Source organism: Toxotes jaculatrix, chromosome 18 (assembly GCF_017976425.1).
Source record: "Toxotes jaculatrix isolate fToxJac2 chromosome 18, fToxJac2.pri, whole genome shotgun sequence".
In the NCBI taxonomy this organism is placed as follows: Eukaryota; Metazoa; Chordata; class Actinopteri; family Toxotidae; genus Toxotes; species Toxotes jaculatrix.
Window position 1 is genome coordinate 10,646,972 of NC_054411.1, and position 128,882 is coordinate 10,775,853.

At 39.5% G+C, this 128,882-nt stretch overlaps 15 protein-coding genes, 1 long non-coding RNA gene and 1 other non-coding gene across 23 annotated transcripts; 8 read left to right on the forward strand and 9 right to left on the reverse strand.

Annotated features, from left to right (window-relative positions):
- The first annotated feature begins 13,129 nt into the window (after positions 1-13,129).
- LOC121198767 (lipid droplet assembly factor 1-like) lies at positions 13,130-14,963 on the forward strand. The gene is made up of 5 exons (XM_041063083.1): positions 13,130-13,265; positions 13,536-13,639; positions 13,708-13,876; positions 13,970-14,115; positions 14,269-14,963. Exons 2-5 carry the CDS (start codon positions 13,553-13,555, stop codon positions 14,329-14,331), a joined length of 465 nt encoding a protein of 154 aa, XP_040919017.1. The 5' UTR covers positions 13,130-13,265; positions 13,536-13,552; the 3' UTR covers positions 14,332-14,963.
- A 285-nt stretch (positions 14,964-15,248) lies between these two features.
- On the reverse strand, positions 15,249-21,250 carry LOC121198766 (ER lumen protein-retaining receptor 2). Its single transcript, XM_041063082.1, has 5 exons — positions 20,996-21,250; positions 19,551-19,651; positions 19,288-19,446; positions 18,892-19,144; positions 15,249-16,651 (listed from the first exon to the last, which is right to left on the reverse strand). The coding sequence occupies exons 1-5, from the start codon at positions 21,084-21,086 to the stop codon at positions 16,617-16,619; spliced, it is 639 nt and encodes a 212-aa protein (XP_040919016.1). The 5' UTR covers positions 21,087-21,250; the 3' UTR covers positions 15,249-16,616.
- Positions 21,251-22,218: 968 nt separating this feature from the next.
- si:ch211-139g16.8 (immunoglobulin superfamily member 6) lies at positions 22,219-24,754 on the forward strand. Its single transcript, XM_041063240.1, has 6 exons — positions 22,219-22,328; positions 22,534-22,833; positions 22,935-23,029; positions 23,134-23,172; positions 23,423-23,533; positions 23,701-24,754. Exons 1-6 carry the CDS (start codon positions 22,244-22,246, stop codon positions 23,752-23,754), a joined length of 684 nt encoding a protein of 227 aa, XP_040919174.1. The 5' UTR covers positions 22,219-22,243; the 3' UTR covers positions 23,755-24,754.
- A 26-nt stretch (positions 24,755-24,780) lies between these two features.
- mfsd13al (major facilitator superfamily domain containing 13a-like) lies at positions 24,781-29,416 on the reverse strand. The gene is made up of 7 exons (XM_041063239.1): positions 28,952-29,416; positions 28,346-28,660; positions 27,814-28,242; positions 27,326-27,480; positions 27,129-27,212; positions 26,708-26,851; positions 24,781-26,265 (listed from the first exon to the last, which is right to left on the reverse strand). The coding sequence occupies exons 1-7, from the start codon at positions 29,162-29,164 to the stop codon at positions 26,124-26,126; spliced, it is 1,482 nt and encodes a 493-aa protein (XP_040919173.1). The 5' UTR covers positions 29,165-29,416; the 3' UTR covers positions 24,781-26,123.
- Positions 29,417-29,792: 376 nt separating this feature from the next.
- Positions 29,793-37,484, forward strand: cdr2a (cerebellar degeneration-related protein 2a). Its single transcript, XM_041061633.1, has 7 exons — positions 29,793-30,000; positions 31,819-31,931; positions 33,667-33,815; positions 33,981-34,157; positions 34,859-35,173; positions 35,350-35,632; positions 35,828-37,484. Exons 1-7 carry the CDS (start codon positions 29,922-29,924, stop codon positions 36,107-36,109), a joined length of 1,398 nt encoding a protein of 465 aa, XP_040917567.1. The 5' UTR covers positions 29,793-29,921; the 3' UTR covers positions 36,110-37,484.
- Positions 37,485-39,032: 1,548 nt separating this feature from the next.
- On the forward strand, positions 39,033-39,114 carry trnal-uag. The gene has a single exon. It is a non-coding gene; the product is annotated as a tRNA-Leu (tRNA).
- Positions 39,115-39,974: 860 nt separating this feature from the next.
- sdr42e2 (short chain dehydrogenase/reductase family 42E, member 2) lies at positions 39,975-48,586 on the reverse strand. The gene is made up of 11 exons (XM_041063159.1): positions 48,149-48,586; positions 46,554-46,649; positions 46,080-46,137; positions 45,642-45,760; positions 45,444-45,519; positions 44,234-44,316; positions 43,199-43,336; positions 42,836-42,901; positions 42,403-42,466; positions 42,222-42,295; positions 39,975-40,223 (listed from the first exon to the last, which is right to left on the reverse strand). Exons 1-11 carry the CDS (start codon positions 48,584-48,586, stop codon positions 39,975-39,977), a joined length of 1,461 nt encoding a protein of 486 aa, XP_040919093.1.
- Positions 48,587-57,095: 8,509 nt separating this feature from the next.
- On the forward strand, positions 57,096-61,532 carry LOC121198874. Its single transcript, XR_005896377.1, has 3 exons — positions 57,096-57,191; positions 60,504-60,630; positions 61,405-61,532. It is a non-coding gene; the product is annotated as an uncharacterized LOC121198874 (long non-coding RNA).
- A 2,721-nt stretch (positions 61,533-64,253) lies between these two features.
- Positions 64,254-81,385, reverse strand: mosmoa (modulator of smoothened a). The gene is made up of 3 exons (XM_041063498.1): positions 80,408-81,385; positions 71,655-71,867; positions 64,254-66,773 (listed from the first exon to the last, which is right to left on the reverse strand). The coding sequence occupies exons 1-3, from the start codon at positions 80,511-80,513 to the stop codon at positions 66,589-66,591; spliced, it is 504 nt and encodes a 167-aa protein (XP_040919432.1). The 5' UTR covers positions 80,514-81,385; the 3' UTR covers positions 64,254-66,588.
- A 971-nt stretch (positions 81,386-82,356) lies between these two features.
- LOC121199107 (cytochrome b-c1 complex subunit 2, mitochondrial) lies at positions 82,357-87,886 on the reverse strand. 2 transcript variants are annotated; one of them, XM_041063589.1, is made up of 14 exons: positions 87,783-87,886; positions 86,220-86,321; positions 85,892-86,041; positions 85,589-85,653; positions 85,413-85,469; positions 85,149-85,273; positions 84,707-84,804; positions 84,477-84,534; positions 83,985-84,077; positions 83,656-83,855; positions 83,445-83,525; positions 83,254-83,330; positions 82,976-83,129; positions 82,357-82,684 (listed from the first exon to the last, which is right to left on the reverse strand). In XM_041063589.1, the coding sequence occupies exons 1-14, from the start codon at positions 87,813-87,815 to the stop codon at positions 82,601-82,603; spliced, it is 1,377 nt and encodes a 458-aa protein (XP_040919523.1). In that variant the 5' UTR covers positions 87,816-87,886; the 3' UTR covers positions 82,357-82,600. The 2 variants fall into 2 exon arrangements, with proteins under 2 accessions (XP_040919523.1, XP_040919524.1); XM_041063590.1 differs by lacking the exon at positions 82,357-82,684 and having other exon boundaries at positions 83,007-83,129; positions 83,250-83,330.
- Positions 87,887-88,275: 389 nt separating this feature from the next.
- Positions 88,276-94,415, reverse strand: si:ch211-256e16.3 (kelch-like protein 20). Of its 3 annotated transcripts, none has more exons than XM_041062962.1 (12): positions 94,335-94,415; positions 93,729-93,983; positions 93,483-93,617; positions 93,211-93,402; positions 92,747-92,890; positions 91,774-91,960; positions 91,275-91,421; positions 90,979-91,107; positions 89,804-89,980; positions 89,564-89,710; positions 89,299-89,464; positions 88,276-89,119 (listed from the first exon to the last, which is right to left on the reverse strand). In XM_041062962.1, the coding sequence occupies exons 2-12, from the start codon at positions 93,960-93,962 to the stop codon at positions 88,963-88,965; spliced, it is 1,815 nt and encodes a 604-aa protein (XP_040918896.1). In that variant the 5' UTR covers positions 93,963-93,983; positions 94,335-94,415; the 3' UTR covers positions 88,276-88,962. The 3 variants fall into 3 exon arrangements, with proteins under 3 accessions (XP_040918896.1, XP_040918897.1, XP_040918898.1); XM_041062963.1 differs by having other exon boundaries at positions 94,185-94,398; XM_041062964.1 differs by having other exon boundaries at positions 93,534-93,617; positions 93,729-94,399.
- Positions 94,416-95,524: 1,109 nt separating this feature from the next.
- Positions 95,525-98,596, reverse strand: anks4b (ankyrin repeat and sterile alpha motif domain containing 4B). The gene is made up of 2 exons (XM_041063034.1): positions 98,334-98,596; positions 95,525-97,012 (listed from the first exon to the last, which is right to left on the reverse strand). Exons 1-2 carry the CDS (start codon positions 98,492-98,494, stop codon positions 95,875-95,877), a joined length of 1,299 nt encoding a protein of 432 aa, XP_040918968.1. The 5' UTR covers positions 98,495-98,596; the 3' UTR covers positions 95,525-95,874.
- Positions 98,597-99,495: 899 nt separating this feature from the next.
- Positions 99,496-104,123, forward strand: LOC121198396 (peroxisomal membrane protein PMP34). Its single transcript, XM_041062490.1, has 9 exons — positions 99,496-99,777; positions 99,970-100,030; positions 100,370-100,436; positions 100,887-101,041; positions 101,348-101,464; positions 101,574-101,719; positions 102,145-102,240; positions 102,466-102,548; positions 102,649-104,123. Exons 1-9 carry the CDS (start codon positions 99,703-99,705, stop codon positions 102,794-102,796), a joined length of 948 nt encoding a protein of 315 aa, XP_040918424.1. The 5' UTR covers positions 99,496-99,702; the 3' UTR covers positions 102,797-104,123.
- A 140-nt stretch (positions 104,124-104,263) lies between these two features.
- dxo (decapping exoribonuclease) lies at positions 104,264-108,785 on the reverse strand. Of its 2 annotated transcripts, XM_041062489.1 has the most exons (8): positions 108,563-108,785; positions 108,009-108,108; positions 107,636-107,835; positions 107,308-107,534; positions 106,656-106,875; positions 106,390-106,525; positions 105,934-106,028; positions 104,264-105,827 (listed from the first exon to the last, which is right to left on the reverse strand). In XM_041062489.1, the coding sequence occupies exons 3-8, from the start codon at positions 107,806-107,808 to the stop codon at positions 105,692-105,694; spliced, it is 987 nt and encodes a 328-aa protein (XP_040918423.1). In that variant the 5' UTR covers positions 107,809-107,835; positions 108,009-108,108; positions 108,563-108,785; the 3' UTR covers positions 104,264-105,691. The 2 variants fall into 2 exon arrangements, with proteins under 2 accessions (XP_040918423.1, XP_040918422.1); XM_041062488.1 differs by having other exon boundaries at positions 107,636-108,108.
- A 33-nt stretch (positions 108,786-108,818) lies between these two features.
- Positions 108,819-111,662, forward strand: LOC121198654 (serine/threonine-protein kinase 19-like). 3 transcript variants are annotated; one of them, XM_041062927.1, is made up of 7 exons: positions 108,819-108,951; positions 109,517-109,612; positions 109,696-109,838; positions 109,927-110,165; positions 110,568-110,665; positions 110,800-110,947; positions 111,367-111,662. In XM_041062927.1, exons 2-7 carry the CDS (start codon positions 109,519-109,521, stop codon positions 111,410-111,412), a joined length of 768 nt encoding a protein of 255 aa, XP_040918861.1. In that variant the 5' UTR covers positions 108,819-108,951; positions 109,517-109,518; the 3' UTR covers positions 111,413-111,662. The 3 variants fall into 3 exon arrangements, with proteins under 3 accessions (XP_040918861.1, XP_040918862.1, XP_040918863.1); XM_041062928.1 differs by having other exon boundaries at positions 108,833-108,919; XM_041062929.1 differs by lacking the exon at positions 108,819-108,951 and adding an exon at positions 108,983-109,079.
- Positions 111,663-112,086: 424 nt separating this feature from the next.
- On the reverse strand, positions 112,087-118,644 carry LOC121198103 (ras-related C3 botulinum toxin substrate 1-like). Its single transcript, XM_041061969.1, has 6 exons — positions 118,296-118,644; positions 116,917-116,988; positions 116,238-116,355; positions 115,895-115,957; positions 113,924-114,083; positions 112,087-113,798 (listed from the first exon to the last, which is right to left on the reverse strand). The coding sequence occupies exons 1-6, from the start codon at positions 118,328-118,330 to the stop codon at positions 113,668-113,670; spliced, it is 579 nt and encodes a 192-aa protein (XP_040917903.1). The 5' UTR covers positions 118,331-118,644; the 3' UTR covers positions 112,087-113,667.
- Positions 118,645-120,134: 1,490 nt separating this feature from the next.
- LOC121197954 (small integral membrane protein 10-like protein 2A) lies at positions 120,135-121,654 on the forward strand. Its single transcript, XM_041061734.1, has 2 exons — positions 120,135-120,507; positions 121,483-121,654. Exons 1-2 carry the CDS (start codon positions 120,328-120,330, stop codon positions 121,501-121,503), a joined length of 201 nt encoding a protein of 66 aa, XP_040917668.1. The 5' UTR covers positions 120,135-120,327; the 3' UTR covers positions 121,504-121,654.
- Positions 121,655-128,882: the final 7,228 nt, after the last annotated feature.

The window sequence follows — 128,882 nt, forward strand, 5'->3', positions numbered from 1 at the left end:
TTTTCGACCTCCAAAAGTCATAAAAAACGTCATAGTATAGTAAGGCGTTTTTTTCGGCCAAAAAAAGTCTAAATTTTTTTCGACCTCCAAAAGTCATAAAAAACGTCATAGTATAGTAAGGCGTTTTTTTCGGCCAAAAAAAGTCAAAATTTTTTTAGACCTCAAAATGTCATAAAAAACGTCATAGTATAGTAAGGTGTCAAAATCGGGCAAAAAAAGTCAAAATTTTTTTCGACCTCAAAATGTCATAAAAAACGTCATAGTATAGTAAGGCGTCAAAATCGGGCAAAAAAAGTCAAAATATTTTTCGACCTCCAAAAGTCATAAAAAACGTCATAGTATAGTAAGGCGTTTTTTTCGGCCAAAAAAAGTCTAAATTTTTTTCGACCTCCAAAAGTCATAAAAAACGTCATAGTATAGTAAGGCGTTTTTTTCGGGCAAAAAAAGTCAAAATTTTTTTCGACCTCCAAAAGTCATAAAAAACGTCATAGTATAGTAAGGCGTTTTTTTCGGGCAAAAAAAGTCAAAATTTTTTTCGACCTCCAAAAGTCATAAAAAACGTCATAGTATAGTAAGGCGTTTTTTTCGGCCAAAAAAAGTCTAAATTTTTTTCGACCTCCAAAAGTCATAAAAAACGTCATAGTATAGTAAGGCGTTTTTTTCGGCCAAAAAAAGTCTAAATTTTTTTCGACCTCCAAAAGTCATAAAAAACGTCATAGTATAGTAAGGCGTTTTTTTCGGCCAAAAAAAGTCTAAATTTTTTTCGACCTCAAAATGTCATAAAAAACGTCATAGTATAGTAAGGCGTCAAAATCGGGCAAAAAAAGTCAAAATTTTTTTCGACCTCAAAATGTCATAAAAAACGTCATAGTATAGTAAGGCGTCAAAATCGGGCAAAAAAAGTCCAAATTTTTTTCGACCTCCAAAAGTCATAAAAAACGTCATAGTATAGTAAGGCGTTTTTTTCGGCCAAAAAAAGTCCAAATTTTTTTCGACCTCCAAAAGTCATAAAAAACGTCATAGTATAGTAAGGCGTTTTTTTCGGCCAAAAAAAGTCAAAATTTTTTTCGACCTCCAAAAGTCATAAAAAACGTCATAGTATAGTAAGGCGTTTTTTTCGGCCAAAAAAAGTCAAAATTTTTTTCGACCTCCAAAAGTCATAAAAAACGTCATAGTATAGTAAGGCGTTTTTTTCGGCCAAAAAAAGTCAAAATTTTTTTAGACCTCCAAAAGTCATAAAAAACGTCATAGTATAGTAAGGCGTTTTTTTCGGCCAAAAAAAGTCAAAATTTTTTTCGACCTCCAAAAGTCATAAAAAACGTCATAGTATAGTAAGGCGTTTTTTTCGGCCAAAAAAAGTCAAAATTTTTTTCGACCTCCAAAAGTCATAAAAAACGTCATAGTATAGTAAGGCGTTTTTTTCGGCCAAAAAAAGTCAAAATTTTTTTCGACCTCAAAATGTCATAAAAAACGTCATAGTATAGTAAGGCGTCAAAATCGGGCAAAAAAAGTCAAAATATTTTTCGACCTCCAAAAGTCATAAAAAACGTCATAGTATAGTAAGGCGTTTTTTTCGGGCAAAAAAAGTCTAAATTTTTTTCGACCTCCAAAAGTCATAAAAAACGTCATAGTATAGTAAGGCGTTTTTTTCGGGCAAAAAAAGTCAAAATTTTTTTAGACCTCCAAAAGTCATAAAAAACGTCATAGTATAGTAAGGCGTTTTTTTCGGCCAAAAAAAGTCAAAATTTTTTTAGACCTCAAAATGTCATAAAAAACGTCATAGTATAGTAAGGCGTCAAAATCGGGCAAAAAAAGTCAAAATTTTTTCGACCTCCAAAAGTCATAAAAAACGTCATAGTATAGTAAGGCGTTTTTTTCGGCCAAAAAAAGTCAAAATTTTTTTCGACCTCCAAAAGTCATAAAAAACGTCATAGTATAGTAAGGCGTTTTTTTCGGCCAAAAAAAGTCAAAATTTTTTTCGACCTCCAAAAGTCATAAAAAACGTCATAGTATAGTAAGGCGTTTTTTTCGGCCAAAAAAAGTCAAAATTTTTTTCGACCTCCAAAAGTCATAAAAAACGTCATAGTATAGTAAGGCGTTTTTTTCGGCCAAAAAAAGTCAAAATATTTTTCGACCTCCAAAAGTCATAAAAAACGTCATAGTATAGTAAGGCGTTTTTTTCGGCCAAAAAAAGTCAAAATTTTTTTCGACCTCCAAAAGTCATAAAAAACGTCATAGTATAGTAAGGCGTTTTTTTCGGGCAAAAAAAGTAAAAATATTTTTCGACCTCCAAAAGTCATAAAAAACGTCATAGTATAGTAAGGCGTTTTTTTCGGCCAAAAAAAGTCAAAATTTTTTTCGACCTCCAAAAGTCATAAAAAACGTCATAGTATAGTAAGGCGTTTTTTTCGGCCAAAAAAAGTCAAAATTTTTTTCGACCTCCAAAAGTCATAAAAAACGTCATAGTATAGTAAGGCGTTTTTTTCGGGCAAAAAAAGTCAAAATTTTTTTAGACCTTCAAAAGTCATAAAAAACGTCATAGTATAGTAAGGCGTTTTTTTCGGCCAAAAAAAGTCAACATTTTTTTCGACCTCCAAAAGTCATAAAAAACGTCATAGTATAGTAAGGCGTTTTTTTCGGCCAAAAAAAGTCAAAATTTTTTTCGACCTCCAAAAGTCATAAAAAACGTCATAGTATAGTAAGGCGTCAAAATCGGGCAAAAAAAGTCAAAATTTTTTTCAACCTCCAAAAGTCATAAAAAACGTCATAGTATAGTAAGGCGTTTTTTTCGGGCAAAAAAAGTCAAAATATTTTTCGACCTCCAAAAGTCATAAAAAACGTCATAGTATAGTAAGGCGTCAAAATCGGGCAAAAAAAGTCAAAATTTTTTTCGACCTCCAAAAGTCATAAAAAACGTCATAGTATAGTAAGGCGTTTTTTTCGGCCAAAAAAAGTCAAAATTTTTTTCGACCTCCAAAAGTCATAAAAAACGTCATAGTATAGTAAGGCGTTTTTTTCGGGCAAAAAAAGTCAAAATATTTTTCGACCTCCAAAAGTCATAAAAAACGTCATAGTATAGTAAGGCGTTTTTTTCGGCCAAAAAAAGTCTAAATTTTTTTCGACCTCCAAAAGTAATAAAAAACGTCATAGTATAGTAAGGCGTTTTTTTCGGCCAAAAAAAGTCTAAATTTTTTTAGACCTCAAAATGTCATAAAAAACGTCATAGTATAGTAAGGCGTCAAAATCGGGCAAAAAAAGTCAAAATTTTTTTCGACCTCCAAAAGTCATAAAAAACGTCATAGTATAGTAAGGCGGTTTTTTCGGGCAAAAAAAGTCAAAATTTTTTTCGACCTCCAAAAGTCATAAAAAACGTCATAGTATAGTAAGGCGTTTTTTTCGGCCAAAAAAAGTCTAAATTTTTTTCGACCTCAAAATGTCATAAAAAACGTCATAGTATAGTAAGGTGTCAAAATCGGGCAAAAAAAGTCAAAATTTTTTTCGACCTCAAAATGTCATAAAAAACGTCATAGTATAGTAAGGCGTCAAAATCGGGCAAAAAAAGTCAAAATATTTTTCGACCTCCAAAAGTCATAAAAAACGTCATAGTATAGTAAGGCGTTTTTTTCGGGCAAAAAAAGTCTAAATTTTTTTCGACCTCCAAAAGTCATAAAAAACGTCATAGTATAGTAAGGCGTTTTTTTCGGCCAAAAAAAGTCAAAATTTTTTTCGACCTCAAAATGTCATAAAAAACGTCATAGTATAGTAAGGCGTCAAAATCGGGCAAAAAAAGTCAAAATATTTTTCGACCTCCAAAAGTCATAAAAAACGTCATAGTATAGTAAGGCGTTTTTTTCGGCCAAAAAAAGTCTAAATTTTTTTCGACCTCCAAAAGTCATAAAAAACGTCATAGTATAGTAAGGCGTTTTTTTCGGGCAAAAAAAGTCAAAATTTTTTTCGACCTCCAAAAGTCATAAAAAACGTCATAGTATAGTAAGGCGTTTTTTTCGGCCAAAAAAAGTCAAAATTTTTTTAGACCTCAAAATGTCATAAAAAACGTCATAGTATAGTAAGGCGTCAAAATCGGGCAAAAAAAGTCAAAATTTTTTCGACCTCCAAAAGTCATAAAAAACGTCATAGTATAGTAAGGCGTTTTTTTCGGCCAAAAAAAGTCAAAATTTTTTTCGACCTCCAAAAGTCATAAAAAACGTCATAGTATAGTAAGGCGTTTTTTTCGGCCAAAAAAAGTCAACATTTTTTTCGACCTCCAAAAGTCATAAAAAACGTCATAGTATAGTAAGGCGTTTTTTTCGGCCAAAAAAAGTCAAAATTTTTTTCGACCTCCAAAAGTCATAAAAAACGTCATAGTATAGTAAGGCGTTTTTTTCGGCCAAAAAAAGTCAAAATATTTTTCGACCTCCAAAAGTCATAAAAAACGTCATAGTATAGTAAGGCGTTTTTTTCGGCCAAAAAAAGTCAAAATTTTTTTCGACCTCCAAAAGTCATAAAAAACGTCATAGTATAGTAAGGCGTTTTTTTCGGGCAAAAAAAGTCAAAATATTTTTCGACCTCCAAAAGTCATAAAAAACGTCATAGTATAGTAAGGCGTTTTTTTCGGCCAAAAAAAGTCAAAATTTTTTTCGACCTCCAAAAGTCATAAAAAACGTCATAGTATAGTAAGGCGTTTTTTTCGGCCAAAAAAAGTCAAAATTTTTTTCGACCTCCAAAAGTCATAAAAAACGTCATAGTATAGTAAGGCGTTTTTTTCGGGCAAAAAAAGTCAAAATTTTTTTAGACCTTCAAAAGTCATAAAAAACGTCATAGTATAGTAAGGCGTTTTTTTCGGCCAAAAAAAGTCAAAATTTTTTTCGACCTCCAAAAGTCATAAAAAACGTCATAGTATAGTAAGGCGTTTTTTTCGGCCAAAAAAAGTCAAAATTTTTTTCGACCTCCAAAAGTCATAAAAAACGTCATAGTATAGTAAGGCGTCAAAATCGGGCAAAAAAAGTCAAAATTTTTTTCAACCTCCAAAAGTCATAAAAAACGTCATAGTATAGTAAGGCGTTTTTTTCGGGCAAAAAAAGTCAAAATATTTTTCGACCTCCAAAAGTCATAAAAAACGTCATAGTATAGTAAGGCGTCAAAATCGGGCAAAAAAAGTCAAAATTTTTTTCGACCTCCAAAAGTCATAAAAAACGTCATAGTATAGTAAGGCGTTTTTTTCGGCCAAAAAAAGTCAAAATTTTTTTCGACCTCCAAAAGTCATAAAAAACGTCATAGTATAGTAAGGCGTTTTTTTCGGGCAAAAAAAGTCAAAATATTTTTCGACCTCCAAAAGTCATAAAAAACGTCATAGTATAGTAAGGCGTTTTTTTCGGCCAAAAAAAGTCTAAATTTTTTTCGACCTCCAAAAGTCATAAAAAACGTCATAGTATAGTAAGGCGTTTTTTTCGGCCAAAAAAAGTCTAAATTTTTTTAGACCTCAAAATGTCATAAAAAACGTCATAGTATAGTAAGGCGTCAAAATCGGGCAAAAAAAGTCAAAATTTTTTTCGACCTCCAAAAGTCATAAAAAACGTCATAGTATAGTAAGGCGGTTTTTTCGGGCAAAAAAAGTCAAAATTTTTTTCGACCTCCAAAAGTCATAAAAAACGTCATAGTATAGTAAGGCGTTTTTTTCGGCCAAAAAAAGTCTAAATTTTTTTCGACCTCAAAATGTCATAAAAAACGTCATAGTATAGTAAGGTGTCAAAATCGGGCAAAAAAAGTCAAAATTTTTTTCGACCTCAAAATGTCATAAAAAACGTCATAGTATAGTAAGGCGTCAAAATCGGGCAAAAAAAGTCAAAATATTTTTCGACCTCCAAAAGTCATAAAAAACGTCATAGTATAGTAAGGCGTTTTTTTCGGGCAAAAAAAGTCTAAATTTTTTTCGACCTCCAAAAGTCATAAAAAACATCATAGTATAGTAAGGCGTTTTTTTCGGCCAAAAAAAGTCAAAATTTTTTTCGACCTCCAAAAGTCATAAAAAACGTCATAGTATAGTAAGGCGTCAAAATCGGGCAAAAAAAGTCAAAATTTTTTTCGACCTCCAAAAGTCATAAAAAACGTCATAGTATAGTAAGGCGTTTTTTTCGGCCAAAAAAAGTCAAAATATTTTTCGACCTCCAAAAGTCATAAAAAACGTCATAGTATAGTAAGGCGTGTTTTTCGGGCAAAAAAAGTCAAAATTTTTTTCGACCTCCAAAAGTCATAAAAAACGTCATAGTATAGTAAGGCGTTTTTTTCGGCCAAAAAAGGTCAAAATTTTTTTCGACCTCCAAAAGTCATAAAAAACGTCATAGTATAGTAAGGCGTTTTTTTCGGCCAAAAAAAGTCAAAATTTTTTTCGACCTCCAAAAGTCATAAAAAACGTCATAGTATAGTAAGGCGTTTTTTTCGGGCAAAAAAAGTCAAAAATTTTTTCGACCTCCAAAAGTCATAAAAAACATCATAGTATAGTAAGGCGTCAAAATCGGGCAAAAAAAGTCAAAAATTTTTTCGACCTCCAAAAGTCATAAAAAACGTCATAGTATAGTAAGGCGTTTTTTTCGGCCAAAAAAAGTCAAAATATTTTTCGACCTCCAAAAGTCATAAAAAACGTCATAGTATAGTAAGGCGTTTTTTTCGGCCAAAAAAAGTCAAAATTTTTTTAGACCTCCAAAAGTCATAAAAAACGTCATAGTATAGTAAGGCGTTTTTTTCGGCCAAAAAAAGTCAAAATATTTTTCGACCTCCAAAAGTCATAAAAAACGTCATAGTATAGTAAGGCGTTTTTTTCGGCCAAAAAAAGTCAAAATTTTTTTCGACCTCCAAAAGTCATAAAAAACGTCATAGTATAGTAAGGCGTTTTTTTCGGGCAAAAAAAGTCAAAATTTTTTTCGACCTCCAAAAGTCATAAAAAACGTCATAGTATAGTAAGGCGTTTTTTTCGGCCAAAAAAAGTCAAAATTTTTTTCGACCTCCAAAAGTCATAAAAAACGTCATAGTATAGTAAGGCGTTTTTTTCGGCCAAAAAAAGTCAAAATTTTTTTCGACCTCCAAAAGTCATAAAAAACGTCATAGTATAGTAAGGCGTTTTTTTCGGCCAAAAAAAGTCAAAATTTTTTTCGACCTCCAAAAGTCATAAAAAACGTCATAGTATAGTAAGGCGTTTTTTTCGGCCAAAAAAAGTCAAAAATTTTTTCGACCTCCAAAAGTCATAAAAAACGTCATAGTATAGTAAGGCGTTTTTTTCGGCCAAAAAAAGTCAAAATTTTTTTCGACCTCCAAAAGTCATAAAAAACGTCATAGTATAGTAAGGCGTTTTTTTCGGCCAAAAAAAGTCTAAATTTTTTTCGACCTCCAAAAGTCATAAAAAACGTCATAGTATAGTAAGGCGTTTTTTTCGGCCAAAAAAAGTCAAAATTTTTTTCGACCTCCAAAAGTCATAAAAAACGTCATAGTATAGTAAGGCGTTTTTTTCGGGCAAAAAAAGTCAAAATTTTTTTAGACCTCAAAATGTCATAAAAAACGTCATAGTATAGTAAGGCGTCAAAATCGGGCAAAAAAAGTCAAAATTTTTTTCGACCTCAAAATGTCATAAAAAACGTCATAGTATAGTAAGGCGTCAAAATCGGGCAAAAAAAGTCAAAAATTTTTTTCGACCTCCAAAAGTCATAAAAAACGTCATAGTATAGTAAGGCGTTTTTTTCGGGCAAAAAAAGTCAAAAATTTTTTCGACCTCCAAAAGTCATAAAAAACGTCATAGTTTAGTAAGGCGTCAAAATCGGGCAAAAAAAGTCAAAATTTTTTTCGACCTCCAAAAGTCATAAAAAACGTCATAGTATAGTAAGGCGTTTTTTTCGGGCAAAAAAAGTCAAAAATTTTTTCGACCTCCAAAAGTCATAAAAAACGTCATAGTATAGTAAGGCGTTTTTTTCGGCCAAAAAAAGTCAAAATTTTTTTCGACCTCCAAAAGTCATAAAAAACGTCATAGTATAGTAAGGCGTCAAAATCGGGCAAAAAAAGTCAAAATTTTTTTCGACCTCCAAAAGTCATAAAAAACGTCATAGTATAGTAAGGCGTTTTTTTCGGCCAAAAAAAGTCAAAATTTTTTTCGACCTCCAAAAGTCATAAAAAACGTCATAGTATAGTAAGGCGTTTTTTTCGGCCAAAAAAAGTCAAAATTTTTTTAGACCTCCAAAAGTCATAAAAAACGTCATAGTATAGTAAGGCGTTTTTTTCGGCCAAAAAAAGTCAAAAATTTTTTCGACCTCCAAAAGTCATAAAAAAACGTCATAGTATAGTAAGGCGTTTTTTTCGGCCAAAAAAAGTCAAAATATTTTTCGACCTCCAAAAGTCATAAAAAACGTCATAGTATAGTAAGGCGTTTTTTTCGGCCAAAAAAAGTCAAAATTTTTTTCGACCTCCAAAAGTCATAAAAAACGTCATAGTATAGTAAGGCGTTTTTTTCGGGCAAAAAAAGTCAAAATTTTTTTCGACCTCCAAAAGTCATAAAAAACGTCATAGTATAGTAAGGCGTTTTTTTCGGCCAAAAAAAGTCTAAATTTTTTTCGACCTCCAAAAGTCATAAAAAACGTCATAGTATAGTAAGGCGTTTTTTTTGGCCAAAAAAAGTCAAAATTTTTTTAGACCTCAAAATGTCATAAAAAACGTCATAGTATAGTAAGGTGTCAAAATCGGGCAAAAAAAGTCAAAAATTTTTTCGACCTCAAAATGTCATAAAAAACGTCATAGTATAGTAAGGCGTTTTTTTCGGCCAAAAAAAGTCAAAATTTTTTTCGACCTCCAAAAGTCATAAAAAACGTCATAGTATAGTAAGGCGTTTTTTTCGGCCAAAAAAAGTCAAAATTTTTTTCGACCTCCAAAAGTCATAAAAAACGTCATAGTATAGTAAGGCGTTTTTTTCGGCCAAAAAAAGTCAAAATATTTTTCGACCTCCAAAAGTCATAAAAAACGTCATAGTATAGTAAGGCGTTTTTTTCGGGCAAAAAAAGTCAAAAATTTTTTCGACCTCCAAAAGTCATAAAAAACGTCATAGTATAGTAAGGCGTTTTTTTCGGCCAAAAAAAGTCAAAATTTTTTTCGACCTCCAAAAGTCATAAAAAACGTCATAGTATAGTAAGGTGTCAAAATCGGGCAAAAAAAGTCTAAATTTTTTTCGACCTCAAAATGTCATAAAAAACGTCATAGTATAGTAAGGCGTCAAAATCGGGCAAAAAAAGTCAAAATATTTTTCGACCTCCAAAAGTCATAAAAAACGTCATAGTATAGTAAGGCGTTTTTTTCGGCCAAAAAAAGTCAAAATTTTTTTCGACCTCCAAAAGTCATAAAAAACGTCATAGTATAGTAAGGCGTTTTTTTCGGGCAAAAAAAGTCAAAAATTTTTTCGACCTCCAAAAGTCATAAAAAACGTCATAGTATAGTAAGGCGTTTTTTTCGGCCAAAAAAAGTCAAAATTTTTTTCGACCTCCAAAAGTCATAAAAAACGTCATAGTATAGTAAGGCGTTTTTTTCGGCCAAAAAAAGTCCAAATTTTTTTCGACCTCCAAAAGTCATAAAAAACGTCATAGTATAGTAAGGCGTTTTTTTCGGCCAAAAAAAGTCAAAATTTTTTTCGACCTCCAAAAGTCATAAAAAACGTCATAGTATAGTAAGGCGTTTTTTTTGGCCAAAAAAAGTCAAAATTTTTTTAGACCTCAAAATGTCATAAAAAACGTCATAGTATAGTAAGGTGTCAAAATCGGGCAAAAAAAGTCTAAATTTTTTTCGACCACAAAATGTCATAAAAAACGTCATAGTATAGTAAGGCGTCAAAATCGGGCAAAAAAAGTCAAAATTTTTTTCGACCTCCAAAAGTCATAAAAAACGTCATAGTATAGTAAGGCGTTTTTTTCGGCCAAAAAAAGTCTAAATTTTTTTCGACCTCCAAAAGTCATAAAAAACGTCATAGTATAGTAAGGCGTTTTTTTCGGCCAAAAAAAGTCAAAATATTTTTCGACCTCCAAAAGTCATAAAAAACGTCATAGTATAGTAAGGCGTTTTTTTCGGGCAAAAAAAGTCAAAAATTTTTTCGACCTCCAAAAGTCATAAAAAACGTCATAGTATAGTAAGGCGTTTTTTTCGGCCAAAAAAAGTCAAAATTTTTTTCGACCTCCAAAAGTCATAAAAAACGTCATAGTATAGTAAGGTGTCAAAATCGGGCAAAAAAAGTCAAAATTTTTTTCGACCTCAAAATGTCATAAAAAACGTCATAGTATAGTAAGGCGTCAAAATCGGGCAAAAAAAGTCAAAATATTTTTCGACCTCCAAAAGTCATAAAAAACGTCATAGTATAGTAAGGCGTTTTTTTCGGCCAAAAAAAGTCAAAATTTTTTTCGACCTCCAAAAGTCATAAAAAACGTCATAGTATAGTAAGGCGTTTTTTTCGGCCAAAAAAAGTCAAAATTTTTTTCGACCTCCAAAAGTCATAAAAAACGTCATAGTATAGTAAGGCGTTTTTTTCGGCCAAAAAAAGTCAAAATTTTTTTCGACCTCCAAAAGTCATAAAAAACGTCATAGTATAGTAAGGCGTTTTTTTCGGCCAAAAAAAGTCTAAATTTTTTTCGACCTCCAAAAGTCATAAAAAACGTCATAGTATAGTAAGGCGTTTTTTTCGGCCAAAAAAAGTCAAAATATTTTTCGACCTCCAAAAGTCATAAAAAACGTCATAGTATAGTAAGGCGTTTTTTTCGGGCAAAAAAAGTCAAAAATTTTTTCGACCTCCAAAAGTCATAAAAAACATCATAGTATAGTAAGGCGTTTTTTTCGGCCAAAAAAAGTCAAAATTTTTTTCGACCTCCAAAAGTCATAAAAAACGTCATAGTATAGTAAGGCGTTTTTTTCGGCCAAAAAAAGTCAAAATTTTTTTAGACCTCAAAATGTCATAAAAAACGTCATACTATAGTAAGGCGTCAAAATCGGGCAACAAAAGTCAAAATTTTTTTCGACCTCAAAATGTCATAAAAAACGTCATAGTATAGTAAGGCGTCAAAATCGGGCAAAAAAAGTCAAAAATTTTTTCGACCTCCAAAAGTCATAAAAAACGTCATAGTATAGTAAGGCGTTTTTTTCGGCCAAAAAAAGTCAAAATATTTTTCGACCTCCAAAAGTCATAAAAAACGTCATAGTATAGTAAGGCGTTTTTTTCGGGCAAAAAAAGTCTAAATTTTTTTCGACCTCCAAAAGTCATAAAAAACGCCATAGTATAGTAAGGCGTTTTTTTCGGCCAAAAAAAGTCAAAATTTTTTTCGCCCTCCAAAAGTCATAAAAAACGTCATAGTATAGTAAGGCGTTTTTTTCGGCCAAAAAAAGTCAAAATTTTTTTAGACCTCAAAATGTCATAAAAAACGTCATAGTATAGTAAGGTGTCAAAATCGGGCAAAAAAAGTCTAAATTTTTTTCGACCTCAAAATGTCATAAAAAACGTCATAGTATAGTAAGGCGTCAAAATCGGGCAAAAAAAGTCAAAATATTTTTCGACCTCCAAAAGTCATAAAAAACGTCATAGTATAGTAAGGCGTTTTTTTCGGCCAAAAAAAGTCTAAATTTTTTTCGACCTCCAAAAGTCATAAAAAACGTCATAGTATAGTAAGGCGTTTTTTTCGGCCAAAAAAAGTCAAAATTTTTTTCGACCTCCAAAAGTCATAAAAAACGTCATAGTATAGTAAGGCGTCAAAATCGGGCAAAAAAAGTCAAAATTTTTTTCGACCTCCAAAAGTCATAAAAAACGTCATAGTATAGTAAGGCGTTTTTTTCGGCCAAAAAAAGTCTAAATTTTTTTCGACCTCCAAAAGTCATAAAAAACGTCATAGTATAGTAAGGCGTTTTTTTCGGCCAAAAAAAGTCAAAATTTTTTTCGACCTCCAAAAGTCATAAAAAACGTCATAGTATAGTAAGGCGTCAAAATCGGGCAAAAAAAGTCCAAATTTTTTTCGACCTCCAAAAGTCATAAAAAACGTCATAGTATAGTAAGGCGTTTTTTTCGGCCAAAAAAAGTCAAAATTTTTTTCGACCTCCAAAAGTCATAAAAAACGTCATAGTATAGTAAGGCGTTTTTTTCGGCCAAAAAAAGTCTAAATTTTTTTCGACCTCCAAAAGTCATAAAAAACGTCATAGTATAGTAAGGCGTTTTTTTCGGCCAAAAAAAGTCTAAATTTTTTTCGACCTCCAAAAGTCATAAAAAACGTCATAGTATAGTAAGGCGTTTTTTTTTCGGCCAAAAAAAGTCAAAATTTTTTTCGACCTCAAAATGTCATAAAAAACGTCATAGTATAGTAAGGCGTTTTTTTTCGGCCAAAAAAAGTCAAAATTTTTTTCGACCTCAAAATGTCATAAAAAACGTCATAGTATCGTACGGCGTCAAAATCGGCCAAGAAAAGTCCAAAATTTTTTTGCCTTCAAAATGTCATAAAAAACGTCATAGTATAGTAAGGCGTCAAAATCGGCCCAAAAAGTCAAAAAAATTTTTGACCTCAAAATGTCATCAAAAACGTCATAGTATAGTCAGGCGTCAAATTCGGCCAAAAAAAGTCAAAAATTTTTTGGACCTCAACATTTCATAAAATGGTCATAGTATAGTAAGGCGTCAAAATGGACCCAAAAAAAGTCATTTTTTAGAACGGTCTCAAAATGTCATAAAATGGTCATAGTATAGTAAGGCATCAAAATCAGCCAATGAAAGTCATCCTTTTTTTTGGAGGAGAGAAGGAGAACGACATGCAGCATAATACAAACAGGGTTTGCAATGGACAATGTTAGAGGGTCAGCATTTAGATTACAGTTAGTGAACAGTTTGTGGATAATGTGTGCTCAGCAATTACAGTTATGATAGGAAACAGAGCACAGAGGGGACAATTCCTTTAGGAGGAGTTTGTCAAAGTACGGCAAGTGGAAAAGGTAAAAGTGAATGACAATAAAGTTATCTGAATCTGAATCCAGTTCTGTGCTGCAATATATTTGGTAAACAGTAGATGGCAGCAGTAATATCCACAGGCCTTTTACGGCCTCTCTTCCTGGAATCCAGAAGAGGAAGAAGGAGGGGGAAGCAAGAGAAGAAGAATGGGTGTTTTTGAAAAGGGTGTGTTGCTACTGCTGTTGGAGTGTCTGAGGCAACCTTCACAACACAGTTTCATTAGTTGTGAGCAGACTTTTGCTGAGAATCAAACCCGGTTTACTACATTGGTCAGGTTTGTACTTGTCAATTAAACTTTGTCATATTGTGAAGAGTATATTAAGTATCATTAAGTACAGATGGCAACTGAGCTCCAGGACAGCCATTTGCTTGCAAACTAGGAGCTTGGCTTCTCTGACAGTGCCTGAGGCTGGAATAAATCCAACTTTTTTAAAACTAAAATTTAAATGATCCGCACCAATTAGCTGTAAATCAATGCTGCTGGATGTGTCAGTGGTGGGATTTACCAGTCAGACTGACCCAGTTTTACTCATGTATTACTCAGTCAGGTACAGTGTGGAAATGCAGCACAGCAGCAGCGTGACTGACTTTCAGCAACTATGGGGAAGATGGACCACCCTGTCGAACTGCCTTTATAATGAGCCAAAGGTAGCACCAAAATTTAATCTTTTATTTTCTTTATTTCCTCCCAGCTAAATCACATGTGTCTTTACCAGGTAGCACAGGTGATGAATTCAAGAATCGGGCAGTACCTCAGCAACCACCCGTTCTTAGCTCTCACAGTGATGCTATTCAGCGCCATGGCTGCAGTGCCTGTTGGACTTTTCCTCATTTTTGCTCTTGTGACCATTATTATGTCGGCAGTAGGTTTTGTTTTCTTTGAGGGTAGGTGCACTCATGTCAAAATCAGACTTTGCCATGTGATGTTTTGGGATACTGCGCAGCCACAAACCCGTTCTTTCTCTCTGTCTCTTCTAGTGTTCCTGCTGTTTGTGGGAGGGTTTACTCTGCTGTGCGTGCTCTCCGGCCTTGCCTTCTTCTCCCTCATGGTTTCATGCATCTTTAATGCTTTTTATGTGATCATCTCCAACATCCTCAACTACTACTACCCACAACTGACAAAGGTAAATATACTGTAGACTGAAGCTCTAGTTATTTTATTAAAAATGTATTGTCTGGACATAATCTCTTCTAAAATTTTAATAAATGTATGCATGTTCATATTACTTACAAGGAGCTATTAAAGTTTTAGACACTATTTATTTTCTTTCTACCAGCAAGGTAACATTGAGGGAAAGGAGTATGAGTTTGAAACTTCAAAGCTGAAGGAAATGCAGTAGCTCTCTTCCTCTTGTCTCAACTTGTCTCATCTTAGAGCCTTAAATCAGCACTACTGAAGCTTCATTGTTGGGATTCAGAGGACACAGATGCTTGAATGAATAGTGCTGCTGATGTAACAGATATTCGAAGCACAAAGTCTCCCTGATGGTTACTGAATGTGTAAAGCCTAAATATTGTTAGTAGATATTTTTCTAAAACTTAAATATGAATATATGAATTTCATTATATATATATATATATATATATAATAGACATAGACTGTCAGTCTGAAAACGCCTTTATTTGTTATGTGTATTTGCAAATATTTGATGTTCATACTCTTAAAGCAATGAAAATGCACTATAAAATAATGTTACATATCTATTTTTGCTGTTACCCGCAGAAGAGCACAATGTTTGACATCTGTGACATAGCTTTGAATAAAAGCTCATCATAATGAACATTTGCTCTGGTCTTCTGTCCAAACAAGAGATGGAGAATAGTAATGGACCTAAAACTATGTCTTTGTGAAGAATGTCTGGGAAAAATTTTAAGTTGGTACCATGTTGAATGCTGCACATTTTTCAATCCTACATGTTTGGCTCTATTTATATTTCCCCAATTCATCAACATGGTGTGATTAACTACTATAAATGTTTCCTTACAAAAGAACTAGAGAAGACTCCTTCACAACTGAAACATATTCCTGTGGGACTTTTGGTAGCAGTATATGCAAAGGAATTTGTGTGCCTAATTTTATTAAATGGGCATGTTGCTTCCTTTGCATGTTTTGAATTCATTTTAAAGATGTATTTAAAAAAAACAAACTTACATTCGGAAAAATTGAAAACTTAAAACATCTGAAGGGGTCTTAGATAAAGCTGCACTCATCAGTACTTGCATTCTTTCAATAATCACAGTGACTTTGGAGGGTGATTCTCATAAAATCTTTATTGGAGGTGATATCATGCAAAAAAAAAGAGAAAAAAAAGTTCAAAATAATCCTCAAATAATCCTTTAGGAATGGCAAATTTGAAAAAGTTGAAGTTAACAAAAGGCCTTTAAATTCAATAGAAATGCACCCAGTGAACACCATGACAACCCCTACTCAATTACTGAACAGCATAATGTCACATCTGTTGAATTGTTCACACTCCAGACATTCAGATAACTGAAATGTCACAACCGGTCAAAGTGCTGGAGGATCTTCATGCCAAATATCTACACATCCCGGTATAAGTGTAATCTTTGTTCTGTCATTCATTATTGCTTTTTTCTGATTTTAGTGACATTTCAACCTTGAGATAACTGACAAGCCGCTGTTGGAAGGTGTTCATGCATTTGTTACTGGGGTGCAACACTGACAGAAACGAAGTTTGTGCTGTCTCTACATCCAAAATGTGATGTAACATTATTTTAAGACTGAAATCTATATTAAAGCTGTGAAACGACTGATGCGTGTTAGCTTCTTCGATACAGTAAGCTGAAGAAAAATCTGTCACATGAGAAGTTTAATTCCAAATGAGATACCCATATTTGAAAATACTGACGGCTATGACAAAAAGACTGCTGGCATTCAAGTAAAGTATTTTATGGGTCACCTCTTACACTGAATGAGTTGTATGTACGAAAAAAAGCTCTGATTTTTAGAAGAGAGAAAGATCTTTTTAAAATGTTGTCTTGAGTGATTTTAGAAAGCGATGTTTTTACAAAACCCATGTGTGTGTTGGCCTCTTTAAAACATTTCCAGGAGAGGGTACATGTGTTACAGAATATGCATACAATTATTGAGATAAAAAAATGTAAAAATAAAACCGCGAGAAAATGGACATAATCGTCATCAGGCACTCAGATACATTACTCTTTATCTCACTCTTTAATAAGACTGTACATTTGTGCATTTCATTACCAAGTCAAACAAGGTACTTCTCAGAGCTGACCATATTTGTGACATTATAAAAATAAGAAATAAAAAAAAAAATAAGCGTATACACCTCACATGTAAAAAAAAAAAAAAATACAAAAACAAAAAAGAGCCTCTTCTCCTATTTGAACAGCAATCAAAGAAGTTTAAGGCAAGATGCTGAACACAGAAATCCAAAGGTTGATTTGGGGTGGTCTTTGTTCAGCTCTGGTGTGTGTTGGCATTTACCAGTTCCATCAGCAATCATCAAGAAGACTAGTGTTTTTCCCCATTAGTTGATTCTCTGTCTCCGGCATCCTTTGCTATAAGGTTACAAGACTCCAAGATGTCCTCTCCACACCCCCTGAGTCTGCTGGGTGTCGCTGTCTACTTCTCTACATTTTATGCTGGCAGACTCAGCTTCTTGCCTTTCAACACTGAGGGGGTGAGAAAAAGTTAGACAGTCATCAGGTAGGAGCCAAAGCACCACCGTTTCCATTTTCAATGAGTTTTCAAGGGGGTACTACTTGATTTGTGTTCAGAATTAACCCCTATGGTTGTAAACCAACAACCCTTTTCAACCAGATGCTTCCAGGAACCACAGAGCAACTAGAGACTAAAAGGTGCTTGTGTACATTTGTGTGTCCACCACATCTGAAGAACTGTGAAGATTTAGCAAATAAGACCAGTCAGAGATGTTTTTAATGACTGCTGAATGGATGCAAAGGAAACACACAGAGGTTAAGGAGGAAGCTTAAAACAGGAAACTAAAGTTTCCAGAGTTTCCAGGCCGCTCCTAAGGATCAGTGTCAGGGTCCATTTGAGCATATTTTAATGGAATAGTATCAGCTAAAATGAAGCTGATAGCCTACAGTGTGAGGATTTTGAGGCATATCCAAGCGAAAATAAGTATGTGTAAAAATGTAAAAGTACGTACGAGTTCAAACACTGCTGTTGGTGAAATACACGGACTCACTAACCTCAGATGCCAACAAGTTCACTATCTCCCCTCTTTCTTTCTTTCTTTCTTATTAGCAAAGAGCTGTGCACAAAACATTCAGGTAGTCGATTGACATTTTTAGCTGGCGCTGACCATCTCCAGCTGCAGGTTATAACAGGTGAAAATTAAAAGTTGGCCGTTGTTGGGCTGTAGGCCTCCTGGCAGCCAGTGTTTGTACTCTGCCAAAGCTTGTTTGTGAGAGCAGAGAGTGCTTTTGTAGTTCCCAGAACTCCAACAGAGTGATACATCTTCTCTCAAGCTAATCACATCAGTTTCAAGAGTTGTGTTCTCCTCATTAAACTTTTATTGATATCATATCAAAAAATTAAGCTTATAAATTTAATAGTTTTAAAACAGGACCTTCAGTGCTTGGATGAAGATGGTCACATAAAAATAAGATGTGTCAGCACATTGTAAATATAAGTATTGGATCAGAGACTGTGCTGGCAGATTCCCAAGATTAAAGAATTCGGATCGGGGCCAAAAAAAACTTGATTGGGACATCCCTAATAACAAATCCTCTTTTCTCATCCTAGTACTAGTAGCAACATTAGAGTAAATAACATCTGTTAAGCAGAACACAAGTACAGTTCTTAGGCAACCAGAATGTACTACTCACAGAAAAGGGTCTTTTTGGGGATCAGGAGATTCTAAATTTAGACTCTTGCATTGGAAATACAAATGAGATTTCTGCATTCCTAAAAAATGTTTTGGGTTCTTGGAAAAGTTCCTGCAGAGGGAACAGGCCACAAGTAACAACAATGGCACCTAGATGCCAGCTACAAGAAAACTACAGTACTGAAATGACAAAAAAACAAACAAACAAAAAATTCAAGCTTCATTTCACATGTCTATTGTGTTTTTTAAACTGCACTAGTGTGAATAGTTAGACTTGAATTGCAACTATGGTTTGATTGTGGAGAATTTTTAGTGAAGAAAAGGTCTTAAAATGTATTGACTTTACCCACAGCAAAGTTTTTTTTAATCTAATGCGACTGCAAGAAATCAGGGAAAAAAATCCACAGTCCTGGTTTTGTGAGCAAAAAAATGATTCTTAAGTTGAGTCACAAATAATATGACACTTTAGCATATATTCCATATTTATAGTCTTTAGAACAAAATTCCCTTTGTGTGTTTCCTGGGACTGTGTTTCTGTCCTTAACTACTGTGAAGGGACAGTAACACAAAGAGGCAATTTTGTACTAAAAAGACCATAACTTTGGAAAATACAGACTTCATTCACTTCAGCTGAAGCCTCATATTAGCTTCAGCTGAACTATGGAATGAGGTTTTTCAGGGAACAAGTACTCTGGATTTTGTCCCTCATCTCTCACATCGAAGTTACTCTAAGACAGGACTGCTTCAGGGCCAGTATGGACAGGAGGAATGATAGCATCTACAAGTAATTCCTTTAAAAAGATAGATATGGACATGTGAGCACTGAATATGCCCGCCTTTTATGCTTTTTACTGCAGCTGAATAACAAACCAAAAAATTAAATTTAATATTACATTTCATATCCATAATAAATATTTTTATACAGTAAAAATTAGCACTACATAAATAATTTTGCTCCACAATTACTGCCTGATAATAAACCTCTTATTTTTACTGTTTTATCTGTGTAACTTGGTGCTTGCCTACTAGATGATATCAGTAGATATTAGTGAAACCCACCTTTGGTGACATAAAGGTAGAAGAAGTCACAGTAGAGGACAGTCTGGACGACGCCGGCCACAATAGCGATCATGTCAAAGAAGCCCTCAAAGTAGAAACGCCAAATCCAGTTGAAGAGATAGAGGGCTCGATACAGGCCCAGGCAGAACAGGTAGTGGGTGGTAATTGTCTCCGCCTCACCAGTCTTGCTAATCATGAAGAGCTGAGGCAGGATTGCCACCGACTCCAGGTAAATGGAGAATGTCCAAAGGATCTGATGACAGGGAGGTTTAATTTAAATTTGCAGGAATGCAATTAATTTCACATGCATGAAGGAATTATATGTTCTCATAGTGGTTAGTTCCTAACCAAAGAATTCTGTCACAGTATGACGGCAATACAACAGGCTGAACCCACCTCTAGGAAAGAGAAGTCATGGTTGATGAGAACAGCGAGACCTCCAACAGGGACAACCAAGAACTCCACTCTGAAACTGTCATGGTTGCCATCATAGGTGGCCCTGAATTTTGCGTAGATCAGGTAGACTGTGGCATACGAACAGCCGATGTAGATCACCTGGTAAACAACATAAAACCGCACGTCATTCAGGGACCTTGATAGAAACAGGAGACCTGTGTGAAGGGCTACTGGTCAGGGCAGAGGCGTGGCTGGTATCTTACCTTCATGCATGTATTATAGAGGGAGATGAAGGACGTGAGCAGATCCAAGTAGCGTGTGGTGAACACAAGAGCAAACAGGATTTGGCTCTTTCCAGAGATACCTTTAACAAAAATATCAGGCATATTTACCATTAAGTTTAAAAGTATAGCAAAGTCACGAGCCACCTCTGAATGGCTTCACTAGCAGTTTAAATAAATCATAAGGTATTTCCTTACTGAACAGTGACATCTACTGGAAAAATTTATCTACAACCTCAGACACCAATAACAATATTGTCCCTCCTTTTGAACTTGTTTTTACCAAGATAATATATCAACTTGCATGCAAGAATCCCCAATTTTACTTTCTAAAGTTATTCTAGGTTAGTTCAATGAAAATGTAGAAACAGATGGCCTCATTTTCTAAGATCCACACACTGTAGCAAGATAGTGACATGATCAGCACTGTCCCCTCAAAGCAAGAATGGTTGTGGGGGGTTCCTGCAGTCCAGTTTTATCCCACAGCCTATCGAGGTTAGGTTAGGTTAACTGGAAACTAATAATAGTTCTACTAATAATTCAGTGACAAACTGCATGATATCTAATCATTATGCCCTAAATGATATACAAACATAACCATCTATCTGTTATCTGTTAGCTAACATAACCTCTTAGCTTTGAACCAAAACCTTGCAGCTTTGTATCCAACCACTGCACTTCTCATAAACCAAAGAAGGATCCACCACTGAGACCAGACAAAATAAATGACTGTTATCTATGGTAGTCCAATGTGCAGATTTTTATTCATAAGTAACACACATTTATACATGCTATAAAAAAAATGTAAAATAAACTAATAATAATTTAAATAAAACATAAAGGAGTAGTTAGCTACTTCCGTAGCGCGTTCTAGAGCGCCACGTCAGAAGCCAGACCAAGAAAATCGAGCACCAAACCTCAGGTTAACAGAGCAGGAGCGAATGGATGCGTAATGTGTGGAGACGCTGCAGCAAGTAAAACATGTCTTAATAAAAACTTTTGTGATTTTGTGATTAATCTTTTGAGGTGTAGAGACCTAACTGACCACACGGTCCCTCAACCCGCAGTTTAGCTAGCTTAGTTAACTCACACTAAGGCAGCGATTGCTATGCTACATTTGGATAATGTTGCCACTAACTTATATTTAACCACACGTCTGCAGTAAATGCTGCAGTTGAGGTAATGGAAATGCAGATGGCAGTCTCTATTTGTTATCTGCTGTTAGCCCATTGACTGCTAATGCTATTAGCCACTAGCTCAAATGAATGAGTAGGAAACGTTAGCATATGGCTAGCTACCTCAGAGCTGGTTGGGTGAGAGGGGACAAAAACGACGAATCAAGCAAGTAAGGAAAGACAAAGTTAATCAGAAACATTAGGGAAACCGTAGCTGTAGCATATGTGATTGAAAATGAAGCTAGGGCTCACCTGCACATGACCTGCTTTTCCATATTTTGAGTAGCAGGATGATGATAGCAGCCAGATGAGAGAGGTCCCCTGTTAGTCTGAAGATATTCATGGTTGCAGGATGAACAGACAGACACAGCTAGGACGCTAAGGCAGTTGTCCCTTTTTGCTCAGAAGTAGATCCTTTTCGCACTTAATGCTGTCTTGTGTGGAGGTTTCTCCAGCTCAAGTTAGCGGCAAACCGAGCTGCTGGTCTCAACAGGATTAAAAATATGGCGAGAGTGCAGGTCGACGTGGAAGGGGGCGTGAGAAAACACACGGAGAGGTTTTGATTGGACTAAAATCTGATTGACAGCCAGAGACGGCCCGCCTACAACGAAATGGACTGAAAACTTGAGCCCTGTATGCACGAGGGGAGACTGGGTGGGACCAGTACCTCTGCAGCAGTTAACATAATTTTTTATTTAAACACTACCAGCGGTGAATGAAGTACTCAGATCCTTTACCTAAGTAAAAGTACCAAAACACACACAGTGTCAAACTACTCTATTACAAGTAAAAGTCATGCATTCAAAAAAAAATTATGAGTATTTTCAGGAACATGTACTTAATTATCAAAAGTAAAAGCATTTAATACAGAAACCATATATTTGTAGATCATTATTACTCATGCATCAATGTGTAAGAAGCATTTTATTTATTTAAATTATTGAATAAATTGTTCATCTTACTTATTATTATTTTATGTTTTTTAACTTGGCAAAGTGGACACCTGCCCCTGACTTCTAGGGTCCCCTAAAAGCTCCAGGTTCACTGTGTGTGTACTTAACTGGCCTTTTGTTTGTTAGTACAGGGGTCTGCACTACTGAGGCACAACTGATTAGATAATCGCCCTAAGGTTGATTTTCCTTTGTTTATCCAATCTTATCTTATTTAAAGAGAGCTTCTATGTCTTTGGCTGAGACTGTTCTTATATGGTACAGTGTCATAAATTCATCATTGTGTAATCAAATTGCAACATAGCAAACCTGGGGCCATGTGATATTTCAGAGGAATACTGTACATAATGCAGAAAAGGGAGCTGTAGTAGTGGTATGGGGCCCAGCACCTTATTTTTGCCCCCTAGCTAGAAATGCCTCATGTTTATGAAAACCAATAGTGTCACATTCAGCTGGACAGCACAGGAAGTATAAGCAGGAACTAAGTGCTGGGGAAGAGCAGTGCAACCACTTCCCATGCTGCCATTTAGGTAACATCAAACAAGGAATCATGAGATCACTCACAAGCTGTCAAGCTACAGACATGGACCGGTTGTTTTGGTTTTCTCTCCTGCTCACTCACCTGCCAGTAACAGGTAAAATGTCTTTTCTACATCTGTCAATAGTATTATGTCCATTATTTATTTAGGAAATAATGTTTTCTAATTCTCATTGTTCCATATAAGCAATAAGAATTAGGCATCTTAGGTCTTGCTTATTAAAAGCTCTGTGGTTATTTTGAAACATTTTTGGGGCTAGAATATAGTCAATTTGATATCTATTGCATTTATCTTTTATCAGAGAGCAATAAAAAAGCAACGGTAATCTGGATGAAAACAGGACAAGATGCCACTCTGCCTTGTGATCTCATTTCACCATGTCCAGAATGGAGTTATGAGTGGTTTGTTTTCAAAGAAAACTACCATCTTCATCTCAACCTAATGAGCAACCCGAGCAAATACAGCTTGGATAAAGGATCTTTGCACATCATGTCACTCAATGCTAGTGACAGTGGGATCTACCACTGTGCTGCAGTAGGGCCTCGTAAATCAGAAAGAGGCGAACAGTGTGTGGGGAACGGCACAACTCTTGCAGTGATAGGTGAGAGTCTTTTCAGAGGAAAGAATGATTGGAAAGTTCAGGCACAGATGTTTGGATGCTTTGATTAAGACGTATTAGGACATCTTTTCTTTTGCTTTCAGGAGGTAAACCAATGGCTAGCTACGTTCTGTGGTTAGCACTTGTCCTCTTGGTCATCTACAGCATGGCAATAGTGACACTTATCATTTTAAAGAAGGTACATTTCTTCAATATATTTATTTCTAATTCATACAAACAAGACTGAAAATTGAAAATGGACTACGTACTGATGTGAAATTTACTTCTTCATTTCTATTCTAGTATCACTGCAATACAAGCTCCCGCAGAAAAACTAACAAGGTTGTAGATGAGTGTATGATTTTCTTTTTTAATTTGTGTTTGGTGTGTTAACTGTTTACTAAATGGGGAAAAGCCCACAGAAGCTAAAAGAGGAACAGGAACCAAGGCCTCTGTTAAGTCAGGGCCAAAAAAGGCTCTTACAACAGCACAAACGAGCTGCTCACTTGCTTTTCTTTGAAATTAAATACAGAAAGACAATTTTCCAAATATCTGTGTATTAAAATACATGTCTTCTGAACTTTCCAAACAGAATTACTCAACCAAAAAAACACAATTCCAAGATGTGCTTCAAGAAATGAACAAAAGAAGGAATTTGGAAAAGAGAAAAGAAACTACAGACGGAAATCTTTCTCAAGCTGAGGTAAATCTTGTTGCAGCATGTTATGGTTAGATTCAGTCAACAGACCGACATTGGGTAAAAACGAAACTTCTGGATAGCTTATGTTATAACATGTATATATTTTCCTACTAACCTGAAAATGTTTCTGTTTTACCATCCTTTTCATTTAAAATTTAACTTTGCTGCAGGCTGCAAGTACTGAATTCAACAGCTCACCTGATGACATCTATCAAAATGTCTAAGTGTCGGTCAAGGATATTAAATGACAGAGTTAGACCTCCATCATCCGGACTGAGAGGAAATTCCCAAGCCACGAAACACCTGACGGAAGGACATGTAACTGAGGAAATTAGCATACCACCAGAGGATGCAAGTCGGCTGTGTGTGCTTGCTCCCCTTTTCTCATGAAATGAGATATAAATACCACAACAAAGGTTCTGAGTCACTGTTCCTTTTCTCTCCAGCTTTTTTTTTTTTTTTTTAATTTTAGCAGGATAGTTGGATATTTAGGATGATAAACCCTCTGGAAGAAAAACACTTTGGTGAATAGAACTTTCAGGTACATTTTCGGGATATACAGATCAAATTGATCAGAGCAGAAAGTGTGCAAGAGTAGAAATGAAGCTGTTAGGTCAAACTTCAAGAGAAGGGATCACAGTATGGATACAAGCAGCCTTTTGATAATATCACTTTCCACCAAGATGATTTAATTATGCATCAGCACTGTCTTGGCAAATCACAAATTTGCAAACATGTAAAAATAGTCATATTTAGGTTGTAGTTCTGTAGAAATACAATTACATCAAAAATGCTAGAACCAAAACTCAAAGACTCAAGATGTAATATGACCTCAGAAAGTTTATCATTGTCATGAAAAAAAGGCACATTACAGCTGACTGTATATTTAAAATAGCCTGTACTACACTATGTTGAATTAGGAAAGAAAAATGTATATTTTTTGGTATTGGAGTGGTTCTTTTTTTTAATCACCTGTCAACTTATAAGACATTTACAGTAAGGCAATATTTAAAATTCTGATATGTTTTTGAGGCATCATGCAGACGTACTCTGTTCAGTGACTTTCATCTATTTTGGTTCATTGTAAATGCCCACAGAAAGAATCCAGATCCATATGGTTAACATTAGAATTTAGTTATACATTACCAAAAAGATCAAGACAAATGTTTATATGTACACGTAATATGTTCTTTTTTTTGGACAAATAAAAAGCTGTGATATGAACTTCTGGCAGACACAACCGAGGTTTTCACTCAAGCATACTATGTTAAAAGGCGGTGTGACTTCTTCCCTTTCTGTTTCCTCTCCTTTTTTATTCTCTAACATCACAGACACAGATGCAATACATGTCAGAGCATCAAGCTGAATGGCTGCTCTCTGGACCAAGGCTGGAGCTAGAGCTGTTTAAGTTTGCCCATGTTTACGGTAAAGATGGGCAAACTTTGGCTGCTCTCTGGACCAAGGCTGGAGCTAGAGCTGTTTAAGTTTGCCCATGTTTACGGTAAAGATGATGATAACAGTGCTCGCAAATCACATTTGTGAAACGGGCCTAGATATAAATATAGAGTGTAAGCTGGGTAACTAGAGTGCTTTTAGTTTTTCTCCATCATACAGATGTAACAGAATGATATACTGTCTGAAAAAACAATTACAGATTTCAGGTATAATGTACTGTGTGTGTGGGACCTTAATCATAAAACCAAACTCAACCTTGGAGTGTGAGAGCCTTTAGATGAAAAATCCAAACAAATATTCGTTACATTCTTGTAAAGTCCTTATACCATATGGTATGGCAAAATGTGCTAAGTAGGAGGTAGTCAGTAGTCAGGCTACAGGTTCCTCTCCATAACCAGTCTTGCTTTAAGAGCTATGACCTTTAACTGCTGTATGCCATATAGGCATATTTCTTTTAACTGGATCTTACTGATATCATTAATGGAAGACAACCGCTCTTAATTTCCACTGTCAGCATGTATCACTTCTGTTTCAGTTGATTATTTTAGGACAGTTTCTTCCACTGTCTAGAATCAGTCTTTTATAGAAGAGTCATCCTCCAATATGTTCCTGCTAATTACCTGCAAAGGTCAGTGACTGGACAAAGTATCTCACATTTAATGCAACTGAAAAGTCTGTGAGAGTGGATTTTGTCAAGGTAGTGGACTCCCAGACTGACATACAGTATCGTGATCCCTGGTGTGTTTGGTCCAACTATACAGTAAGAGTTCAAACATGAGACAGCTGGTGTACATAAAGTACTAATTACATGCTCATTGGTGAGCCTTTTGTGTACAGTAGTTAAAGGAATCTACAAAACTTTCATGCCATTACTCGCATAGAAACTGGAGGTAACTGAAGTCATAGAGGAAGAAAAAGCCTCTCCCCTTTGCATAGATTATTATTTTTCTATTCCCATTATTGTCTCTCTCCATGTCAAACATTTACAGTCATTGTTACAATTTGATATTTATGCACCTGAGGTCTCTCATTTACGCACTACTTTCAACATGATCTCCCAGTCAGTAATAAAGACTTTTCCCAAATCCCAGCTAAAGAAACGTCAATCAGCTTCCTCTGAATGTTGAAAATACTGAAGCTAGTTGTCAGTGTACTTTGTGTCAACAGTGTGACTGTTGCGGATGGAAAACAGCCTCCAAGCCAGGACTTGCACAACAGCCACACACATTGGCACCAGACACACCAAGTAGAACATCACACGGTGGAGGCTCTCCAAGGCGCTGGACAAGGGTTGGACATCAAGCTGAACATTAATTCTTTGGAAAATTGCTTGGGCTCAGATAAATTACAAATTATTTATTATTAGGGGTCACCATTATTGCCTGGACCCCTAATAATAATATTTGTCCTCAGGTTTATGAAATCTATATGAGCAAGAAAAACAAGAAGTACTTGACATTATATTAAAAGTAATGTAGATCTATAAACATTAACAATTAAAAAACTAAAGAAAAAATATGGAAGGGCACATTTAGGAAATGCGTCTTCAGTGGGGAACAGTTCACTAATTCTAAATGTTAACAGACATTTAGAATTCCACTCTTTTACTCACTGATTTACTACAGTGAGTAAATCAGCCATATCCCAACATCAGTTTTAGCTGGACTTACTAATTCAGCTAACATTTGGAACTTTAAATCAAGAAGAATTGAGAAAGTGTACCTTGGATTTGAATCCTTCCCTGCTTCCTTCAGCTGTTCATATCCAAACTGGTTGAGGACACTGAGCACTATCATAGGGGCCAGAGACTGAGCTGGCTTGGTGAACAGAGCATTCGTACCAAACACCATGGAGGAGAGAGGGGAACTGCAGAAAGGGGAGAAAAAAGAAGAAAACATAGTGACAAAACATAATTCTACCCGTCAAATAACCTGAATTTTTGTGATTATAAATGAAAAAAGAAAAGACATTTGTTTAATGAGATATGTCCATTTATATGGCACTCGTTAGAAAAGTATAATATTGCTTAATGTAACCTTTTTTATGTAGTATTGTTTAAAAAAATACAGATTTAAAGACAATGAGGCATCAAAGGCATTATATATTTGTAAATTAGGAATGACCACATTTTTTTTTTTTTTACCTGCGCTTGTACTTGTGCAGGTCTGTGTCAATGATGTCAGCCAAAGGCAAGCCGAAAAGACTGAAGGCTGCTTGAATAATGACCCTGCAGAGAAGATAAGGGTAACAGTGTAGGTATGACAAACAAATTAAAATGATTTTATAGAGTGATTATTAAAAAAACCCCGAAAGAAAGACTGAAGTCATTTAACCTCTTACATGTTAATGGTGAGGAAGAATGCCAGGATGTAGTAGTGCTGAGAACCAAGTACTAGCATGATAGCTGCCATTCCAGCCTCCATGTAGAAGGTGAAGAGGATGACCCTGTAGTAGCCAAGACCATGCAGCAGACTCTGACAGCTCAATACTAACAGCTGAGACGGAGATAAGGAATTAGGAACAACATGCAGATTAATATGAAGTAGCATATTATACAGCAGTATATCAAGCATTTTGCAAGCATTTCTGTGTTGGTGCATTCTTATATATAGCTCTGACATCTGAGAGAGCACTGCCAAAAAAACAGAAACCCTGCAAACATGAGAATATATTCTGAAAATATATGACAGGTTTTGAAAAAATGTCAGCCATAACGAAAGTGAATGACATGCAATTTGTGGGTATGCTACTTTGAGGTAATGGCTCATTACACACGTTATAGCTCCCATTTATCTGTTTATTCAAAAAAGCAATTGGGAGGACAATACCTGTGGACAGATGAATCCTGCTCCGTACATGATGCTCTGGGCCAGAGATGGAAGCACATCTGGAGGAATCAGGTGCTCGGCAAATATCATGGTAAAATTATTAAAGAAAGCCAGCATGAAAACTTGGAAGAAGTTCATGAGCACAAATAGCTGAAAGTCCTTGTTGGTCAGGATTTGCCACGTCAACGTTCTCAACATGGAGAAGGAAAATGCTGACTGATGGGAAGTCTGGTCAACACACTCCAGTGAGTCTGATTCAGATTCTTTGCTATCAAAGCGGCTCTCACTGTGGAAGCCCGTATAGAGCATGCAGCCACAGCTCAGGATAGCGATTAGAACTGTGAAGGCTTGGAAGGCCGTAAAGTCTTCCATGTTTCTGGACAGCATGCCACAGAAGAGGACACTGGAGGAGCCAATGAGAGAAGCCACCTGGGAAGAGAGGGGTTATGAGAAGGATGGAAAGTCATGCCATGCTGGCAAGGGGGCACACAGAAGAAAGATGGAGGCTGCCTTCGATATGCAAAGTCCTTACCTGGCTGTACTTCACAAGTCTTAGTCGGCTCTGATGGTGGCTGGAAATCTCTGCAAACAACGCACATTGTGCCAGCAGCACAAAAGTCAACATGCCGTCAAAAGCACACAGCGCCACCGTCAAATGTAAGCCGCTCATCCAGTCACCGGGGGCGTAGGACCGCCAAGGGAACCAGGCAAGAAGAAAAGCCAGTGAGTAGAGGGGAGCACCATACAGGATGGAGAGATGTCGTTGAGAGCAACAGGGCACTCTAGAGTTATCTTGCAGATAACCGAAGAGAGGGTCATTGACTGCATTCCACACCATGTACACCACCTGTGGACAGAAGTTCATAAGATTATTCAGTAAAAATGATGTTTCAAGTATTGTGAAAACGATCGATCAATTTTCAGATATTTCATAGACAAACAATTGACCTGTGGAATAAAGTAATTAACTGCTTAATTGGATCACAAAAACGAGAACCCAGGTTCTCAAAATTTCACTTTAATTTTTGAATACATACTTATATACAGACTTATTTTCACTGATATTGATATGCATCTGCACATAAAAACAGCTATAGTATATGTGCACGCATAATATCTGATATATGCATACACTCACTTGTGATTGGTGGAATGCTCCCTCTGATATCTTGTATTTGTTGAGAAAGAGTTTGACATAGTAGAAGCTGAATATATTGTTTATCATGGCAGATCCCAGGGTGGTCATAGCATAAGCCAGAGCTGCAGGATTGACCCCAAAGTTGATCAGGAGTCGGACTACGTTCATTCTTGCAGAGCGCACACCTGAGGCAGGTTTCTCCTCCACGGCCATGGCAGCTCAGGTAACTCATCAACCAAGTCCAGGAGCGAGGAAATGTTGTCGCTTAACAATGATTTTTCACGCTGTTGTTTTTTTTATCATCGCTGATAATTACTGCTATCTGCAAAAACAGTGCATCGGTATTCCAGAGCAAAAAGAGCGTTCGTTCCAGCTATCTCATTTTCATGAGTGTCCACAGGTCACAACGCTACTTCCCGTACTGTCACAACAGGAAAAATTAAACAAAATACCTGTAAAACTCGATTTGCGTGCCTGTCGAGCGGAGCGGGACTAACAGACAACAAGCAAACACCTGATTGGCTTGAGACGGCCTCTGGTCACATTTTCTGCTTTGTGATTGGCCGAAAAGAAACGCCTGTCAAAAGAAAGCAGGAAGTTCCGAGAACGAAAACAAATTTAAAATACATATATATTTAACCGTTCTTCATGTTCATCAAGCTTATTGTTAACTGGTGATAAAAATTAAGCCGTTTGAAATGTAAAAAGGTTTCACGGTGAATTTTTAAACTCATAATAAAATCGTATCTGACATCTGCCACCTACCGGATGTTGTCGTGTATTACACATTTGCCACGTTGCTGTAGAGACAAGGGACTTAACGCTCCTCTCACGCCGGGAGGATGCAGTTTACTTTCTTCCACACACGGTGGTGGACGGCGGACAACTGCAAGCGGGTACACTAACACACACACCTGTGGGCGCCAGGTTTCCGTCAGGTGGAGTCCTCGCTCGCTCCTACGGCTGTAAAATGTTGACTGACGTGATTTTGGAGGAAGAGTTTGACAAGAATGGAGAGTCCTGGTACGACCCGCAGGACCTTGAACACGGTAAGAGCTGCACGGCTGTGTGGTCGCACCCTAAACCCCGTCTCACTGCGAGGGATGATATGTTATTACCCCATAGACAGCTGCATACAGGCTGTAGAGGAATGCAAACAGTGCCATATGTTCATCAGTAGTGTCAGGGTGCAGGCCTTTTAATAAGTAAAAACTAGAAGTATTACGGCTTCTTGTTTGTGAGCGACCATATGGGCTTTATCGAAGTAATGACACAATAACAAATGAGCTCACAGAGAAAAAAAAATATTAGGAAAGAACCGAAAACAAAGTTCTATTACACAAACTTGTGTTGCTTCTGTGGACTTTTTCTCCAATTATTACCTTTGTTATGAATTTTTGGGTAAATTTGCCAACCAGCCAAGTTTAGGCGAGAAATCACATAACAGCTCATAGGCATCTGAAACATGCCCCCAAGAGGTCACCAGCCGAAAAGACTGCAACAACTGGTTTGTTCTTTAATAATGTGTTGTATTATATTAACTTCTTATATATTAATTTTTCTAATGTATAATTTGAATGTGACCAGTAACTAGTAGCTGTATCTAGTGGAGTAAAAACTACAATATTTTCCTCAAACGTCGAGGAGTAAAGTAGCACAAAAAGGAAATAGTCAAGTAAAGTACAAATACCTCAAAACTGTACTTAAGCTCAGTACTTGGGTGAATGTACTTAGTTACTCTCCACCACTGCTAACAAATGAAATAAGATTCAATGGGTTTCTCTTGTTAGACAGAATCGCAGTAGTCATGTGGTAAAAGCTGAGACATCCTGAGAGCTCTGTGTAGCCAGGATATCCTGAGGCTGTCGCTGGTCCCATGTTGATTTCTTTCTAATAAACTTGCTGTTCATAAGTTGTTTGTGCTGCTGAGAAGACCCACAATGGTTTGAGAGAGATGTATAGATGGATCACTTTATCAATGGCCAAGACAGCAAGCAAGTCACATCAATCATGAAACAACTAACAAGGAGAAAATATAAACCTGAGCTAAAGCTAGAACCAAAATCTCTAATCTCCAAACACCTTGGTGTCTGGTAAATTATTTCTCTGAAATTTCAAATAGAAAAAGACAAATCAATCCAGAAAATAACTGGCAGATTAACTAGCAACGAGAAGAATTGTTACTTGCACCCCTGTTATATTTAAATTGATGTAATAAGTAAATGTCCAAGTGAGAAGTCTGGTCTAGTTGTTGAAAAAAATCTGAGCCTTCCCAGGCAGCGCTGCTTGCACAGAGTGAAGGCAGCAGGCAGGACCGACTTCCTGTAGCATTCCTCAGTGGAGCTGAGTAAAACAGAAAGCTCTCTGCTTTTTGACAAGTAGGAAGAGATGTGAGTTATGTGAGTTATTTTTCACAATGAATAACAGTTTGTGCAGCATCCTCCCCTCCTCTACCAACTCTGACGTGCTCACACATCTTGTTTGAGTTAAAAATTGCTGGGCACATACTACTGATTGCTTGAAATATTTTTATGTTGTATGACTGTACTTGTTAATAGTACCATATTAGACAAACTTTACTTCACTTCAGAGAGATTGCCAATACTGTTGCTGGACACGCTCCACAACTTGAGAGAATTTAGTGGGGAAACAGGTCACAAGGAAACCCCAAGGCATGCCCTGGATTCCTCTGTGATTCACCAGTGCCAAATACCAATATTGTAAAACAATGAGTTCATTTGTTTGTGTGTGTGAGAGCTGCACTGCTGGAGGTCTTTATGCAGATTACGCACACTTACGTTTATCAGTTGCCTGTGTTTGGGCATTGAAACTGTCTTATGTTTACATTTTTTCCTGCGCTTCGACAGATCTCCATTTGGCAGCGGAGCTGGGGAAAACCCTCCTCGACAGGAACCATGAGCTGGAGCAGGCCCTCCAGCAGATGTACTCCACCAACCAAGAGCAGCTGCAAGAGATAGAGGTGATAAATGTTAGGAAGGAACTAATCAGATGTCTGAGGCCAGCAGCAAGGCACATCCATTACGCCATGCAAAACACGTGTTTATATTACACTATATCCTTTGCTCTCCACAATCTAGTCTGTCGATATATACTATTGCTGCATGTCTGTAGTTTTATACCAAAGAGTTTACTGTGGGAGAGAGTTTATTGAGAAAAATCCATGTTTAGAGATCTGAAAACCTCTTTCACTGAAGGGGAAGTGTCATTGTGAATTTTTCTAAACTTTAAATGGGATGGAATAAAAGCTAATCCTCACCAGTCTGACCTAGTGAACTTTTGGCACGGTGCATCCTGTTGGAAAAATGTGCGTCGACCTAATTATAGGAAAACTTTCACCGACTTATTTGCCACCTTCCACCTTTTACTTGGGGATTGTTCAAGTAATCTTAATTAAGGTTTTGGTTTTGCTCTTATTTGTCAGGCTGCAACTAATTAACAGGCCACATAGAACAAAATACAGAATATTAATTTGACTTCCACGTAGCCCAATCCAACCTAGATTCTCTAAATAAATAGGTCAACAAACTCTCAGATGTGAAGAATTATGTTAAGTCCACTTTTCAAATAGTAGGTCACAGTTCTTGGTTTGTGCTTGGGTTGTCAGGTAGAGCTTACGAATAAACATAATCAGGCCTTATATTTCAGTGCCCAGGCATTTAATTTTGGCACACGCAGACAGTGCTGATCTATTTGAGTTTGAGGACATGGCATTCAGGAGGTCAACAACGATAAGAGTCTTAATTTGTTTACAGGAGTGAGAGGGCCGGTGGCTTCAGGATTTATTGAGGTTGATATGGTAATCCCCATACATCTCTCTGACCCTCATCCTTATGCTTTGTCCCCTGCTGGTCTTACTCACTCCACTAATGACTGTCTCAAAGCTGAACATAGGAATGTGATAGAGGGCTGAGCTTCTGTTTGAGTACATTTCTAAAAGCTCTAGAGAAATGGTTGCATTGATCTCCATCAGAAAAAAGTAATTTGCCATGTACACGTACATTTACGTGTACCAGTCATATATCATTCAAATTACAGCCCACAAACTCATGTCATTGTCAGACTCATGTCATTTCCTGGCCCCTAACTGACAGCTAACTGCTTCTAAGGAAGACTTTGTCCGTTTGGTAATAAAATCTGTGTCTGTTCTATAAAACCAAATCTAAAAATGAGGGAATATACATCATGCTATCCTCCTTCTTTTCTTTTCTGTGCGTAGTTTAAAAATGTTTAAATAATCTCATGTGAGGATCAGTGGTGATGCTCTGCATTTTAATGCGTGACAAGCAGGCACCTGACAATAACATGGAACAGGATCAGACTCATGTTGGTATTTCTCTGCTGTCATGTGTATTGAAATATAAGATCTACAAATGTTATTTTCAGTTCAGTTATTTTCATAATCAGTTAATATGTAGGTTATTTTTTAAATGAATTGTTCTGTCTATAAAATAAAATATAACAAATAAAGATAGTTTTGACTGACCATTTGTCCAAAACGCACAAAAGCTGTCCAGTCCTCACATTGTAGAAGCTGGAATCGGAGAATGTTTCACATATTTGCCTGATTTTGAAATTACTTGATTTATCAACCAGCTACTTTGGTCACACGCTAGTCATTTATTGAGAGTTTGACAATTCAATTGGAAGACTTAAACTGAGCTAAATCTTTGTCACTTCCCTCCCTTGTGCACCAGTACCTGAGCAAGCAGGTGGACCTACTGCGTCAGATGAACGACCAGCACGCCAAAGTATATGAGCAGCTAGACACGGCTGCCAGGGATCTGGAGCAAAGCAACCAGAGACTAGTGCAGGACAACCGCGTCGCCCAGTATAAGATCCATAGGTCAGTCTATTGGTCATCAGTAAAATTAACGTTTGACATAACTATTCACCCAGTTTGTTAGTCATGAAGTCTAAATAAATGAATATTCATTAAACTGTGTAAAACATATTTGATTACATGCAGAATCTCTGTGTTGCATTACATTTTCTCTCCTTTCCACTACAGCCTAACAGAGACCATTGACGGGCTTCAGACCCACATGGAGGACCTGCAGACCCAGATGGACGAGCTCAAGACTACCCAGGCAGAAAGAAACAAAAGAGAGCTGGCAGAGCAGCGACGCAGCCTTGGAGCACAGAGTGTGTCCTGCCTCAAAGAGCTGTATGACTTGCACCATGACAGGTACTGTGTGTGCGTAACTGCTCACACTGTGCAGTATAGTGCTTATAACATAACAACAGGATGTGACAAACCAACTGTTTTCACAGAGGAAATTGCATGGTTGATGCAGTTGCTAAATTTTGACACAGATATTTCAGGAATATATTCAGATATAAAGTATCTTCTTATATCAGGGGGCAGTGTAGTTAGATGTGTGTCTTGCTTTACATTAGAGCAAAGGAGTGAAGGGTAGCTGCATCTCTATTGTCTGATCTCCTCTTAACCTTCTTACACTGCACTGTTGTTTCAGCCCCTTGATGCTAACTGGACACCTTTGGGTCACCCACAGCCAGACCAACCTTCTTTAGACATAATCCAAGGGAGGAGGAAGTTAATCCTCTCCCACAGTCAGCAGCATACTAATACATACACTCCACTGTTGCTTTAGGCTGCTGCTTTTCATGATATGTATTTGGTGTATTTATTAACTGATTGTCATGCTTTTCATATGAATAGCAGTCTAACAAAAGGGTTTTGAGACTTTTAATTATTGCATTACATTAACCCTATAATCACTTTTAGTTTCCTATCACCTAATACTTCACAATAAATAATCTTTTATTTCCATCTGTTGATGTTTAGTGACCCTCAGTGTGGAAAAAAAGAATATTTATTTTTCTGAAAGTGATATCTAACACGTAAATATTCTCTCTTTGACTCAGGCACCTAGCTCTCGAAAGTCTGCGTGCAGACGGACTCTGGTCACCTCAAAGCTCTTTCTATGACCAAGCCAGATGTCAAGACCCGGAGGAGGAGAATGCGGCTCTCCAGCTGTCCATCCAGACACTTCAGGCCCAGATAGCTGCGGAGCGGAGCCGCAGGGAGGCTGCAGAGCGGGAGAGTGAGTTGACCGCCAGTGAGAACAGAGGACTGGAGGAGCGGTTGTCCCTGCTGTCGGGCTGCTGGGCCAAACAGAAGGAGCTGGAGGCCGAAGTGGAACAGCTACAGCTTCTGTGGCGCGCTGACAGTGCCAAGAGGTTTGGACTGATTTAAGTATGGACTGTTTTCAAACTGAATTATCTTGGCTTTGTTTCTATGACTTTGAATTAATTATGCAACTTTTTATTCACGCACACACATGGACCAGTATCAGGTGTAAAATGTCTCATTATTCTTGAGATTTATGCCTCTGTGTCCCCTCCACTCCCACCAGTGTCAGAAGACCAGACCAGCTGCTGTTGCCTGACACCGTATTCTTTGCCTCAGAGGAAAAGCCCAGCCCAGGGCAGAGTGACACGGAGGAGAGGGCAGAAAATGATGAGGAGCAGAGGAGGTATAGGCGACAGAGGTCGAACAGTGACAGCTTTTTGAGAGCCACAAACCCAGACGAGATTCGCCGTGGTCATGAGCAGCTGTGTATCAGGAGAGCAGAGGCGGTGAAACAGAGGGGCATCTCTCTGCTCAATGAGGTGGATGCACAGTACAGCGCATTGCAGGTGGTGTATTCAAAGCACATTTAGTACAATTTATGCATGAGAACTATTAATTTAGAGAGTTTTATGCAATTTTAATGCAATTTTTCCTAAGAATGTTATTCTTTACCAGTAGTGTACAATGTTAAGAGGTAGACAGCATTTAAAAAAAAAAAAAAAGGATTGCACTTCTCTAAGAGATGTGTGTGTTTTGTCTAGGTGAAATATGATGAGCTGCTGCAGCGATGCCAGCAGGCGACAGACGGACTCAGCCATAAAGGCGTCCAGACATCCAATAGTCCCTTTGCGAGCATCCGGGCCCGTCGCCGCCTGTCCAGCTCATCTGCTTTGCCTGATCTGACAGTGGTTCTGGAAGACGACCAGCAGCCTGAGTACAAGGCTCTGTTCAAGGAGATCTTCACCTGCATCCAAAAGACCAAAGAGGACCTCTGCGAGAACAATCGTCCAGACAGGGACAGGAATTTCCATAACTCTGCCTGATGAGTGTATTGTTCATCATCCTGGGAGATGGGGTTTGCACTTGATTGTGTCGGTGAAAGTTTTTGACAAGGGAGAAACTTTGAGCTGGCTTTGCGATTAAAAATATCCAGGGGATGCAGATGCAATAAGCACACTCAGCTCACGTGCGTCTTAGACACACTTGCAATCCTCTTATCTCCTGTCATGTTGACGCACCTATACTTTTGTCAGTCAGCACTGTTCCTTTTATTCCGTCCGTATCAAAAATGAAGTGTTATAAAACTTTCTATGTAAAGCAGCTGTATGATTTGATGTAAGAATGCATTCAAAAATACAACAAATCTACAGAAAACTATAGATAGTAAAGAAATATTGTAGAGAGAGATATTTATAGTTAGATTAATGTGTACTAATCAATCCTTGGCTGATACAAAGTAAAGCAGTAAAGTATTATGTCCAACTACAACAGTATTCAGTGCTGAACGTTAACCACGTGACCACTTGATCATTTGGTGCTTGGGAGAGAAATACACACATTGAATATTGTTTGTATTATTGATATAAGTTGGAGACGTAGCTGTTACATATGGCTTGTGTAAACAGAAGCGTTGGAATGTTGTAATAGGATGAAAAACTGTAGCTATGTAATAACTAAAGACTCAGGAGTTTATGGTAATTAGCTTAACAGCTAGTGCGAGTTGGTTTTTGTAAGTTGGAAATAGTTGGTTCACCAGTTGAGGGATTTTCAAATGTCAGCAGAGAAATGTCAGTGAAAGCTGGAATACTGTTTGTAAAAGTCTGTGCTTTCTGTTTTCATGTCTATGCACAGCTTAAGCTCCAACAAGTGTCTTCATGCTAGTAGTACACATAACTGCCCTGCACTTTTTATGACTGAATCACAGTTTCTTTTTTATTTATTTTTTTTTTGAAAGAAATTTAGAAAAGATAAAATGTTATTTATTTTCATTATTGCTAAATATTTAGAGCCGATTGATGAGCTAAGAGTGACTGCAAGTGAAATGAATTACACTGAGGTGCTTTTTCTGTGGTTGTAAATATTCTGTCTGACACAGGTGATTGGAAAAAAAAAAAAATTATAATACAGAGGTAAATGGAAAGCACAAAAGAAATGTTTCTTTGTTTATAAACAATTTCCATTGCCTCAAATTGTTGTAATATTTCTTCTGGGTTAGACATTCACTTCTCATAACATGGAACAGAAATTGTGTTGATCAGGTTAGTACAAACATTAATTATTTATTCTCATAACCCTTTACATCTAAATGAAAACATTTCTTAAAGATATTATGAGAACAGCTGTGAAGCTGGACTGTATACTGCTGCAGAAGGCATCACTGTATGATTATAGGTGCCCTCCATGCAGACTAACATGTTTTTGCTTGCAACCAACTAGTAAAAACATTCAGGCAGGAGTATAATGTTGACTATAATCTTTGTCCTATGTCTATAAAAACACGACTACAATAAGTACTGTGACAAGAGAGATAGCATCACTAAAAAGTTCCTGTGCACTGGGCTGTTTCAACCTATCTGGCTTCATGTGCATAATCATAAAATTCAATCAGAGAAAAAATGTAATGCTATTCCTACGCTGCAGTGTGTTGTACAAACAAATCAAAACACACAGCAGTGGTGAAAGCATTTTTTTCTCCTGCATAACCCAGAGGTCTCCTTACTCCTCAGGACCTCTGTCCCCCAGTGTATGTGGCACACCAAATAATTAATGGGGCTATGTCTCTTTTCATGATTAGGTTTTACATAATGGAGATTTCCTCATCCTGCTTTCAACTAGCCTCAAATCCATTAAACCTCCAGACAAGAGGATTGCATACCCCGCTCGCCAAAAGGGACAGGCCTTGGCACGACCATAAGTATACTCTGAGTCATATTGTAAAAATGCATTAATACGATAACAAGAACACTGCATTTATAAAAGTATAGACCCCCTCTTTTAAAAAATATTATCTGCCATTTCTACACTGGATACAAATTACCTTTTAAAAGCACCAGGGATTCACAAGAAACAATGCAGCATGTAAATCTGTGACCTTTGGTCACACAGTCCCCAAGAGTAAAAATAAAAAGAGTAAATACGTAGCAGTTAGCTAAAAATGCTGTATTACCCACACGAGTCTCAGACAGCTAGTATCATGGCTGATACAGCAGTACAGAAGAAAACTAAATTAACAAATCACAAATCCAGAATTACAAAGGAGCACTAATAACTGTTCCGATAAGGCACCCATTAATTATTCCTTATAAACCTTTTATAAATGGTGCATTATCAGAAAATGGTGCTGATAAGGCACATCTGTCAACATGTGTTTTGCCAGATCTCACAAATGTAACAGTAAGTTAATCAGCAGTTACTTCTATTGAACTTTCTCGGTGTTCTGTTGCTACTGGCAACAGATGAAATCAGTGACACAAATGAAACCAGCAGCTGGTGACAGAACACTGGAAGAGTGATGCCACTGTTACCAATGGAAACTGTGTCTAATTGACTCCTACTGAGGGCAAAGCCTCCACACATTCCTCTCTCACTGACTGCTCATGGAGCTCTGCCAGCCACAAGTTCAAACCAACAGTGACGGTCTGTGCACACTCATAATGTCCCCCTCTTATCATACTGAAGGAAAAGTGATTCGCAAAATCACCGGCGGCGGGATGAAATTAATATTTTATAATCCAAAATAAGATACGATCAGTGGCGTTTTTCGGGGATTATATTCAGCATTAGACCGCGGAGGAATGCAGCCGGTACTTTACAGCAGGCTGCAGTCCCACAGCGTTACGGTACACTTTACCGACAGTGACAAAGACCCATGACGTTACGATAATAACACGAATAGACCATGAACAAAGCCATGCGCCAACGCGATACGTGTCGATTTATTGATAGATGAAAGCGCGATTCTATGGAGGTAGCGTGGCCGAGTGGTCTAAGGCGCTGGATTTAGGCTCCAGTCATTTCGATGGCGTGGGTTCGAATCCCACCGCTGCCAGTAACGTTTAATTTTGCGGATCTGTCTGTACATACAAATATACAAACTCAACAGATTCGTCGTATCCACAAAGGTTTGTGAAAACATTCAACATGCGCTTGTGGGGCACACTTTGCTACCACACAATGCAATTGGACGCAACCCTAAGAAAAATCTTTGCAGTGCAAGTGCGCCCCCTTGTGGCAGCATGCATGGGAACAAAAACACCAACTCCTCTAACATACCAATCTGTGTTGCCTAGCATTTCTAATTTGTTTAGCGGATTCGGATTTTCAAATAAAAAGTATTGTTGTCCTTCACTAAAGTTTTCTTCTGAGTAAAGCAGTTAGGGAACTTTTAATTAACAATTAATTTGGTGATTGTAGATATAAAACGGTCATTGGTATTCATTGTTAATGTTTTTATGTATTTTATTTCTGTTTAAGCGTACAAAATTACCAGTTAAATTTAAATGAAACTCTAAAGATGTGTTAATCTCAACAAATATTTATCAGATAAACTGGTAGCATGCTTTAAATGCAAGCAATCAAAATTTAAATGTCTGTAATACAAAGGTAGATTTTTTTCCCTTTTAATTGACTCATAGTAACTTGCTGTAGACAACACAACTCAGGTTAAACACTTTTCAGCAGCCTGGTAGTTTTATCATTTTGAAATCACACAAATACCAAAATCAAAAAGGGGAAATAGCACACTTAAACCAAAAGAAATTACATAACTTGATATTCTGAAAACTTATTTTTGGGCATATTTTATTTAATCAATTTATTTTCAGACAAAAAAGTGAAGTGTCTTATTTTAAATTACAATGCCCAAGGCAGCTTATGGTGCAACTATCCCTCCAGTCCAGTGTAAATTGTTTAGTCCTGACAGAGTGTGCAGAATAACATCAGAAGCACCATACTTAGACCCATCATCAGTAGCGGGACAAGGTGCCGGGGCAGCTGGGAGGTCCAGGAGAGGCTGAAAAGAGTTGAGGTGGAGCGAGGCTGTTGAGCCTTCAGGTACTGTTCCACAGAGTCCACCAGGCTGTAGGGCTTCGGACAGTAACCCAGCTCTCGATGGGCCTTGTCAATCTTGAAAGTGTGGCTTACTGCAATGTTCCTCACCTGCAGTGGAAAATTAGGCATTTATAATTTCACATATATTTTTGTCAAGACAGAAATCCTCTCTAGAATGTCCTTCAGCTGCCGCAGAGAAGTCCAGGCCGAAAGACCTGAAAGAAGTTAAAGGTCATTCTGTCAGGCTAATGGTTCAGATTAACCTCAATTTGGCAAAGTTGGTTTTATATTCCAATGGACGCCTGACTGATGGGTGCCTCCGGTTACTGCCTCTTTTTACTGCCCAGGGATAAGGTGTCTGCATGTGAAGTACACACAGTGATATAAGAAATCAAGCAGATACAAGAAGAGTTCTTTAAAGCTCTTTTCCAGCTTTTCGTCCTCCCACATGAGCCAGTTCTTGTTCTCTCATGATGTAAAATTGTTTCAATCAACACAAATCTTTTACAATCTTCAGAGCTCTCCTGTATGACTCACACATGGCTGTTGTTTATCGAGCTATATCACATTTAGAAACACAACAAGCACAGACTGCTGAGTCCTGGTCATTCTGTCTGACCTGACAATCATCAAATCCCAACTATATATATCTTCCTCTGGTAGCTGTAGCCTTTTACCACCTCCAGTTTTCCGTCACATGAAACAAACCAGCATTACAAAGTCAGGACAAAGATGATGACATAGATGATGGTTGGTAATAAAGTAAAATGTCACACAGGACAATACCGTGGTTCATTTTGTATAAAAATGAAGCTTTACAACACAAAGTATCAAGCTACACAGTATTAATGGTAGTGGATACATATACTGTACTTCTTTACAGGATTAGTTCCATGTTGGTTTTGATCTTTTTGTGGGGTTTGTTGATAATATGATTAACATACAATATCACCAGACTCATCTTTTAAGCTTACTGTACACTTAAAGATAAAAGCCAGCTGAGCACTAGCCTTGATGCAGCTCTCTGCGGTGTTTATATATCAGTTGATTTGACATTTGAACCTGTATCTTCCCCAATACATTTGCAAAACTGGAATTTATATATGAGTGGAAAAGGTCCTCTGCATGTCAGGTGATGGTTTAACCTGAGAGTTGGAAGGATCATTTGAGCCCAGCCGAGAGGCTGCCTGACTCCGCTCACCATGGCAACAGCCACTGTACTGAGGTCACTTCCTGTAAACTTCTTCTTGAACTTCCTGTTCTGACCCACAGCAGTTTATGTTTTATTCACAGGACAATCATCGATCCCCCAGCCAGCAGCTGTCTGACAGAATGAGCTCCAGGTGCAGACCCATGGCGGTCAGCTTTGGTTTCTGCCTCATTACACATTCATGAGGACTTTACAGGCTGCGATAGAGGCTCCTTAAGATACATCGTAAAGGCCCTCTGCCTGATATAGTTCAATTATTTGTGTTTTTTTAATAGCGCTACAGACCAGCAAATAATATGAAAGGGCTTCCACTGTCCATGAGAACTTTGAGATTTTGCTATCTGGTAATATTTTTTAAATTAATTCAAGTCTCACTTTGGTTTTCCATATTTCATGCACAAGAGATAGCATCAGACAAGGGAGGGGGAGAGCAGGGGTCTGATAGGAAAATACCCGTCCTAATGAAGTCTGTCTTCACTGTTGCGGGAGAGACTTAAACAAGAATCTGCTCATTAGTGAGCAGGTAACCTAATCTCCAACACACAAGACACATACTTTCATTTAGGCATGCCTGCATTTGTTCACACACAGCTCCACAATGTGTAACTTTCAACACTACAGAGACACATCTTCATGATCTACAACAGAGTTCATCCAGGTCAGACAACTAATAAAGCTTTCTGAGTTAAAAAATATTTCCATTTTTTGCCTTTTGACTTCTTTCCCCTCAAGTATCAAACACTTGAAGTGACGAGTTCAGCTGCAGGATGACATTTAAAATAAAACTGAATTAAAAACAAGCTCAAGAGCAGAAAATGCAGGATCTCCAGAATCCACTTAAAGCCTAAGGTGCAAAAGAAAGCTTTAAAGAGACAGGCAAGAGGAAGCATAATTACCTCACTTCTGGTAAAAAGGAGAGGCACTTCTATCACCGGTCTTAGAGCTACATGCAAGTATTCCACCAGGATGGCTTGAAATAGAGGATAAACATACATAGAGTTAGTGGTAATAACAAATCAACAAATATTGGTATGAGGGATATCTAAATGAAGTAGTATTTTGAGGAAGGTGCGCTACCTGCTGAATAAACCAGTGAAACAGGCAGATTTATCAGCGATCTGCTGTAGCCCAGCTTTTCAAACTGCAACGGAAAAAGTAATACCAAAAAACGGGAGGTAAATTCCACTTAGTTCTGACTAAATACATTTCAATTAAACTGTAAATATCCTTGAAATTTTATGGGATGTTATTCTATTTTTTCCTTATTCTTAAATTTAAAAAAAAACAGGAATGTGGTTTACATTTCTTACAAAGGCACTGTAATTTCCTAAAACAGCTGGGCACTGTGGTTTTTTAGCAAGTGGACAACAATGGAGATCCATGGCACAGAGAAATAAGCTACAGAGAATACTTGTTAGTAGACACATTTATTTGTTGGTTTTGCTGTTTCAATTAATGTGCAGTCAATATGGAAAACACAGATTATCACCAGCTTCATCCTTTAACTCACCAAAGGTGTCAGCCACTCAAACAGATTGACTGAGACTCCATCATTAATGAAATAGGCCTGTCCACTCTGCAAAATAACAGAAATTAACATAGCAAAACACTGTAGATATTATCTTCATTTCAACTATGAAAGTAATCTTGAGAAAAGTTGATATAAAACAGCCACTACTCATCTTTTATCTGGCCGGCTTCAGTTAAATTAAAACCAATTTTCAAGTCATGAAGTGGTTACTGATGATGTAAATACAAAAAGATGTAGGAATAATCTGTTATGCCTGATTTATTTAGTGTGGTTTTACAGTTCAAAGACGTCTGATCACATGAATCTGTGGGTGTTTTCTTTTCCTGCAGCAGTGTGACTCACAGCAACACAGCTCCTCTTCACTGTGAGAGCCTCAGCTGCCAGCGTGTGAGCCAGCACCAGGTTGTCTACGTGTACCCAGTTCATCCTGGCCTGGGGGTCCCCGAACCTGAAACTGAACAACCGACGCTCCACGTTCACCTGGGCGAAAGAGAGATGGGCAGTTTGATTTTCTTGTGTTGTTTGTTTCGTGGTGAGATGTTTTTTATAAGCCACAATTATGATTTCTTTTTAATTCCTTTTCAATGGTTTTCATGGCTTATTTGTGTGTTTTTTTTTTTTTTTGTTCTTTTGTTTTTTTTCTGATTTGAACTTTTTGTCTGAAAATCAGACAGGTTAAATCAGTAAACTGAGTCTTAAATGAGCCAGGAGTGTTTTTAAACATTAACTGTATATCATTTTCATATTATTGTTTATCTCTTTTGAAGCACACATTTGTAGATTTTGTTCCCATCTTGTTTTTGTTTGTAGAACATTAAACCTGTTAGACCAGAAACCACCAGAAACTGTGATTTATGTAATAAAAAGGAACAAAAACAGGTTTTTGTTGTTTTACTCCAGAAGGTTTTAAAGTGTTTTTTTTTTAATACTGTACTATAACAAACTGAAATTAATGGCCTTGAAGAAATCAAAACCTATGGTCTGCTAATGATTTGGAATGGTAAGTGTGAAGTATTTTTTTGAGCAGAACATGTTTGAAAATACCGTATTTAAACACATTTTTTGTGCAGATTCACTCCAGACTAGAGACCCAGGTTGAAGGCAAACTACAGACTATTAAAAGTCTGTCCTCTTGGCCACTTGGGCGACAATAAAACCCAGAACTGCTGCCTCGCAGAGGTAAGACTGGAAGAAAAAGCAGTTGTAACTGGATGCCTGGAAAGCTCCATCAATAATGTAAACACTTCAGGCTGGACCACATTCTGCCAGGGAGGATTCAGACACTGCAAGATGTGTATTTCTTCCAGTGCCAACACAAAAGGAATTAATCTTTATCATAACACAATATACAAGTTTTTGTTTGTGTTAGTCCCTCACCATTACTCTGTGAAGATGCCTCCTCTCCTCTGGTCCATAGATGCCACAGGGTCGCAGGACACAGGTCCGCAGCAGTTCTCCACCTTCACAAGACAGAACACAAACCTTCACTGAACATAATGCATCCATTAATTTTCTGAAACACAAAACAATGTAATGGGTAAAGTGAAAATTGATAAAAGTACTTATACTACAATGTAAAAATACAGTTACAAATGATAAAAATGCAAACACACTTCTACTTGTGAAGAAGTACAGATGCGCTATCATCTAATTATTCTTGAAGTGTTAAAACTAAATGTTTTTGTTGAACTGCCTCTGTGAGTGACACTGTACATTGTGATATGTTACATTATTTGATAGTTAAGACTGATGCTCATCAGAGAGACATAATGACATAGTATAAAGGAAAAAACAAAGTTCTTCACAAATTGCTTTTTTATACGAGCTTACTAAGGTTGAAAACCACTAGTCTTTTAATGACGGATTGTATTGTATAAAACTCATTTTTTAAATGTAAAATCTAAATTTAACTATAGTTGTCAAATCTGTAAAGTGGAGTTAAAAGTATGACACTGACATGCTGCAGAGTAGAACTACAAAGTAATATAAAATCAAATACAACTACCTTGAAACTGTACTTAAGTAGAGCTCTCCACTAAATGTATTTAGTTACTTTCTACCAGTCCTGAGGTGTCGTCATGCCACCGTGGCTTTTAGCCTCTCAGACAGTGGAAAAAAACCTAATCCACATCCTCCTGTCGCAGATACATGAACTTTAACCTACAGTATATAATGAGATATCTCCTTGCTCTAGGCTTAATTGAATGTATAAGGTGATGGTCACTGATGGGGTGTAGGGTTACAATGAAGGAGGGAATGAGAGGCTGCACACCTGTTAATGTAAAGCACACAGTCAAACATAAAACCCATTATGGTGCATTAGAAGCATTGCTAGCATTGCTTGTGTGTGTGTGTGTGTCTGAGACATGTAGTCATGTGACTGCTGCACTGTTTTTAAATGGGTGTCACTGTCATATTGGATTGCACACTGAGTTTCCATGGCTACCCGTGCTTCAGTCGCTCTCTGTCGTTATTTGAAACAAACACACAAACACATTTTTACACAGGGTTGCATTCTCCTCTGATTGCACCCTTTTCATGTTGTCCTGTGATTACGCCGTCATTACACACAGTGAGCGTGTCACACCTTTCATGGAGCATCCATTGGCTGAGAGGACCAACTGCTCTGCAATGGCTTTAGTTCTGGAGTAGTGGTCAATGTGCTGGAACAGAAAGGAACATACAATTCATCCCGACTTTTGGTGCCAAATTAGTGGAAATGACATTTAGAAAAATCTGGTATTAGTGATGCCACAGTTGCTACAGCCCCATTCTTTTCACGTACCACATCAGGGGGCACATACGGCACCGAAGCCTCATCACCATCCTCAATTGGTTTCCCAGCAAACACCACGTTGATGGTACTGGTGTACACCAGCCGGGGGATGCTCCTCTCCTTACACACTGGAGGGGAGCAGACCACACAGCATAACAAAACACTTATCACAACCCCCCTAACCCTAATTTGCATTAAAATATTTTAACATGGGATTGTGTAGATTGAAAATAAACTTTCCTAATGTACTCCAACCCTCATTCTGATTCCAAGAATGAGGGCAAAAACTTGTGTAAAGATTTATCATATCAAGTGTCAAACTGTTGAAGCCTCATTAGACTCACATAATGAGGAGATCTCGAGTATTTTCATTATCAGAAACTGATTTATCTCAGTGCATATGAAATGCTGGGTGTCAAGAATGACAATTGTTGCAAGTATTCTTACCATTTATAACATTATTAGTCCCTCCAACGTTGACTGACTCCACTTGCTCTTTTCTCAACTGGAGACAAAGGGAAAGACCGAAAAATGTCACCTCTCTTATGTTGTGCATTCCTTCTTTTCATCTTTTGGTGCAATAATAAGCTTTATTCAATGATCGATACTCGATCAATACTAATCAAAGGTGTTCTGTAGATTAGCTTCTGAAACCACTGATTTTGAAGTTTTGCACTCTGGTGTCTCTGGGTAGTTTCTGGGTACTTACTTACAGTAAGTACATTATGAAGCTTAAGTAATAATGCACTCAACAACATTTGATGTCTGCGCATTGCCTGTAAAAATAACATAAAGTGCATTGTCTGCATTTCAGAAAATGCACTTTCATAATTTTTTCCATCACTGTTTAGAGTTTCTCTGAATTTCGTTTGAATGATTAAGTGGTGATAAGATGCTATAGAAGACACGAAGGGTAGTCACCTGTTCTGGTCCAGACATGCCGTAAGACGCTGTGTGGAATATACAGTCAACCCCTTCACACACTTTATAGAGAGAAGGATAGTCTCGAATGTCACTCTGTAAGAAAGAGAGAAGAAGAATCACCTTCAGTTAATTAACAACTCCTCTGTGGACCTTTTTCATAATTAGTTCCATCCATAAGAGAAGACCAAAAGTGGTCCACTGATAGTCAAGTGTTGACTTTAACTCTTACTGTGTTTTGTCATTAACACTAGTAATACATTTACTGCGCATTTTCAGCCCAACATTAGCATTAGACGTTTTGGGAGCTTTGCAGTTTAAGTGGCAGTACATGTGGTGATCTAAGTCAATAACTATCTCATGAAAGGACAGTTATAATTAAGGTAAGTGTGCCATGAGGCCTGCAGGTGAAACCTGAATCGTATCTCCACCCTCTCTGACCCAGTCGGCAGCTGGCACTCTGAGGCGGATCACTCACCTGTGTCTGTTTCCAGTCAGCACATAGACTAACCAGGGAGTCACACTGACGCTGGCTGACGCAAGGAAACACTAGAGCTGATTTTCAAGTCTGTGTGTGGCAGTGTAACTATTGCACTGTGTATTTCATGTCATTTATTTCCCAAATCAAACCTAGACGTAACACATACTATATTGTGGTGAGCAGGACTGCCCTAGTTTTCACTGAAAACAGGCAGACATAAAAAAACAGACAATAAATTAGACACCCCACATGGGTCAGTGCGGCGATTTTACATTTGGTTTCAATATAAAAATCACAAAAAAAATCAGTTAAAAATATGCATGTTACGATATATGAAACGGAAACAAAACTAGATTTAAGTGAGATTTTTTTTCATATTTCCTCCATAGGACTTGAAGGAAAAAGTAATAAGTGAATATTAACTGATATGTAGTAGGGTGAGCTCACTGATAATAAATTACTAAAAAAACAGCTTGAAAGGTGAATTAAATAGCCATTTGTCTGATTCTATTAACTATATGAAGGTGAATACACCTTGAAGATGATATCTGAAGATCCAAAAGAGTGAAAACCAAATGGCAGTTTTGTGTAATGGCAGTTGGATGTTTAATTTTAATTACTTTGTTGATCCCTCCTGGGGAAATTACTCTCTGCATTTTACCCACACCAAGTAAACGAAACACACACACAAGCATCAGTTATCAGTCAAACCATAAGGCAGATATTAGGCCTTTACTTTAGACTTTGTCACCAAGGGGCCCAACATGTCTGTGCAAAAAAAAAAAAAAAAGAAAGAAAAAGTGTTATAGGAAAAGAAGAAAAAAAGAGAAATCCCAACTGTTATGGCTGTATAATCATTGCCACTGTGCGTCCTGTACGATTAGACTGTAAGAGTATTGGAGTATTGTACTTCTACCATACTGGACTTGTACTATTAATATTTACCAAGGGTATTGGATAGTACTAAATTATCTAGTTCAGGGCAAAGTTATTGGATGAAATGCAGAGGAGTCTGGAAAAATAGAAATATAGCACACGGCTTCATAGATGAAATTTATGAAAGGACACAGAAGGACTTTGAGGTCAGGTCCCTCTCTACTGTCCCTCTTCATACCTGATAGAAGACAGCTCCATCAGGAACATTACAAGGAGGCTTGTTCATGTCCAGAAGGATCACTGACATCCCCTGACGGGCCAGTTCTCTCCCCAGCCTGAAGCCAAAGTATCCCCCTCCTCCTGTCACCACCACCTTCCCTGTGGAGACGCCCTGGGCCAGCGCTGCCTCCTCTTCCAGCCTGGAGGCCGCACACTCCGGGCTGATGCAGCTGCCCGCCGTGGCTCCATTTACCCTGTGTCGGATGGCCACGGCCGGACTGGGGACCACGGCTGGGCCTGAGTGATTGACCCACGGCTGGTGGGTGAGGTGGGGCACATTGTGCACGTGGTGTCCACTGGCCTGCAAGCGACAAAGGGGGACACTGTGGCAGGGAAGCTGCTTCACCTGGCACAGAGAGCCTCCACTCTCACTCATGTTGGGACCACACAGCTCCATAGACGTCCTGATCAGTTGATGGAAGGAAAATATCGGTTATTCATTATTTAAGTAATTGTTTTAGCATAATAAAAATTGAACCTGTAAAAAGTAACCTCACATTGTCTGGTAGCACCATATATTGTATATTCTGTATTGTAAGATACGATATATGATGTTTACACTAAACGAATGAGCTTAATGGACATTTATCAGTCAAAGCGATAATACGTTATACTTTACTCATACTAAAATTAACACTCACGTCAGTTGACTGACCTTAATATTCCTTTCGACCTCTCACATCCATACCTCCACACCCGGATGGCTCATGAAGTAATCCAGTCTGTACCTTCACTTTGCGCTCGTGGTCACTCCCGACGCGTCACCTCTCTCACCTGTCAATCGCCAGTACCTTTTACCTGAGACTCTTCTACCGTAATGTCTAGATGCAGCGCGCAGCTCTGCGGCAACTCTCCTGCCCCCTTTGGGTGTCAAAGCGCTCTTTGAGGGAATGCGAGTCCGTCTTTGGCTGATGCACCTTTATAAAACGCTGGATGCTCAAATGAACACTTGGATTGAACTGAATTACATTTATCTCTATATCGCTTCCAAAAAGAAGTTAGAGATTTTTAAACTTACATTTGAGACACAAACATTTTAGATACAAACTTCAAACAAACCAATCCTCAGAAAACCATAATAAGATAAGATACACCTTTATTAGTTCCACAGTGGGGAAATTACATCCGTTACAGCAGCAAAGAGGAAGATACAGTAAGATACAGGCACTCAGAATATACAAAAGATCAAAAATCAAAAATATGAAGAACTATAAAGACTCCAGATTTAGATGTTTTAATATTTAAGAATTCCTCTTTCTAAATCAACACATAGGAAAGGTGTCCACATATCTTTTGTGGAGGAAAACATGGAGCCATTAATCAAAGCTGGGGCCTCAGATGATGTAACGGATGTATCCTTGACATGACAACAGGCCAGGTAAACAGCAGCAGCAGTCGCTTCCTGAGCACAGTGTTTTTGGAGAAGACAGAAATAGACGCTTCATGTTTTATTTAACAGACAGCAGACAGACTGCCAAACCTGAGCTGACACTTAAATGCACTGAACGTAATTAAAGAGGGAGGAAAAAAGTTAAGCAGCTGCTAAATGAGCTCTTGAGTATAAAGGCAATTTGGAAATAAACAGCAATATAACTGCCCTTTTTTTTTTATAAATGTACTTTCCTTTTTTAACAGGAGTACATGATGTGCTGATTTGATTCAAACCCCAGTTTATATTTACCATCATTTGGGTTAAACCTGCTGTCTCAGAGGGAAATCCATTCACTGAGCGTTCACAGTGTTCTGAAAAAAATTAAAGTGTAACAAAAGCGAGACAGATTTGTAATGATGGCTGACACCATGGTTTTTATTTAACCAAAGCTAATTTCCATAAAATGTTGGTTGGGCACATGACAGTGAGGCTGAGTCCTTACCACAGTAGCCTGGCTTCAAGTCCGGCCCATGTCCTTTGCTGCATGTCATCCCTCCTGTTCCTCTCCACTGGTTATCAAATAAAAGCAAAAATGTTAGTTCGCATTCAGAAATCAGATTCAGACTCTTGATTACACTGACTAAGGTGAACAATGTTGTGTCATCAGGGTTAGGGTTAGCCTAACCCTAACTTAATGTGTTTGTGATTCTCTTATGCAAACTGCAGTATGCAGGAATCCAGCGTTTGTGCCACAGAGTGAATATCACAGTAGACTTTAAAAAAAATACTCCTGGGAACACAGGAAAAAAGCAGAAATGTCTCATCTCCATTTTTTGGCTTTCTTCTTGTGAATTAATGGATAATCTTACCTTGTGTGACCATTCATTGAAACAAATCAGTCTGAGAATTAAAAATTAATCTTTGGCTAACTGGCATGGAACTGTGTGAACTGTAATCTGTGATGAGGAACAGCAAACTGACATCAAATCCCTTTAAGGTGTTGTAAGGCAACGAGTTTCTGTCTGCATACTGTGGCTCCACCCAAACTCAATACAGGATAGGGCAAAGTATGAGAAGAGACACGTATAGATGTGTATCATTTCAAGCAGTAGTTATTTGAGGCACTTGTACTTTAGTATTTCCATTTCCAATTTTGTACTTTTACACTTATTTTACACTGCTTATTACTCCACTCATGTATTTGACAAAAGTAGATGTAACCTTTCAATTTTCAATCATTTTTTTAACTAAGTGATTTTTGGTGAGCAATTGTTTTCTTGAAAGATTTGGTTTGGTTTGTAAAATTAGAAAACAATTAGAACTGCCCATCACAATTGCCCACAGGCCAATGGGACACCATTATAATACTTGTTCTGTCTGACCAGCAATTCAAACCTCAAATTAAATAAAAAAGGATATATAGGTATATAGGATGATAGACTGATATATAGGATTGAGTATCAGCTCAATCCTATATACTGTTTAGTCTTTTATTTTACTTTTGTATTATCATTTCTTCATATGTTTTGTATGTAAAAAATCTTAATATATAAAGTAACTTGTAACTAAAGCTGTCAGAAGGAAAGAGGAGACCGGTACATATTCCCAACAAACACATTCAGTCACTGTTGTAAAGTGAACACACTAACCAGATCAGTCCCAAACACATTGCTGTCTTTCCTCTGCTGCTCATTTGTTGTTTCAGCACTCGGTGTGATAAAAGGGTTGAGTTACTCTCTCATTAAATGCTGCCTCGAACACCCATGAATCACTTTCAGCAGGGAGCCGTCACCTTGTCTGACCTGCTGCAGCAGTAAGGGGAAGGAGTGCTGTGGTTAAGGCAGGCCTACCTTGTCTACGACCTTGCCAGGCCCTCCGCCTGAGAAGAACATCACTGCGAGGACTGGAAATAGGATGGGCAACTCCCTGAAGTCCTGATAAAGCGCACTGGGCGACCTGAGCTGCAGCAGAGATCAAAGCTACAAGGAGACATAAAAAATTTGGGAAATATGCAAGTGACAATTTAAGGCATTAAATCAGACAATATGCCTTTGCTAGAGGGTGTTAGACATTTGAGTTGTCTGCGCAGATTAAGACACTAGAAGGTTGTTTTCACATTAATCTGCTGAAAAAAGAAAGTTTCTCTGTGGTTTCTTTAAATCTAAGTCTAAGATGTGTGTATATGAGTGATTTGGTGAGTTAGTTTGGAAGCCATTGATGGTCCTGCATCTAACTTACACAAGTCGAATAGGGAAACTTGGCTTTGATACAACCAGGGAACAGTTGTCTTCATCCAACATCCTGTAAAATACAAAGCTATTAGTAGTAGCAGAAGCTTTATTTCTGAAGAGACAGACACACTGTTTATCAAACCAATTTCTCTGAACTATCCCAGTTGATTGGCAGGATGATACAAAGACCAGTATGATCCCACAGAAAACACCAGCTGTGTTAAGTTGTGGGCTTCTTCAAGCAGCAGGGGGCACCAAACAACTGATTTTAGATACACCATGAGCCCCGAAAATACTGCACATCACTTCAAGGGACAAATATTTTGTCCTCTCACAGTCCGTTTCTGAGTTAGCCTGTGTCTGCCAGCTAGCTTTGAGCCAGCATGCCTTGCTAAGGTGAACAACTGATCCCAGATCAGTTGATTCTTATCGTCTGGTGAAGATAGAAAGGCCCTGTCTGCTCATGTTCTGAGTGTCTCTGAACAATTTAGACAGAAGTATGGATAACACTGAGAGAACATTGGTGTGTGCTCCCACTGGCTTCTACATACTGACATGAGTCAGGACAAAGGCTGAAAATGGCATTCAGTTGTGTGATATTGATAAAAGATTCACTTTCATGAGGACATTATGTTCCTGTATGCATAAAAAAAGGACAGAAACATACACTGACAAACCTTCAGTGGGGATTTATGGCAGATGAGTTGAAAATAGTTGGAGTGATGAATCTAGCGGAGGAAGTGTGTGAAGTAGGACGCTGACAGCTGAGAGCAGTTGAAGGAGCTCTTGGGGAAATATGGAAGAAAAAAAAACTGCCACGAAGAGCTGTCACAAACAGACAACACCCATAAAACACTTTCTCTGCAGAAAACCTACATGCACGGCGGATGCACGGGGACCTCAGACCCAGCTGTGTAGGTTTTCTGAGGTAAAGGAGCCATCGTTTTTCACACAATGTCACGCTAAAATCCAACCTGTCAGAAGGAGAGAAAGGAGTGCACAGTAATGTACACTGCAGCAGCTTGTGAGTGACAACTAAAATACAGAAGAGATATCAAACTGAAAAGGTATGCTTTAAAGGAAGGGGACAATCAGCAAGTGCAGAAAAATGTGTCAAATTACCTTTATACATTACAAATAAATGGTGTAACGTCCAATGTCACACTGTCACAGGCAATGATCTGTGCCATATAATTATGTCATCACAGAATATTATACTTGTTAAGTGCATTTAAATTCGTTGAGTTACAAAACAGAGCAATTACCCAACATCCATGCTTTTAACACCCTTCAGTGAAAGTCATCACCAAAAAAAAAAAAAAAAAAAGATGTTGGCAAGTATATTTTTTATTTTGTTGAAATGACTAATTGAAGTGGATTAGTCATCTCATTTCATGCTCATTTTCGGAAGCAGGAGCTCTGAGGTCGCACTCAGAAAAAAGGCAGCCTCGTGAGCCAATGCACTGAGTGGATTTTAAGCAAAATCAATTAGTTTGACTTAATGTAGAACCTCCCCAATCACTTGTGTGATAAAGTGGGACACTGAGAAAAGGGAAGCTGCACAACAAGAGGCGAAGCAGAGGATTCATTTTATTTATCAACACATAATGGGAAGTTTTAACTGCTTTCTGGATTTCTACTTTCTTAAATTTTGACCTGATGATAGAGATACAGGAAAGGTCTCATGGCAAGCCATCCAATAGCTGTCTTTACATTTGAAAACCAGAGTCATTAGGATTCATCCTCTGGGAACTGTGAATATCTGTACAAAATTTAATGGCAATCCATTCAATAGATGCCGAAATATTTCAGTCTGGACCAAAGTTGGTAGACAAACCAACCTCCAGCTATGCCATTAGCATGTCAAAAAACAGAAACAAGAACAAACAGTTTTACTCTGTGACAATTAGCATTCAGGCACCAAAGGCTGATGTGGCAGAAACTGTGGAGGTGTCTGAGTGTATCTACATTTACTCTGCTCATTAACTGCTCCCACTGCTCAGCCACAACCTGCTCTACAAACGCATGGACACACACATACACACAGCAAAAGAGACACCACAGATGTGTGTAAAAATAGGGTAGCTAAAGTAGAAAAAAAGAGGGGCTATGACTTGCAGGAAATAACAATGTAAGTAGAAGTAAAGTAGTGACTATAACTCTTCAAAAGGAGAAAGGGAGACAAATGTATTGATACAGGTGTATTGATTCACTGATAAAAGTTAATTAAACAATTTCCAAAAGCTGCTCCTTCACTTGACCTGCAAATCTAATAAACACACAAAAAAGTGCAGTGTAAGGTCTGTCAGCAGTGCCGAAATGAGACAGGAGAGGACAAACAAAAAAAGGCAGTGTTCCTCATTGACCTTCACTCAACCTTAAGCACAAGGAAGGAAATTACAATCAGTCAGCAGCCAAACTCTTGACCGCAAGTGACAGGCAGCCAGCCAGAAATCACAGTAAATTCTCTAAAAATACTCGGAAAGCATACTCAGTCCTCAATAAGTATACCTTTTATATTTTCAGAAATAGTACACCAGAGCTGCATTAAACTGATGAGGCTTTATGCCACCTCAGGCATATAGCCTACATACTGTATTGAAAGTTGTACCCCACCAATTTTAAACATCAAATTGATGTCACTTGAGTCAGTGTAGGAAGAGGCAGAGTTCAACATCTGTAGCTGCTCCTAACTTTTGCCTTAGCCTAGATCCTCGAGGCTGCATCAGCTACAACTACTGTAACACACCAAAAACTCACACAGAATGTATAAAAAAGATTCACCCAGTAAAATGCATAACAGCCATTTTTACAGAACAATATTTTTCAACACTCTACATAAAACACAGCAGGTTAACAAACACTGTATTTTAGTAAGTGCTGCTAAAAATGGAAAGTGTTGCTGAATGAGTTTTTTGTTGCCCAGACTTTAGGTTCACTTGTAACTAGGCCCCATATGAAGTGATTCTCCCCTTTTTTCAGTTCAATTACTTCTTTATTATTTTAGCAGCTTTCCTTTATTAGACATAGCAGATGGAAACAAGAAACTATGGGAGAGAGGGAGGAATGACATGCAGGGAAATCCCCATCTGGAGTTGAACTTGAGACTTGAGATGTTGCAGTGAAGTAGTTTGTTTATATCGTAGACCACTGACCCTGCACACTGGACATCCCACAAAATGTTCTTTTTAACAGTCTGATATACTCAATCCCATACTCACCACAAATCAGTGGCACACGTATGGTATTTGTAGATTTTTTTAAAGACACACAATACACCAAAAATGCAGTAATTATTAGGTCGATTTTCCTCTTCTAAAACTGCCAACTAGCTGATAAAAATGGCCAAATTAATGGCAGCATAGCTGATGAATTTTCTGGAAACTATCAGCTGATTTGGCCGGTGAATTAAGCTTGTCTGCTTGCTTCCTGTCTCCCTCAGAGATAAAGGAGAAAGAGATTGAGTAAGTGACAGACAAGCACATAATTCCTTAGAGGATGAAATTGGAGGCTTGGGACAAAGATGATGGCAGTGCTGCTGCTTCAAGGACAGATAAAATAAGAGGGGAGGGGGAAATATCTCCCGCTGGTATACTGTGGACTGAGTGTTTTGTCGGGTATGGGCCAGGAGCAGACTGAAGGAGAAAAAACCTTCTCCTAATAGCCTGTTAAAAGAGAATATGACAGACAATCTGAGAAGGATGAGAACATTTATTAGATAAATAAACATAATTTATTTTCCAAAACCAACAACAAGGCCCGTCTAATTTTATCTACAGTTCATTATTTCAACTTCTTCCCGGGCATTCAGCGTCATGTTTTGTCAGGATACTTTGCTCTCTTAATCACCCTGAGTCAATATTTTACAAAAACCCAACAGAAAGCTGAACAGCAGTACTGATAATATTGCAGCAGAATTTGACAAACAGCTTTACTCTAAGCTTGCTCCGATTAAGGTCAGAGGCTCACAGGCAATCGATATCTGGCAAGTTACCTTTCAATCCATTGCTCGGGAGTCCAGTCAGCTGAGGAGCTATCCTGATGCACCTGATGGCTTGAAGTAGAGGACGGGGAGAGGATAGAAGTGAACGGCTTTTTCTTTTAACTCTTCAGCTGCAGCTGAAAATAAGACACAAAATTAAACAACAAATTTAAAAATGCATGTGCACATGCTTTGCAACGGCAAGGGAGTAACAGAGAAAGACAAGGAGAGGACGAAAAAGATTACAGTCACCTCTCCTATTATCACAATGACTGCAACGTCCTCTAGCCGTCCCTGATGGAGACCATCAGTCTGTCTCAGCTCTGGTGTCCCTCCATTACATGCTGGCATTTGTTCTCAGTCTGAAGCGAAGCTGAGGTGACAAGAGCCTTTTCACCCATCAAACCACGGCCAGACATTAAGCATTCATGATTAGAGGAACAAAATAATGTAAGTTAGTTTCATTATTTGTCATTTCTAGCTTCTTTGTTGATGCAGGTTTAGTGTTTGCGTTCCACTGTTTCCCTTATAGATTCAATGATTAGTTACTGCACCTGCAGCTGGGCAGAGATAAGCCTTTCAAAGGAGTAGTTCAACATTTTCAAAACTTTGTTTACTCACAAGTGCAGGTGGTCAGGAGACATGGAAATGTTGTGTCATTTCCATCTCTTTCAGTTTTGGGGGTTTTGCAGCATAATGACTCAGGATATTGACAGTAGGCCAGCTCGAGCACCCGCCCTCCGACTGACCCCCCGCCCCCAGCCCGACATTGTTGGAGTCTGGGGGATGAAGAGAGGACAGTGAGGCTACTGTCCATGTTTCACTCTGATTAGTCAATACAGAAAACAATGAACACAGAGCATGATGCTTATTTTGTTGCAGGCATGAATTATTATTGGAAGTGAACTATTATGTAATGTTTACAGTGCTCAGATTTTTGAATTTCGGTACACAAGAGACTTTCCCTTTCACAGTCTATTCTCATCTCTTCGTAGCGTTGTTGACTTCAGATAAAGAAACAAGCTTCTCTGCTCAGCAGGATACAGAAGCCTTCATTATCATACCAGTGTGTGTTTCTGAGCAAACAAATACACACACTCACAGTCCTCTCCATCATGCATGCATCTTGCCGACCTCGCGCAGGCACAGACTGTTCTCACATGTACCCACGCATTCCCCAGTGACTCATCTAAAATAACACAAGAGGCATATCAAAATACACATTAATACCCTCGTGAAAATAAACGGTGGGGCCCAGCAGAAATAAACACTGGTCAGCGGGCTTGGTCTGCGGGTCGTGAGACTCTAGCGCCTGCAGCCTCTCCTACAGCTCCTACTGCTACAACAACATACCAAACACATCAGTGTTCACTGGGGGAGAATGAAGAGAATGAGCAGCTCTTCAGGATACCACAAGGTAATCTGATTAAAAATGGGTACTTTCACCAGGGCTGTGTGTCAGCAGCAATATGATGACTGACAGCGATCTGGTGGGCTTTGGCCGAGATTCATCTGATTTGACTGATATGGGGTAAAGTGGTACATAAAAAAAGAAAAAGCAGCAAGTCTTTGTTCTACACGGGCTTTCTTCCATGTGAGTGTCACACTATTACTTATTATAAGTCAGGGTCACAGAAAGGGTGCTAAAATAAGTTAATATGAAATAAAAATATTAATATATACACATTAATTCACCAATGTAGTTGGGCTACAGACACTAATGGGTGGGAAGTTCAAATGACAAGATGCCCAAGAGCAGTCAATATGAGTAACCCTAACCAGTGTTATAATTCATCAATGGAATTATGATGTGATTCAACCAATCACAGTATCATTCTCCAAATCTTTAGTACTGATCAGCAACCAACCACTCGCTAAAGGTTTTATCCAGCTCCTGCCCCAACTTGAAAATGGTCTGGTTAACTTAAAAGGACGCACATGACAAGTCACTCTTCATTTTCTCTTTTAATTTTCAATTAGTTACTCACTTTTCTGTTATTCAGGTTGATAACCTTTAAGGAAAACAAAGGAAAGAAAAAAAGTAGAATTCTTTAAGCCAGAATTCTAGTTTTCTTTCTTTTCTTTTTTTCTAGATATGGCCCTAATCCTCTTCCGTACTGCTGCTGCTGCTATTGCTCTTAAACTAAACATTGCTTATAATATCTACTTTAAAAAACGGTTCTGCAGCATTGTTTTTGCACAATAATTAATATTCACAATATTCACATGTCCCATGCAAAGCAATTTACCTCAACAGTGCTACACAGTAAACCCGAGTGATATGTACGTTACCTTACCGTCATATCGTAATTAACTCAAATTATTACCGGTAAAGACACCAATCAATATTAATATGAACATAACAAATATCAAAGACCGACAATTCTTAGATTAATGCTTATCGCGAAGCATACAAGTAGCGTCTTTTCAGATAAACCACGAGCCGAAAACTCATTCTCCTCCAAGACGCCATTCACACAGGTGTTTTTCCCTCGCTTAACTTCCACCTTGATTTCTTTTCTCAGCTGTGCGCCGATGTACCGGGTCCGTCGCCGACTGAGAGTGAAACTTAAGTTCCGGTCCGCTTCATCCTTTCTTCATAATCACATATCTATCAATCTATTATTGAGCTCTACCCCAAAACATTTAATGATTAATTTATTTTGAACTAAAGGGTACTGTAAATGTATACACTGACATTCAAACCCATGGAAAACCAAAGGATAAATATTTTAAATCTTCAAAGGAGCTTCTACTCATTCATTTTGTGCAGATGTGTAATATCTTCATGTTCAGCGTTAAGCTACTGGGTCCCTTCTTGTTGCTGTGATGATGGGTGGCAGCAGGATCACAGCAAAAAATGTCATCACGTTCCTCTTCACTATAAACATTCAGTATGAAACTGTACAGTATTGTAAAGCCTGACTCATGTCCAGTGTCATATTGGGGTTTTTTTTCTGGCTCTGTTAAAAGTTCCACTCAAAACACATGATATAAGATAATAAGCTTTTGTGATTCATTTTCCTGTTTTCATGAGAGTGTTTTTCTGGCACAGACACAAACCAAGAAAACTACGTAACAGCTTGGCAGATTCAGTATGCTAATGAAGGAGACAAAACACACACACACACACACACACACACACACACACACACACACACACACACACACACACACACACACACACACACACACACACACACACACACACACACACACACACACACACAAACACAAACACACACACACACAAAACATTTTATTATGCACTCCGCTGAAAAAGCCTAGTGACCAGCTGGCAGTATATAAACAGTGTGTATGTGGACAGGTTGACCTTTTTATCCTTTGACCTTTGACATTATACCTACTAATAACCTAGGTCATATAAATAACTGCTAACTGATAATTGACTTAATGAACTTTGGTCACATATTTACCTTCCCTATTTGACCAGATATTTCCTCTCCAAATGCTTCATTCACACAGGCAATAATACTCACTCCAATACTACAACCAGTGTATATATAACTGTAATCATTTCTAAACGCTATATAATAGATTAGACAATGCATAAATAAATTCAAACTGGCTCAGCTGGTTGAGTCATCTCCATCTGTCCTGTCACAGCTCAGTTGTGCTGTAAACAGTCAGGATGTGATGTCAGAAAACAGCCAGCACACCAGCCACAGGTGCTGTAGGAGCCACGGCAGCTGTGTTAGCTGCATATGACAGCAGACGTATATGTGTGTGTGTGCATTCAGCAGCATCTGTTCGTATACTCGGGTACACCTAAGTGACAGCAGATGTCCTTTGCATTCCAGTGCTGATCGTGTGGTGGTAACATGTGTTTGTGTTTATTCGTGCAGCCTTCTGTTATCGTCAGAAATACACAGTGACAGTGCTGAAAGTCCAGCTGTCGACCTGCGAGTGACCCAAACATGACAGCAACATGGAGACAGAGAGAAAGAGAGAGAGGGAGGGAGAGGGCAGGAGCTGCCGCTGCCATTTAACACTGAGGCTGCAGAAGAAGACCGGGAATTTGGAATTAAAGCAACAATAATTATTTTTTGGCCACATGGGGTCAGTGCAACAAGTGGCAATTATCACACCAATATGTTATTGGTGTGATATATATGTCACAGAGTTGTTGCTAAGGTGCTAGCAGTCACCTGTTCAACATTCAGAAGTTATGGAGCAACATTATCGTTCATTTGGAGTCATGTTTCTAGCCACCTCATGGTTGTAAGCCCTGTTTTGGTCTCAACCAATTCCTATAAAAAATATCTGGATCTTCAGCAGCTAAATGTTCCACTATGTCAACCTGCTAGTCACTAGCTGTGTATGACTGCTGTTTGATAGCGGGCTTGATACAAGTTGTTTTGTTTAAAAGAAAATTAAAATGCCACCTTGACAAAAACAGTGAGTGAAGCTACTTAATTACTAACATTTTATGGAATAAAAGAGTTAAGTTACTGAAAAGTAATTGAAATTGAAAAGCTGAAAAGTATGCCAACCCTGATGATGCCAACCCACATTCAGAACTGAAGAATTTCCCAAAAATTCACAGTAGCGATTAAAAGTAAAACTTATAACAAGATGACTGACAATGCACTGATGACACTGCACTGTATTTACTTTTCTTTGAATATTGTGGTCATTCTCAGTCATGCAGCTCTTTACCCAGCACTTTCTTGTTTCTTGTTTCTGTTATTTCTTCTTGCCTCAGCAGCAGGTCTGCTGTGTGATGGATGCTGACGAGCAGCAGACAGACATCCGTCTGGAAGGAAACATCACTGCATCCTCCGCTGGGCCTCCCTTTCCCACCTACTGACCGATCAATACTGAAGGCAGCTAAAGTTAGCAACAACAAAAAAAAGCACCTCAGACCAGCATTTTTCTCATCACTTTGAATACAGTGTATAAACTGCACTTTTACTGCTTATAAGGTCCTTTTTCACAGAACACATTTGGTCATTGTAAGAAAAGCACTGGTGTAACTAATAACCTTAAAGAAGCAGCTAAATGGAATTAACCATCACTGATTTTATTATTTACATCTGTGCTTTTTCTACTGTGACATGCCACAATATATCTTCAAAAAATAAAAGATTGGTATTGGTATTTTTTTATTTTGCTAAAACATTTTCCAGAAACAAATCATAACAAATAATACTTGATTTAAAATATGAACAGGGGTATATTTTGGACTTAATTCTTAATATGTAAAGGTAAATTGTTCCAATAAATCTTCACATGCTCTCATAAATAACATTCAAAGGTAAAAGAGTAGAGTGTTGAACAACATCACCTTGGTCAGCTTGACAAAGTTTTTCCTGACATTAAAAGAAAAACAATGTTCGGACAGACAAAGACTGTCCAGACTTTGATTTATTTTATTTATAACAGCATGTAGGTGTAAAAAAAAAAATCTCTGAATCAATAAGGTACTTATTAGTGCATGTAACTGAAAATATATTTCAGGGTTTTGTTTTTTTTTTTTAATCAAGTGTCCAAAAGGCACGTGAAAAATTAGTATAGAATTCATACATTTTTTGTATTGGAATTACGCACCTTGCAAAAAACAGATAGATAGATAGATTGATTGATTGATAGATACATCTTCTCCTCAGGTGGAGCGCACAGAGCTGGAGCAACCTCTCATGAACAGATGGTGGCCATATATTTCCATCGAAGTGCGCTTGGCAGTGTGCTGACAGACTAATCCATCTTAGCGGGCAGAAGGATGCTGCACTGTTCACACAACATTCATGGAGAAAGCACTGCACACAAATTTGCAGATGGGATGTACAAAATAAAAGAGCATGTGTTGCTGCAACATATCAGCAGAGAATTTTCTTGTCGCCATTCCCACCAACACAACTTATATCATGTTAAGACCCACCTATGAGTGCGTGCTGCAGTGAACAGGAGCAAAATTCCGCACATTGAAACAGCAGTAGGGCTTTGGACCTCATGTTAAATGACAGACACAATGAGAACTGTATATTGTAAATGTCTGAATAGGTAAAGCTAATCATATTCTTTTGCTTAAAAGGCAAAAGTAAATGTATGCGGACATGGAATGTTTTCAGTGGACAGGTTGATTAGTTCTAACTGAGAAATTTGGGCCAGAGAAACATCTCACCTCCATCTGGACAGAAACAACTGTTCTGGGAACTGTCAGTGTTGATCTGTCCTCCAATAACTCTCTATTAAGCATCTGTCGACTTGACTAAATCAAGTATAGCAAGTATAGTAAACCAGAGAAAACTTCATCAGGGGACCAGATTGATCTCAGGGCCCCTTTAGAGGAGCTTAACCACCATGTTGCAGGGCCACTACAGTAATACAAGGCAGCCGCTGTGTTGGAGCCTAAAAACTACCACGGAAATCTGTTGGTTAAGGTAGCTACTGACATAACATTTCCAAAACAATATAATCAGTGATTGGTTCTATCAACCAATAAAAAGTTTAATTTCAGTGTCACTGTGAATGTGACAGAATAATGTGGTGCAAGTCAAACTGTGAACGCTATCACGTGTACGGAGCCTTTGTATGACAAGTAAGGTCAAATATTCATCAGTGAATTTTTCCTGTAGTTCTGCTCAAGTCCCACAGCTGTCTTCAGAGAGCAGCGCTGATCGGCCGAGCTGAAACAGTGTGACCCTCTGAAATCCTAAATGGAAACACCAGTCATGCTCAGCTCGACACTCCAGGTCACTAAGAGGCTAATGGAGGTGCAGTCCTGAGAGGAGTAGTGCTGTCTTATCTTCAACTACACACTGACAGTGAGAAAACGACTTGTCCAGCCAAATGCATGACAAACATGAATAAAAAGACCTTTTTGTAGTGGATTTGTAACGAACGCTGCCCTCGGATCTCTGTGCTGCTTGTGTAAGACGTGAGAAATGTCTTTTGAACAGGGCTCAGTTTTAATGGCTGTCATGCTTTTTTAGTGAGGAAATGAAGGGTGTTACGTCTGTAAATGTCAATTAGGAGAACTCATAAACTTAAATGCAATTGTTGCAGAAAAACAATGAAGAACTTCAAAGGTTTCCTTGTTTCGACTTCAGATGAAGGATTAGAGCAGATTTGATGAGACATAAAGGAATAGTTTGGCATTTTAGGAAATGAGTGCTTATTTGATTATTTTCTCTCGTGTTTGTATGGTAAATTTAAAGATATAGCCAGCAGCCAGTTAGCTTAGCTTAGCATAATAACTGGAAACAAGGGGAAACAGTTACACCAGCTCTGTCCAAAGGGAAAAGAAAATCCACCTACCAGCTCCTCTAAATCTCTCTAATTAACGTGTTATATCTTGTTTGTTTAATGTACATAAAAACCAAAGTGTAAAAACTACACATGGTTTTATGGGGGGTTACATGCCTGACAGTTTCTTCCTCATGGTGACAGAAAGACAATGCAGATTTTTTTTTAACCGCCTTGTCCAACAAACTGAGTAATTAAAGTGACTGAAATAAAAATTAAGAAATCAGATTTTCTTCCAGCAGGCTATTAGGAGTCTTATACATGTCACAATTATTGGTGTGAAACAGACATTTAAGAATAAATCCCCCCTACCCATGACGATCTCACTTAACACTTGGCAAGAAAATAAACCAGTCTGTTTCTCAAAATGTTGAACTATCCCTTAAAAAGCCATTAAAAACTTTGTTGAAAAGTAAGGACGCCTGTTCAATTTCCTGAAAACCTGATCTTTGTAAAGGTTAAGGTTTGCAGTGGGAAAAAATGCCAGAAGCTGCCACCAGCAATATTACGATAGATGTTGTCAGTTTTTTTTACCAGTAACAAATGAAATCGCTTTGGCAATTTAGCAAGGTCAACCTAAAAGGTGCAACCACTGCACGACCTCTGAGCGTGTGCTTAGCTTCCATTTATCCAACTTCTCTCTGATGATAGGGATGATGCATGTTACCTGCAGTCTTTGAAAAGCAAGCATCAAGTATTATTCTGAGGGAAAATGTTTACTGTACAAATTAAAAGCCTTAGAATTACTGAATTCATTTAACCCAAACAACACTGGTCTAAAAATAGATTTCAGGGTCACTGATAGATGAGTTGTCAATGTTTGAAAAAAAAAAGTCCACGGGAAAATTCTACTTCAGTTGCTTATAAATACCGGAGTACGGGAAGGTTTGCTCTCAGAAGGAGCTGTTGAGCTTTTAACAGATGTGCTCTGAAAACACAGACAGCTCTTCACTGGTGAATCCTTGGTGGCTGCCCTTGGATCACAGTGGCTTTGTGTCTGTTTTTCAGACTTAATGAAGTAGGAGCAGAAGGACTTTCAGACCACATCCTGCAAAAGTAGCATGCCGATTTCAAAGGTTAAATCCTTAAGGAGAATTTCTCTGATTAAATCATCTGCTCTGTTTTGTTTATCATCTCTGCTGCTGCTTAGATACGTCACATCCCCTTAAATAAGCACAATAAACCATTCAGACTGTGTCAGAGTCACGCACACCCATTTTTTTCTCTTTTTATTCAGTGATAAATAATTTCCTATGATCATAGGCTTTATGTGTAGACATCCGATCAAGGCAAGAGACAAATTAGAGGGCACACATTGCCACCATTAGAAAATAATAGCAGAAACAAAAACAATGAGGTAAGAAGTTCTCTTTTTTTATACATTGGTGGTGCTTCTATTTCTGTTACCTATACTGTTGAATGCACAGTGCTTCCTAATACAGAAATCCTGCCTTTTGTGTCTGTACATTATTAAACAAAAACAGGTCATGGCACAATACTGAATCACCCAAGACAGGGCACTGCAGAGTGTATAGTTTAGCAGTATACATCATCAGACCGAGAGTAAGAAAAGCTGAGCAGGAAACAGAAATGCAAAACAAAACTCTAAGACTTCGCGACTGAGCTCTGTGACTGATTCAACACACACACACACACACACACACACACACACACACACACACACTTCTCAGGAGAGATCTCAGCATCAGTAAAGTGTAAACATGTACAACATGAGACTAGATGTGTGATTTATAGTACGTATATGTGGAAGAGCTGAAATAATTAATCGATGGGTCGATTTTGGATTTCGTACTGTGGGTCGAAACAAAACAAGTGACGTGAATATATTAAACTGGGCAACTGGAAATTATAGCAAGCATGTTTCAATATTTTCTGAGCTTTTACTTTCTACTTTACTTTTGAACACTTCCTGTGTTCAAAAAGTTAGAAACTAGAAATAAATATGGAATTTAAGGATGTCACCTAGGGCAATTTTTCATGTGGTAGTTACGTATGTAAATGTGTGTGTGTGTGTGTGTGTGTGTGTGTGTGTGTGTGTGTGTGTGTGTGTGTGTGTGTGTGTGTGTGTGTTTTCACCTTCACAGGCCTCAAGAGCAGCACACTGAGGCACAGCCCCATGCATGGACCTGTCCTGCGGTCCCAGTGCCTTCACTGTTGTACAAAACAAGACAACAAAAAAAAAGAGATGCTCCTGCTTGTTTCTTTCCTGTACAACATTAAAGGAGAATACCACCAATTTTCAGCATTTACATGTTATTTTCACACTGTTTGTAACTTCATTTTATGTTTATACGAGTCAATACTGTCTGTTGTAATTAGCAATATATGAGTTCATCTTAACCCCTCAATAATGTAACACCACAGTGACGTAGATCTTTGAAAAATACTTTGAAGGTCACTGTGCTTGCGGCTGTATTTAACAGGATTGAGATTATTACTACAAGTACAAGAAGTGTGTTTATGTTCAGATGATTATGCTATAAATTCACAGTCTCCTAGTTATTGGCAAAAGATGTGCGTCAGAACTGTGGGCTTAGCTTTGCAAAACAGCTGTCTACACTCACTGATATTTTATTGCTGTCCATATAAACAACATTATGCAAGGTCTTACATTGAGTGGCATTCTCCTTTATGGTGCTTGACCTCCCATCCTGTTGCCCACGGAGGTGACCCCACATTGCTACCTGCTCCTGAACTGGAGCTGGTTGGAGATAAAGAGGCGGCACACCTGCATCATCCTCTCATCCACAGCAGCCTGTGTGTGTTGGCCCAGACAGCTGGGATCACAGCTGCTCTCCCCAACCACACACCTGGGGCCATGTGATGCGACAGGCGAGAATAAACCGTGCTCTAAAGCCAAGCAGGCAGAACCCCCACCCCCACCACCCAATATCCCTCAAGGGTTTAGTTCAGTGAACCTCAATTACACTCAAACTACCTCAGTGGAAAAGCAGTTGGGGGCGGTGTTAGAAAAAAAAAAAAAGAACACAAAATGTACAACAACAGAAACACACACAACTGAAATAGCTAAGAGAAGCCAAAAATAGCAACAGGAGCGGTCGTGACGGTGCAGATGTGTGCTGAGGGCGGCAGGGCAGGCGACCGGGAGTCAAGTCGAGGAGTGGCTGTAGTGGTCCTCAAGAAATGTGCGCCAGCATTGTGGCCACGGTTGCCATGACAGCGGCACATTAAGCACCCTTTCCGACCGAACAACAACAGAGAGACGACCATATTTTAAATCAACAGTGGCAGGGTGCTGCGACAGCCTCAGCTGCCCTCTCTCACACTCCTCCACCCCTTTGTGCCCATGTCCCCCTTTAGTGTTTTGTTCGTTTATTCGTTTTCATCTTTTAGTAGTACTCCATGGTGCTGCGGTCCCTTGACACATAAGCAGAGACTTCCCTGTTTCAGGCTTCTGGCCAGAGTTTGTTGTTTTTGATTTTCAGTCATTGTGTGTTTTTGTAAATCCCCATAAAAATTTCAGAGCCTCTTGTGCCAGTCCAGAGGCAGGCACAGTCGAGTTCTCAGCCTGGGAGGCAAACTTTGCCTGCAAACAGCAGTCCCACTATGGTGAAGAAGATGGAGAGGACAAACAGCACGTATGAGGAGCCGACCACTGTGTTGTTGGGCAGCTTGTACGGCTGGCCTCCCACCTCGTTGATATAGAAGCCTATGGGGAAGATGAGTGCCGCCATGCAGAAGAGGATCACTGGAAGGAGAGAGAGAGAGAGAGAGAGAGAGAGAAGATGTTAGTTCACTGTTCACACACAAATCGATTCAGATGATTATGTACAGACAAACAATTTTACTCTACTACGCTTTACTATAAACTCCTTTTCATTTAGCATTTATATTCAGTCTATAAACATTCGTTCAAAATTATTTGTTATACACAATAATGCAGCCATGAGCAGATATATACGTGTTTATTATTGTATTTGTCAACATTCATAACAGCCCCTGTGGGGATCCATAAGCAGAGTGGTGTATAAATAGATAATGAGTGACATTACAGTAAAACATGACTGTAATAACATACAATATGCATCACAGTATAGGTTATAACTGTTGAGAAGTGCTGTGCATTCAATTACACTTAAAATGTGTTCATATCTGCTTAAAAGTCCATTGTGTAGTGTTTATTAATGCTGAAAATGGGCGACTTAAAGTAAGAGTTAGCAAAAAATGGAATACATGACACAAAAAAACCACATCTGACCTAAGCCGTTGTTTTAGTCTTTGCTCTCCACACAAGATGAAGCAAATTAAGCATGAACTCACTCAACTTGAGCAGGAAGCATAGGCGGCTCAAACTGAATTCAATTTTAGCAACTTCATTAGCGAGATACAATAGTGCCTTTCAAATGGCTTTGAAGGAGCAGTTACACAAAGCAGACTCATGGCATGCGCCGAGATCAGCGTGACTCTGCCTCATGTTTTTTAGGAAGATATGAGAGAGACTCTGTGACACAAACTCAAGCTCTGTTGAATGATATTTATGTAACTTTAATGTCTCAACTTTTCATTTAAAAATAAGCTACATGCCAGAGATTATACACTATTCTGACAAATGTACAGGAACAGTCCAAGCGAAAAAAAAAAAAAAGAAAAATCTGAGTGGTTCAGCCAAACCAAAATCTGGCTTTGTGCAAACCGCAGAAATTACAATGTCATTGCTCATTTTACTACAATGTCCTCATTAAAGGAGGAGATTAAAAAAAGAAAAAGCTTTTGCTCAAATCATTGTGGATACTTCAGTTTTGGAAGACTTCTCAACTCTCAGTTTATCATCATCACAGCAGGTCACTGGTCATTCCTCTCTACCTGTGCAGCTACAGCGTTGACAGATGTCTATCAAAGGTGGCAACGTCCAAAAAAAGGTGTGCACATGTCTAATTTACGAATAACTGCTTCCACGAAATCCTCCACATCTTCCTCCATCACAGATAATTCCTCCCTTTGCAGGTTATGTTTGACCTTCTGTTGGCTTGTTTAAGTATTTACAACTTAATATTATGTATTTCGGATAGCACTTGAAGGCAGCATTCCTCCCGCTGTCAAATGCTTAGTGACATCTTTAAAAAGCAACCCTCAGGTAGGATTGAATTTGAACTGGAAATCAATAATCAGAATCAATAATCAAGCTTTCTAAATAGGCATCAAAGGCTTTGGAAGAAACTGAAGTTGTAGTTAAAGAGACATAATTTACTGATGCACATTTACATCATGAGACAGACATGTTATTATAGTTATTACAAAACTAATGTCAATCTAATTTGTGTTTGTCTGAACTGTGCCGGAGTGAAACAGATTTACTTTGGTGATGATTTTTTTTTGGTGAGATGAGGTTGAGGCAAGGACATCATTAGAGCTGAGGGAAGCTCTACCAGCACCAGTAATCAAAACAAACCCAAACCCAACAAAACGTGATCTTTGTATTCGTCTTTTTAGGGAAGTTTATAAAACAAATTACAGAGACTGTCTGCACTGGTGTCAACAAACACTGGCACTAATGGAATCGGTTCATTCAGGTCACAAATTGCACCAAAACTGCGTCACTCAGCCCACTTTAGTAACCAGATTTCAGTCACCCTTCTGCACCTTACTGCTCAAACATAAGTATACACAAAAACCCAGTTTTCCATAATTGGGGTATGGGATTAGAGAAACATGGTTTAAAAGCATACGGCACATCCTTGTATCGAAAAATATCCCATTAAAAGTCAAACTAAAGCAGAAAGATTTTAGCCCGTAGAGGTCTAAATAAGTCTGTTCCTGGCTAGGGATTTGACTGTTTGTAAAAACTCAGTCAGATTCATACTGTGAGAAAAAGTTGTACTCTCACTACAGTGATTGTCAGCCCACGGATATACACACACCAAAACAAAAACATGTCAGGAAGCAGTCTATCACTAATACACTTAAAATAAGAAAGCCATTAATCCAAAATAAAGTCGGGGAGAAGGTTCCACTCTGTATGTGTACGTGGATAAAAAGTAACCAGGTTATTACAGAACAGGTAAACTCTGATTTCTCGAGCAGCATGGTTTCTTGTATGTATGTAAAAGTATTGACTAGTGAGCTCTGAACTCTTCACCAAGTCCGGTGGGATCAATTAGCTCGATCTGCTGACCACATGCTGAGAGTTGCTGCAGTCATAATAGACTCCCCTCTAAAAACAACAGTGAGCATGTTGGGATAGTCTCCTCAGTGTGTGGCAGGTTTGTTAGCAGCTACAGAGCAAAGCAAAGGTCTGGATTTGCTGCTTTTTTTCGTTTTATGTGAAAGTAAACTGAATATTTTGGACTGCTGGTTGGAAAATGAGCGATTCAGAGATGTAACTTTGGGCTTCCCAACCTTGAACTTTTCTAAAAACAATATTTTGAATGATTCTGAATAATACATTTTTTTAAAGGCACCTCTGTTGTTTTTCATTTGTGGGTCCCTGTCAGCTTTATACTTTGTTATAATAGGGGGTAAGGACAGTTTCAGACATAATGAGTGCAGAAGAGTAATTACCACATCTATTTTGTGCAGTTACGTGAATGTATTTATTACTTTGCCCCCACCCTCCCCACCCCAGTTGACCATCACACCTTGAGGAAACACTGCTGGTGTGTGTATATAGAGACACAGAGGCGGGCCTGTGCTGGTCACACAAAGCTGTCCATTCAGGTGCTGGTGGCCTGGAGCCAGTTACACTACAGACTGCCCACCTCCCTTCGACCCTCATCACCTATTTGCCCCAAAAGAACCACCTCATCTCCTCACTACCAGTTTCATTTTGCTTACTAACACCCTCCGCAGCTCTTGACCTCTAACAAACATGATTATTCACTCAGCTCCTCTTCTATACTCAACTCTTCCTAAGGCCCCACCCGTTTCCTCACTTAACCGCTCACCCTCTCCCTCTGAACAGAAGAGAGGTGTTTGCCATCGCAGCTTAAGTTCAGCAACATGGGAAGGTACTCTACATTGCCCCTAGGAGTGAGTGTGTGTGAGTGGTTGTCTGTCTTTGTGTGTCAGCCCTGCGATTGACTGGCGATCAGTCCAGGATGTACCCCACCTCTCACCCGTAGTCGTAGGGGAGCTGGGATAGGCTCCAGCTCCCCTGCACCGCTGACGGATCAAGCGGTATAGAAGACGAATGAATGAAAAATAAATTTGCAAATTAGTTGATTTAGAAATTTGCCATTTCTAAAATCATTTCGTTTTCACTTTGCCATTCTGGATTAGTGAGTACAGAGTGACAGGCAAAATGGCACCTTTATCAATTTAAAATCAAATCTACAGCACAATAAAGAGTATAAAAGCGAAAGGGTCTGAATACATTCTGCGTCTGAATACAGCCCCCCCCCCCCCCCCCCTTTGCCTTATTTCCTCACTTAGAGCGATAATCATCATCATGCTTTAAACCAGTTTAAGAGAAAAAAAATCTGTACTAATAATATACCTCTTGTCTAATATGGCCAACAAAAGCTTAGCAGGGGGACAAGGGTGACAACTGCCCACAGTTGCCATGACAACCTCCTTACTTTTCTCTGAGTGCGATCGTTAAACAATGACTCAACGCCTTTCTAATTTAGCTTGTGACACACATTTGAGCTTACCGGACAGTTTGTGGGTGGGGGGGGGGCTCTGTAACGTGGTGCTTCATCGGGTATTTGCAAGTGATTAAGAAGAGTTACAGAACTCAATTATGAATCTGCGTTTGGTCTGGTAGGATAGCTTGTTCAAATCCATGGGTTACTTTTTCTCTGAAGAACAAAGAAGTCACAGTATCATGAAAACTGCACTCAACTTTCAAACAATGAAACAGTACAGAGCATTGTGGCTTCACATGCCACTGCTCCATCTGTACGAGTGTGCTCGAGGCCATCTATTCCCTTAACTAACCAATAACACTCCACCCTCCCACACAGCCTTACGAAACCAGCGCGGCCACAGCGCACGAGATGGATGCTGAGTTATTATCAAATGCTGGAAGTGCATCTTTACAGAAATCATGTTTCGGGGGTAAAAAAGAGCGAGTAGCAATGTTCAAGGCCAAGAGGGAGAGAAAAAACTAAAGAAACGATGTGGCACATAAGCCACCCACTCAGGTACCAGACGAGACTGATTTACTCAATAGATCAGCTTCAGAGAACAAGAGATGCCGTCATGCATGCAAAAAGAAAAAAAAAACTCTCAGAAATGTGCAAACACAACCAACACCCCTACACACAGGTCCTGACGTCATTCTCAGAAACAAACACACTGATGTCCTGTGCAGCCTCAGATGTTTTTGACGTCACACACATCATCTACACTTGTAAAGTAGCTGTGCATAACAAGATAACAACTGGACTAAAACCAATTTTTCACACTGATTAAACCCCATCTCTCCTACTTTTATCATTTCCAACTTAAAGAGACTGTGAATGGATATACTAATGTAGCCAAGGTGATTTTTTTTTTTTTAAAGGTTATGGCATGACAGATGCAGTGAGACGAAAGAAGAGAGTGTGAAACCTCCAAGGGAGATGTGCTGACAGCAAGTCTAGTAAAGCAAAACTCATTCAGTTTGAATGCCATTGTCTCGTTCACTTACTGCCAGTGAAGGCAATCCAGCGGGCGTATTTGGTGGCTTCTCTGCGCCAGTGAGATGCCACCAACAGTCCACAGGTGACTGTGAGGGAGATGATGCCCATGATGATGAAGAAAAGTGTGGTGACCCACTCCGGGGGCAGCCGTGGTGGGATACAGGTCCGGTCTCGTCCGTGGATGGTCTGACATTGCCGGACTAGACCGACTGTAAGGGCACCTGCAGAGAGAGAGAGGATGAATACTGATGAGGTGTCTGTTTTAATTCATCACTGGTCAACAGGTCAACAGGAGAGTGAGGAGAAGGAGAAGAAAACTGCAAGTGGAAAAAATAAATGAGAAGCAAAAACAATTAAAGGTCTGATACTGGAGACAAACAGTACAGTGGTGATGAATTAGTCTCTCAGTCAATGACATGGTCTTGAGTGGGAAGACCAAAGCAGAGCAGCTCATCTATTGCAAAGTGAAAGAGGAACATTTGAAGAAGGAGGTGTGGAAAAAGATAAGAGAGGCTTCTTTAATTTGTCACCAATTCGGTGCTTGCTAGGAGCTGGGGACTTGGTTTCCTCACACTGGTGGGCTCAATTATGCCAGTGGCCAACATTTTTTCTTGCACTTTCACACTCAGTCCTGCCAATTACTGAATCCGTCCCACGCAGGTATGACACTTAATAAAGACACAAAGTCGGTAAGGCTTTACAGTGACAATAGACAAATTTGCAGTAGCTTTAAAGGCTCAGTGGTCTCTGTAAATTTACTGTATGTTTGGGCCTAACATACTCAGCTATAGCCACCAACTCTTTTACAATCTCCCTTCTCTGTCTTCCATCCTCCAAGTGTTCTGACTAGGATCTTTACATGCATACGTTTGCAGATGTGCTTTCACAAGACATGACATGACTTAATGTTCTTCTGTGTCTATCCATCACTGATCAGACAAATGGATTCATGCCTCACTCTTAGTCATGAGCGAAGAAGCTCTGCCAGAGCCAGAATTTGAAGGCCAGTATTCAGAGCAGGAATATGCTCCAGTGGTGCAGCCACTCTGGAGGAAAGCCATTCAATTAGAGCACGTCCTCAAGGGGAATTTCTACCTGAGTAAGCAGAATAGCGTTGCATCACTTAGGACTCTGCTGATCACAGGTCTCTAGCAAAGAAATGTGGGCTATAAGCAATAGACTGCACAGGGTAGAAAATAAAAGACATAATTCCCTTTACATGTTTGAGGCATAATTTGGGGGGCGGGGGGGAATTAAAGGATTATTCTGGCATTTTAAAAACTGGGCCTTATTTTCCCTTTTTTGGGTCTAAATGATAAAAGGACAAAAATGCTTGGAATTGGTCCAATATTGAGCGAGAATGCTATAACCAGCAACCGCAAAAAGGCCATTTCACTTAAAAATGCCAGACTTATCCTTTCACGAGCGGTAAACAGTCATTCGACTGACCACAAAGTAACCTACAAGTAGGCAAGCTGGAATTTCAGAAGGTCAAACATGTTACTTCTGACTAGTCTGTCTAGCACCTAAATTCAGACATTTTATAACCTGCCCATCATAACCTTTGTATATTTACACAATGAATATATGATACCGCTAAAAACCCCACTGTGTCTAACCCACTTGAAACAGAAAAGCAGAGTTTGTGTGAGAAAAGTGTTCTTGTTGCCTCAGGGGCGTGGTGGGCTATGCAGGCTGTCCAAAGGAAATCCTGTCCCCTTTATAAAGCGCAGTGAAAACACTGCTGTAACACTAACAATCAAACACAAACTCAAATCGTTCCAACCCACACAAACAATGCCAGTGCTTCAAAAGAAACACCATGGGAGTCTGCTGATATTAAAGGTAAGCTACATATGGAGCTGCAGAGCTGAAAGCTTTACATTTCCCATTACAGGTATAGAAACCTACCTTTTAGACCCCAGACACAAAAATACTGTTGTTTGAGCAAATGTATTTCATTACAAATAAGGAACAGCTGAAAGGGGATGTTTTTCTGTCTTCAGTTTTACCTTATCGACTGTCTTGCTGTCTGTGACAATTCAGTTCTTGCTGTGAAGAACACTTATGCAATAACACAGAAAAGAAAAAAATGGAGGTCAGGGCTCACAACAAAAATGGATCAAAGGCTTACTCAACAGCCTGTTCCTGCAGTCAGCCTAACATTACAGAGTAACCTTGAGCAAATGAAAGAACAGAAGGTGAGCAAGGTAAAGAAAGAAGGGACTGGAGAACATTAGGCAACAGTTTGATAGCTGTGGCTAATGGCACCAGTTTATGACCATTTCCCCTGGATCCTCTGGCCTCCTGCTGTTTCACTAGCTCCCTGTGGAATTCCTGGCCTACAGCAGGCAGGCACGCTATGGTATTCGGGTACAGGTAAACAATTCAACAAGCAGGCCCACAGAAACAGTTTTAGTGAAAGTCTGAGTCAAACAACAGCGCGTTTGTTATACATGTTTTTCATTTGAATATGGGAAATAGAAATTCAAATGACAGCCTTAACTTGCGCACAGCACACTTGGGTTGGCTCTGCAAAGTCAACAAATTAAAGGAACAGTTCGACATTTTGGGAAGTAGGATTATTGAATTATGGCGGCAGAAAGATTAATAGCACTCGTAACTGTCCTCTAAATATGACAGCAACTGGCTAACTTAGCTCAGTACAAAGACTATAAACAGGGGGAAATGCCTATTATGCCTCTGTTTCGTTGGCGTCTTTCTGTAAACGACCCTTCCCCTTTGCCCTTGGAGGTTTGTTTTCTTCCAGTTAAGCCTATTTTCCAAAATGCTGAACTATTTCTTTAAGTGAGGGTAGAAAATGAAAAGTATGACCATAAATACTATGCCTCATTTTGACCCTATGGAGGGAAGATTGGGAAAGTTCAGAGTTGGATGAGAGAGGAGCACCGTGAATAACTCACAGGTGCTGTATAAAGGTAAGGTCATGTTAGCCTTCTGTTCAAGGACAGTATGCATCACCTGGCACTGGACACAATGCAAAAAGGATGCAATGTCATGATTCAGTTGTGGATGATAAATAAATACTGAGCAGATAGACCGCAAACAGAGAGCGTTGCTGAAGTTTACAGTGTGGTAGAGTAACTCAGCACCTAACAAGGTGATGGCACATCACTAGAATAATGACCTTCATTTCTAAACACAGAGCATCTGTATCTTACATCTATTGCCCACATCTGTGTGGTCAAAGCTGAACTCTAACATGCAAGTGCACCGGAACAAGCTGGAGATCACAGAAAAAAACAGGAAACAGCACTTAAATGATACAGGCTTCAATTAAAGTAAATGGGAGACAGAACAAGTATGTCCATACCTACAGAACAGACCACAAAAATGCATTGTTTAGTTTACAAACAAGTCTGTCATTTACAGGAAAAAATGGACCAATTCTCCATTTGAAGGCCCAGCTCACTTTCACTCCCCCATCACGCTGTTACCCTGCAGTCAGCTCTGCACTCGCTATGATCAAAATACTCCTCTCACCATGTCTCAGCCCAAATGAGAGGAAATGAGGGCCATGTCTGCTCATCTTCAGCATGATGATGCTGTTGTTAGTGGAGCATAGGGGGTGCTGTGGTTTGTACGCTCCGGAGGGATGAGTCAACCAGGCCTCTGAACTTCGGTGGGCGGCAAGTAGGCAAGCAACAGCAGCCAACAGCTGCTTCTTCTGCCGCCATTGCTGCTGCTGCTGCTGGAGGCTTTTTACAGCGCCCACTTACATTGTAGGGGCACTGGAGCACAGCTGTGTACGGTCCAATCTTGCATGCAAAAACATGGTGGACAAGCCCATGCTGAATGGCATACAAACACTAATTAGTAAGAAAACAACTTACAACTCAACATTTCTTGAACACATATCCAGTGTTATACAGTAACAAATGTTCTCATCAATGGTAAACGTGACTTTGCAAAGTAACAGGAAACCTTACTTGAGACCTTTTAATGGCCAAATTCTAACAGTTTAAGAGCTGATTTTACAAGAAACGAATACTGTTTACTGTCACACTGTCACCCAGAGCAGCTTCCTCTTTATAAAGAACTAAGCTGATGAGAGTGTCTCAGCTGCCTTGTTTCTACATCTGCTCTGCTATCAACCAAAGTGAAATGATCGCATTTTGCTACCATGCATTCCTGGTGGACGAACTTTACCAAAAGGACCTAATGCAAAACATGTGAAAATGCATTTTCTAAACACTGCTTTTGAGACAGAGCGGCAATCCAGTAATATGCTCACACATTTGTAGGGAATGTATACCATTAAATAATGTGTTTTGGATGGCTTGTGCAAGAGCACTGCATTACCTCAACCTAAGTGCATCCATTACCACAAATAAATCTAATGTTTAAATATTGTGTTGACACTAGAAACACACAAGCAGCCAACAAGAGATACATATTTAATTAGATCTGAAGCTAATCTTGGAGCCGGCCAACAACTCACACCTTCATGTTTAGCTGGCTGAAGATGCAGCACAAGATGGAGCCGGTTGCTGTCAGACCATTTCTGAGCATGACAACCTGTAGCACCTATGGAGAAGGAAAATAAGCTGAGGAAGCAGAAGTTGAAAAGCCTCCAACACCAGGTGAAAAAAATACCTGCTGCAATTTTAGAACTTGGGCCACCTGCAGGCAATGAGAGTCAATGCTGCTGTGTTTTCATTGTGCGTTTTAGTTTTACATTCAACACTTGCAAGCTAAAAATACATTTACTGCAGGTTACATGTCAAAACTACATTCTTGCAGTCTGTAGATGGCATCTTTATTTTCAGCTTTGAACTGATGCTGTGGTCTCTGTCCTTGCCTGTTGGTGGCACAGACTGGACTCAAGTCAAAGCTGCTGGCTCTGCAGCTGGATAATATAGACTGGACATGGTTTCATTTGCTTTGTATCAATGACACAGTGTGTCCTTGTGCTTTGAAAGGGGATGCCAAAATAACACAATATTCTCCTATTTCATCTATTTTGGATATTGTCAGACTATAACAACAGTAGCAGTTTAATCACCAGTGATTATTTACTGCAATTTTAACATGTTTTTTTAGGCTTCTTCGTGCATTTTTTTCCTATTTATTTTTTTAGACACTGTAATACGATCACTTTTCAATGAGTCAGGTTTTTTGATCAGCACAGAGTAAAGCTATTACCCAGAACTAGTATGCAGAGTGTGTGAAAATTTCACTCAGTCACACTGACAGAACGTGAGTCCACTCGGGATCCTCTCAACTGTTGCATCGGGTCATCGACTGCAAGGGGACAGCCCTACTGAATAGCATAGCATTTTGGGGCAATAGACACCCTTTGCTGTGAGGAAACGTGTCGTTTAGAGATTATGCACAGTCAATGATAATAAGATTACAAACTGAAGATGATAAAAACAAAAAATGCATTTTGTCATAAGAAACCTCTTGGTTGAAAGGAGAAACAGTGCAGCATCTTTCTGTCACGACTATCACTTTGTGATCTCCATCAACAGCAGTCTTTTGTTAATCCTTCATTCAGCAGCTCACTGTAAGTATGAATCAAATCCACCTGATGCTGCTGACATCAAAACGTTTGACTGACCTACAAGAGGAAGGCTAAATGATCTGGTGAAAGAGCATTTGAACAGATGTGGTTTTGTGAAAGAGTTTGATGTTAAAATTGCAGGTTTTATAGAAAACCTGCATGGAAAGATGCTACGTATGAAATGCTGTCAGCATTGCTGGCCTTGGATACAGAAGCGTGACAAAAGCCAGCCTGTACCTGGATGTTTTTTTAGCATTTTTTTTGAGTGTCTGTATGCATACCGGGTGTTTCAGAGTTTATTCAGGCTCTAGAGAATGGCATCAGCTGTGGTAACAAGTATCTGCAGCAGGGGCTGTTGTCAGCGGAGCCGCTGAGAATCACAGTTTCTGCCTGACACTGCTAAAACAATTGCTTTGTCTTGAAGCTCGCCACAGGAAATCAACTTTAGCTGTTACTTCCTGAGGACAACACACTGAAGTGAGGACAATGTCGTAGATTCACATTCTGTCTTTAGCACTGAGTGACATGAGTGTTAATTCACCTTCCTCCAGTATGCAGAATCTACAGGGGTTCGGCTTTTTGTGTGTCAAATCTTGGCCTAAAGTTTTGCTTCCATTCTCGATGTGGACAATTACAAGAAACAACAGTCATCAGTGCAAAATGACAGCACAGTTTGTTTACTTATTCTTGATTAGTACGTAAGAAAAGCTTTGATTAAACCACTTGACCAAAACAGGAGCCAAGAGGCCACACGCTCCTTTAGCAAAGTCAGCTTTTATGGATGCTAACTGCCCTGGAGAACATGTCAGTTTCTCCATGCTCTGAGTATAAAGACGACACGCTGAACTACAAGGACAGGTTGTCTAGCACTGAATCCCTCTGGTAAGACCACAACAAAACCAGGAACCAGAGGTCAGCTAATTGGAGATAATACAATGTGTAACTTCAAATAGTACACTAGTCTGCAGAATGGAGCAGACAAAGAAATGTAATCAGCTCGGGGTAAATAGGTTTAACTCTGAAATAACTTAATCACAATTACAAACACTGCAAGAGACGCAGCCCTTATTAGATTGAATCCAATATAGCAGTTGTAATAGAGGCCTAACAATCAGTAATTTGATCGGCAAGTGTCCAGATTAACAAAAAACGGAGTATCAGAGTTCCAAAGAGAAACTGTAAAAGTATTCAATAATATGAATACTGTGCACAATAATATGCACATTAAATATACAAAACTGGTATAATACCATGAAAGTTCAGAAAAAGAGAAAAAAGTTTGTGCACACTATGTATTTCAGCGACAGAGGTTCTGGCCACTGCAAGATGAACATGAAATCAGCGAAAATTGTGAAACTAACAAACACTGAATAAATGGTTTAATCTAACACCTCCATCAAAGCTCTGAGGCAAACAGTTTCTCATACATTTGGCATTTGTGCACTTAAACCTGCATAATGACAACACCAGAGTATCATTAAAAAAAAGCCTATCTGCACTTATTTTCCCACTGCCTAAGTAATCTAGAGAAGCTGTTACAAAACTACCTTGCTAATTATGGTGTAGATAGAAACAGTAATATGCTGTCCAAGTCTTTCTAGACCATAATAATATGGGTAATATTGACACCTCGCTCAAAAACCTAAATTATTCTAGTATTATATATTCCAAAACAGTGGCTGACACATTCCCAAAATGAAGAGAAAAAAAGTGTGAAGGACATGTAGGACAGTGGTCTGAAACTTGTGAAGGGAAGTGATAACAGAGGCGATGAGGTGGAAGCTGGTCGCTGTACAACACCCACACACGCCGCAACACGGTGGTTTAAATATAGCAAAGGTTCAACTTTCTGTACATGCAGGTACAGAACTGTGGATCGCAGCAGGCAGTGCACTTCATTTGTGGCTGTAGTGCACTAATTTTAGATGGACTGAGCCATAATGTCAAGAACCTTGTCTCCAGTTGTGTATTAAAACTAAAGATCCATTCATGCTTTACAGCACGATCATGTGCAATGTAATCGTAGACAATGCCCTCATTTCATTTTCATCCTATTATTACTTTTGTGCAGATTGCTTATTCTGTTGAGCTAATACAGTCTGGATGTGCATTGGTGGATGATGAACCCTCCCTGACCCAGTTACTAAGCTGTCATCTTGCAGAGGGAACAAAGAGGAGCAATGTCTATCAATAGCCTGAATGTGTTTTCAGGACTGACACAAATAAAAGGACCAACAGCATGTGCTCCAGTCCAAAATCAGCAGGGACCACCACAAATAAACACCTTTTTAGCTTTGGTTCCTCCTGTGATCACAGATCAGATTAACGTCAGAAAGAACGCAGGCAGCAACTATTATTTCCATTATTGATTATTCTTGACAACTCAGAATTTTTAGATTCGTTTTTTAGTCCATGAAATATCTGATGACGGTGTGAACATGCAGATCGAAAAATCCAAGAGCACATTGAGAAATCATTTTTGCTTGTTTTATTTGACCAAAAGTTCAACACCCAAACATGTTTATTTTAAAATGACATAAAACAAAGTAAAGTAGCAAATCTTCACGTCTAAGAAGCTGATAGGAGCCAATGTTTGGTGTTATATATTTATTTTTATTAATTATTTCAGTCATTAGATACTTTTTTAAATTGTTGGCAACTAGTTCCCTAACAATTGCTTAATCGACTAACTGCTGCAGCAATATCATCAGGCAAAATGCCAATCATTCTCAGTTTCCGGTTTGTCAAATGTGAGGATTTGCTGCTTTTCTCTGTTCTATATCATTGCAAATTAGATCTTTAGGTTTTGAACAGCTGATTGGACAAAACAAGCAACTTGAGGGCATCTCTGTGGGCTCTGGGAAATGGAAATTGGCATTTTAGGAACAAGTGTAAAGTCATGAAAATAATCATTAGCTGCAGTCCAAGAAACAACAGAGAGACACGGTGCTGATCAATATTCAATATAGATTATGAAATTGTATAACAGCTCTTGATATTATGGTCGGGGCATCAATAAGAAGCAGCTTAAACACGCACAGAACAGACTGCTCTGGAGGACAAAAGATGCTGCTGCAGATGAGACCCTCCACACACAACGGGACATATCTTTGTTGTGGAGATTATCTGCTGTTATCTGAGGGAGAGTGCTTTTTAGAGAGGCATTAAATCCTGCTAAGACACATAAAACAAAAACAATGGGTTTGAGTGGCAGTTATGGCCTGCTTCATTTACCTGCTGATTCACCAGTGTTGATCCAGTCCGGGTTTGCAATGCTGGCTATTGCAAAGATATCTGCTGCCAGAAACAGGCACCCTGAAATGATCGTTAGTTTATCCATATCGCCAACTTAAGGGGCGGTGAATGACCGGGAAGGGGGGATGGAAATGTGGTGGTCGTTGTCCAAATGTGACCCCGAGCGTTGAGAGACACACGGTGGGCTGTTATCAGTCTAACCTCGCCCCCTTCAGCAGGAGCCTGCTGTTGTGGTTCCGCTGTGCATTTTGCAGCAACGTTAGCTCCTTCGCGTCAAGCAAGCGAGAGCCTCCAGCTACAAAAGGCTCAAGTACGACGCACAAAAGCATCACATCTCAAATGCCCGTTGTAGTCCAGTGAGATGAAACAACAGCTCACTCAGCGCCAAGTCCCCGAATCGCTTGTGTTGTCTTTCGGATCCGTTTAGCAGCAGCGGCCGCCGCAGCAGCAGCAGCATCGGGTACAGCTGCGGCTAGCAGATAGCTAGCTAGCTACTTTCCTGATTCGGGCTCGGTGTGCCGAGCTGCGGCCCAGAAGGTGCTCGACGGCCGAAACCGCGAATGCGCTAACATTTCAGACACAATGTCACACAAACGGTGGTGCAGAAGAGGTAAAGCAAGCCCCCCTCACTTCGTGGTATCCGTGTTTTTTGTATTTAGCGAAAGGTCTAACGTTACCCGTCAGGAAAACGAGAACCCATCACCGTCTCTTGCTTATTCGTCCCCCTTCTCCGCTGGAATAGCATCTGGTACTGTTAGCCAGCCAGCTTCACGTCTTCCTCCACCTCCTCTTTCTTCTCCGGACCACGGTGAGGAGATCGTAGGCACGCAGCGTATTTCAACCCAAAAGGGACGGTGTGGGACCCGGTGTGGACGGTAAAACGGTAACGTTATTGTTATGCTTTCCAGCCGTATATCCACCGTTAGCTCAGCCTCCCTTTCTGCCAAATGACATCAGGCGAACACCCCCACGCAGCGTCGCTCGCGCACACACACACTCACACACAGCTCAGTGTCTTCACGTTCAGGAGGAGGGGTGGGGGGCATTGGTTCTGTCCTCGCGATATTATGTTGAGGGGAAAAGGGGGGTCGTGTTGTCCCGAGTCGCCCTGTTTGTGCCTAATAATTTGGGGGGTGGGCGGGTGAGGGGGATTATGGGACTCAAAACCATTGACCAAAATACATAATAACAACAAAATAGAAAAAACACCAAATAGAAAACACAACGCTCCAAAAAATACATATAACATAAAACAAATGTTGGGTTTCGGAAAAAAAGGGAAATATTTTCTAAAATGTGAAATGATGTTTTCTGTTTTGTTGTTGTTTTCTAAGATATTTTCTATTTTATTGTTTTGTGAAACGTTTTCTTTCTGAAATGTGTCGTCTGCTTTATTGCTGTCATTCTATATTGTTGTTGTGTTTTTGATTTTGTTGCTTTGTCCAGTATTGTTGTATTTTGTACCTCAGGGGTACTGAAGCTAATGTCATATTGTAGCACATTTAAGTCCTAATCCCTAATTCTACTTTATACTTATACTCCACTACATTTATGTGACAGCTGGACTGGCACTCTACAGATTTCACAAATAAAACATAAAATCAGTAATAAAATATAGCGAATTGATTTCCTTAAGTACCATAAAATTGTTAAAATTATCTGACTACCAGCTGTAACACTTAAATGCTGCTTACTCAACAATTACGCAACAACAGTTGCTACAGATATTTAACACTGTTTAACTTCGCTTTCAATCCTGCAAGACAGCCCTGCCAAGTCATGTTTGTGCTTTTGTGTCCCCCTATTGGCTGATGACTGGAACAGTTATCTATTTTAAGTGCTAAAAATGCTCAAAAACGCTGGCTGGACAGACCACCCTCACCTACAGTAACTTTGAATTTATTCCAATACACAAATCCAAGCAACAACCAGGTGTTATTACTGTCATAACTTTAATTTACATAGATATACAGTTAAATTGACAAAAAAAACCTCAAAGAAAAATTGCATTATGTTTCTGTGGCTCCATGTTGGAGCTTACACATACTGCAGGACAGACTACAAATGACTGGTGGCATCAAATGAATTGTTGCAGAAGGCTGTGGCTTTGAGGTCCTCTTTTCCTTTTTTAAGCAGCCAGACACAGCATGCCGAATTAAAATCACTTTATTTTCATACTTCATCCACGAATGGTGTATTAACGAGGTGTCCACTAGCTGCCATGGTCTTTTTGCCATCCACAAATTTTTTCGCAGCCTGTGAAGAAAGGAGAAGTCATTCTCATGCTTTAAACTATTTAATTCACTGCTTAGTTCCTCGAGCTGTTTTTGATGAGCATCATCAGTGAGTAAATACAGTATCACAAATCTAAATACTTTCAGTTTCTTTTTAAATCCTATGTTAAAGCTAAAGCTGCTAAGTTAGAAATAAAAAAAACTTGCCTGTAAATAACATGCGGATTGCTGGACATCATAATAAACTGCCATGAAATTTAAAGTTGATGATAAAAGACTGTAATGTCATTATCTCTACAGTGAAAGCACTCACCCTGACCACATCGTCCTGGGTGACAGTGTCTATAGCCTGGAGAACCGTGTCAGAGTGCTGGTATGCTGCAGTGCTCAGAGCCTGAGCACCAATCTCCTCCATCAGGCCCTCAGAGCTCTCTACTGACATCAGGTATTCTGCTTTCACCTGGTTTCTATGCAAAGATGTCACACACAGAACAAATGCTTCTAAACTGTCTTTCAGCACAGAAGCTCAGTGAAAAGTGCACCAATAACATCTGTGTCTAATACAAAACTGCTTCTTCCCAGTGGACTCACTTTGCTCTGGTGATGTCAGCCTCCGACACATTTCCCTCAGCCACACCTCTCACTTGAGCAATGGCAGCTTTGATCACCTGCACAGAGCATGGAAACAAGCACAAGTTCAGTGAAAGCAGATTCTGGCATCTTTGCACATTTTAGATGCGGTTATATTTGTCCTTCCTGGAAGGAGTGAGTTTGGCACTCACCTCTCGTGCAGAGTCAGCTTGTGCAATGGTATAGATGCCAAACAGACCGGAGTCAGAGTATGAGGCATTAAAGGCTGTGGCCTGAAAGACAGCCAGAGGTCATCTGACATTAGGAGACAAAACTCTGCGTTTAGAACTAATGCGATAGTAATCCAAAGTTTAAAAAAAACAAATGCCTGATAAAAGTTTTAACTCTTCTTTCTTAACTTACATCAAAGGGTTGTGTAGTAGCTTTGGCAATACCCTGACTCAGCTTGCTGGTGATGTTGGAACCCCGCTTTACATGTGGACCAGCTCCCAGGATCCTTTGCAGCACACTGAAGGCATTTGCCTCTGCACTACCTGTCACGCCACCCTGGCTGGCAATCAGTGCGTGGACCAGGTCGTCATTGTTCTGCACTCGCAGCTCACCTACACATGCACATATAACACCATCATGACAGTAACGCAGCAGTCAATCTTAAAAAGAAAAAAAAAAAAAAAAAAAAAAAAAAAAAAGAAAAAAGAAGTGTACTGTTGCTTTTAAACACAAGTTTTTACCTCCACGGTACACAGATTTAGCGGCAGGTGATCCAGCCCCACTGCGGACGCTCAGCCCCTCACCCACCTGCCTCAGGACAGAGTGCTTGACACCTGGATGTATAAATCATTGAATGCTAACATTAACATACAACTGAAGTGGAACACAGAGCACTTTCATGAACTGAGAAATACCTCACACACCTGGGACAGAAATCACCATACTAGCAAAATCAGCCTCATCATATGCACAAACATCCACACATAACAAAACCATTAGTGTCCCTGCCAGTCTCTTCCTCACATACCAGCACTGAGTTACCTCTGTGTCTTTGGGCAGAGGCCCAAACAGCACACACAAAAAATGTATTTGCTTCAACAAGACTGATTCGACATGAGAAAGCCAACTACCTATTAGTAAAATGGACACTTAATAAGCAAAGCCTGTTGAGAGAGAAAAGCTGCTGCAAGGAAGCAATACATTCAGTCTAGACAGCACTATTAGACACTCACCTAATCCTACAAGAGCCATTCTGCCAGTGGTGAAATTGTCTTCAACAAATGACTGCAGCTACAGGGGAAGGATAAGGAGGAGAGGTGTGTAAGAGCTATGCACAATCTAACAAATTATGGTTGACTTCAGCAAGTTTCTCTCATTCTACCTGAGAAGCCAGAGAAAAACTTAGATATATAGCTGTGTTCCCTTCAAGACCATTCAACTAGAACAGAACAAAGTTACATACCTGTTTAGAGGAGACACGACCGACCATGTAGTCAGGGCAGTACAGAGAGTTGGATAGGGCGTTTTTGTATGCTGCTTCATGCAACTTCTCAATTATACCTGTGGGAGAAAATGGAAATAAAAGACCAGCTTTTAAGCTGAAGAAAACTGGGTATCCAAGAGGTAGATCCAAGGGGACTCAACCAAATGATACTGTTAAATCGCCATCAAGTATTATTTTTAAAATGAACATCGAATCAAATAACTAAACGTAACATGCCAATCCTACTAAGAATCACCTACTAAGAATCACCAGTCTGTTCTACAGCTATGAGCAGCTTGCAGTTTATTGTGTTTATTTAGCAGAACAAACACATTAATTGCCAGCACTTATCAGGTGGATCAATACTGCTCAGTGATAATGCAGCCAGTTAGGGAGCTGAACGGTTGCTCCTGATACTAACCAATCTGAGGACACTGCTGAGCCAGAGCCTTGTCAATCTTCACCCTGGATGTCAGGTCGTCTATTTCCCACGGCCGAAACTCCTGACCTGTGGTCACGTTGACCAAATACTCCAATAATGAATCTCTGGACACACATACACACACGACTGGTAAAGATGGTGCCATCAACATGACCTTAGGGGATTTTTAATGAACCACATATAAAACACAGGAGTAAATTAAAAAAAACTCTACAGGCTTGATATGAAGATGGGACCACTTACAGGTGATCTCTCAAACAGTCTGCAGTGTAGACCATGGCCTCTCGTGATGATGTCACACTGCAGGTAAACAAAAAAAAAGTTGGCTCAGCTACAGTTACACTGGTATTCTCCTATTTATTTACAGCAGGATTAAGTAGGGACTCTCAGTGTGAGCATGTTAAAGTACCCTCACTCACCTCAGGCTGCCCCCCAGTGCTTCCAGACCACGGCAGATCTTGAAGGCAGATGCACCCTTGGTAGTCTACAAAATGAGAAAACAAAAACCTGGACTGAATCCGACTGCATGTAAGAAATGTAAACTGACAGGCTAATGGGTTGAGATGCTGATCCCTAAATGATGCATATTAAAACTATGTTCCTTATTTTTCAGTAACTATGTGGGAAATTAAATGATAACTTTATCTACTTTGTCAGAAGCCATCTCTGAATACAGTTAGTGTAACATTTGAAACACAATCACAAAATCATTCACAAGTTACCAGGTTTGCTGCCAGTCGTAACACATGAGAGACACCCTGGTTTTCCAAAGTCTCATAACGACTCCCAGCTTTCACAAAGACACCCACGCTGGACAATGGGGAGTAGTTCTCCAGAGATGCTATCACCAGACCGTTTGGGAGCTTGGACACCTGAAACAGCAAAGAAGAAAAATGTTGGGAAAATTACAATCAAACTGTAAACATGTCAACTTTCGTACATTCTTCTTGCCCCCACCACCCTTTTTTTTTTTAAACTTTGTCTTTTCTATATTACAGTTCTTTTCTATCTTTGAACAGGTTTTCAAATGTGGACGAGACCAGCACCTACCTGGACATTTTGTGGAGGGACAGTTGTTGCTGTGGAGGATTTCAGGCCTGTGAGAGGTTCAGTCAGAGCTTCACTTCTCCTGGCAGCAGCATAGCAACGTTTCTGTGGGAAAAGGTAACACCATATTAAAGACAATGACTTCTTCAGCAACTTCTCCTCAGAGTATCCTCTTTGTTGTTAATGGGCATCAAGAACAGGACAGTGCTGAACTACTTCAACTATCCTTGACTTAATCTAACAAGGTGTCTGTGTGAAAGTGGCACAACTTCAAGTGGTGTAAACATTAGGCTCCAGTTAAATAGCCAGTTGGAGAAGTATATACTTTCTCTCACAGACTCAAGTGCAAGTGCTCCTCAAAGGCAGGCTGATATTCAATTGGACAAATCTTAACCCTATCAACACTAACGCTACCTCTGGTGTTTTACAACACCTGTTAACTACAAAACCGTATTATAAGTGAATGAGTGCTTGAGTGATGCCTTTGTCAGTGGATTTTTATTTATATATTACTGGATAATTTTACACTTTCTGGCCTCTAAAAGTGATTCACATCAAATAAGGAAAAAGAAATCACTATCTGATAGACCAGGACACAACCGACAGACAATATGTAGTTACTGTGTTGTTTAAGGTGGTCTTGAGAAAAGGTGCAACAATAAGTCGATCATTTGCTTAGTTAATTGATAGAAAAAAAGACAACTATTTTGATAATGACTGTCATTTTTTTAAAAGCAAAAATAGCAACAAATGCTGTTTTTAGCCTCTCAAATATAAAGATTTTTTCTCTATTTTGTATAAAATTATGTGGAATATCTTTGAGGATTGGGCTGTCACGCTATCACCTGTCAAAATGAAAAACAATATGATCTAATCCTACAACTATCTATTATCTGGATTATGAAGTTACTTGTTGACTGTTTTCATTATTCAGAAAAAATAATTTTTTCAGTAAAATGTCACAAATAATGGCATATGCCCAAAGGGATGACTTGACTGCAGACTGCACTGGTTGCCTGTTTTACAGTAAGGTGGGATGGGTGACCTGAAATGACCCGTGCAAATATAGCACATTGAGGCCACAACCACATTGCTTATGTCCTGTCAACAAGACCTGGGGTTTCTGTAACAGTATACCTGTAAATCGTAAAGCAGTCACCGAAATATGACGGAATCTGGCGTTTTGTTCGCTTCAACACACCTGAAAGAAAGACTCGATGCACTTTTTGGGAGATGACCTTCAGCAGAAACACAGAAGCTACGGCAAGCGGCTAAAGCTAACAGCAGGCTACCTCACTACACACGTAACTTGCATTTCATCTGACTATCAGTATATGTGGATGATCCAGACATAGGGTGTTACTTAAGTCGGCAGTAAAACCATGCGAGCTAGCCTTGCGTTAGTTAAATCTGCATTAGCTAGCCACCTAGCAAGCTAACTAGCCACGGTGCTAACTACGGCTAAATGCGGATTTATTTTGAAAACAGGTCGGGAACCACAACGAGAAGAGTTTAGATCCTGTCGGTGACACAGCTCAGACCAAACCGATAAGAGGCAAGACTCACGGGGATACTGTTCAGAGACCGGATTCCTCTCATGACTCCAGGTTCTCTCCTTCAGCCGGTTCAGAAAGACAGCTATGGCGGCGGACTGACGTCTCACCCACAATCCACTGCTCCGTGAGCAGAGCAAAGATGAATTAGGGTAACAAGATAAAAGGTTTCAGCCGGTTGCCACTTGCGTTTACCACACGTTTAAGTTGATGTGATATACTTAAGTCAGATTCCAAAAAATACACATCTATTTTTTTTTAGATATTTAAATATTTTGTTAAGCTTGGTTTCTAATGTTTTCTTCTTCTTTGCTCCTTCTGTTTCTGTCTTTCTGAAAACAAGCAACGTTCCCTTCAAAGTGCAATGGCACTGCGCTTGTTGCACTTAAAGGGAGTTGCACTGCAATCTCATTGTATCCTAATACAATGACAATAATTATATATATATATATATATATATATATATCTTTATTGGGGGCGCACACATCAGCATTCACAGTAAAGAATTAAACATCTTTATTAGAATCCAACTCCATTTAAAGTCACTAAAATTCATGACACGCACTACATTACAAAAATATACTAGACATGTTACAGGTAGTAAAGACAATCATTCAAAACGTACAAAGTTTAATTACAAAAACACTGCTCACATTAAGACATCTTTTTCACAGGTGACCTTTGAAAATATTCACAATTTGATTCTTTGGCCCAGAGAGCATCTTTTTGATGGAGCGAAATGTTTAAAAGGTCATTCTCACAGCTAGTCACACTCCAATAAATACATCACATAATAATGATACAAAAATACATTATGTTGGCTGGGAAAATCTTCACAGATTCGAGGTGCTCGCACATAAAAACAATACTCTAAACATATTCACATCATACAGAAAGGGAGTTCAGACTTCTGACTGAGTCGTCCATCACAGTTACTTGAGATCACGTGTGTCGACGCCGTTTCCTTTGTCTCCACGCCAAAGGAGGCACCCAAGTGAGTGACACTTATTCCACAAGCTGTCACTGATTTAAAAAAAAAAAACTTTTTGCGGCCAGCAACAGCTCAAACAGCGCAGTGCCAAATCCACGCACTTCTCTGTTCGCTGCTCTCCACAGCTCTGAGCTTTGCAGTGCACTGTCCCCGATGAGGACGCAAATAATAACCAGGAAAGACTGCTCTGTGACGTCTGACTTCAGTTGTCATTTGGCGTCCCAGGACAGCTGCTCATGTGGATGTCCTTCCTCAGCTGCAGAGACACACAGCTGAGCCAGCTGCGACTGGTGGGCATCTCCCCGACAATCTCCCACGTGTCTGTCTCATCACAGTACCTCTCAATAGTGTCATGATATCTGCACATAAAGTGATCAGTATTAAACAGTAGAAAATTCAATAACTGTATCAAACAGTGCTGGACTGGAAAGAGACTGTACTTTCGAAATTCAGGTAAATTTCTAAAACCCTGTGCTCTTGGAAAAAAGGATTATATGACCATAACATGTACAAGCAACTTTTCTGGATATCTCCTCACCTGTCCCAACCTTCCTCTCCTCCAAGGACGTAGATCTTTCCATCCACCACAGCAGCACCGGGCCGATAACGTCGTTCTTTCATGGGGGCACACATGGTCCACTGGTTGGTCTTGGGATTGTAACACTCCACCTTATCGGTGTTCTCTGTTGAGGCATGCCATCCGCCTGGAAGAAGGAATGAGAGATTTAACAACAGAAAAGACAGCATTTGTTGATTAGTGAACACTGAAAGGTTCACGGGATGAGTGCTGAAAAGTGTAATACCTATAACGTAGATCTTTCCTTTGAGCGTACAGGCTGCTGAACCAGAGCGAGCGATCTGCATTGGGGCGACCTCTGTCCATACTGATGTTTTAGGGTTGTACACCTGGGCAAGGTCTGTGCCATCTCCATCCTCTAGAACTGCACCACCTACCAGGACACAGAAAGACACACGGGCAAATAATTTTAAAAAAAAGCACAACCCCAAGAATAACCTGCATGTGTACAACCTGCGTCTCATACCAGTAACATAGAGCAGTCCGTCCAGGGCCACCACAGCAGGACTGGTGACCGCCATCTTGACAGACTCTGTGAACTGCCAGGAGTTGGTGTGAGGGTTGTAGCACTCCACTGAGTCCAGACGAGACCGTCCCTCCCACCCTCCCACTGCATACACAAAGCCATCAAGTATCACCAGGCCTGAGAGGAGAGAGTGGAATGAGGGAAATCAATACAGTCACTAATGATAACAACATTTTACATTAGCATGAAAGACATTTACCCTGCATTTTAATTTAGAGCTTCTAAATGCCCTTGTCAACTGCGAGAACATTACATTACGTCATTAGTTCTGCTTTTGTTTTCACTATTTTCTGCCCAGTTTGCGGACAAGTTCCTGGAACTAAATTTTGGCAGTGCTCGGACACTAAATGCAAGTTCCAGGAGTTTATTGGCAGTGCTGCTGATCAGGATTAGTCTAGTAGTTGTGTCACCACAGCACAACAAGGGCGACTAAAACAAACACAGTAACCGCAAATTTACTACTGAATCTGTATCAGCCAAGACAAGCTTTACACTATAATAATGGAGAATGCTTGTGGGACAAACAAAGATGTCCAGGCCCTCATTAGTATTTGGGGACAGAAGGTCTTTCAGAGGGAGCTGGAGTCTGTCTTTTTCCTGTGCATGGCAGAAACCTGTACACGACACACAGCCACACAGTGCAAGGAAAAGTGAAATGGATGAAACAAGATAATAGAAAAAGGAAGGATCACAGTGTGTGCAAAAGTCTGATGAGCTGTGTTGGGTCAGTGCTGACCAGTTCAAATGAGAGAGAAAAGAGACATCTATAAACCAAACGGGAACTGAATAAAGTCTTTTGTGGCTCCAGATGTCACTGGGCAAAGTCTGTTTGAAAGTGTTATGTCACTTAATTCAGTGTTGGATCTGAAGTGCAGCTAAACTATGACTATAAATATAAAATTTTTCTATAAGCATTGGTAAAAGAACAAGATAGATTATAAGGTAAGAGAGAGACAGCTAACAATAAATCGATAAATGAAAAGACAGTGGACATCACTGAAAGACGATATGAGGTACTTCGTGGTGAAAAAGAAGGGCCGGTTTTGAGTGTGGTATTGTTGTAGCAAGGCTGCCTAAATGTATGGCACAGTATACCATACCTACTGGAGCCTTACCTAACTCAGATCGAGCTACATTCATGGGGGCCATCTCCATCCAGGAGTCGAAGCAGGGGTCGTAGCGCCACATCTCCCTGCTGGCTGAGCCATCAGGAAACTCCCCTCCTGCCAAATACAGAGTTGAGTCTACAGGGAGACAGAGAGAGGAGGAGGAGGAGGAGGAGAGGCGGGAACATGTCACTTGTCATGTGCACGACACCTAAGCTTCGTTGCTCATTTCAGAGGAGACACACAATGTGGAGTCAGTTATGTGTGAGTTTTAATCTAAAAGAAACTGACAGCGTTTTCCTCACCTGACACGACCAGCCCGTGTTTGCTCACAGCAAAGGGCAGGCAGGCCAGATTCTTCCACTGACTGGTCACAGGATCGAAGCTCTCGACACTGCGCAGCACCACCTTGTCGTCCTCCCCGCCGACTGTCACTATCACTTCTGCTGTGCCTGTTGCCGTGGCAACAGGGGGAGAGGAACAGAAAGGAGTGAGCCAAGGCATGTCCCTGCAGAATACAACGTGGTGGAGTGTGGGGCTGCAACTAACGATTATTTTCGATCAGTTGCCGATTAATTACCTTATCAGAGTGTATCAGAAACAAGGTGTAGGAGTTGTCTAATGGGCATAAAATATTGAAAGAGTGGCTTAAATATGTAAAAAAGTCTAAAAGTCTAATGTCTTACAGAGACAAAGATGCAAATATTTTACATTAGAAAGTCCTACAAAAAGACATAAATGAAAATATGTGTGGTATTGGCTCTCAGTTGGTCTGAATGTGCAGGCTGTTTGTTTTATGTTTACCTGTGGACCTGCGAGGCCTCGCTCTGGGGCAGTAGAGCTCTCCACGGCGGTCCTTTAGCAGCAGGTAGTCCTTGGCCTCGGAGATGAGCCTCTGGCAGCCCTGGCTCTCCTTCACCACATCCAGAGACTCGATCACATCGTGGAGGTAGTAGGGGCTGATAAGAGGCAGGCGGATGTGCTCGAGGACCTTCGAGGAATAAATGAAAGGAGAGAAATCTGATTAAGCTCGCCAGCTCATCTTAGTCAATGCCACTGTATCTCTAATGTAAGATAAATTTAATCCAGCAGGAGAATTTCAGGCTCGTGGCTCATTCCAGTCTTGTCTATGCATGGATTACTGAACAGGTCTACCAAGCCAATCATAGATCAGGAGCTCAAGTGGTCAGAGGGCCCCTGAGCAAGTGACCGTTATTGTCCTTTCGTGTTGAAAAGCCGAAAGTACAGATGTCCCAGTAACATTTAAATGATCCAGATCCTTTAACAGAGTATCTGCTGATACTCTAGAGTCTAATCTAATATTTTTTTCTACTATATTTGCTTCATTTTTCCTGATACAGCTGTACATACTTGTAAGTAGGCTTGTGATGAAGGGGGGTGATTTTATACATCTGCGCTCAGGAGGGCCACTGTCTCATAATCTCTCAGCAGCCGTGTGTCTGGCAGTGGTGGCATGTATTCCTTGATTTATAGATGTCTCAAAGACTAACAGCTGCTCAGTTGAGGGCTATTGTATTGCAGCCCACAACCCACGCATTTCTGCGAGTTATGCCTGGGATTACCGTCACCCCAACTACCGAGCAAAGACGTGTTCAGTGCTACTAAAATCTCCGCTACAATACATCCACAACAAAACGACATGAGACAGAGGACTGCGTACATTTTCATTAGACAAATCTACGGCTATAGGGAAAATATCTGTACCGGGATGCAAAGACACAAGCACTGAGCTTCTGTAAAGAGAAGTGAATCTGACCTTTTCAAAGTTCTGTTTGCGAGAGGGGCATTTATTCAACCACAACATGGCGGCTTCAAACACCATCTCCTCTTTAGGCACATTGAGATGGTCACTGGCAATGATCTCAGTGAGTTTGTCCACACACAGAGACAGGAACTCCTCCTGCAGGGAGAATTTTGGAAGAGTTAAAACAGGATTCGATAAAGTGTAAGTGACAACTTACTCAACCTGCTTTCTAAAACACACACACACACAGTATCCATAGAAGTTAATCACTCATAGGCCTTAGTTTAACTGCTGACAAGCAGGTAGATTATCTCTCTTAAACCTCTTTCACACATGAAACCCACAACACTGCCAGGTGTCACTCTGACATCTAATGGCTCTATATTACAACCATGCACTTTTTCTTATTTTCTGACATTTTATAGATCAACAATGAATAGACAAGCAATGAATGCTTGGCTCCACCAGCCTCTCACCTGCTGATAAACGCTGCTGAAGTGCTCAAGGATGTAGTCCATGCTGCGCTTCTCCAGCACCTTACAAGAATGGGCCTCGGCGAAGCAGTGAATCCCCACACAGTTCATCTCATCCATCTGCCGCTCCATGAAACGGCAGCAGGCCTCTCGAACAGCCATCACGTCCAGCAGGTTTGCCGCCGCCAGCAGGGCCTGTAGAACAAATTCATTGTGTGTTCAGCACTGACGCTGTTCAGGAAGCAGAGGAGAAATGGTGAAAGTGGATACTTTACCTGCACATTTGCTTTAGAGATGTAAACCTCTGATGTGTAGGCGTAGCTCACCAGCATGCCAATCATCTGAGGTTCAACTCCATTGATGGCAACCCGCTCCTGCTTGGACTCTATCAAGTCTGTGGAAAACATTGCCTGAGGAGACACACAATCCACGGCTGAGAACACGATTTTCTCAGCACACAAACACGGACTTGGACTCCATGTGCATGTCACTGACATGACTGTGAGGAAAGCTGTGTTTACCTGGAAATAAGAGCTGAAAGAGGCCAGCACTATGCGATGACAGGGGAACTCCTGTCCCCCGCAGCACAGAGTCACATCACAGAAGGCATTGTTGAGACGCAGGCTGTTCAGGCCCTGCAGGACAGTGCTGGGGTGCCTGGACTCCACGAACAGGTAGTCCTCCTGCACCGGGAAGGTGACGTTCATAGTGGAGGGAGACGGCAAACAAGCGTTGACGGCAATAATTTCAGCCATGTCTCGCTTTGCTAGGCAAGCCTGGCGGTCAAAACAGAGAAAAGTTAGGGCACTTGGGCGTCTGATTTTCACGCCAAACAACGGTTTGAATACTAGCCGGCCATGCAACTCTCAGCGAATTAGCTCCCGTCTGCTCTAATGTGAGGGCGAAATTTGTAAAAGTCGCAGGAGAAGCAACAAGGCGAAGAGAAAGAGACAGTCTGAGATTGTCTATTAGCTCACTAATGAGGCTTAGCAGAGATGGAGCGGCTCGGCGGCGCAAACGAGCTGTTTTCCACCGAGTCAAACTGTCCAGTCGCTTCGGGAGGACACAGGCGGTGTACACACAAGTGAGATTACACGCTCTGCAGCTGTAACAGCGAAACATATTACCTGTTACACATAATCGTGACTACTACAGTGCGAACACACTCTCCCACATAGACACACACACACGTACAGTGCAGCGTTATACGGTAACGGGCGCTGAGTGGACACCGGAAGCTCCTCCCACCTCCTCAGCACAGGTTAAGATAACTCCCCCCCTCTGAATTCCTGCTTCGCTTTGGTTTTTATTTTATTTTTATTTTATTTTACAAACTAAGCTGGGGCTTGAGACGAGACTCACACATATAAGGGAGGGGACAAGAATATTACATACTGATTAAAGTTCATGTAAATATCGTTTTACAAGCTTTCTTGTTTTTAGAGTACTTCATGGTTTTAGATGTGCTGCATTCTGTTTAAAATACCAGGAAATGGTATGGTGGTGTTCAGTTGGGAGAATTTATATTTGTGGATGTGTGTTTTTGACAACAATAATAAAATAAAATAAAATAATAAAATAAAATAAAATGAATAATATAGAACTCTTTGGCTTTGACAAAAGGTACTAGTAAGGAATTAGTAAGACCAAAATGTAGATGTTCAAAAGAAAGAGGAAATTCAGTAATTCAAAACACTGAGTAATGAATAAACTGACATCTTGCCAGAACCTGTGACAATGGATACAGATCCAAAATAAATGATCAAAATCTTGAAGATACAGTTCAGAAAAAGAGCTGCAAACCCCAATGTCTCAAATTTTTTTTGCAAAAAGACCTTAGAGGGGTGATAGACATGAATGATCCTAAACGATTCTTCTTTTGTCATACTAGAAATCAAATTTAAGATGATTTGTTTCAGCTCCTGCACTGCTTTTTATTTAACAGAGTGGGAGCCATTCACAATCACCAGCTTCTAGTCCAAGCACTGTGTTTGTTTCTCAGTTGTAACTAGTAAGTTACTATTCAGGTTATTTAATGTAAAGTTCTAGGCCTAATCATGGAATAATTTACTCAATTACTGCAATAATTCCCCAATTTAAACTCAGTCCGCTTATCAAGGTTGAATTTACCACCAGGAAAAATTATTTAACCTTTATTGATTTTTGGCAACTGGGGAATTAAACACACACACACACTTGCACCAGAGTTTTAAATTGAAGACATCATTTTGCAGTTTTTTTATTTGATAATTATGTTGTCAACAGTTACAAACAACTATAAAAAAAGATATAACAGCACAATGAAATCAGCCAGTGTCCCTTTATCTTATTTATGGGCAGAAACAATCACCAACGTTATATTAGAACACCTTTTTTTCCTTTTTTGTCTACACAAAATATTATAATGTTGATTTAAAATCAGGTTTCTGGCCATGGTCTGTCTGTCTTGATAATTTTCTTCTCTTGCCTTCCAGACATTATTGTCGATACTGTAGGTATGGACCCTCCTGGCATGCCATTTGTAACATGGATACTATTGTGCAAACAGAGCAGTGCACAATGGTTTTCCTTTTGGAGAAACAGTTTGCTGTTGGTCTCTTTGCAAAACATACAGATTCATTTTAAGTTTCAAACAGGATTATAAATCTCTGTTCCTGTCTCATAGGATCACAAGCAGCTGTCTCTTAAGATGCCAGGAGTCTCCAGTGCGTTCTTTCTTCGAGCAACAGCTTCCAGGATCTTCTTCCTGGGTCCAAGTTGGATGCGAATGCTTTTCAGGTCTTCATCAGAGCAAAGCATGAGCGCCTCCAGGTCCAGGTGCTCTCGGCTGAATGCAGGTGCAAACTCTGGCAAGGAGATGGCAGACAAGAATGCATTCAAAGGAGAGGTCTCCTCATCTTCCTCATCATCCAAGCCCAGATCTTCCTGATCCCAGGGCAGATCAGCGGTACCAGTCCCCTCAAAGTCATCAGCATCTTCCTCTGCCTCAAATAACTCATTCTGAAAGAGGTAACCGAGATTTTCATTGTTACCGCTGGGGGTGTCCTCTGAATCCAACCCCATCTTTTTCATGAAAATCAGCCCTCCAAGACCCGGCCGGTTGAAGATGGACTGTTTTACTTGGCCTGGTTCTTCATTGTAATCATCATCTTCAAAGCTGCCCATTCCTTCTTCATCTAACACATTTTCATCCTGCTCACTGAAAACATCCAGAAACTCTGGCTTCTCAGAAGCCTGATTCTCCTGCTTGAGGAAAATAACGTTCCCGTCTCCTCCTGATTTCTGCAGTGTGCCTTTATCTTTCTTCCCAAGCTTCTTCTGGAGGGTACCTTTAACCCTGGCTGTAAGAGATCCAGATTTATCAGCACTAATAAGCTTGGAGAACTGCTCATTGACGCCTGTCATGGTACCACCGTTTGAGAGTGATGATGCCATGCTGGCCTCTGAAACAGACCCAGTATTCCCTGCTCCACGGTGCATTTTATCCATTTTGCTCTGGTGTTTCTTCTTCACCTTCTCACAGAGTTTCACACGTTTCTCTGCTTCTTTGATGGCTTCCTTCTTTAGATTGGCGACCTTCTTGGGATTTTGGTTGGTCTGCTGTGAGGCAGCAGCATCTAGGAAGCGCACGCAGTCCATGCGGTCACGAGAAGCAGCAACGTCCATAGCTGTGTGGAATTCATTGTCCAGTGCGAAAAGGTTTGCACCGAAGTTGACCAGAAAGCTGAGGATGTGCATGTGACCATTGGCTGCGGCATGGTGCAGCGGTGTGTTTCCCCAGATGTCACTCCTGTTTGGGTCTCCTCTGTATGACACAAAAGAAAATTATGATTTACTTTTTCACCACCGTTTTGCTACTCTGTCACCTGTTCAACCTCTGACTTATTCAACCTCTAGTCAGTTTAGAAAAGTTTATGAAAGTGCTAAAGCTTTTATAAGAAGCAGTAACTCTGCTGGTTGCCTGGCAACTGGTCCTGGCCTAGAAATAGTGATGCATAACCTCTTTAAAACCACAACATGTTGTTTTTACACATGTACAGATTAAAAAAAAAAAAAACAAACATAAAGTGTTAATTGCTGGTGCTTCACACAGAGCCATGTTAGCTGTAAGCTAAGCTAACCAGCTACTGGCTCCGGCTACGTGTTTACTGTATAGACATGAGAGGGGTATCATTCTCATCTAACTCTTGGCAAGCAAGTTAACAAGTTCCCAAAATTTCAAACCATTCCCTTAAATGTAAGACAAGAATTAACACAAAGTCTGTCATAAAGCTGAAACGCTCACAACCATAACAAAATAATACTAAACATCACTGAAGATAATTGGTAAACCATTAAGATTTAAAGTCCTCCAGTGCTGGCCTCATTGTCACAGCCATAAAAGTCTTGATTGCTGTAATACTGCAATCCTTGTCATAAATCCCTGCTCGTGCTGGTTATGACAAAAGCAGAAATGCTTCAGTTATTTCTGGTCACGTAGGTGAGGCGTGTTATGTCCTGCTAAATATCTTCCAAACATCTTTTCTGAACCTCATTTTTCAGTAAGAAAGTTGTGCTAGGTTTTAGCCTGTCCTTTCATTTACTGAATGAGGCACGGAGTCGGGGGTGGTGAAGACAGATAAAGGGCTCTTTTGTTTCACAGGGTGGCTTTGGCTGATTAAACATTTGGCTCAGCTCACGAGAAAGACTCGTTTAAAGAGGGGAATGAAGTTTTAGTTCATTAGGGTGTAGTGGATAATGTGAACATCAACATGCATCGTTAAAACCTTGGTGAAGTCCAAAAAAACCTGACATAATTTATGAAAAAATATGAAACAATTTATTCTCCAGCCATAAAAGTCACTGTACAATAATGTTAACCTTTGCTTACTGAAGGCTATTTATGGTTCTATTGTTGTTTAGTTTAGTTTTAGACCATTATGAAATATTACATTTAAATTGTTTATATTCACATGTCTGAGTGTAACTATATAGCCAAAGTTATCTGACAGACTTCCTTTGGAACATTTAAGTTTTTAAATACACCACAGGATATTAATGTAGTAATTATGAAGAAATAACTTGATATGTCTCTGAGTAAACTGTAAGATGAAGCACAGGGATAGAGAGAAGTGTATTGTGCTTACTCTCTGCTGCATATGAGCTGAAGAGCATCGATATGTCCATGGAAAGCAGCCAGTAAGGTGGGTGTCATGCCATCTTCATCCGCAGTGTTCAGGTCCCTCCTTGTGGCCTCCTTCAAGAGGTCCAAGTAGCCATCAATCGCTGCTTTGTGGTACCTAGACATACTTAAAAGAACAGAAAAGGTCCAGACAAATCCACCCACGTCAGATGCACAGACTGACACGACTGCAGACCCGAGCAAACAAAGTGATCACTGGGCGTCAACATATCAGCAGCTCAGAGCTGTAAAACAAAAGCAAAGTCCAGTTCACTGCTATCAGCTCCAGCATTTCAAAAACCATTACTGCTCCAGTTCATCATCATTGGTCACTTAAAGTTTCATTATGAAAAGTGAGATTCACAAAACCACATTTATCTACTAAAAAAAAAAAAACCAAAAACAAACAAAAAAACAGTTTTGACCAAATTCTTGCCACTTTATAGTCCTTCTACATTATATTTCACAGGGAAATACTGCACTTTTTTCTCCACTACAGCCACAGTATTATTACTTCACAGATGAAGAATTTACATACAAAAAGAATAGCTTGTGATTATAATAAATAAAATTATAGAAACATATATAAAGTAATTAAATTAAAATGACCATCATCTCAACCAGCCCCAACATTAATGTATACTTATAGGTTAATTACATTTGAGTGTAGTAAAAAGTTCAACATTTCCCTCTTAAATTTGGCAGTTTAAAGTAGCATAAAATTAAAATACAAGAGTATACGATGTAAATACTTCTTAACGAACTGGTGCTTTGTAAAATTAAATAGTTTGACATTTTTTCAGTAGCATGTCATGTAGTCTATTTGGCATTCTCTTAATAAAATATCAAATGCTCAAAAGGACATGGTGGACAGCACTTAAAAGAATTTATCTATATATATGAATTCACGAGTTAAAACAAATTTCTACTACTACTGCTTCTATACTATGCAATTGTAGTAGCTTTGTTTTCGCCATACACAATCTTCCATCATGCTCCACCCACCACTCCAGTAGGGGGCTGTAATGAGTCGTTGTGGCTTATGAAACAGCAACGGGTGATGAGGAGGAAGAAGCTGTCAACCTGCTTCAACCAATGAATGGAGACTGGGAGGAAACATTGCTCAACACTTTTCTCTCTTCATTGCTTTCTGTTTCTGATCGTCTTTCGGCTTGTAAATACCATGGGGCTGTAGCTGGGAGCGTTTACTCAACTCCCATACGACTTCCGCGGCTTGAAAAACCGGTCCGACCGCTGGTTGTCTCCCCTCGGGTCGCTCCGCGCTTACTTCCCGGCGTTTAGTGCCTGTGCTCTGAGCGGGAGAGGCTGCAGAGATGTCGGACAACGGTGGCTCGGCTGTCGGCCTTCTGTCTTACGAGACGCTGGTTCATGCTGTGGCAGGTGCAATGGTGAGCAGGCATAAAGTGCGATAAGACCAGATGTCATAACTGCATGTGAAGTATGCGGTTGTGACTGGTTTTAGTAGCTTGATGTTGTGTTGATATCATGGTGTTGGTGTTGAAGAAACAGCCGGAAACTGTGTTACCGAGCCATTTTTTTGTCACTATCAGACAACAACATGTCCAATATTTGTCTTTTAGGGGAGTGTGACAGCTATGACCGTCTTTTTTCCTTTGGACACGGCTAAAAGCAGACTGCAGGGTGAGTTGAAGGTCTTATCAACTTGGACAGAGATTACCTGATAGCAGCAACTCTAAGCAGGGTTGAATGACTTTAGTGTGAGAGTTTACTTCAGTGAGGACTAACTGTAACTGCAGCCCAAAGATGTAAAGGAGGAGTCCATTTGTTTAGCATTGCAAAAAGATGATGAAGACACCAAGATAATATGAGTTCTGCACATAAGTACACAGATACCTTTAAAAAGCAGCTTGGGACACACCTGTCTACACTGACCTATGTGTATTTATTTATTTATGTTGTTTAGAGCTACAGTGATTAGTTTATTAATCAATTGTGCTGCTTTTGTTGTTTGTTTTTCAGTGGATGAGAAGCGAAAGCCTAAATCCACCCCCATCATTCTGGCTGAGATTGCAAAAGAAGAAGGACTGTAAGTATAATTTTGTGCCATATTATAAACAAAACCTGCTGTGTTCAATTTCTACCAAGTTATTGGTTACAATTGAGTGAAGAGCAGTTGTAATGTAATTCCAGCAAACATTTAGGACTAATAAAATCCATTTAAAGTAGAGCTGATACAGTCAGTTTACCTCTTAGTTTATCAACAGCAAATTAATTGGCAAGAATATTGTTATTGGATTAGTTAGTAGTTTTCGAACAAAAATGGCAGAAGTTTTCTGTTTCCAGCTTCTGTTATTCTTCTTCCAGAGATGTGTGTTTTCTGACATTATCATAGATCAAAAGATTAATCAAGAAAATAATCAGCGGATTAATCAATAATGAAAACAGTTCTTAGTTGCTGCCCTGATCTAAACAATTACTCATGTTTAGGCCACATGATTTAACACGCACTATTTAAATGACTCTGCTCTTCTCCCAGTCAGTCTCTGTACAGAGGTTGGTTCCCAGTCATTTCCAGCCTCTGTTGCTCCAACTTTGTCTACTTCTACACCTTCAACACGCTGAAGAGGCTGACAGCCTCTGGTCCAGGCAAGTCCAGACCCGGCAAAGACCTGCTCATGGGGATCGTCGCAGGTAAACACACACACAACAAAGACTTTCAGCTTACAATCCACCGAAAACAAGAGATTGGTTGAAAATCTTTAGTTGAAAAATGACTAAAACAACTAATATATTTTTGAAATAGTTACCAGTTCATTTTTCTGTTGCTCATTACAGCTACCTGTACATGAGTGGAATAATGTGAAACCATTGGCAGGGATGTGTGTCACAAATGAGGCACCACACATAATAAATAAGAGTTCTGTAGATGTCAAAAACTCCACAACGTAACTTTTGAAAGAATGATTCAAGAATGCTAACTATTTGTTGTTCATGCAGGGGTGGTGAATGTGGTCCTGACAACTCCCATGTGGGTGGTCAACACTCGACTGAAGCTGCAGGGAGCAAAGTTCAGAAACGAAGACCTCCACCAGACCCAGTACAGGGGCATTTTTGGTGTGTGATATTTATGTCTGTATCAAAATAAATATTTCAGACATTCCTTTTTTCTTTTTTGCTGCTGTGCAGTTGTAAAACCCTGCTGTGTTTGGGCTTTCCCTTTCAGATGCTTTCTCGCAGATCATAGCCAATGAGGGAGTGGGAACTCTGTGGAACGGCACTCTGCCCTCTCTCATCCTCGTCCTCAACCCGGCTGTACAGTTCATGTTTTACGAGGCCATGAAGAGGAAGGCGGGCAAGGGAGGGAGGAAGGTGAGAGGACGCAAAACAGACACCTTTGTGTTAAATACCAAAGCTAATCTATCAGCCTTGTGTCCTTTTCCACTGGGTTGACTCTTTCTTCAATTCTGAAACTAGATTCCTCCCAAAGAACACCCCAACAGGGAGGAAAGTCATAATGTTCTGACATAATGTGCTTCACTGAATCATAGCTACTTGTCATGTTCATATTCCCACATTTACCACAGAGTAGAAAATCAAAAAATATCACATGACAAGTCAGTTAATTTTAATGGTGTAGGTTTGTGTAAACTTTCATTTTGACAAATTATAACCCATTGCCTGTTTCAGTATCATACTTCTTGGGTGACTTGCATCAATTTAAAAGTCATAGTCTATTTTAACAGTTATTGAAAACAGTGGCTGTGAGTGAACTAAGTCTTTGTCTCCTACCACAGATATCCTCAGCGGAGATCTTTGTCATTGGAGCCATCGCCAAGGCCATTGCTACCACCGCGACATATCCTCTTCAGACAGTTCAGGCCATCCTGAGGGTAAATACGCAACTTTATTTTTAACAGTACAATGCATGTGTAATATGTGTAAAAAACATTTGTTGCAAGAGAAAAAAATAAAGTTCAAGTTAAAGTTATCATGTTTTGATTTTGCTATGTAAAAATAGAGAATATCTGTATGTAAAAGTTTTATGGTAAGAAGGTCAATAAATAAGCATCAAATATCAGGTAAAGAAAAAAAAAACCTCTATGTTTTCTCATCAGTTCGGTCAGTACAAAGGGGACGGCAAGGGTGGTGTGATGGGAAGCCTCTCAAACATTTTCTCCCTCCTGATGGACCGAATCAAGTGAGTGCAGCTACAAACATAACCACAGAACACATTCACTGACACAGTGAAGATTTTGTGACCGATGGTCACTAATGTACATTTGTTTCCTTTGTTACAGGAAGAACGGGGCTCTTGGTTTGTACAAAGGCCTGGAGGCCAAGCTGCTACAGACAGTGCTGACGGCCGCCCTCATGTTTGTTGTGTATGAGAAGATCACTGCAGCTACCTTCAGAGTCATGGGTCTGAGCAAGAAACTGAAGCAGTAAACACACAGCTACCTGAATACAGTACAGCATTAACACTCTCATGGTCAGGAGGTTTTGTTAATGTTAATGTTTGTTAATGAAATTGTATCAGTCACATAATAAGAGATGGCAGTGGCCGTAGATTCCCTTACTCAGCTAAAACATGGAAAGTTGGGTGTAGCACTTATGATACTCACCTTTTTTTAACATTTGACCGGTTCCATCTGTGCAGACAGACCTTGGCTATCAGCGGTGAATCTCTCTTGGCACGGTGATGTAACAGGAGCTGAATTTAGTCGGGTTTTCATGGTAAATGAAAGAGAATTAGTGGCATGTAACCCAAATAGGTTACGAGAATGCATTTATCCCCTGATTTGGCCTGTGCCTAAATCATGAAACAGACCATTTGGAAGCAAAATGAATAATTTGCACAAAAAGACCAATGTCGTCACTTTCCAGAGAGATTCACTTGCCTACAATTGAAATTATATCTCTGGAAATCTGGAAAAAAGAACGGTCAGCTAAAAAATTTTAATTAGTTGTGAAATACATTGCAATATTTGCAAAGGAAAAGTTTGACATTCAGGGAAATATGCTTATTTGCTTTCTTGCCGAGTGTTAGATGAGAAGAATAACAAATAGAAGAACAAAATAATAGAACTGCAGTGATAGTAGAGGTCAGTAGGGGCGCCAAGAGCAAGTTTTTGCCCCACGGGCCCCCTAGGAGGTTAATTTACTGGTCCTAACCAAGAAGTAGTCCAAGTACAAAACCCCATAAAACAACAATTTGTCACTGTTAAACTTGAAGCTACAAGCAGTGTGTTAATTAGGGAGCTTTAGAGGTGCTTGTAGGTGACTTTTATTACCCTTGGACACAGCCAGGCCTCATTGAAATCTCAGCAAGAAAGCGAATACTCATATTCCCCAAAATGTTCTCTGTAACATTGGGGGCTTGCTGCAAATGATGAGACCAATAAGGTACCTACTTATGTGTCGCCTTGATTTAATCCACTGGACCATTCCTCACACACTCCGTCTCATGTTTCACTGTGAAATGAACTAAGTTTGATGTTCTGCAAGATAGAAACCTCATGAATTTCCTACCAGGAGATGCACACCATGTCATCATTACACACAGAAGAGCAGTAGTAACAAGAAATGGTGAAAGAGAGAAAAGGGCAGAGGTGCCGTTTGTATCTATAGATGTGTGTGTAAAACCTGCTCCCACTTTTCAAGCTTAGAAAGGTTTTGGTTTTAATAATTATATTAAGATAAGATTTAATATAAATAGGAATGAATACTTAAGCCTTCAGAGAGTTTGAGAGTAAAGGTTACATATGTAAAAAAATAATACTGCAGTAAGTGCCTCAAAATCATATCACAAAAAAATGTACTATGAACTGATGTAAGTGCTGTGATGACTGTTGATGATTTACACAAACCATGATGCACTGACTTATCCGTCTACAGTCTTCTGCATTGTATTGGTCAGTATGAACATTTTGTCCTGCTGGTGTCTTCCGTTATCTCAGTGTCCTGTTGGTGGTGAAAGTAGTAGCCTAGGGTTTGCAGTAATTTACAGTATTTGTTTATTACAGTGTTCTTCCTGTGAGTTGGCAAATTGACGTTTCTGCAGCAACAGCTGATTCACTGCTGTTGCTGCTGTTAAACTTTTAATCATTATGAGAGGTTTTGCATTCAACAGTGCTTTGTAACATCATATTTAGGAGATCACAGCCTTTTGACTGCTTATTGTATTAATGATTGCCAGTGGTGTAGCCTAGTTGCAGTTGTTTAGGATACTGTCAGTTTACTAAACGCTGGAAATGACACATTTACCAGATTTGAGCTCCTCTTTCATTAAGTTTACTCAGTTGTGACATTAACTTGATTTCAGATTCATGGACCTGTTATCTGGAAACACGGCATAAATCTGTGCATCAGTTGACTATCACTACAAGATGGCCTTTGATGTCTAATGTTTTTTATTCAAATATCAAATAAACGTGTACTTAAATTTGGGGATATAAAATTTAGCATTGAATCGCTCCTGTTTAGTGTTGTATAAGTAAATAATGGTCCACATTCTGGTTTCAGGTGCACTTTAGTAATTCTTTGTGTCTTAGATATCATCAAAGCTACAGAGAAACAAAATGGCAAAGAGCAGAATAGTAAATGTCCAGGAAAGCAGAAAAATTGCTAAGTCTGAGGTTGGCAGGTGTGAAAAAGCAGAAAACATAATGTCGGTGAGTCAGGTGAGGCAGGAAGATGAAATGAGCTTTACTTAATTATTAAGGAGCCCAACTCTGATGAATGTGTCACTTTTAGTTTAAGAAAAAAAACAACAGCAGCCAGTGACGCATTTGAATGACTGTTACTAGAGAAAACCACAGACATTAATTACTGTTTTCTTCATAATTGTTTTCAATGCCTTTTTTTACAGTGACATCTTGTTTTCTGTCTCAGAATGGACTTGAATTCACTGCAATGTTTTGTCTTAACAGTTTACATGAAAATATTTTGTAACTGCTGAAGCAATACTTACTTGAAGTCATCTTCATTTATTTACATCACTTTTTTTTTAACCTTTTTTTCTAATTTTCTTTAAATTAACATGCCACTTTTTTGGGAATTTAAATTATTGTCATAACTAGGAAATAATAAAGTTTGAGAAACATGTTATTGACACCATACTGTGATTACTGTTTTATTTAAAATCGCCACATGCTACATGAAAAACCATGGCTCAGTTTCAAATGATGAACAAATTATTTTAAAAAATCCTTCCAGAGAATCATGGAGTAGTGATCAGTGCAAACTGTCCTCACATCAAATACCACAGTATTCTGGTAAAGAACCCTCCACTGGAGGTCACATACAGTTTATCATCAGCCCTTATTAACTAAACGTTGTAAATCAGGACTGACCGTCAGAGTCTCGACTACTGGTCATCTCCTCGATATACCAGTGTGGCAGGAATGAATACTGGGAGTCCCTGTGGATGGAGTAAGTTACATCTCTGCGGGGTTCCCAGGAGAACAGGTATACCACACTGGAAGGGAAACAATAATGATTCATAAACAGCAACAGAGTGCAGAAAATACACTGCATTAACAACCGACTTTTAACTGAAACCTGCCTGTGAAAATGTAACTTACCTGGGATTGTCTTCAGTAGCCACATGCTTCACGAAAGACAAGAAATCACAGCAAAAGTTCATACAGACTGTTGGCTTCCAGCAGTTGTATTCATTCTGTTCAGAGAGAACACAGAAGACAATCCAGTGATTTAAATTTTTCTTTTGTCAAATTATTTTATTGTTAAATTAGGCAACAGGTGTATAGCCATGCAAGTGATTTTGTGAACTTTAACCTGCTGGTGGTGCAAGAGGAAATGTCAGGCAATCACAAAAGTGAGTAGGATGCATCCTCAGACACTTAACAATATCTGTGAAAATTTTCAAGGCAATCCATCCAATATTTGTTGACGTGTTTCAGTCTGGACCAAAGTGGTGGAGAGGCAGTGCCATCCTAAGTGCTATGCCGCAAGAATGGCTATAATAGATTAAATTTAAATTTATGCTTACATTAGTTTTTCAAACAACTTCACCGTACCTTGATGAGATGTGAAATCTTCGAGATCTGAAACGTCTCCACAGAAACAACCACTCCTTCATGGTCCCGGAAACCTGCTATGACACGAGGGACTCCAGGGAGGAAAGACTGGGCCCACCACTTCAGCAGTTTGAACCTAAGGACCACAACAATGAGAAAAAAAAACTAACTTTCAAATAGCTGAGTGTAGGTACATCAAATATCCAAGAAACAACATGACGACGACGAAGAAAGTTAATTTTGTGTTTTACTGCTTTTTCATCCACCTGTAGAGGTTGCTGCGCTGTTTTGGGTTGCAGATCTCTGCAGAGGTCTTCAGCTCAACGTAGCAGGCGGGCGGAGCTGGAGCATTGGGATCTTTATCCCGACAGTCCACCTCACCGGAGAACAGAAGTCTGTGATCTGCAAGCCGAGTCTGCACCACCGTGCAGAAGGCCTCATTAGTGTTAACAGCTCCACTCGGGTCAGGTAAACTGTGGATGTTTTCTACAGGGATGGATAAAGGTGAAGTGTTATCATTCAAGGATTTGCTTACCACCTTATGTGCTTTATGTGGTTTGGATTTGTATGTCATATGTTTTATAACAGGACAGACTGATATGTATGGAAGTCCATTTCTTCCAGAAAAACATAAAGACTTGGGAAGAGTTGATAAAAATATAAATTACTGATAAAAATACAAGTCAAAATGATGAGTCACTAAATCCAAAAGACATTTTTTTTTAACTTACTTGACATTTCTAATGTTGTTTTCCTTTCTTGGAAGAAGTGGCTTCATGTAAAATCAAATGTTTTCATTGTGAGGCAATATACTTGTGAAATATAGCTGAGCGGATGTAAAACTATTAATAACTCTGGCTGATCAGTAAACAAACAAGTAAAAGTTATTATTATTCTCAATTGTATACACTTATGTACCTGCACATGTGTATTGCTCAAACTTGTACCCCCAGTACATCATCTCTTCATGCCTCTCGGTGCGGTTCTCTTGTTCCCTGCGAGCAGCTTCTGTTTCCACTTCACTGATGTAAAGCGTGCCTCTAAACCTGGTGACCGCCAGCAACCAGCCCTCCCGTGTCTCGTAGGGAGTGGTCAGCAGCTTGGTCAGGTGACCCCGCCATGTCACAAAATCGACATCTAAGGCACTGGAAAGAGCAACAGCACAATACATGTCCAGCATGCAAGCGGTTGGAATAGAGACTATACAGTAGATCACAAGTTAGCATCTAGCTGTCTGAACACTTACGAGGATGAGGCTGTGGTCACCCTTGAGTTAAACTTTGATCTGTTAGCTACGATCCAGCGCAGGATGTGGTCCAGCTTCTCCTTCACACTGTCGTCTCTCTTTATAAAGCGGTCCTTGTATCCATCCCTCAGGTCAAAATTAGGATGTCTGTCAGGTTCCACGTAGTATCTCATCTGCCTGCTGTCGTTGAAGAATCTACGCTGGGAGTCGAGAGAAAAGCATCCTACTTCAACAGGCTGTTTGTACACAGGAAAGTCTCTTTCATAAAGCTCCCTTCTGGTGCTCAAACTCTGAGGCCCAAGTGGGTTTTGTCCAGGAGCTGACCGAGACTGATACGGATGGTGGTGGTTTGGTTTGTGGCGTCTGTTCTCACAGTGATGTCTTTCTGTGTCGTCTCTTTCTCTTTTGTACGCTGACTGGTGGCTGTGGTAGCTGGAGCTGGGATTGTGGGATCTATGGCGGTCCATTGCTTCCTAACGTGGAGAAGAGCAAAAAAACAAACTGATGACACTGACGAACATTCAAATGTTTGCTCTCCTGCAGGAAAGCCACAAAATGTTGTGTGCTGTCCCTAGAGAGGCAGTGCTAACATTTTTTGCTTATATACAACTAGATGCAAAAGTGCTATCTGCAGGCAAGACACCTTATCCACTGCCTAACTTCATTTCTTCAAATACAACTTTTGTATTAATATAACTAATTTCCCTCATTTTATTTGTGATTATGTGTCCCAATACACTTTGTAGTTACTACTTGTGTTCCATGTATATAGTACCTTTAATTTTTGCTTTTGTTGGCCCCACATTGTGTATAGAAGATACTCATACTATATATTTTATTCTAGTTTTTTACGTTACTCTAGTCTGTTATGTATATGTCACTGTGCTTTTTAAGGCTAAATCACCGGGTAAATAAATGAAAACCTACCTTCGTGAGCCTACACGACAGAAGCGGCTAAGCTAACGTTGAGCTTATATCAATGCCAAGTCAGTCACAGTAATAAACAGGACTATTGTGTTTTTCACCTTCTTTTCCGATAAACGCAAAAATAACAAGTGACAAAGAGTCAGACAGATAATCCATAAAGCATGTCTGTTTCACTAGCTTGGTCGCTCACTAGCACTGTAGGCTAACACCAAACCTGACGCTGTTTCCGTATGCAGTTCCTCATCCAGTCCGCCCGGTGGTAGCCTTCATACTTCCTGCACGTAGTAGCCAAAAGCAGACTTTATAAGTAGTCCGATGGAGCAGTAAACAATGAATGGGACCGATGCAATGTGAATGGTGAAATTATTATTGCTATTAGTAGTTATCCGGTAAGGATTTCAGCTGGTTTGACTGGTCAGAAATCTGCGTGTGTGTTCGGTGTACGGGTGATGTGGCGTTATTTAGCAGTTAGCTGCGTTAGCTCGGCTAACAAGAGAAACGAGAAGTGACAGAACCGGTGGGTCCTGCCGGATTGTTTATCACATCAAAATGTGTTTCCCAAGTCGGTGTGCGTGTCTGGGTTTACTGTCACAGCTATAATTTGGACTAGAAACGTAAACTAGCGGGTGTTTTACAGGTTAATTCGTTCACGACTCTTGTTGGTTCTCATTAGAAAGCACGTCTCACAAAACCAAAACGCGGAGTTACCGTTATTATAGTTACTTTGAAATTTAGCGCTTTATTTATTTGTTTATTTTGTGTTGTTGCTGTTGTAGACAGCAAAAGGCATTGGATGCAATATATTATAAAACTAGTTTTTCTAACAACCCAGATAACTTGGGTGTGGGGTTTTAGTTTGGTCTGTGTTGTCATGAAAAGAGAAGAGCAGCTGTTTGGGCGATCAGCTGATTCATTCTGCAGGTCATGATTTCTCTACCATCGTTTCTCCTCCAGGTATGAACAGGAAACGGGCTCTGATTTCAGAAACGTTCAAAGTGAAGAAAAGAAGAAACGGCACAGAGAAGTTTGGAGATGTCAGTGATGGTGATGGTAGGTGTGTCTACCAAATAGATGGCTGCAGTTTTATATCTCATTTCCTTGATTCACTTCCCGTCCTTGTCTTCATCGCAAAGGGCCAACTGACATCAGATCCACCCTGGAGTACCTCATGTCGCTGTTCCCCAGAAAGCTCTTCAATGACGCCCTGCCTCAAATTGTTCTTAAGCACCAACTCTACAGCATACACAATGACAAGACTTTGGTGGACAAGGAGGTGGTAAGATGGCTCTTTAGTGTCAGAACGGGCATATTTTTATCTGTTTGAATGTGAAAATACACCTCTCTGCCATCCTTGTGGTCCACAGAATAAACTGCGGGAAGAAGCAGAACTGCTGATGTTCCAGCTGGGATTTGATGCAGAGGCCTTTGGGCTGATTTTCGCTTCAGACTACAAGGCCAAAGTGCTGGCAGGACAGGAGGGCAAAGAGACAAGAGCGACAGTGGAGAAGTTCCTGGAGAAAGTTTTGACTTCCTCTTGCACAGATCTGAGCTTCAGCAAAGACAGAATGCTCAGGGAGTTCCTCTTCACAGACTCGGAGATAACGTATGAAAGATCTACATCTGCTCTTTTTTTTTTTTTTTTTGTCAAATATTATTGATTTTTTTTTCCAAAAATAACTTGTCTTTTGAGGAATTTCATACCCACCCTTAAAACAAGGTTGTTTAAAATCATGCTACAATGCTGAGATTAATTTAAACAATTTATTTAAAATTCTAGTAGTGACTCCAGATTTTCCCACAACAAAAAATCGGTTAAGAAGAACATTTGGGAAATTAGTGTAGAGTTATTCACAAGATATCTACAACTTTAGTTTAAACATTAAAATTAAATGTTTATCCAGGTTTAAAAAAACTCTTGTAGTATGAAAATACTTGAATCTGAGACCAGTGACGTGTCTTAGCCATTTTGAAAGATCAGCACATGCTTTATTTTCTCACCACCTAGTCAGCTGGTGAAGTCAGGGGTCCTGACGGTGAGGGACGCGGGCAGCTGGTGGCTTTCCATTCCCAACTCGGGCAAATTCACCAAGTACTTTATACAGGGTGGGTCTCTCGTGTCAACTGTACCTTACCTTCATGACGTCACATGTTGTGTTCTCATTTTACAAGATTTTTGACAGCACCTTGCTAATTGCAGGACTGTTTGTTTCTGACCATCTTATCACTTTTCCTGTTAGGTCGTAAAGCTGTGCTCGGCATGGTGAAGAAGTCCAAATATAGTGAAGTCTTAAAGGCAGAGCTCGAGGAGCGGCGAACAACCACACAAGTGAAATTCCACATGAAATACCACATCCATGACATTGTTGGTGCAGAGCTGGTAGAGAGGTAATTTTTGTTTGTATACAGTCTGGTTGCTAATGATTCAGAAGAGTGTTGGTTTTTAATGGGTGGAGGGGGGGGTCAGTAGGTTAGAGTTAACCCATCTGTCAAATGAAAAGGGACAGGTACTTCATGCAGCTGCTGTCTGATTTGTGAGCTTCTCAGTCCAGTAATTGAGGGGTTTTCAGTTACATGCTTGGACAACCCACAGGCTGAATGCTCGTTCTCAGGTGTTGAAATGAGTGCTTGTGGTTACTGGCAAAACCTTCAAAAACAAGCCAGCTCCGTCCCCAGACTCAGAAAATGATATACAAGAAAAATACATGTATGTGAATTGGACCAGTGTGATTTGCATTGTGCTCTTGGTGAATCCTATACTGTTTATTATGTCCTAATTTACTGAATAAACTTTGTTTTCTGTCTAGCATACCTACAACTTCAGGGACACTACTGCGATTTGTTGATTCCTGAAGCAGTGCGACGAGACGGACATCAGTGTTTGGTTGAAGTCAGCGAGTGACTAAAGATGTGAAAATGCATGAGATGAACAAAACTTGTGAAAAGTGTTTGTTTGAGGACTTTGAGTAAATTAATTTGAGATCTCAGATTTGATTCTGTGCCAAATGTTATATAAAACCTTGTGGGTTTATGAATCATCAATTATGTTGACAGGACCTTGTCAGGTTTTGATTTATCTTGTAATAAATATGATTTGAAATTCTTTCTTCCTATGTGAGTTCTGACTTACGTACACACCATGAAACCTCTTTGATACAAGTATTTTTAACATATAACTGACCAAATATATTCAATAAGGGGAAAAAAGTTTCAGCCTGGCTGTAATAAACTTAAATGTTTAGTTTGTGTCACATCTGTCAGCGCGTGTTGACAGCTACTGTAGTTGAAGAAGAGAAGGGGCTGTTCCATTGAAATTTTTTTACCTGCACAGTTAAATAATTCAATAATTTAGACTTTTAAATTGTCATTTTTGCATTAAAAATGACAATTATTCAATTATCAAAAAAGCTGCAGATTCATTTTCTGTTGTCCAATTAGTTGACAAATTGTTTCAGCCCTAGTTTTGTGTCGGCGTTACCAGCGTTGCATTAAGGGAAAAGTCTGCGCTGCCCAACAAAGAGGGAGAGTAGTGTTTTCCTGGAATTTATTGGCTTTTTCAAAAAGTGACAATAGCTTTTATCCATAAAACTAAAGAGTCACAACATTGGCTTGAATTAAAGCACAGCTTGATGTCTGAATACAATACAGATGAGCAACATGTACTTAACCCCTGATCTAGTAGTTCAAATACATTTTGTAAATAGGCAAAAAATATAACTGTAGCAATTCTAATCTTAGTTTTCAGTATATGTTGCACATACATGCTATCAGCATTAATTACAAAAAGCTAGGCTTGTAGGGAGATTAAGGTAGCGTTAACTGTAGAGGTAATAAACAAAGGATATTCATAGTGTTAGTTTAACAATACAGTGAGTGAAGTGTAACTTCTGTGAAGAAAGATACAAAATAGTCAATCACATGATTATAACAAAAATGAGTACACTGTATACTACACCATAACCGACAGTAGCTTTGTTACTGTTATTAGCAGGCATAAATGCTCTTCTTAGTGACATTGCTTAGCCAGTAGTGATGCTATTTTTAAAAAAATCAAATGTGCTGCACAAAAGGTTTCTGATAAATGCCCACAGAGCATGAAAGGTGCTCTTGATCCCCGCCACCAAAACACCTACACAGTTCTAATCCAATATCTAATTAGGTTTTCAGCTTTGCACTCCTGGGCAGCTATACAGTTGAGACATTTCTAGGGAAATATTGCCAAGAGGAAAGAAAAATACCATAAACTTGAGAGGTCCAATTGGAGCCAAACACATAAAATACTGGATCGTTTATAGATTTTTTTTTTCAGGGATTAATAGCACTGTTGGTGTCAGCAGACCTTTTCCCCAGTCTGAATTTTCAGCGTGTCTCAGGCGTCGTTCAATCCATGAGAATGAATTAACATGAATCATGTGCTAGGACTGAAAACTAACTACTGGTAAAGAGATTATGGTACACGAACAGTAATTTGAGGCAAAAAGAATTTCACAGATGTTTACTCGCTGACAGCGCGATGTCACACGACTGCCCTTGCAAAGTGAAACTGAAATTAGTAATATGCTATTGGTCATGGTGCTGAACAAACAGCAGCACACAACAGCAAATCGTCAGCTGTATTTTGAAGGTTCAAAGGTTTGAGACAACAGAACAAAGGTTTTCTTTTCGGCTAAAATACAGTATGTGTGCAGAATGTATTTGGCAATATTTCTTCCACTCAGAACAAACAACCAAGACTGTAAACAAGAAAAAAGGTGGACAACCAGTGGAAGAACAAATTGAAAACATTCCACGGTCCATTTTTTACAAAACATCCAATCCATTTAAGAAGGCCTCGAGAATTTCATAATTTCATAGTGTCGTCTATACAGTATATGTTGTTAGGAAAGAACTAAGGTGTATGATCATCCAACCCCCATCTCCTAAATCTGACCCTACGTCAAATTTGTCATGAAAACGATTGGTATAACTGCTGTAGCTACACTTATGGAAGGAAAGAAACTGAAGTACATTGTTTTTTGTGTGTATACTGGTGTGTTTCTCCTGTGTCTTTAGCCACCCTCACCACTAGCGGTCATGTTCCCCTGTAACCGATTCAAGTGGAGGAAGTCTTAGAGGAGAGTACATTTCTTCCCCTTCTTCTTGACAGGTGGAGGGCAGAGGACGGCCCGGATGGCCTCATCAAAAACAGTTTTAAGGCCACGCTGAGTCAGAGCTGAGCATTCCAGGTACTTGACGGAACCTGGGGGAATAGCACAGAGAAAGCCACTGGTTTAATTTATGCATATATATGTATACTTTTAAATATTAGTATTTTTTAAATATTTCGCCACGAGAAAACTAATTTAAGATGAAAAGTGTTGTTACCAATCTCTTTTGCCATTGCCAGTCCTTGGGGATAGGTAATTGGAGAGAGCTTCTTCTCCTTCAGCTTCTCCATAGTGTCCTTGTCGTCTCTCAGATCCAGCTTGGTGCCCACCAAGATGATAGGAGTGTTGGGACAGTGGTGTCTCACCTCAGGATACCACTGCACAGAGAGCACAGAAACATTATCGTTCATTTGGAGTCATATTTCTGGCCAGCTGGGGAATGCAAGTACAATATTCACGCTCTTTTAGCCCCGTTTTTGGTCTCTACAAACTCCTTGTAGTTAGAAATATGTGGCTGTGAAATCCTCCAGTATGTTCACCAGCTAGTTGTTAACTGTGTATATCTGCTGCTTGTTGATGAGCAGGTAGTGTACAGTGGATTTATCAGACCATCTCTGCTGAAAAGAGCTGCCTGCTGCAGACAAAGGCTGCGCGATGAGAGTGATGGGAGTGAACTACAAACGGTAAAGAAAACTGCAGAGTCGGATTTTAATTTCCTGAGGGTGCTCATGAGATCCAGTGTTTCTCTAAAAAACTGTATTATATGAGGATAAACTTCTCACATTAAATGGTGAACAATAGGTAAGATTCACTATGGAAAATAAATAGTTTGCTGCCCCTTTTCTCCTTTGTCTCTCAGTGAACAAACTTACAGCTCTTTCTGCTGCCACAACCAGAGACACAAAATACAGATAATCTCACCGGGAACTGAAACTGGTCAGATGAATCTGACTGAAATGTTTATTTATAATTTATTGGGAGCTAATGGGCACAGTGCAGGCACTGCTCAGCTGGCATAATCCTCATCTGCAGTCATCATCTCACTGGCTCATAAAGGTTTCATATACACAAGGTTGTCTCATGTCACCCTGGGCTGCCGTGATGGATAACCCTGCATTAAAGCAGCACAGGAGGCTGTTTTAGTGGGAACATGGTGATTAAGGTACCAGTAAGACAATGAAATACAACCCACGAGCAGATTAATGGGTTTAAAGGCTTATGAGACTCCTTTATAATAGTCACAGACAAGATTTTACAACTCCGGAAAGTTATTACGGTGGAAATTACTTTATCTTTTGTCACAGCGGTCACAAAGCAAGCAGCAAAAATACAGAGTTCATATTACAAAGTAATCCACCAGTAAGGTTCAGTTGTATGTTTTTAATTGGCTGGCGTTGCGTTACAGCAAAAGTCGCACCCCTTTAAACTTTTTTGGCTGGACGACCCCAAGTTGTTCTGCCAGAACCCCATGCTGGCAACCCTGCTGTGTTTAAGGGCTGTGTTCATTCAAATGAACAAGAGGGCTATGTGTTTTCATGCAGCCCTCAAGTCGGTCTGAACATGGCCCAAGTGGTTAAATGTAATAATTTTCATGAAAAGCAAAGTGATTTCACTGATTATTAAACATATCAATATCACTGTTACTGCCTTCAGTCCTTTGTGATACCAGATACCCCGACTTTTGCCCAAAGATGGTCAGCAAACCCACTTCTCTCACTAAATCTCCAGCTATACTGATGGTTAATATATGTTTAACTGGAATGATTTTGTTAGATGGCCCTGGCATCAACCAACCACACCAGTGCCACCCACAAAATCTGAACAATATGTCTCAACAGCAGACAAGAGTAAATGGGTAGTTTACTCCACCAGGCAGAGAAATACAATGAACACATACTATTCAAACATTACAGACAAGACTCTCTCATTACAGGCAAGACTCTTTCAATTTTGATAATGAAGTTGTAAAGAAAGAAATAAATGATCACTGAGAAAATAAATTAATTTGGTATTTCAGCAGAAACCACGGTGAAAATAAATCTTTGCAAATCTGAACTATCCCTTGAGAAAAACCACAAGCCAAACAAGATCCCCCTGATCCCCCTTGTCATGACAGGTACTAACAGAGATCCATGTAAATGTCTTTACAGCCTCCACTCTGTCCCATTCAGACACTGCGTCAACTCACCTTGGCACGGACGTTTTCAAACGAGGCAGGACTCACAAGCGAAAAGCAGATGAGAAACACATCCTGGTAAGAAAAAGAAAACAATGCAATCAGAACTCATAATGATCACTTCCTGTTGGGAACAGCAGAGAAAAAAAAACTCCTGTGTTCATGTCACACAGAGGTGTGGTGTTTTTCTTTCCCTCTAACTTCCTTACTCATTCTAAGCACCCAGACTTTCCAAATGAATTATGTAAAGGCACCACCAGCATGAAAATATACTTTAAGGCAAACACCACTTGTTATAGAGAATAATAATAAGTGAAATATAATAAAGCATTGTCAAACTGTTTTTTTATTGTACCGTCTGTGGGTAGGAAAGTGGGCGGAGTCTGTCATAATCTTCTTGCCCTGCTGTATCCCAAAGGCCCAGGTTCACAGGCTTCCCGTCCACCATAACATTGGCGGAATAGTTGTCAAACCTGAGAGAAATGATATGACAATAAGGCAAACCCATCATGCTTAACATAAACGTATTTTAAAAAAACAACAAAAAAACTAACAGGCATAAAATGTGACAGTAATTAAAAACTTAAGTGTTGAAGTGGAAAAAGGGTTCTTAATTGATTTGCTGTGCCTCTTGGGCTCTCTTGAAAAAGAACCATCACATATTAAATCTGGCTCTGACAAACACAAAATGTTTATTAGCTGCTTGCTGTGTCAGTCCATGCAGACTGCTCAGACAGACACAGATCAAAGTAGTTCCTACAGCTGGTCTAGAATCAGATAAGGTGCAGGTTTTCCTTCCCACATTTCCCATAACTTCACGCAACATCTGTGTTGCCCTGAATCATAGTTGGCAACGTCTGTGATTATAACCTGCTCTGGAGGTAACCGCATTTTCATCTTTAAAAAAAATGTACACCTACAGAATAGTAAGACTATACAGGAAGCAAGGGTGATGGAGTGCTACTGCTGATCGACTCCTAGTCTAACATAAATAAATAAATGATTCCCACTGGGCTGCAGTCTCAGATACTCACACGGTGGGGATGTACTCTCCAGGAAAGGCATTGGTGGTGTAGCTGATGAGCAGGCAGGTCTTACCCACAGCTCTGGAGGGAGGAGAAAAAAGATGATGTCAAAAGCCGTTCTGGATATGTGTTGATATGGATTCCTCTTTTGTGCAACTGGGCCTGGATCTTATTTAGTACATCATCAGCCGGTCAACTCTTTGTCAACAACAAAATGATCATCATAAGTTTCCCAAGCCCACACTGACATATTCAGATTCCTGGTTTTGCCCAACCTATGATCCAAAACCCAGGGATCCCAGTCCAAAACCAGCAAATATTCTCACTCGAGAAGCTGAAACCAGTGAACTTTTAGCAATTTTTCTAGTGAAACACAGCCTGACTTACTATTAACAAATTCTCTGAATTCCCAAAATCATTAATTATTAATCAACCTGCTAAGTAACCAATTGTTTGAGCTCTGTCAAAGCCTCCAAGCCGCTGAAATGAACCATGGGCTTACCTTACTTTGGGAAAACAGACTTAGAACATAGAGACTGTTTTAACAAGATATGTACACAACACCACTAGAAAAGATGTATCTGCCAAATGTGGAACTTTAGTGTTGTACCATATAGTATGAACACAATCTACTGAAAGGTTCCCCTTTGTCAAAATCGAAAATAATAAACTCAACACAGTCATAGGCCATCAATGACTCTGCTGCTGTGGTATCCACCACACCCTGACCAATAAGTTATGAGTGTGTTTACCTCCCACATATTGTTACACATCAGAAAGTCAGCCTTAGCTCACTGTTTAATCTTTTACCAACCTATAGCTGTTGCAAACAAAGCCTTCACTCTTTTTTCTCTTTACTTTTAAGAGACTGAAATCACGCACCATATGCAACATAACAGTGCAATACACGGCAGCTCACACCAATGAAAGGACGGATATAAACCAGGATCTTAACTCATCACATTTCTCCACTGATAAGTAACTGTTGCAAAATGTAATCCCTGGTTTAGAGGGATAGGTGAACTGCCCAGTGGTGTCTGACTCACCCAAGTCTGAGGAAAACAATGTACCCGGGATAACTTCAGAACAAGATTAGCCATCCACTTGCATACTAGCTATTTTGCATTGCGATGGTTAGCTATGTCAGATAAACTGTGTGTGCTTAATGGTGATTTAAGCGTAAATGATCATATTCTCGTAGCATGAACGGGTAAAGTTAAAGCTTGGTTGCTAACTTTCTCCGTCTGGGAAAAAAAATCTGAAGCAAATGGCTTTAACGTTAGCTAGTCTGATGACAATGGTTTGAGCTAATGTTCCGCTTCGTCATGTGAGTTAAAACACTAGGTGGGAGGCCCAGACTAACAGCAAACTCGATTAAGTTAACTTACCCGTCTCCGACAACGACACACTTTATGGCCTGCATTGCGCCGCAGCTAGAGGAATGCTAAGTTAGCCCGGGGAGCCAGCTAACGTTAGCTCGCACGTCTCGTTTCCTTTGTCCGGGATTGCTCGCTGGTGAAACGTCCTAACAACGTCTCCTTAACGGCCTTTGGATACACAGCGGGGCTCCTGGGGTGTGGAAGAGCGTGTGGGGAAACTTGCAGTAACTTATCTAGCACTTTAACGCAAGTTTACTCAGAAATTCCCTCTCGACATTCCCATGCTTTCGTGGTCTGATCGGGAAGCTGTGAAGCAAAACAGCGGCCACCACCCCTGAGGAAAAAAAAAATGTGAAGCTAGACACCGCCACCACCACCAGATGCTGCATCCGGTACACTGGTGTTGATACGCCCACGGAGACGTCCTCAAAACAAGCAGCTGGCAACACACCGGTTTCTCAAAATTCAGGAAGTGTGATCACAGAAAATGTGTCGGGGGGTTGGTCGTTTAAAATGACAATTTTTACCCGGCTGGTCAAAAATAAATGATAGAAAATAAAGAGCAAGACGGATGAGTTAGGGTGTGACACGGAGTGAGGAACTGACGTCAGCTTTCTCGATCAGTATGGACCTTTACAAGAAGAGGTTATTTCCTGAACAGTGCCTCACAGGCTGTCCTCCACAAACTGATTTAAAACGATAGGCCTGGTTATATTCATATTCATTTTTTTAATTTAATTCAATTAATTTATTTTTTGACTCAGTTCCACAAATGCCATCTGGCTGCTGTAAAACTCACAAGCGCACTGAATGTGTAGTAATCCTCAGCTAAAAATAGTACTCCTAAAATGCACTTTATACTCTCATAAGACTCATCATTTGCTAAAAAAAAAACAAACAAAAAAAAACTACAGTGCTCAGTCCTATTAGGAAATTACTGAGCTTTTTTGTCTGCAGTAGGAAGAGATGGACTAATGTATTTTTGGTTTTGGTATTTTTTTTATCTGGTTTGTTGACAGTAATGAAAATATAGCATGAGCAGTCTTATCTTTTGAAAGAGGAAATGGAGGGCCTGCCTTTGGGTAAAAGCGTGTCAGATATGTCTCACTGCACTTCCCACACATCATTGCTCTGAAGTTAAATTTGTCATGTAATGTCAGAAAACAACCCCTGTGCAATGACCCTGTAACGACAAGAAAATCCACTGTACCTACCAACTGTATTCTTTAATCTGGCTGTATGAACATAGTATTACATCAAAACCTTGCACTATTTGTATCTCTGTTTACAGTTACAGTTTGACCTGTATATAGATATTTATGTTTCTGTCCGTTGTATAGGTATTATACTGTAAGTATACTGAGTTTACCAGAGTCACATTCATTGTATGCAGAAACAGACTTGGCCAACATCTTTGATTTTGATTTTAAATAAAGCCTACAAGGCAGCAGTTGTATGTTGTCACATGAGTGAGTGTAGTAGTGGGAATGCATGCATAGATTCTGAGGGACAGTGTAAGAATTGATGTTGTTGATTAGTAAATATTGTGTTAGAGGAATTTCCATTATGGAATTTTGTGCTGGATGAAAACATGTAAAATATGTAGTTGAGTTTAAGACATCTTAATACTAAAAAAAGTTAATTACAGTACACGTACATGATTTATTATTTGAAACTTATTTTGTTGACATTTGACGGTAGATTTTGTTAGTTTGTGTATGGGATATGTGAACATTATGTACCTCTGCCACTGAGAGTCTGAACTCGGGGCAAAAAGAACCCGAAGTCCTTTCTGTCAACGTCCGTGTGTCACATCATCATCGGTCCTCCCGGTGACCATAACAGGGATCGGTGGAGGAGCTGTCGGGGTGGAGCAGCTCGGCCAGCACAACCAGTCAGCGTAGAGGGAGAAAAATGGAGCTCGGAGTCAGACAGAGATAGAAAAATGAAGTGTCACACATCACTCACCCCTTTCCTCGCCTGCTCGCCTCGCTAGCCGACACAGTCACCGTAGAAACCGCCGGGGCTAGACTTCGCCTTTATGGCGGGTCTGACTTATTTAGTGCTCCGGTTTTCGGGCTCCGCTGGTCGGTCTTACGGAGTGTTTTCCAAAGGCTTGACGAGGACTTTGTTGATATTTTTTGATCTCGCATGGCGACTGCGAATCAGATTCCCCTACATCTACCTCGTCGCCTCGATGATGTTTAATGTCAGATTACAGGTAATTATTCAAACACTTTGCCCGCGTTTAGTGAAAGGCACAAGCTCTAGCTATCAGTGTCCAGTTTACCAGCGTGTTAATGTCAATAAGCCAACAGCTGATGGGGAAGGCCCTTTAATGTTGAGTTAGTTATAAACATTGTGCGATCTGAAGTCATGGCAGTGTAAACATATGTTATCTGAAGGATGAACGAAAGACAATGGGATGTTTTTTCTTCTGGAGTTAGATACACAGTAGATGAATTTTAACTTCATTTAAAAGCAGCTGCCAGTTTATTAGATACACGCAGCTGAAAATATAATTCAGCCTAATACAGCAGCCCTGTAGCAAATCCTACCTCCATTAAGATTATAATGTTCAGTTTTAATTTAAACTGTATCAGGGAGGTGTTGATTTCCACTTTATGTTCACTGTGGTGGCTGAGGTTTGTGGTGCTGGCAATTAGACATTCACATCAATGAGGTCAGACTAAATATTAGATACAGTTCTCTGTTTCTTGCAATAAAAGCTTATTATCGTGGGCCAATCAGTAGAATACTTTGTCGATTTGTGCTCTATGAAATAGGCCATTACCCCTAGTTTAAAACATTTGATATGATTTAACATAAACAAGCAATCTTGATATGCTTCCCTTCATTTTATTTATTTATTTTCATTTTCTTTTATCTGATGCTAGTGTCAGCTGGCCTACTGGACTGGCTGATTTATTCTAGCTCTAATTCCCAATACTCAATTTATTATCATATAGATAAAACAGAAAATCTAAACATTTAGAAGGCTGGTACCAGAATTGATGCTTAACTCATTTTTACTCTTCAGTTTAGTTGTTATCACTACTGACACAACAGCTGACTCTTCTGCAATTTTAGTGTTTCAACTTTGACATTGTCACCCATGTCTTCTTTTGTGTGTGATAGATGATCCATTCATTTTGTATGTAGCATGTTACCTGACGACCTCCTCATCTCTTCACAGGTGCACATTGAAATCCACTGATCAATCTTCAATGCCTGCATTTGGAATCAAAACAGTAAATTGTGAGCACTGCCATGTTTCAGTCCTTTAAAACAAAAAAAAAAAAAGGAAATTTAGTTCCTCAAACTGGTGTGACAATGCAACAATGTGACACAGCTAAATGTGGTGGTCAGCCCTCGTCACACGAGCCCAGTGCCTTTGCAGGGGAAGGACAGCAATGATGTCTGCAGAAATGAGCCGAGGTGAGCGGGTGATATTTGAGGGGAAGGATGCTTCACTATCACTTTTTTAATTTGCCACCTGAGATTCAGGAGCCGCTCGTCCTGTCTGTGAAGACTGTGCCAGATGAAGGGTGCATTTTGACGCTGCCTTTTCTCTGGATATCAAGGACTGTGGTGTGGATTTCAACATGAAAACAGAGGATTGTGGCTGGGGAACTTTGTAGCTTCTCTTTATTGTCTTACATGTATTTTTATTAGGGGCTCAGTGTAAACATCTCACAGAAAAAACTGGAACCAGTTCACTTTAATTTAAAAAGTAAATATCTACAACGCATGACACAGAAAAGCATGTTTTTTTTGCCCTCTGTGGCTTGGACATTTTTATTTGAGGTCGGGGTTAGCTGTATAAATGGTACATGGTTTTTCAGCAGAGGTTTGTTGTAGGATAGCATGACAGCTACCACAACTGTTCTGGGATTTACAGTCTGTCAGTACGTGCAGTCTCAAAGGGAATCACTGCATGTATTCTTTGTGTTTGCACACACAGGTTGTCATACTCACTGTTGTGTTTCTGCATATCCGTGGCACTGGAAAGGTGACATTACCTTCAAAACTATTTTTGTAACTGCGCTTGTTCCAAATGTGTATTTCTGTGATAAATGTGTATGTGGGGATTTGAAGTCACAGAATTGAGATTAAGGATGATTGACTTTGAATAGTAATAAATTAATGAAATCACCATTGTCAGCCTGTTTTGTGATTCTTTATTAATTTTTAAATATTAAAAAAAATCTTTCTTTCCCGTTATTGTGGCGAGGAAAATTCATTTCAAAATGAAAAACGATTAATTCCGTTTTTAAAGACAAAAAGCTAATTAATTTAACGTGTTTCACTTACTTATGACCCAGTAAATGCATACATAAAGAGAAAATACATACAATGTGTATTGCATCTTTTTTTTTTAATTTTTTTAATTTTACGTGTTTCAATTTAGGTATTTATCCGACTTCCTCTACTTTAAGCATTAATGTGTCGCAGTACCATAGCTGTCCACGTGGGGGAAGCAGCCTATCACTAACTGAATCACCTTATCCGTTGGAAACAGACATCATGAGCTGTCAGCCTCTTTGATGAGGACGCTCAACAATAATATTTTCGTATATATCTGTCACTACATCAGTAAATGCAGAATTTTCATTGCTGCACGACTAATTCTGTGATTTCTTTGTGATGATTTAAAATGTCAGTTTTACTCCAACACAGTGGTTTATTGTTTAACGTCATTTATGAGTGCAAATGTGTCATTTATGAGTCTTCTTCAGGAAAGGAAACATAAATTTAGCTTGCACCATAAAGTGTATTTGCTTCTCCTTTCTCTGATCAGCATCGGTTAAATAATTATCTGTGATTCATTTCTGTGAGTGAGTAGGCTACTTGTAATGAATGAACCTTAGCCAGCAGACCCATTTGGCACTTCCCTTGCATGTGCACTTCTTTTAAGTAGATTTCCAAACTGCTGACACCCTCGCTCAGCGCAAAATGTCCCCAGCAAACTTATCCTAACCAGTCACTCTGATGCCAGGCTTGCAGTGTAAAACCATCAGAGGTTGCCAAGGCAACTGTATTTCTCCATGTGACAGACAAACCTTCCAGCCCACCCCCCATTTCTGGAAAAAGAGGATTTATTTCTCAGGGATTTGCCAGAGGAAAATATTTTAATAAGGTTATCATAGAGGACTGGCAGAGAGCGGGAGAGAGATCTACAGATGAAAGATAAGTCGGGTTATCTTTACCCTGTTTTTTTGCCAACCACCATTTGTACCCTCGGAAAAAAAAGGGGTTGTGGAGAAAAGATTATAGAGTTTTAGCCTTTGGCATCTGCAGCAGCTCACATGTGTTTTATTTGACTGCGCGTGAAAGAGTGATAATAATACTGCAAATGGAAATGGCTGGGATTCAATTAAAGCTGCAACACAGTATATTTAATGTAGAGCACATCTCCATACACATTATTCATAAACTTTCAACAATTTATCTGTGTGGGATCTTGAGATTTGTTGTCTTTTGATTTTGAATTTCACTATTTAAGTTACCATTACCCAGGTTCAAGTAAAGATTTATAAGCTGTGTAGTCTTTTTCTGGCCACTGTGTCCATGCACAGATGAGCTCTTATTTGTTTAATGTTGTCTACATTACTCCATGTAAACTGTGAGAGATGTTGCCTCTCCTTCAAAATGAATGGCAAACAGCTGAATCTGGAGGTCTGGTTTCCCAAAGCCTGCATAAACACTGTCAAACAAAACATGACAAACCTCCTAAACCCAAAAATAAAAGATCTTCTCATAGACTCAGTAGTAGGCTATATTTGTTTAGTCAAGATTTAAATATATTGGAGTGATGCTTTTTTATTGCTTTTTGGTATCCAGTTATTCTTCCTTCTTTGTCTTAGAGGGACAGTTTGACATTTTGGAAAATATGCATGTTTACTTTCTTGCTGAGAGTTGAAATGTGAGTACAAGAAGTGTATGAGAAGATCTTTTGCCAAGGAGTTTAAAGTTTTTACTTTAAAACAACCTACTGCCTAGGGAACATACAGTGTATTCCATAGATTCTGGGACAATATGATGCCAAACACACAAAAATAAACATCTGTATAAAGTGACACAAAAATCCTAAGATCTAGTTAGAATGTCTTGAACTGCACTTCATGGAGAGTCCACAGTGTCCTTTACTCAATAGATCTACTCTTACATTTACTTTGGCCTTTCAAACTCTGATTCTAATCTGTTTTTTTTTTTTTTTTTTTAATTTTCCCTGTAAAGTTGAGCCAATCATAATGCCATTATCCACACCACATATTTTAACCTCTAGATCATGGCTCTGTTACGCTTCATTTTAAAAATCCAAACTGTTTATGTGTCTGCCATCAGCCTTGTGCTTGACAACCAAACAGGAAACAGGGGCCTAAGTTAACTAACTTGTTTGGAAATGTCTTAGCGAATAAACGACGCAAAATTTACTGCAAAGAAACTCCTGGTGTGTCAAATCACAGCTGTTTATTCACTTAACGACCAGTGATGCACATTAACACACCACATCCATGCACAGAGAATGGATTACCAATGCTAAATGTAATCAAATATTAATCCACATGATTTTTTTTTACTCTGGTGCATTAGTCTTTTTTGGTGGAAGTACATCCTCAGAGGAGAGCCTTACTGTGGATAATGTCCTCTTTGTGGTTATTTAAATAGACCAGTTACACCTTCGATATATACGAGAGGCATATGCAAAGCGTTAAAAAGGATGAGATCAGGTGCTGAGATGAGCTCTGAGCTGACCTCAAAACTGGGGGAGGAGAAGAGGAGGAAGCCAAAGGGAGAGAGAGAGAGAGAGAGAGAGAGAGAGAGAGAGAGAGAGAGAGAGAGAGAGAGGGAAATGTGGGGGAGGAGGAGGAGGAGGGAGATTTGTGGTGTTACATTTGCTGTAGTCATATTGTGGGGACTGAAATAGGTCATACAAGCAAAAGAGCATTCAAATATCTTCCTGTTTTAAGACCTGTAAAAGTGACATTTTTCCATTTTCCTGCTGTGAACTTTTGTTTGGTTTGCAGTTTTGGACATTCCTGCGTTCTTTTGATGGTTAAGCTCAATTGTATAGTAATACTTTTTTTTTTCCTATTTAAACTATAAGCTGCATTTGACTTAACATGTTTGTCCATGTTATGCAGAGAGGTATTAAAGGATCACACTTCAGTTATTGATGCTTTGTGCTTTTATGTCATATTATTGTTTGATCCCGCATGTTGCACCCCCCTGTTGCACCCCACTGTACTATGATCACATAATCTCTCGACTGATAATCACTGACATGACTTCTTGGGTAACTGATGATCTGTTCTACATTTAGTGTGTTTTTATAATTCATCACTGAGACAATGGTATGGTAAACCTTTCGCAAAGGTTGAGAACAAACTATGTGCTCAATAGTGACACTGTTAGGAGGAATAACGCCACTCTACGTAACCACAACAGGTCCAGGAAGATTGTACTTTAAATGTAGACACACACACACACACACATACATTCACATTCTCAGTCACACACTGCTGCCTTTGTGCTCAGCAAACAGACTCCAAATAAAGACTCTACTCATATGTGTCCTTGGATCCAGAAAATCAACTGAACTTTGCCCTTCAATCAGGTGGTGGCAGGAAAGAAGTGGTCGAGGTGCAGAGCTGGACGTTAAACCAAAGTGAGGGAAGGAGGAAATCCTGCCACACTGCTTCCTGTAACCTTTGTCACACAAACACACCATCACCCAAAGACTGGCCTCCTCGACCTCCACCACAGGAAGGAGGTTTGAAACCCTGTCACATCCACTGCTTTAGGACAGTCTGGTTCATGATTTGAGGTACAAACACATTAGAGAAAGATTAGAACATCATCAGTGGAAAAAGGAAAGGAAACCCTAATAAGCTCAACAAGCTCCCTGCAATTTATAAAGTTCAATCCACAGTTTCCTTCATAACTTTAAACACAGGCATGCTCCTCACTGGCTCCTCAAATCTGTTTGACAGTCATGGAGAATAGAGGGATTCTGATACTTAAAGGGGAGTTTGTGCTATGTAATGTGATTCCACTTGATTACATTATAGAGGGAGTGGTTCTTGGGGAGGTGGAGGTAGAGGAACAGGGGGTAGTAGAGGGTAACTGAGGGGGTTGCTTATCTGTGTCTGTGTGAGTGTAATTATGAGTTGGGGGCACGTCGGCCGTTAGCCCTGATTGCCCTCTGGGCATTGCTGTGGTGAATGAAGCATATGAAGTGGTATGACTGCTCAATCAGGTCACGTGAAGTCGGTCAGGAGTACCACAGACGTTTCCCATGATGGTCGGCCTAATCTGCCAGACGTGCGCCTCCCTGGGGGTGTGCACAAGAGACAGCGGCACAAGAGACAGAGAGTCAGACAGCCCGAAAACCCTGTGCATGTTCACTTCAAGCCACAGGCTTTTACTTTGTGATATATTTTAGGTCTTTGTTCTGTGGTTTGGAGGTGAATGACCTCATTTTAGTGTCCATTTAGTCTAACACTCTCTAAAATGACTGAACCAGTGACTGAACTCAACCAGTTTGTTGATTTTAAAGTTATGAAATCTGCGGCTGCATGCTCACATTCACTCTCATCACTGAGGATATCTGGGCCACACTCAGAGGTTTCTCTTATGACTCATAAACACATTAGCATGACATTTATGTGGAATAGAGCATAGTGTCTGTGTGTGTATGTGTGTTGCAGGAATCTAATTTCTTTTAATGGAACTTACTCTGACTTTCGGTGAGCATGCTCTGCTTGACCAGGTTCAGCGCTGACAGAAATGGACAGTAGCGCTGTATTTGTCTAACCATATTCCGAAAGCTATCACCAACATAATGCATATGACCTATTTTCCACTTGTAGCAAAGAGAATATTCAAATCAAGGCATGCTCTCAGTGCTAACTACTTTGCATCAATCCATCTAGCATGTAAAACCTCATAACTGGTGGGACTGAAGAGAAAAATACTTTTTCTGGGCCACCACCTGCAAGGGCTTCACCCAGATTCCCCCTCACTAAACACTCTTTATTCCCCTGTTTTATTTCCCTTAGTTACCACCCTTAGTTACCACCAGACTGAAACTTACCAAGATATCAAACCAAAAAATGTCCTCTCTATCTGAGGACTTTTGTTTTTTCCCCTATTCAACTAAGTGCCACACATCTCTGGGAATTAAATTTCTTTTAAAACACATGGTTAGGTCATCACAGCCTACGCTTCATGCCAGAGAGCAGAGAAAACAAACACTGTCTGGATGCATGTACCCAAATATCCTGCCTGATGTATTCACACCTACCCCCCACCTTAGGGCAGTTACCCAGCACCACGTTTACCCAGGTGTAACTTCAGGGCCTCGCTGTAGGTTTTCCAGTTTTTCCTCTTGCTCTTGTCATTCAGCACCAGACTACACCAGACTGGATCATGCTGGATCGAGGGGGTTCACAGGATTGTGTAATCCTTTTGACCCAGCTGATGTGAGCTTGCAGAAAAGGACTCTTTTAACCTCTCAGTGTCTACTTAGGTCCCGTATGGTTTCTTTTTTTGGTAGATATTAAGGCAAATTTAAGGAGAAAACAACATTTCATTTCTATTTTAGTGGGGCAACATTAATATCTGTATATCCTATCTGTATATCAAGTCATGAAAATAAACTGATAATGTGCATTTCAAGTGATGACATATGTGTCAAACCCAGTTTGATTATACATGAAAAAGGAGGTAAATAATTTGCTTTTCAACCTACATGAAGAAATATTTGTGTTATTTCTGGAAGACGTCACTTTGTTTAGATGAAAGGACTGAGAGTGAAACATTTGTCCAAAAGGGGCACCTATGAATAAATAAATGAATGAATACATTAAAACATCTGTTCGTGCTTGACCACTGGAGTAATGCACACAGGAAGTGAGACCCCCTCCTTCTCTGCGGAGGCAGGAATGCTATAATTGAAACAGTGTGTGTTGTAGAAACAAGCTCTGCACAGCTCTGTGTGTGTGCATGTGTGTATGAGTGTCTATGTGTGTACTCGCCATTCCACTATTTCCTAACCTGGTGGTTCTCCCTGCTTATGTAAGAGTCTCTAGCAGTCCTTATAGTCTATTCTGAAATTAGTCTTTTATATTTTGGATCGTTTGCTGGTTGGATCACTCCAGAGTACAATACATATTGTGTATGCAACATGTTTCTTCACAGCACTTTGTGCAGCTGTGTAGCTCAGTTAAATTAATTCCATAAATCATTTTTACTGCTCATGCGCACAGCACTCTCCACAAACCTCTCTATCCGTGCCTCAAAATTTGTTGCCTGTTTTAATACTGTCCCTGTTCTTTGAAGCTTTGCTGCCCTGCATGAGGCAGAGCTCATCACTGGACCAAGACTGTGGATTGTACCACTGAAACACTGAATACCCGGGGGGATAGTTACTGTCTGTAACCAGCTGTGGAAATTCTGTTCTTCAGTAAAATATGAGTCATCTGTACTTTTTAATATTTTCATTTCCTGCGACTTTATAATTTTAGTACCTCTCTACATTTCAGTGTGAAATACTGTACTTTTTACTTTTTACTATATTTATGTCCCAAG

Coding starts and splice junctions, on each gene's coding strand:
- LOC121198766 (XM_041063082.1), bottom strand. CDS start 21,086: ATGAATATCTTCAGACTAACAGGGGACCTCTCTCATCTGGCTGCTATC. Junction 19,447..19,550: donor TCTATAATACATGCATGAAG/GTAAGATACCAG, acceptor GTTGTTTACCAG/GTGATCTACATCGGCTGTTC. Junction 16,652..18,891: donor CTACCTTTATGTCACCAAAG/GTGGGTTTCACT, acceptor TCACCCCCTCAG/TGTTGAAAGGCAAGAAGCTG.
- cdr2a (XM_041061633.1), top strand. CDS start 29,922: ATGTTGACTGACGTGATTTTGGAGGAAGAGTTTGACAAGAATGGAGAG. Junction 35,174..35,349: donor CGCGCTGACAGTGCCAAGAG/GTTTGGACTGAT, acceptor CACTCCCACCAG/TGTCAGAAGACCAGACCAGC. Junction 35,633..35,827: donor CACAGTACAGCGCATTGCAG/GTGGTGTATTCA, acceptor TGTTTTGTCTAG/GTGAAATATGATGAGCTGCT.
- mfsd13al (XM_041063239.1), bottom strand. CDS start 29,164: ATGGCCGTGGAGGAGAAACCTGCCTCAGGTGTGCGCTCTGCAAGAATG. Junction 28,243..28,345: donor GACTTGTGAAGTACAGCCAG/GTAAGGACTTTG, acceptor CTCTCTTCCCAG/GTGGCTTCTCTCATTGGCTC. Junction 26,852..27,128: donor CTGCACAAGTACAAGCGCAG/GTAAAAAAAAAA, acceptor CCCTTTCTGCAG/TTCCCCTCTCTCCTCCATGG.
- sdr42e2 (XM_041063159.1), bottom strand. CDS start 48,586: ATGGAGCTGTGTGGTCCCAACATGAGTGAGAGTGGAGGCTCTCTGTGC. Junction 45,520..45,641: donor CGTATGTGCCCCCTGATGTG/GTACGTGAAAAG, acceptor TTTCTGTTCCAG/CACATTGACCACTACTCCAG. Junction 44,317..45,443: donor CAATGGATGCTCCATGAAAG/GTGTGACACGCT, acceptor TGTCTTGTGAAG/GTGGAGAACTGCTGCGGACC.
- mosmoa (XM_041063498.1), bottom strand. CDS start 80,513: ATGGATAAACTAACGATCATTTCAGGGTGCCTGTTTCTGGCAGCAGAT. Junction 71,868..80,407: donor CAACACTGGTGAATCAGCAG/GTAAATGAAGCA, acceptor CTCTCTCTGCAG/GTGCCCTTACAGTCGGTCTA. Junction 66,774..71,654: donor CTGGATTGCCTTCACTGGCA/GTAAGTGAACGA, acceptor CTCTCCTTCCAG/TGATCCTCTTCTGCATGGCG.
- anks4b (XM_041063034.1), bottom strand. CDS start 98,494: ATGTCTAGGTACCACAAAGCAGCGATTGATGGCTACTTGGACCTCTTG. Junction 97,013..98,333: donor CAGCTCATATGCAGCAGAGA/GTAAGCACAATA, acceptor TGTGTCATACAG/AGGAGACCCAAACAGGAGTG.
- dxo (XM_041062488.1), bottom strand. CDS start 108,102: ATGGACCGCCATAGATCCCACAATCCCAGCTCCAGCTACCACAGCCAC. Junction 107,535..107,635: donor GTGACCACAGCCTCATCCTC/GTAAGTGTTCAG, acceptor TGCTCTTTCCAG/TGCCTTAGATGTCGATTTTG. Junction 106,526..106,655: donor CAGCGCAGCAACCTCTACAG/GTGGATGAAAAA, acceptor TGTGGTCCTTAG/GTTCAAACTGCTGAAGTGGT.
- LOC121198654 (XM_041062927.1), top strand. CDS start 109,519: ATGAACAGGAAACGGGCTCTGATTTCAGAAACGTTCAAAGTGAAGAAA. Junction 109,613..109,695: donor AGATGTCAGTGATGGTGATG/GTAGGTGTGTCT, acceptor TTCATCGCAAAG/GGCCAACTGACATCAGATCC. Junction 110,666..110,799: donor CACCAAGTACTTTATACAGG/GTGGGTCTCTCG, acceptor TTTTCCTGTTAG/GTCGTAAAGCTGTGCTCGGC.
- si:ch211-256e16.3 (XM_041062962.1), bottom strand. CDS start 93,962: ATGGCTGAAATTATTGCCGTCAACGCTTGTTTGCCGTCTCCCTCCACT. Junction 91,961..92,746: donor GCAAACAGAACTTTGAAAAG/GTCAGATTCACT, acceptor TATTCCTCGAAG/GTCCTCGAGCACATCCGCCT. Junction 89,711..89,803: donor CGGACTGCTCTATGTTACTG/GTATGAGACGCA, acceptor GTGTCCTGGTAG/GTGGTGCAGTTCTAGAGGAT.
- LOC121197954 (XM_041061734.1), top strand. CDS start 120,328: ATGGCGGGTCTGACTTATTTAGTGCTCCGGTTTTCGGGCTCCGCTGGT. Junction 120,508..121,482: donor TGTTTAATGTCAGATTACAG/GTAATTATTCAA, acceptor ATCTCTTCACAG/GTGCACATTGAAATCCACTG.
- LOC121199107 (XM_041063589.1), bottom strand. CDS start 87,815: ATGAGAGGAATCCGGTCTCTGAACAGTATCCCC. Junction 86,322..87,782: donor GGTCTCTGAACAGTATCCCC/GTGAGTCTTGCC, acceptor CTTTTCCCACAG/AAACGTTGCTATGCTGCTGC. Junction 85,654..85,891: donor TACGACTGGCAGCAAACCTG/GTAACTTGTGAA, acceptor CTCATTTTGTAG/ACTACCAAGGGTGCATCTGC.
- LOC121198103 (XM_041061969.1), bottom strand. CDS start 118,330: ATGCAGGCCATAAAGTGTGTCGTTGTCGGAGACGG. Junction 116,356..116,916: donor GGAGAGTACATCCCCACCGT/GTGAGTATCTGA, acceptor CATTTCTCTCAG/GTTTGACAACTATTCCGCCA. Junction 114,084..115,894: donor TTGAAAACGTCCGTGCCAAG/GTGAGTTGACGC, acceptor CTCTCTGTGCAG/TGGTATCCTGAGGTGAGACA.
- si:ch211-139g16.8 (XM_041063240.1), top strand. CDS start 22,244: ATGAGATCACTCACAAGCTGTCAAGCTACAGACATGGACCGGTTGTTT. Junction 22,834..22,934: donor CACAACTCTTGCAGTGATAG/GTGAGAGTCTTT, acceptor TTTTGCTTTCAG/GAGGTAAACCAATGGCTAGC. Junction 23,173..23,422: donor CCCGCAGAAAAACTAACAAG/GTTGTAGATGAG, acceptor CTTTCCAAACAG/AATTACTCAACCAAAAAAAC.
- LOC121198396 (XM_041062490.1), top strand. CDS start 99,703: ATGTCGGACAACGGTGGCTCGGCTGTCGGCCTTCTGTCTTACGAGACG. Junction 100,031..100,369: donor GGCTAAAAGCAGACTGCAGG/GTGAGTTGAAGG, acceptor TTTGTTTTTCAG/TGGATGAGAAGCGAAAGCCT. Junction 101,042..101,347: donor GCTCATGGGGATCGTCGCAG/GTAAACACACAC, acceptor TTGTTCATGCAG/GGGTGGTGAATGTGGTCCTG.
- LOC121198767 (XM_041063083.1), top strand. CDS start 13,553: ATGCAGCACAGCAGCAGCGTGACTGACTTTCAGCAACTATGGGGAAGA. Junction 13,877..13,969: donor AGGTTTTGTTTTCTTTGAGG/GTAGGTGCACTC, acceptor TGTCTCTTCTAG/TGTTCCTGCTGTTTGTGGGA. Junction 14,116..14,268: donor ACTACCCACAACTGACAAAG/GTAAATATACTG, acceptor TCTTTCTACCAG/CAAGGTAACATTGAGGGAAA.